The sequence below is a fragment of the Panulirus ornatus genome, chromosome 1 (assembly GCF_036320965.1).
Source record: "Panulirus ornatus isolate Po-2019 chromosome 1, ASM3632096v1, whole genome shotgun sequence".
In the NCBI taxonomy this organism is placed as follows: Eukaryota; Metazoa; Arthropoda; class Malacostraca; order Decapoda; family Palinuridae; genus Panulirus; species Panulirus ornatus.
In genome coordinates, this window is record NC_092224.1 from 352,694 (window position 1) to 496,872 (window position 144,179).

The 144,179-nt window shown below is 40.6% G+C and overlaps 3 protein-coding genes across 4 annotated transcripts in view; 1 reads left to right on the forward strand and 2 right to left on the reverse strand.

Moving 5' to 3' along the window:
• The window catches only part of LOC139753156 (probable glutamate receptor), a 51,509-nt gene extending 21,398 nt beyond the window's left edge, over positions 1–30,111 (forward strand). The window contains exons 4-9 of the mRNA XM_071669366.1: positions 137–293; positions 2,208–2,425; positions 6,908–7,036; positions 10,058–10,185; positions 28,701–28,861; positions 29,156–30,111. Coding sequence (XP_071525467.1) covers positions 137–293; positions 2,208–2,425; positions 6,908–7,036; positions 10,058–10,185; positions 28,701–28,861; positions 29,156–29,265 — 903 coding nt within the window. The 3' untranslated portion in view covers positions 29,266–30,111. The remainder of the gene's footprint in view (positions 1–136; positions 294–2,207; positions 2,426–6,907; positions 7,037–10,057; positions 10,186–28,700; positions 28,862–29,155) is intronic.
• Positions 30,112–47,688: 17,577 nt separating this feature from the next.
• On the reverse strand, positions 47,689–99,887 carry Sec61alpha (SEC61 translocon subunit alpha). Its single transcript, XM_071669611.1, has 10 exons — positions 99,748–99,887; positions 91,994–92,127; positions 86,766–86,927; positions 84,483–84,692; positions 84,148–84,312; positions 66,461–66,559; positions 61,969–62,109; positions 61,402–61,653; positions 58,938–59,106; positions 47,689–48,384 (listed from the first exon to the last, which is right to left on the reverse strand). The coding sequence occupies exons 1-10, from the start codon at positions 99,752–99,754 to the stop codon at positions 48,290–48,292; spliced, it is 1,434 nt and encodes a 477-aa protein (XP_071525712.1). The 5' UTR covers positions 99,755–99,887; the 3' UTR covers positions 47,689–48,289.
• A 36,142-nt stretch (positions 99,888–136,029) lies between these two features.
• The window catches only part of LOC139753343 (ribosomal protein S6 kinase alpha-5-like), a 258,307-nt gene continuing 250,157 nt past the window's right edge, over positions 136,030–144,179 (reverse strand). For both annotated transcript variants that reach the window (XM_071669832.1, XM_071669738.1), the window contains one exon: positions 136,030–136,978. In XM_071669832.1, the coding sequence (XP_071525933.1) occupies positions 136,268–136,978 (711 nt within the window). In that variant the 3' untranslated portion in view covers positions 136,030–136,267. The remainder of the gene's footprint in view (positions 136,979–144,179) is intronic.

Here is a 144,179-nt window from a genome sequence, read left to right on the forward strand (position 1 = left end):
GGAAGGTTAGGAAAGCAGGCGGTATAGATATTTGAAGGATACGAGAACAATAAGTTACAGGAAGGAATATGCCTGTTCAACACACGGTCTTGAGGCGAGAGTAGATCCGATCACTCACTGGACGCTCTCCGGGCAGGTTTGGATGGTGTTGCTGATACTGTTGGTGGTCAGCATGACATTGGGCGCCCTTCTCAACTGGCTGGCCTTCAGGTGGTCCCTCCCGAACGTTGGTAAGGCTGTTGGTGGCCACTTGTTTCAGCCCATCTGGATCTGGAAGGCTCTGTTGGTGGAACGTGAGTATCTGGCTCGACAAACGGTTCACCAAGTATGGTTGAAAAAAAATTATTTCACTAATGTGGATATTGAGCAGATGAAACGCATATGAGGAAACCTGAATAAGGTAAACAGACCATGAAAAAATGACAGTCAGTAAAGATATCTTATTTTACGGTACTATACATGTGTCTGCCGTAGACAAAAGCAACTCTCTTCGTTTCCCGTTTCTCCTCGAATTCCACCTGGGATGACTCTAACATTCCTTCACTCCCTAACGCTCCTCTTACTAATTCTATGCCACTCTCCGTAATCTCTTTTCGGACTGGCCGGAAAGTGCTTCTTTCTCTGGAAATAAGCAAGGTTTATGGTCCTAATGGCAACCATCCCCGCGTACTAAAAGAGTGTGCTTCTGAACTTGCACCTGTGCTTGCTCGTCTGTTCAGTTTCTGTTTAAAAACCATAATTTTTTCTTCATATTGTATGCGTGTATTGATACATGCCATTCTTAAGAAGGGTGACCATTCTAACCCCTCTAACTATCGTCCTGTTGCTTTGACATCTACCATATCCAAAGTCTTTGAATCCCTCATCAACTCCCATGTCCTCAGAAATCTTGAATCACACAGTCTTCTCTCTGATCACCAGCATGGCCTCCGTAAGGCGATGTCCACTGTAGATATTCTTTCCTCTCTTACTAATGTCTGGTCATCATCCTTGAAAGATTTTGGGGAAGCCTATACAGTTGCATTTGACATATCCAGAGCTCTCGACAGTGTATCGCATCGTGGTCTCATCTCTAAGCTCTCCTCTTTTGGTCTTCCTCCCTCACTTTGCTCCCTCATATCTAGCTTCCTCTCTGGCCGATCTATCCCTACAGTTGTTGATGGAGCAGCCTCTCCCCATTTCTCCATCAGCAGCGGCGTTCCTCAAGGTTCTGTCCCCTCTCGTGCACTTCTCCTTTTCAGCAACGATTTCTTCTCTTCCACAATAATCAAATGCACTCCTGCGCTGATGACTCAACATTGCATTCCTCCACGTCCTTCAGTTCCACTCCTTCTCTCACCCGATCTGCATCTCATTAGGGTAGACGCATCTGGTTAAGTTAAATGCCTCCAAGACCCAGTTTCTGCCTATTTCTATCCAAAATTCCTCACAACTTTCCTCTCGCCTGTAAGGATTCTGCAATGCCACCTCTTGACTCAATGAAAATACTTGGTATTACTGTAACATCCACTCTATTTTGCAAACCCCAGATCATGGAAATAGATAAGTCTACTTCTAAGAAAATGAGAATCCTGTTTAGATGTCGAAATTTCTTTTCTGAATAGTTGCTCCGATTATACAAACGATTGATCCTCCCTTGTATGACTACTGCATTCGCTTCTGGGGTGGCTTTTGCAGGGTTGAGTCGAAAGCGGTCCGACTTATAAACTCATCCAGGCTAAATTCAAAACTTGATCTATTTGTCCTACGCTGCAATGTTGGCTCACTTTCCCTCTCCCAAAGGTACTAATTTGGATTTTGCTTCTGAGAGCTGGCTGCTTGTGTGCCCCTAACATTGGCTAGACTACGCAATACATGGTAAACTGCTACATCATATGATTAATGTGTGGCCATTGACAACTCGAGGCTGAACGGTTTTGTTAACGATTTCTTTCTCTACCCTCTCATGTCTTTCCCTGCAACTATGACTTGGCACATCGTAAAAGACAGGTTTTTCACTTCCTCCAAAATTCGTAAATACTTTCCCTTATTTCATCTTTTCTCCTTTCATTAACCTCTCTATATTTCAATTAAGGCCCAGCCTTAATGTGCATTTTGATCCGTGACTGGAGCCTCCAACGTAAAAAGAAAAAAAAATTGATTGAAAAAATAACCAAGTCTTCAGTCTCCACACCATCCTGGACTTACCGTTCGCCTCCGCTTCCTAGCTATCGAGGTGCCGCCCAAGTCCCTGACGGGTCGCGTGCTGCTGGGGTCGTGGCTTGTGGCGGCGGGGATCCTTGGCGCGGCATACCAGGGTGTGCTGACCTCCCTGCTGGCCGTGCCCAGGGTCTCCGTGCCCGTGGACTCTCTCCGTGACCTGGTCAACTATGGCCGCATCCCATGGGCTATAGAGCAAGGCACTTCACTTCACCAGCTGTTTGGGGTGAGCATTTATACACTACAAATTTGTAGAATGAAATAAAGAAAAATAATCTGTCTACGCTGTCCACCAACATTCAGAAGGAGCGTGCGTGAGTAGTCATATGCATGGCATACATGTCTTATTTTTTGAGTCATTATGAGTTGGCAAATAAACTGATAAAAATTCCTGCTTCAAGGTCTAGTCACAGCGAAACGATCATCCCATTTTCATTATGCACAGCCGCCTCCACAGCCAACCGGGACAGTCAGCGTTGTCACTCCTCTCTCTCCGTGAAGTGTTGAACCCAGGCAGTATCGATTCGCTACTTCGAAGCTTTCATCAGTGACCTGAGGTGGAGGGAGCGGGAGACGACTGAGGCCGGCGTGTGAAGGGGTAACAAAGTAAGGAAGTAAATAATGGTGAGGGATGAAAGAAGAATTCACCTGCATACAGCATTTTATGAAGCAGGTATAGAAATACGCAGGACTAAGCAAAAAATGCTGAGAGTGATGTTAAACGCAAATTAGAACGTTATTCGCAGCTTGTGCGAGAGGTCTGAATTATTCCATGATAATGCAACTCTCTCTCTCTCTCTCTCTCTCTCTCTCTCTCTCTCTCTCTCTCTCTCTCTCTCTCTCTCTCTCTCTCTCTCTCTCTCTCCATTTAATTAGCACCTAGACACACAGGCACACACACATAGGCCAAGTCCTTCCGTCAATAAAACCAAGTCAAAGATAAGCTTTACACATGCTGGGTTTGGTTCATGTTATGTGCTAGGTTAAGGACGCATTTAGTTACAGTCCTTGATCATTCTGTTCTCGATATAGTTACCCAGGAAGCTCTCACACATCTTCATGTATAATGAATTTGGTAAAACAATGTCATTTTGCAGCACATCAGTATGGTTGGCCGTGTGCATGATGAGATGTGATAATGTCAGAAGGGCTGGGATCAGCGCCACACAGGTGGTGAGACGTTGTGGTGAGCAAACAATCTTACTATGGGAATGTGGATACTATACGGTGGTGGTGGTGGTGGTGATTTGGTTGAGGGAAAGTTATAACAAGTTATTACATCTCGTCCGCTGTTCAGGTTGGAATATATCCTGTGTTTCTTGTTAGCTTTCGGCAATAACCAAGAGTATGAGAATGTTTGCCGCTGTATGTTAAAAAACGCGATTAAACGAGTTCATCTGACGATTCCAATGATATGCGAGGTTTAATACAAGATTATTGATTAGCATTGTGTGATGCAAATTTGAAAAGCTGATAAAATGGGTATGAATAAGAAAATGTCGGCTGGCCAGATAATGGACATTGTGTCATGCTCACGTGTCATTTATATCATTAGTTGGTTGAGGAGGATGGCGTTGGGTATATTCACTAAGTTATTTCAAAGCTCATCTCCAAGGCGAAGGCATCGAAAGAGTCTCTTGCCATCTTATCGACCATTGCTAGGATCAATGTGTTTATGAATCACACATGACGACTCCCAGCTAATATGTGACTGATCCCGCAGTGATCATCACCACCGCCACAGAACCTCACTCCCACCACACTCCCACCACACTCCCACCACACTCACGCCACACTCACACCACACTCACGCCACACTCCCACCACACTCCCACCACACTCACACCACACTCACGCCACACTCCCACCACACTCCCACCACACTCCCACCACACTCACGCCACACTCCCACCACACTCCCACCACACTCACGCCACACTCCCACCACACTCACGCCACACTCACGCCACACTCCCACCACACTCACACCACACTCACGCCACACTCCCACCACACTCCCACCACACTCCCACCACACTCCCACCACACTCCCACCACATTCATGCCACACTCCCACCACACTCCCACCACACTCACGCCACACTCCCACCACACTCATGCCACACTCCCACCACACTCCCACCACACTCATGCCACACTCCCACCACACTCACGCCACACTCACGCCACACTCCCACCACACTCACGCCACACTCACGCCACACTCCCACCACACTCATGCCACACTCCACACTCCCACCACACTCCCACCACACTCACGCCACGCTCACGCCACACTCTCACCACACTCACGCCACACTCACGCCACACTCCCACCACACTCACGCCACACTCCCACCACACTCACGCCACACTCCCACCACACTCACGCCACACTCCCACCACACTCACGCCACACTCACGCCACACTCCCACCACACTCACGCCACACTCACGCCACACTCACGCCACACTCCCACCACACTCACGCCACACTCCCACCACACTCACGCCACACTCCCACCACACTCACGCCACACTCACGCCACACTCCCACCACACTCACGCCACACTCCCACCACACTCACGCCACACTCACGCCACACTCCCACCACACTCACGCCACACTCCCACCACACTCACGCCACACTCCCACCACACTCACGCCACACTCCCACCACACTCACGCCACACTCACGCCACACTCCCACCACACTCACGCCACACTCACACCACACTCCCACCACACTCACGCCAAACTCACACCACACTCATGCCACACTCACGCCACACTCAGACCGCACTCACGCCACTCTCAAGCCACACTCCCACCACACTTACGCCATAATCACGCCACACTCACGCCACACTCACGCCATACTCACACCACACTCACACCACACTCACGCCACACTCACGCCACTCTCACACCACACTTACACCACACTCACACCACACTCACGCCACACTCCATTAAAAAGCCAACCATTGGCCTCATTTTCCTGACGTCTTATATTATGCTTCTTGCATACTGAATCGCCATTACATGTTCAACATTACAGGAAACCAATGAAGTTTGCGTAATGAATATTAACATCCACGAGACATGTATAACCACGTGCAAACACTCACCCATACAGGATGCAACATACGGTGCACATTTATTATAACTGAAAAGGTTTGAAAGCTTCCTGGGTTATCATACTGAGAACAAAATGGCTGAGGACTGCAACTATTCGAATGCTTCCTTGACCTGCTACATAGATCGTGAAAGTTATCCATTACGACAAACCCAGGAGCTGTAGAGGTCAGCTTCGAGCTGGTGACATTTTCTCCTGTGGATGAAGGGAAGAACATGGTGTGTGTGTGTGTGTGTGTGTGTGTGTGTGTGTGTGTGTGTGTGTGTGTGTGTGTGTGTGTGTGTGTGTGTGTGTGCGCGCGCGCTCGCTAATTACAAGGGGGAGGGGAGGCTGCATTATCATTGACTAATTCAGACCTCTAGTGCAAGCTGCGAATAACGTTCTAATTTGCGATTAACATCATTCTCAGCATTTTTGCTTCGACATAAGTATTTCTGTATTTGCCTGAAAAAAGAAAAAAATTACATTGAATGTAGGTGTCAACCATCAGTGACTCCTCCCTCATCCCTCACCATCTTTCCCTTCTTATGCTGTTACTTTGTCACCCCCTCACCGCCGGCCCCAGTCGTCTCCCGCTCCCCCACCCCAGGTCACTAATGAAAGCTTCAAAGTAGCGAGTCGATACTCCCTGGGTTCACACCTCACAGAGAAGAGGATTGACAACGCTGACTGTCCCGTTTGGAAGTGAAGGCAGCTGTACATGGGTTCGAGTCCTGGCTGTTGGAGGGTATCATGTGTTCTATGAAAGTTCGCGTTCATATGCACTATATTCGTGTTAAGCTGTGTTTATGAAACTGTCCACTTTGTGCACAGGGCAGTTATTCTGCACAGTTTGTATAGTGGGCAGTGTGACTGACTGACTGGACAGTCATAAACTAACTAACCTGCCAACTATATGCACTGAGCAACACTATGTGGGAGATTTCATGTCTCCCGCCCTTCCTGCACCTGTTGTCAGCTCTACATAATCATCAGATTTAACAACATCTTTAAGGCTAATAATCATGCAAAACACAAAACAGTAACATCCTACGTAATAAAGTTAAGAATTATGCAAAACATTATCCGTACTCAGTGCAACAATTGGTGTCTCCTTTCTTGACAATAACTAGATGTTTATACTCCCTTTACTGACTGGATGTAAATTCATGTTTTCATAAGTTCCATCGACAAGAGCTTAATAGAGAGTTTCAAAACGTCCAGCTGACTATAATAGACTTAGATGCTCGTGACCACACTAGTTTTAGCATTCACTTTAATGGTGTAAAATAAGGAATATCTAGATATGTCAACAGCAAATATTGGTACGCAACATTAGGATATATAGTATCAAGGCTGATAATCAGTTACAATATAGTGATGGAGTAATCCCTCCATCCATTATAGCCCCGCTACAAAGGAATATTTCCTAGTAATAAGTTATAGCTTCGATACGAACCTTTAGACCTGAAATAAAAGCGTTAAGGCAAGAACGTCTGTACTCTACCCTGAGAATGTAAGTGACTTACTGATCTAAAGAAGAAAGTTCTCTGCTATAAGAACTGTTTACATGCGCCGGTGTGAGGCAGGATGCGGAGTCGGGTGTGCACAAGCAGATCAGCGACGGCAGCTTCCTGGTGACCAGTCTCTTCGAGGAGAGAGAGCGGATGAAGGAGGAGAGGTTCGCCATCATCTGTGACTTCTTCTCCATGAAGAAAGTAAGTTTCTGAAAATAATCGTGATAACAATGTTAGATGGTATGTGTCAGAGCAAGGATTTTTTTTCTTTATTATTTGTTCTTTGTTCAGTATTACCTCAATGAATACAGAATCGTAATGAGCGATTACAAATGCCGTAAAAGATTGACAGTGAATAAGTCGAAAAGATTTCTCATTTAAAGTTTTGATATAAGAACAAAAGTAGAAAAGGAAAAAATTTTGCTTCATGAGAAAAGATTTTTCCCCCTGGAATCAAAACCATAAAACGTAAAAACATTAGAGTAAATGTGAATATGAGCAAGATTATTAGGTTATAGAATGGGTTGTATGGAAGAGGGTGGATGTGTTGGAAATTAAATGTTTGAGGACAATATGAGTTGTGAGGTGATTTGATCGAGTAAGTAATGAAATGGTAAGGGAAATGTGTGGAAATGAAAAGAGTGTGGTTGAGAGAGCAGAAGAGAGTGTATTGAAATAGTTTGGTCACATGGAGAGAATGAGTGAGGAAAGATCGCCAAAGAGGATATATGTGTCAGAGGTGGAGGTAATAAGAAGATGCGGGAGACAAGGTTGGAGGTGGAAGGATGGCGTGAAAAAGATTTTGAGCGATCGGGGCCTGAACATACAGGAGGGTGAGATGCACTCAAGGAATAATTGGAACGGTGTTATATACCGGGGTCGACGTGCTGTTAATGGACCGAACCAGGGCATGTAAAACGACTTGGGTAAACCATGGAAAGGTCTGTGGTTTCGGTGCATTACACAACGCTTCGAGTTACTCTGTCCATGCCTTTCACCCTCATGTATGATCAGACTCCAGTCACTCTAAATCTTACTTCCTTCATCCTTCCATCTCCAGGTTGTCTCCTCTTCCTTGCGCCTCCACTCGACACATATATCGTCGTATCAACCTTTTCTTACTCATTCCTTCCATATGTCCAAACATTTCATCGCATCCTTTTCAGTTCTATCAACCACACTGCTATTACCACACCTCTGTCTCACTCTTTTATCATATATATTCAATCAAACCACCTCACACCACATATCGTACTCAAACATTTTATTTCCAGCGCATCTACCCTCCTCCGTACAACCATACATCACCGCTGGGACTACTATACCTTCAAACCTACCCAAATCTTAATAATGTGACAAGGTCTTCTTAACTGAGACAACTGGAGTCCAGTGAATGGTGGACAAACAGCACCGTGCAGTACCGGCGGTGGTGGCGAGAGCTAGGAGCAGCAGCTGCGGGTGTGGCCTGCCACAGGTGTTGATGTTACCTCTGGTGGCAGAGTAGTAAGGTACATGTAATAGGCTGGCATGGCACAGGTGCTGGTGTTACCTCCAGTGGTGAGTGAGTTGGTGAGGTGCAGAAGGTTATATGTTGGCTGACACTAGTGGCAGCCTAAGTCAGATGCAGGAGGTTACTGGTTGGCCTGGTACAGGTGCCGCTGCCTCCGTTGGTAGGCATGTCGCTCAGTAACGCGTTGCAAGAGAAAGTCCTCCTGAATAAGTAGTGATGATTTAAATCAATTTGTTTGCACTTGAAATCCACTATTATCAAAACGTTATGGTCGTCAAGATGGGACTGCTGCTGTTACCTCCTGTATCACCCTGATTGTGTTTTCATCATTTTCTTCTGGCCTGCTTCACTATATCTTTGTTTAGGATTGTTCACCAGAACAATTATGCAAGCCCCGAATTTGTCTTCTGTTCCCTTCCTTCTTATCGTACAGACTTAAGGAAAGGTTGGATTTCATCTTTCTTTAGTAAGTTTTGTCTCAGTACTTCCACTAACATCATAGTTTAGCTTCCTCTATATGATCCTGAAATTCAAATTTCTTACAACTCACTCCCAGTCCGTCTACATTTGTCTGCCCTGCCTTTAGCCTGATCCTCCACAACTCGATATCCCTGATCTTTCCGCTGGTGATGTGGCTGACAAGCTTTCGTGCTTCCTCAACCATTCTTCATTTATCACCCCTTGTTCTCTTGTTCTGTCCTCTTGCATTCCCGAGCACTGTCCGGTATAATACTCCATTCTGAATGTAATCTTGACCGTCTTTCCTCGCTAATCTTATTCGTATTTTCCTTTATTCCTTCTTTTTTTTTTTTTTTGTTCCTTAATGCTTTCCTCACCTATTCGAAAGCCAATTCTTTGTCCTCATCTTCTCCTACCTCCTCTATACTTTTCTCCCCTCCTATTTACTTAATACCTCTATTCATTACCTTTCTTCCGTCGTCTTTACTTACTTCCTTTACCTGATTTTTTCTTTATGTCAAGAGGTTAGTGTTCACTATCGCCTACACTTCTAGCTGCGACGGCAGCGATGATACGTGCAATCATAAGTGGGCTATGTGGATCCCTCACTCCTGCTCGCACCCATACATTGCTCTCCCGATAACCCCTCCTCATTGCTTCCTCCCACACCACATATTCTCAACACTTTTCACAAGGCATCTCTCTTGACCCAATTACACGCTTTCACCATCTTTATGGATGCCGTACAAAAGTCCATCTCTTTCACCAAGTATCTGTCACATGAATTTACCGAAGCAATCACCTGATCCGCATATCCTTCACTCGTCCTCAAGCCATTTTACTACTCAAAAGACTGATGCTTTGTGCATGTTACCTTCCTCTCCATCTCACCTTACAACTTATCATGAACTCAACAGACATATCTCTGTAATTCGAGCATTTAATTCCATCCCCTCTTTATATATTTAATGCCATTATACGAGCAATCTGCCTGTCCCCAGACATTCATCTCAGAACCACACGTACACAAAAAATCTCATCTAAATCAACGGCAGTGTCATCCTGTGCTCGAGCCTCCACCTGGGTTAGCTGCCACCCGACCCTCCTGCCCAGGATTCAGATCCTGGCCTGTGTGGCATTCATAGCCATGCATCGTTAACCACAACACCACAGTAGAGCTCCACACTGTTGTCATATGATGCAACAGGTGTACATATGATGCAACAGGTGTACATAATGCTTGTATCTGTCAGATCATGAGTGACGACTACAGCAACACGGGCATGTGCAACTACTACATCGCCAAGGAGGTCATCTGGTCCACTGCCATGGCTTTCGCCTTCCCCAAGGGCAGCAGACTCCCGGTGCACTTCAACAAGTGGTAAGACTGTCCGTAGGGCGCGGGAACCCAGTCCCACTGTACACAGCTACGCTGCTCAGAATAACTTACTACAGTATTCTATGAAAAGAATATCATGTCTTCACAAGAATCTATCCTCGCGTGGATGACCTTTTGCGCGCGCGCGCCCGTGTGTGTGTGTGTGTGTTTGGAGTGATCACTATTTGCGTATACGTAGAGACCTTTACACTAATGTGTTTCCGTATATATATATATATATATATATATATATATATATATATATATATATATATATATATATATATATATATATATAGGTTGTTTGAGTATTCCTGGTAAATTATATGGGAGGGTATTGATTGAGAGGGTGAAGGCATGTACAGAGCATCAGACTGGGGAAGAGCAGTGTGGTTTCAGAAGTGGTAGAGGATGTGTGGATCAGGTGTTTGTTTTGAAGAATGTATGTGAGAAATACTTAGAAAAGCAAATGGATTTGTATGTAGCATTTATGGATCTGGAGAAGGCATATGATAGAGTTGATAGAGATGCTCTGTGGAAGGTATTAAGAATATATGGTGTGGGAGGCAAGTTGTTAGAAGCAGTGAAAAGTTTTTATCGAGGATGTAAGGCATGTGTACGTGTAGGAAGAGAGGAAAGTGATTGGTTCTCAGTGAATGTAGGTTTGCGACAGGGGTGTGTGATGTCTCCATGGTTGTTTAATTTGTTTATGGATGGGGTTCTTAGGGAGGTAAATGCAAGAGTTTTCGAAAGAGGGGCAAGTATGAAGTCTGTTGGGGATGAGAGAGCTTGGGAAGTGAGTCAGTTGTTGTTCGCTGATGATACAGCGCTGGTGGCTGATTCATGTGAGAAACTGCAGAAGCTGGTGACTGAGTTTGGTAAAGTGTGTGAAAGAAGAAAGTTAAGAGTAAATGTGAATAAGAGCAAGGTAATTAGGTACAGTAGGGTTGAGGGTCAAGTCAAATGGGAGGTAAGTTTGAATGGAGAAAAACTGGAGGAAGTAAAGTGTTTTAGATATCTGGGAGTGGATCTGGCAGCGGATGGAACCATGGAAGCGGAAGTAGATCATAGGGTGGGGGAGGGGGCGAAAATCCTGGGAGCCTTGAAGAATGTGGGGAAGTCGAGAACATTATCTCGGAAAGCAAAAATGGGTATGTTTGAAGGAATAGTGGTTCCAACAATGTTGTATGGTTGCGAGGCGTGGGCTATGGATAGAGTTGTGCGCAGGAGGATGGATGTGCTGGAAATGAGATGTTTGAGGACAATATGTGGTGTGAGGTGGTTTGATCGAGTAAGTAACGTAAGGGTAAGAGAGATGTGTGGAAATAAAAAGAGCGTGGTTGAGAGAGCAGAAGAGGGTGTTTTGAAATGGTTTGGGCACATGGAGAGAATGAGTGAGGAAAGATTGACCAAGAGGATATATGTGTCGGAGGTGGAGGGAACGAGGAGAAGTGGGAGACCAAATTGGAGGTGGAAAGATGGAGTGAAAAAGATTTTGTGTGATCGGGGCCTGAACATGCAGGAGGGTGAAAGGAGGGCAAGGAATAGAGTGAATTGGATCGATGTGGTATACCGGGGTTGACGTGCTGTCAGTGGATTGAATCAGGGTATGTGAAGCGTCTGGGGTGAACCATGGAAAGCTGTGTAGGTATGTATATTTGCGTGTGTGGACGTATGTATATACATGTGTATGGAGGTGGGTTGGGCCATTTCTTTCGTCTGTTTCCTTGCGCTACCTCGCAAACGCGGGAGACAGCGACAAAGCAAAAAAAAAAAAAAAAAAAAAAATATATATATATATATATATATATATATATATATATATATATATATATATATATATATATATATATATTCTTTTTTTTTTTTTTTTTTTTATACTTTGTCGCTGTCTCCCGCGTTTGCGAGGTAGCGCAAGGAAACAGACGAAAGAAATGGCCCAACCCCCCCCCCATACACATGTACATACACACGTCCACACACGCAAATATACATCCTACACAGCTTTCCATGGTTTACCCCAGACGCTTCACATGCCTTGATTCAATCCACTGACAGCACGTCAACCCCTGTATACCACATCGCTCCAATTCACTCTATTCCTTGCCCTCCTTACACCCTCCTGCATGTTCAGGCCCCGATCACACAAAATCTTTTTCACTCCATCTTTCCACCTCCAATTTGGTCTCCCTCTTCTCCTCGTTCCCCCCACCTCCGACACATATATCCTCTTGGTCAATCTTTCCTCACTCATTCTCTCCATGTGCCCAAACCATTTCAAAACACCCTCTTCTGCTCTCTCAACCACGCTCTTTTTATTTCCACACATCTCTCTTACCCTTACGTTACTTACTCGATCAAACCACCTCACACCACACATTGTCCTCAAACATCTCATTTCCAGCACATCCATCCTCCTGCGCACAACTCTATCCATAGCCCACGCCTCGCAACCATACAACATTGTTGGAACCACTATTCCTTCAAACATACCCATTTTTGCTTTCCGAGATAATGTTCTCGACTTCCACACATTTTTCAAGGCTCCCAAAATTTTCGCCCCCTCCCCCACCCTATGATCCACTTCCGCTTCCATGGTTCCATCCGCTGACAGATCCACTCCCAGATATCTAAAACACTTCACTTCCTCCAGTTTTTCTCCATTCAAACTCACCTCCCAATTGACTTGACCCTCAACCCTACTGTACCTAATAACCTTGCTCTTATTCACATTTACTCTTAACTTTCTTCTTCCACACACTTTACCAAACTCAGTCACCAGCTTCTGCAGTTTCTCACATGAATCAGCCACCAGCGCTGTATCATCAGCGAACAACAACTGACTCACTTCCCAAGCTCTCTCATCCCCAACAGACTTCATACTTGCCCCTCTTTCCAAAACTCTTGCATTTACCTCCCTAACAACCCCATCCATAAACAAATTAAACAACCATGGAGACATCACACACCCCTGCCGCAAACCTACATTCACTGAGAACCAATCACTTTCCTCTCTTCCTACACGTACACATGCCTTACATCCTCGATAAAAACTTTTCACTGCTTCTAACAACTTGCCTCCCACACCATATATTCTTAATACCTTCCACAGAGCATCTCTATCAACTCTATCATATGCCTTCTCCAGATCCATAAATGCTACATACAAATCCATTTGCTTTTCTAAGTATTTCTCACATACATTCTTCAAAGCAAACACCTGATCCACACATCCTCTACCACTTCTGAAACCGCACTGCTCTTCCCCAATCTGATGCTCTGTACATGCCTTCACCCTCTCAATCAATACCCTCCCATATAATTTACCAGGAATACTCAACAAACTTATACCTCTGTAATTTGAGCACTCACTCTTATCCCCTTTGCCTTTGTACAATGGCACTATGCACGCATTCCGCCAATCCTCAGGCACCTCACCATGAGTCATACATACATTAAATAACCTTACCAACCAGTCAACAATACAGTCACCCCCTTTTTTTAATAAATTCCACTGCAATACCATCCAAACCTGCTGCCTTGCCGGCTTTCATCTTCCGCAAAGCTTTTACTACCTCTTCTCTGTTTACCAAATCATTTTCCCTAACCCTCTCACTTTGCACACCACCTCGACCCAAACACCCTATATCTGCCACTCTGTCATCAGACACATTCAACAAACCTTCAAAATACTCATTCCATCTCCTTCTCACATCACCACTACTTGTTATCACCTCCCCATTTACGCCCTTCACTGAAGTTCCCATTTGCTCCCTTGTCTTACGCACCCTATTTACCTCCTTCCAGAACATCTTTTTATTCTCCCTAAAATTTACTGATAGTCTCTCACCCCAACTCTCATTTGCCCTTTTTTTCACCTCTTGCGCCTTTCTCTTGACCTCCTGTCTCTTTTTTTTTATACTTCTCCCACTCAATTGCATTTTTTCCCTGCAAAAATCGTCCAAATGCCTCTCTCTTCTCTTTCACTAATACTCTTACTTCTTCATCCCGCCACTCACTACCCTTTCTAAACAGCCCACCTCCCACTCTTCTCATGCCACAAGCATCTTTTGCGCAATCCATCACTGATTCCCTAAATACATCCCATTCCTCCCCCACTCCCCTTACTTCCATTGTTCTCACCTTTTTCCATTCTGTACACAGTCTCTCCTGGTACTTCCCCACACAGGTCTCCTTCCCAAGCTCACTTACTCTCACCACCTTCTTCACCCCAACATTCACTCCTCTTTTCTGAAAACCCATACAAATCTTCACCTTAGCCTCCACAAGATAATGATCAGACATCCCTCCAGTTGCACCTCTCAGCACATTAACATCCAAAAGTCTCTCTTTCGCACGCCTGTCAATTAACACGTAATCCAATAACGCTCTCTGGCCATCTCTCCTACTTACATAAGTATACTTATGTATATCTCGCTTTTTAAACCAGGTATTCCCAATCATCAGTCCTTTTTCAGCACATAAATCTACAAGCTCTTCACCATTTCCATTTACAACACTGAACACCCCATGCATACCAATTATTCCCTCAACTGCCACATTACTCACCTTTGCATTCAAATCACCCATCACTATAACCCGGTCTCGTGCATCAAAACCGCTAACACACTCATTCAGCTGCTCCCAAAACACTTGCCTCTCCTGATCTTTCTTCTCATGCCCAGGTGCATATGCACCAATAATCACCCACCTCTCTCCATCAACTTTCAATTTTACCCATATTAATCGAGAATTTACTTTCTTACATTCTATCACATACTCCCACAACTCCTGTTTCAGGAGTATTGCTACTCCTTCCCTTGCTCTTGTCCTCTCACTAACCCCTAACTTCACTCCCCAGACATTTCCAAACCACTCTTCCCCTTTACCCTTGAGCTTCGTTTCACTCAGAGCCAAAACATCCAGGTTCCTTTCCTCAAACATACTACCTATCTCTCCTTTTTTCACATCTTGGTTACATCCACACACATTTAGGCACCCCACTCTGAGCCTTCGAGGAGGATGATCACTCCCCGTGTGACTCCTTCTTCTGTTTCCCATTTTAGAAAGTTAATACAAGGAGGGGAGGATTTCCGGCCCCCCGCTCCCGTCCCCTCTAGTCGCTTTCTACGACACGCGAGGAATACGTGGGAAGTATTCTTTCACCCCTATCCCCAGGGATAATATACATTATATATATATATATATATATATATATATATATATATATATATATATATATATATATATATCCCTGGGGATAGGGGAGAAAGAATACTTCCCACGCATTCCTCACGTGTCGTAGAAGGCGACTGAAGGGGACGGGAGTGGGGGGCCAGAAACCCTCCCCTCCTTGTATTTTAACTTTCTAAAAGGGGAAACAGAAGAAGGAGTCACGCGGGGAGTGTTCATCCTCCTCGAAGGCTCAGACTGGGGTGTCTAAATGCGTGTGGATGTAACCAAGATGAGAAAAAAGGAGAGATAGGTAGTATGTTTGAGGAAAGGAACCTGGATGTTTTGGCTCTGAGTGAAACGAAGCTCAAAGGTAAAGGGGAAGAGTGGTTTGGGAATGTCTTGGGAGTAAAGTCAGGGGTTAGTGAGAGGACAAGAGCAAGTGAAGGAGTACCACTACTCCTGAAACAGGAGTTGTGGGAGTATGTGATAGAGTGTAAGAAAGTAAATTCTAGATTGATATGGGTAAAACAGAAAGTTGATGGAGAGAGATGGGTGATTATTGGTGCATATGCAACTGGGCATGAGAAGAAAGATCATGAGAGGCAAGTGTTTTGGGAGCAGCTGAATGAGTGTGTTAGTGGTTTTGATGCACAAGACCGGGTTATAGTGATGGGTGATTTGAATGCAAAGGTGAGTAATGTGGCAGTTGAGGGAATAATTGGTATACATGGGGTGTTCAGTGTTGTAAATGGAAATGGTGAAGAGCTTGTAGACTTATATGCTGAAAAAGGACTGGTGATTGGGAATACCTTGTTTAAAAAGCGAGATATACATAAGTATACGTATGTAAATAGGAGAGATGGCCAGAGAGCGTTATTGGATTACGTGTTAATTGATAGGCGCATGAAAGAGAGACTTTTGGATGTTAATGTGCTGAGAGGTGCAACTGGAGGGATGTCTGATCATTATCTTGTGGAGGCGAAGGTGAAGATTTGTAGGGGTTTTCAGAAAAGAAGAGAGAATATTGGGGTGAAGAGAGTGGTGAGAGTAAGTGAGCTTGGGAAGGAGACTTGTGTGAGGAATTACCAGGAGAGACGAGTACAGAATGGAAAAAGGTGAGAACAAAGGAGGTAAGGGGAGTGGGGGAGGAATGGGATGTATTTAGGGAATCAGTGATGGAGTGCGCAAAAGATGCTTGTGGCATGAGAAGCGTGGGAGGTGGGTTGATTAGAAAGGGTAGTGAGTGGTGGGATGAAGAAGTAAAATTATTAGTGAAAGAGAAGAGAGAGGCATTTGGACGATTTTTGCAGGGAAAAAATGCAATTGAGTGGGAGATGTATAAAAGAAAGAGACAGGAGGTCAAGAGAAAGGTGCAAGAGGTGAAAAAGAGGGCAAATGAGAGTTGGGGTGAGAGAGTATCATTAAATTTTAGGGAGAATAAAAAGATGTTCTGGAAGGAGGTAAAGAGCGTAAGACAAGGGAGCAAATGGGAACTTCAGTGAAGGGGGCTAATGGGGAGGTGATAACAAGTAGTGGTGATGTGAGAAGGAGATGGAGTGAGTATTTTGAAGGTTTGTTGAATGTGTTTGATGATAGAGTGGCAGATATAGGGTGTCTTGGTCGAGGTGGTGTGCAAAGTGAGAGGGTTAGGGAAAATGATTTGGTAAACAGAAAAGAGGTAGCAAAAGCTTTGCGGAAGATGAAAGCCGGCAAGGCAGCAGGTTTGGATGGTATTGCATTGGAATTTATTAAAAAAGGGGGTGACTGTATTGTTGACTGGTTGGTAAGGTTATTTAATGTATGTATGATTCATGGTGAGGTGCCTGAGGATTGGCGGAATGCTTGCATAGTGCCATAGTACAAAGGCAAAGGGGATAAGAGTGAGTGCTCAAATTACAGAGGTATAAGTTTGTTGAGTATTCCTGGTAAATTATATGGGAGGGTACTGATTGAGAGGGTGAAGGCATGCACAGAGCATCAGTTTGGGGAAGAGCAGTGTGGTTTCAGAAGAGGTTGAGGATGTGTGGATCAGGTGTTTGCTTTGATGAATGTATGTGAGAAATACTTAGAAAAGCAAATGGATTTGTATGCAGCATATATGGATCTGGAGAAGGCATATGATAGAGTTGATAGAGATGCTCTGTGGAAGGTATTAAGAATATATGGTGTGGGAGGCAAGTTGTTAGAAGCAGTGATAAGTCTTTATCGAGGATGTAAGGCATGTGTACGAGTAGGAAGAGACGAAAGTGATTGGTTCTCAGTGAATGTAGGTTTGCGGCAGGGGTGTGTGATGTCTCCATGGTTGTTTAATTTGTTTATGGATGGGGTTGTTAGGGAGGTGAATGCAAGAGTTTTGGAAAGAGGGGCAAGTATGCAGTCTGTTGTAGATGAGAGAGCTCGGGAAGTGAGTCAGTTGTTGTTCGCTGATGTTCGCTGTTGTTGTTGTTGATGTTGTTCGCTGATTCATGTGAGAAACGCAGAAGCTGGTGACTGAGTTTGGTAAAGTGTGTGAAAGAAGAAAGTCAAGAGTAAATGTGAATAAGAGCAAGGTTATTAGGTACAGTAGGGTTGAGGGTCAAGTCAATTGGGAGGTAAGTTTGAATGAAGAGAACTGGAAGAAGTAAAGTGTTTTAGATATCTGGGAGTGGATCTGGCAGCGGATGGATCCATGGAAGCGGAAGTGAATCATAGGGTGGGGTAGGGGGCGAAAATCCTGGGAGCCTTGAAGAATGTTTGGAAGTCGAGAACATTATCTCGGAAAGCAAAAATGGGTATGTTTGAAGGAATAGTGGTTCCAACGATGTTGTATGGTTGCGAGGCTTAGGCTATGGATAGAGTTGTGCGCAGGAGGGTGGATGTGCTGGAAATGAGATGTTTGAGGACAATATGTGGTGTGAGGTGGTTTGATCGAGTAAGTAATGTAAGGGTAAGAGAGATGTGTGGAAATAAAAAGAGTGTGGGTGAGAGAGCAGAAGAGGGGTGTTTTGAAATGGTTTGGTCACATGGAGAGAATGAGTGAGGAAAGATTGACCAAGAGGATATATGTTTCAGAGGTAGAGTATACCGGAGTCGACGTGCTGTCAATGGATTGAACCAGGGCATGTGAAGCGTCTGGGGTAAACCATGAAAAGTTCCATGGGTCCTGGATGTGGAAAGGGAGCTGTGGTTTCGGTGCATTATTACATGACAGCTAGAGACTGCGTACGAACGAATGGGGCCTTTGTTGTCTTTTCCTAGCGCTACATCGCACACATGAGGGGGGAGGGGGATGTTATTCCATATGTGGCGAGGTGGCGATGGGAATGAATGAAGGCAGACGGTATGAATTATGTACATGTGTATATATGTATATGTCTGTGTGTGTATATATATATGTGTACATTGAGATGTATAGGTATGTATATTTGTGTGTGTGGAAGTGTATGTATATACATGTGTATGTGGGTGGGTTGGGCCATTCTTTCGTCTGTTTCCTTGCGCTACATCGCTAACGCGGGAGACAGCGACAAAGCAAAATAATAATAATAAAAAAGAATATATATATATATATATATATATATATATATATATATATATATTTTTTTTTTTTTTTTTTTTTTTGCTTTGTCGCTGTCTCCCGCGTTTGCGAGGTAGCGCAAGGAAACAGACGAAAGAAATGGCCCAACCCACCCCCATACACATGTATATACATACGTCCACACACGCAAATATACATACCCTACACAGCTTTCCATGGTTTACCCCAGACGCTTCACATGCCCCGATTCAATCCACTGACAGCACGTCAACCCCGGTATACCACATCGCTGCAATTCACTCTATTCCTTGCCCTCCTTTCACCCTCCTGCATGTTCAGGCCCCGATCACACAAAATCTTTTTCACTCCATCTTTCCACCTCCAATTTGGTCTCCCTCTTCTCCTCGTTCCCTCCACCTCCGACACATATATCCTCTTGGTCAATCTTTACTCACCCATTCTCTCCATGTGCCCAAACCATTTCAAAACACCCCCCTCTGCTCTCTCAACCACGCTCTTTTTATTTCCACACATCTCTCTTACCCTTACGTTACTTACTCGATCAAACCACCTCACACCACACATTGTCCTCAAACATCTCATTTCCAGCACATCCATCCTCCTGCGCACAACTCTATCCATAGCCCACGCCTCGCAACCATACAACATTGTTGGAACCACTATTCCTTCAAACATACCCATTTTTGCTTTCCGAGATAATGTTCTCGACTTCCACACATTCTTCAAGGCACCCAGGATTTTCGCCCCCTCCCCCACCCTATGATCCACTTCCGCTTCCATGGTTCCATCCGCTGCCAGATCCACTCCCAGATATCTAAAACACTTCACTTCCTCCAGTTTTTCTCCATTCAAACTCACCTCCCAATTGACTTGACCCTCAACCCTACTGTACCTAATAACCTTGCTCTTATTCACATTTACTCTTAACTTTCTTCTTTCATACACTTTACCAAACTCAGTCACCAGCTTCTGCAGTTTCTCACATGAATCAGCCACCAGCGCTGTATCATCAGCGAACAACAACTGACTCACTTCCCAAGCTCTCTCATCCCCAACAGACTTCATATTTGCCCCTCTTTCCAAAACTCTTGCATTCACCTCCCTAACAACCCCATCCATAAACAAATTAAACAACCATGGAGACATCACACACCCCTGCCGTAAACCTACATTCACTGAGAACCAATCACTTTCCTCTCTTCCTTCACGTACACATGCCTTACATCCTCGATAAAAACTTTTCACTGCTTCTAACAACTTGCCTCCCACACCATATATTCTTAATACCTTCCACAGAGCATCTCTATCAACTCTATCATATGCCTTCTCCAGATCCATAAATGCTACATACAAATCCATTTGCTTTTCTAAGTATTTCTCACATACATTCTTCAAAGCAAACACCTGATCCACACATCCTCTACCACTTCTGAAACCACACTGCTCTTCCCCAATCTGATGCTCTGTACATGCCTTCACCCTCTCAATCAATACCCTCCCATATAATTTACCAGGAATACTCAACAAACTTATACCTCTGTAATTTGAGCACTCACTCTTATCCCCTTTGCCTTTGTACAATGGCACTATGCACGCATTCCGCCAATCCTCAGGCACCTCACCATGAGTCATACAAACATTAAATAACCTTACCAACCAGTCAACAATACAGTCACCCCCTTTTTTAATAAATTCCAATGCAATACCATCCAAACCTGCTGCCTTGCCGGCTTTCATCTTCCGCAAAGCTTTTACTACCTCTTCTCTGTTTACCAAATCATTTTCCCTAACCCTCTCACTTTGCACACCACCTCGACCAAAACACCCTATATCTGCCACTCTATCATCAAACACATTCAACAAACCTTCAAAATACTCACTCCATCTCCTTCTCACATCACCACTACTTGTTATCACTTCCCCATTTGCGCCCTTCACTGAAGTTCCCATTTGCTCCCTTGTCTTACGCACTTTATTTACCTCCTTCCAGAACATCTTTTTATTCTCCCTAAAATTTAATGATACTCTCTCACCCCAACTCTCATTTGCCCTTTTTTTCACCTCTTGCACCTGTCTCTTGACCTCCTGTCTCTTCCTTTTATACGTCTCCCACTCAACTGCATTTTTTCCCTGCAAATATATATATATATATATATATATATATATATATATATATATATATATATATATATATATATATATATATATATATATATATATATATATATACATACATATATATATATATATATATATATATATATATATATATATATATGTATATATATATATATATATATATATATATATATATATATATATATATATATATATATATATATATATATATATATATATATATATTATCCCTGGGGATAGGGGATTAAGAATACTTCCCACGTATTCCCTGCGTGTCGTAGAAGGCGACTAAAAGGGGAGGGAGCGGGGGGCTGGAAATCCTCCCCTCTCGTTTTTTTTTAATTTTCCAAAAGAAGGAGCAGAGGGGGGCCAGGTGAGGATATTCCAAAAAAGGCCCAGTCCTCTGTTCTTAACGCTACCTCGCTAACGCAGGAAATGGAGAATAGTTTAAAAGAAAAAAGAATATATATATATATATATATATATATAAAGCTCCATCAGCCAGGATCGAACCTGGGACCCCTTGTGCAAGAGGCAGGCATGCTAACCGCTAGGCTAAGGGACTGTATAATAGGAAACAACTATTTCTTATTATACAGTCCCTTAGCCGAGCGGTTAGCATGCCTGCCTCTTGCACAAGGGGTCCCAGGTTCGATCCTGGCTGATGGAGCTTTGTATGTTCTATGAAGGTGCGCGTACATATACACTTTATTCGTATATATATATATATATATATATATATATATATATATATATATATATATATATATATATACGTGAGAAAGAATACTTCACACTTATTTCCCGAGTGTCGTAATAGGCGACTAAAGGGGGCGGGAGCGGGAGTCTTGAACCCCCCCCTCCCACTTGTATTCAAATTTCTAAAAGGGGAAACAGAAGAAGGAGTCATGCGAGGAGTGCTCATCCTCCTCGAAGGTTCAGATTGGGGTGTCTAAATGTGTATGGATGTAACTAAGATGAGAAGAAAGGAGAGTGAGGTATTATGTTTGAGGAAAGGAACCTGGATGTTTTGCTCTGAGTGAAACAAAGCTCGAGGGTAAAAGGGAAGAATGGTTTGGGAATGTCTTAGGAGTAAAGTCAGGGGTTAGTGAGAGGACAAGAGCAAAGGAAAGAGTAGCACTACTCCTAAAGCAGGAGTTGTGAGAATATGTGACAGAGTGTGAGAAACAAAACTCTGATATGGGTAAAACTGAAAGTGGATGGAGAGAGATGGGTGATTATTGGTGCCTATGCACATGGGCATGAGAAGAAAGATCACGAGAAGCAAGTGTTTTGGGAGCAGCTGAGTGATTGTGTTAGCAGCTTTGATGGACGAGATCGGATTATAGTGATGGGTGATTGAATGCAAAGATTAGGAATGTGGCATTTGAAGGAATATTTGGTGTATATGGGGTGTTCAGTGTTGTAAATGGAAATGGTAAACAGCTTGTGGATTTGTGTGCTGAAAAAGGACTGGTGATTAGGAATATCTGGTTTAAAAAGAGAGATATACATAAGTATACGTGTGTGAGTAGGAGAGATGGTCAGAGGGCGCTATCGAATTACGTATTAATTGATTGGCGTGTTAAACAGAGACTTTTGAATGTTAATGTGCTGAGAGGGGCAACTGGAGGGATGTCTGATCATTATCTTGTGGAGGCGAAGGTGAAGATTTGTAGAACTTTTCAGAAAAGAAGAGAGAATGTTGGGGGTAAGAAAGTGTTGAGAGTAAGTGAGCTTGGAAAGAACACTTGTGTGAGGAAGAACCAGGAGAGATTGAGTGCAGGATGCCAAAGGGTAAGAGCAAATGACGTAAGGGGAGTTGGGTATGAATGGGATGTATTTAGGGAAGCAGTGATGGCTTGCGTAAAAGATGCATGTGGCATGAGAAAGGTGGGAGGTGGGCAGCTTACAAAGGGTAGTGAGTGGTGGGATGAAGAAGTAAGATTGTTAGTGAAAATGAAGAGAGAGGCGTTTGGACGATATTTGCAGGGAAGCAGTGCAAATGACTTGGAGATGTATAAAAGAAAGCGACAGGAGGTCAAGAGAAAGGTGAAAGAGGTGAAAAAGAGGGCAAATGAGAGATGGGGTTAGAGAGTATCATTAAATTTTAGGGAGAATAAAAAACTGTTTTGGAAGGAGATGAATAAAGAACGTAAGACAAAAGAACAAATGGGACCATCGGTGAAAGGGACAAATGGGGAGGTAACAACAAGTAGCGATGAAGTGAGAAGGAGATGGAGTGAATATTTTGAAGGTTTGTTGAATGTGTTTGATGATAGAGTGACAGATATAGGGTGTTTTGGTCGGGATGGTGTGCGAACTGAGAGCGTTAGGGAGATGGTTTGGTGAGCAGAGAAGAGGTAGTGAAATCTTTGCGGAAGATGAAAGCCGGCAAGGCAACAGGTTTGGATGGTATTGCAGTGGAATTTATAAAAAGAAAAGGGTAACTGTGTTATTGATTGGTTGTTAAGGGCATTCAGTGATGTATGGATCATGGTAAAGTGCCTGAGGATTGGCGGAGTGCATACATAGTGTCATTGTATAAAGCCAAAAGGGATAAACGTGAGTACAAATTACAGAGGCATAAGTTTGCTGAGTATTCCTGGGAAATTATATGGAGGGTACAGAGTAGAGTGGCTTCAGAAGTGGTAAAAGACGTGTGGATCAGGTGTTTGCTTTGAAGAACGTATGAGAGATATACTTAGAAAAACAGATGGATCTAAATATAGCATTTATGGATCTGTAGAAGGCATATAATAGAATTGATAGAGGTGCTCTGTGGAAGGTATTTATATAATATGGTGTGGAAGGTAAGGCATGTGTGCGAGTAGGAAGAGAGGAGAGTGATTGGTTCCCAGTGAATGTCAGTTTGCGGCAGGTTGTTTAATTTGTTTATGGATGGGGTGATTAGGGAGGTAAGAGGGCTTGGGAAGTGAGTCAGTTGGTGTTTGCTTATGATAAAGCGCAGGTGGCTGATTCGAGTGAGAAACTGTGGAAGCTGTAGACTGAGTTTGGTAAAGTGTGTGAAAAAAGAAAACTGAGAGTGAATGTGAATATGAGCAAGGTTATTAGGTTCATTAGGGTTGATGGACAAGTCAACTGGGAGGCAAGTTTGAATGGAGAAAAATTGGAGGAAGTGAAGTGTTTTAGATATTTGGGAGTGGATTTGGCAGCAAATGGAACCATGGAAGAGGAAGTGAGTCACAGGGTGGGGGAGGGGGCGAAGGTTCTGGGAGTATTGAAGAATGTTTGGAAGGTGAGAACGTTATCTCGGAGAGCAAAAAAGGGTGTGTTTGAAGGAATAGTGGTTCCAAGGCATGGGCTAGAGATAGGGTTGTGCGGAGGAGGGGGATGTGTTGAAAATGAGATGCTTGAAGACAATATGTGGTGTGAGGTGGTTTGATCGAGTGAGTAATGAAAGGGTAAGAGGGATGTGTGGTAATAAAAAGAGTGTGGTTGAGAAAGCAAAAGATGGTGTATTGAAATGGTTTGGTCACATGGAGAGAATGAGTGAGGAAAGATTGACTAAGAGGATATATGTGCCAGAGGTGGAGGGAACAAGAAGTGGGAGACCAAATTGGAGGTGGAGGGATGGAGTGAAAAAGATTTTGAGCAATCGGAGCCTGAACATACAGGAGGGTGAAAGGCGTGCAAGGAATAGAGTGAAGTGGAAGGATGCGGTATACCGGGGTGGACGTGCTGTCAATGGATTGAACCAGGGCATGTGAAGCGTCTGGGGTAAACCATGGAAAGATTTGTGGGGCCTGGATGTGGAAGGGAAGCTGTGGTTTCAGTGCATTACACATGAACGAATGTGGCCTTTGTTGTCTTTTCCTAGCGCTACCTCGCGCGCACGCGGTGGGAGGGGGCTGCCATTTCATGTGTGGCGGGGTGGCGGTGAGAATGGATGAAGGCAGCATGTATGAATATATACATGTGTATTTATGTATATGTCTGTGTATGTATGAGTATGTATAGGTTGAAATATGTGCGTGTGTGGGCGTTTATGTATATACATGTGTCTGTGGGTGGGCTGGGCCATTCTTTCGTCTGTTTCCTTGCGCTACCTCGCTTACGCGGGAGACAGATATATATATATATATATATATATATATATATATATATATATATATATATATATATATATATATATATATATATATATATATATATTTCATTTCATGTGTTGCGGGGTGGCGACGGGAAATGAATAAGGGCAACAAGTATGAATTATGTACATGTGTATATATGTATATGTCTGTGTATGTATATATATGTATACGTTGAAATGTATAGGTATGTATATGTGCGTGTTGTGCGTGTGTGACGTGTATGTATATACATGTGTATGATGTGTATGTGGGCGGGTTGGGCCATTCTTTCGTCTGTTTCCTTGCGCTACCTCGCTAACGCGGGAGACAGCGACAAAGTATAATAATGATAATCATATATGTATATATATGTATATATATATATATATATATATATATATATATATATATATATATATATATATATATATATATATATATATATGATTATTTTTTCATACTTGATCGCCGTTTCCCGCGCTGGCGAGGTATCGCCAGGAACAGACGAAAGAAAGGCCATATTCGATCACATACATTCTCTAGCTATCATATTCACACGTCTTCGTTCAGTTCATTGACAGCATTTTGACCCTTGTATAACACATCGTTCCAGTTCACTCCATCCCTATCACGCCTTTTACCCTCCTGTATGTTCAGGCCTCGATCAATCAAAATATTTTCACTCCATCCTTCCAGCCGCAATTTGGTCTCCCTGTTCTCCTTGTTCCCTCCATTTCTGTCATATGTATTCTCTTTGTCAACCTTTCCTCACTCATTTTCTCCATGTGTCCAGACCATTTCAACATACCCTTTTCTGCTCTCTCAACCACACTATTCTTATTTCCCCGCATCATTCTTACCTTTTCATTACTTACTCGATCAAACCACCTCACACTACATGTTGTCCTCAAACATTTCATTTCCAACACATCCAATTTCCTCAGCACATTCTCATCTAGAGCCATACCTCGTTATACTACTGGCATTACTGTATCTTCAAATGTACCCATTTTCGCCCTCCCAGATAGCGCCCCCCCCCCCCCCCCCCCCCCGCAATTATCCACCCTGTGACTCGGTTCTGCTTCCAAGGTTCCATTTCCTAACATTTCCACTCCCAATTATCTAAGACACTTCACTTCTTCCAAATTTCCTTCATTCAAACTCACACCTCAACTAACCTGTCCTTCAACCCTGTTAAACCTCATAGCCTTGCTTCTGTATGCATTTACCATCAACTTTCTCCTTTCACACACCCTTCCAAACTTAGTCAACAAATTTTGCAGTTTCTCACTCATATCTACCATTAGTACTGTGTCATCAACAAACAGCATCTGACTCACTTCCCAGGCCCCCTCATCTCCTACAGATTCAATACTCGCCCCTCTCTCCAAGACATATCTAACTTCCTCAATACCCCATCCATAAACAAATTAATCAACTATGGTGACATCACCCACCCCTACCGTGGTCTGAACTTCACTTGAAACAATTTACTCTCGTACACATGCCTTAAACCCCTGGGAAAAATTTTCACGGCTTCTAACAGCTTTCCTTCTACACCAAACATTCTTAAGCCCTTCTACAAGCCATCTCTGTCAACCCTATCATATGCTTTCTCCGAATCCATAAAAGCAGCAACAAGTCCCCTTGTTTTTCAGTTTCTCACACATTCTTTAAAGCAAACACTTGATCCACACATTATCTACCACCTCTGAAACCACACTGCTCCTCCCAAGTCTGATGCTCTGTACATTCCTTCACCCTCTCAATTAATATCCCCCCATACAACTTACCAGGTACACTCGACAAACTTATAAATGTAGCTTGAACACTCATCTTTATACCCCTTACATTCTACAATAACACTATACAAGCATTCCGCCAATCCAACCAATATATTGAAGGTATTTTACAGAAAACAAATGGCACAAGCATATAAAGTTGATAAATGTGCAATGCAAGACATTATTAAGGACAATGCACACTGCAGCAACTCAAACGATAAACTTAGTCTTGTTATCTACAGCATTAGTCCCAGGGTGAGTAATCACATCATTATGAATGATGCGACTCAAGACAAAAACCCTTTTAAGGCCACCAATATAGTTCTAGTAGCTATATTTTGGATTCACCGCTCCATCTTTGGGTTTTAGACTCACAACACACCTGCAGGGAGGTGCGCCTAAACGGCACATAAAAAAAGATCAAAGGATTTCTCTTAAGCAACAGCATGTCGTTAATAACACGAAAATTCTCAAGCATTGAAGCAGTCACAGCAAATTGCAATTAACAGAGGCAGTTTTAATCAATGAATTTTCTCCCTTACTCAGCAATCACCATAATGGGTCTAGTCTATTTGGCTCCTCCAGCCATCTGAGAACAAAAACATATTATAATGTCACAAATAAAAACGGTGACGTAGATAACTTGTTGATTGTTGGACCGTGTTCCTTTGGAGTTCTTGCGTGATAGTGTGGTAGGTAGGGGTGTTGGTGTTGTAACCTGGGAAATTATGGGGCGGAGGAACAACCTTACACAAAACAATAACCAACTACAGTCAACCAATGTAGTTTAACAAATGAAGGCTGCAAACTTCAAAACAACGTGAACTATATCGGCATCATTATCATATCACTTAATCGACGTTTAAAAGTTCATCTTCAAAACAACATAACATGAATTTCACTTGTCAGCATCTTCCTGAAACCTGATTTCGCCTACCATTCTGAGATATCCTGTCCAAGTCTGAATTTATCCAGGAAGTTGTGTCAAGACGAGATGCACATCGAATAAGAGAAGGAGTAAAATTAAAGGATGCGGAGGAATACTGTGATGAGTCGTCGGCGTGGAAGTGCATGTAATAATTTGCAGAAGAAAGGAAATCGTTGATGAAAAGGAGGAAAAAGGTGTAGTAGACAGGACAAAACCTTGAGGAACACCACTATTAATGGAGAAAGAGTGAGAAGCTAATCCATCAACAAACACGGAAGGAGGGAGGGAAGACAGAAGAGGGTAGCTTAGACATGAGGCCCACATGTCACACCCAGTCCAATGCTTTGGATATATCAAGGCCAACTACACATGATTCTCTAAAATCGTTCAGGGATGATGTCCAGACATTACTAAGAAAGGAAAGAATATCATCAGTGGATCTCGCCTTTCGGAAGCCGTACTGATGATCAGAGAGAAGGCTGTGAGATTCAAGATGTCTGAGGATATGGGAATAAGGAAGGGTTCAAAAACTTTGGAAATGAAGCAACAGGACGATAGTAAGAGGAGTTCGAACGGTTTTTAACAGAAACGGAGCAGACGAGCAAGCACAGGTGCAAATTCAGAGGCGCAGTCAGTACACGAGGATGAATGTATGCTCGTTTACCTACTACCGAATTCCACCTGCATGGGGTTATACCGCAGGTGAAAAGTTACATTTAGCGAAGCTGTATCACTGAGAATACAGATTCGTCAAAGAACTTCTCATTCCAAAGGAGTCCACATTCCCCTGCTACAGAAAATAACGCTGCAAAGAGTTCCTCGGTGTATCAGTAATAACAGGTTATGTGGATTTTTTTCAGGATAGTGATGATGAAGGAGTGTGGGCTGGTGAGCCGGGACCTGCAGCAGTTGACGGCCAACGCCACGGCCTGCATGGTGCCGCCGGGTAAGGAGGGAGGCGTCACTACCCTTGTCCTCTCCTTCGCTGATCTCGCTGGTATCTTTCTCCTCCTGGCCGCTGGTGAGAACTCTTGTCATTCATTATTTACCTGGTCTTGTAAAGTTGTCTTTCATAGTCTTATACGTAGTGGGAACATATGGCAGTGCCCACATGCTCTCCTTCTTTAACATATCTACACATACTTCCAAGAGAAACAATGGCTTATGAACGGTTGCAGACAGTCTAGCAAACTCTGATCCTTATCGTCTACGGAGTTAAGTGGGTTTTGGGGGAATACTCAGATCACCATATTAGGCAGAAGATGGACTATTTACCCATGTAAACAGACATGACATCTGATCTTACCTTCAACAGGACTGACCATGGGCCTCAGCGCTCTCCTTCTGGAGAAACTGAACTGCTCGGTTAAGGCCGACTCGCCCACCAGCAAGAGCTCCGACCTCGCCATCACCACCAGTCGCTAAGGATCACGTCTCAAGATGGCTCTGAAGGCAATATACACGTCTTTGATAGCGAGAAGGTCTAAGTATAACACTGAGGATGATTACAGAGTTAAAAGAAAAGTTTACACTAAACCTTAAGGATAACTTATATATGGCTTATAGATGAAAATCATCATCAAATTAAAGCACTGCAAAAGGTATTTTGAAGCCTTCGATTATACAGAAGATCTAATGCCCTTCGGAGGAGAGGCGTTGAATCACCACACCAACGTATTCTCTTGTCACCAGCATCATGACAGTGTCACAGTGGCAGTGTCATGTATCACTGCCACTGGCAGGACACACCCATCACGGCCAGCAGCAACGACAGCCGTGCCATCTGTCGCTATCACCACCACCAACATATTTGTGACGGTGACTGTGTAACACTACCGCCCTCACCATGGTCGACCATCATGTCTGGGAAAGCACTTAAGTCTGTCTATTTTTCTATCTGTCTACTCATAGATAAAGGCAACTTTAAAGCTCCTCCTAATATCAATGAAATCATTATAAAATGGTCATCAAGAGAAGATAGAATAAGATGAATTGATTAACACACATCTCGCTACCTAGACCATCACCACCGAATAACCCCACCCCCCAACAACCAACCCACCCCCACATCCAACCCCCACCCACCCACCCACCCCCACTCGAAACCACAAGGAACCCCAACTTTCCCTCTAACGACAAAGACTTTCTATTCTGGCATGGCAGTATAAGGATATACAAGCCCAAGTGCTCGCTTTGGGATTTAAGACTTTAAGTTTTTAACACTTGATGAGGTGTTTTTCCTCCGCGAAACATATTGTGTATTGTGAAGTTACAATAAACCTAATTATCTGAACTAATATTGAAGTGCAATTACCTCTTCATAAAATTCTCGCAGACTATTATGATCACCGTATTATCAATACGGTGATTGGCGGAATGCGTGCATAGTGCCATTGTACAAAGGCAAAGGGGATAAGAGTGAGTGCTCAAATTACAGAGGTATAAGTTTGTTGAGTATTCCTGGTAAATTATATGGGAGGATATTGATTGAGAGGGTGAAGGCATGTACAGAGCATCAGATTGGGGAAGAGCAGTGTGGTTTCAGAAGTGGTAGAGGATGTGTGGATCAGGTGTTTGCTTTGAAGAATGTATGTGAGAAATACTTAGAAAAGCAAATGGATTTGTATGTAGCATTTATGGATCTGGAGAAGGCATATGATAGAGTTGATAGAGATGCTCTGTGGAAGGTATTAAGAATATATGCTGTGGGAGGCAAGTTGTTAGAAGCAGTGAAAAGTTTTTATCGAGGATGTAAGGCATGTGTACGTGTAGGAAGAGAGGAAAGTGATTGGTTCTCAGTGAATGTAGGTTTGCGGCAGGGGTGTGTGATGTCTCCATGGTTGTTTAATTTGTTTATGGATGGGGTTGTTAGGGAGGTGAATGCAAGAGTTTTGGAAAGAGGGGCAAGTATGAAGTCTGTTGGGGATGAGAGAGCTTGGGAAGTGAGTCAGTTGTTGTTCGCTGATGATACAGCGCTGGTGGCTGATTCATGTGAGAAACTGCAGAAGCTGGTGACTGAGTTTGGTAAAGTGTGTGAAAGAAGAAAGTTAAGAGTAAATGTGAATAAGAGCAAGGTTATTAGGTACAGTAGGGTTGAGGGTCAAGTCAATTGGGAGGTGAGTTTGAATCGAGAAAAACTGGAGGAAGTGAAGTGTTTTAGATATCTGGGAGTGGATCTGGCAGCGGATGGAACCATGGAAGCGGAAGTGGATCATAGGGTGGGGGAGGGGGCGAAAATTCTGGGAGCCTTGAAGAATGTGTGGAAGTCGAGAACATTATCTCGGAAAGCAAAAATGGGTATGTTTGAAGGAATAGTGGTTCCAACAATGTTGTATGGTTGCGAGGCGTGGGCTATGGATAGAGTTGTGCGCAGGAGGATGGATGTGCTGGAAATGAGATGTTTGAGGACAATGTGTGGTGTGAGGTGGTTTGATCGAGTAAGTAACGTAAGGGTGAGAGAGATGTGTGGAAATAAAAAGAGCGTGGTTGAGAGAGCAGAAGAGGGTGTTTTGAAATGGTTCGGGCACATGGAGAGAATGAGTGAGGAAAGATTGACCAAGAGAATATATGTGTCGGAGGTGGAGGGAACGAGGAGAAGAGGGAGACCAAATTGGAGGTGGAAAGATGGAGTGAAAAAGATTTTGTGTGATCGGGGCCTGAACATGCAGGAGGGTGAAAGGAGGGCAAGGAATAGAGTGAATTGGAGCGATGTGGTATACCGGGGTTGACGTGCTGTAAGTGGATTGAATCAAGGCATGTGAAGCGTCTGGGGTAAACCATGGAAAGCTGTGTAGGTATGTATATTTGCGTGTGTGGACGTATGTATATACATGTGTATGGGGGTGGGTTGGGCCATTTCTTTCGTCTGTTTCCTTGCGCTACCTCGCAAACGCGGGAGACAGCGACAAAGCAAAAAAAAAAAAAAAAAAAAAAAAAAAAAAATATATATATATATATATATATATATATATATATATATATATATATATATATATATATATATATATATATATATATATATATTTATATATATATATATATATATATATATATATATATATATATATATATATATATATATATATATATATATATATATATATATAGCATTTACGGATCTAGAGAAGGCATATGATAAGAGTTGATAAAGACGCTTTGTGGAAGGTTTTAAGAGTATATATATGGTGTGGGAGGTAAGTTGCTAGAAGCAAGGATGTAAGGCAAGTGTACAAGTAGGAAGAGAGGAGAGTGATTGGTTCCCTGTGAATGTCAGTTTGCAGCAGGAGTGTGTGATGTCCCCATGGTTGTTTAATTTGTTTATGAATGGGGTGGTTAGGGAGGTAAATGCATGAGTTTTGGAGAGACGGGGCGAGTATGCAATCTGTTGGGGATGAGAGGGCCTGAGAGGTGAGTCAGTTGTTGTTTGCCGATGATCCAGCTCTAGCGGCTGATTCGTGTGAGAAACTGCAGAAGTGGGTGACTGAGTTTGGAAGAATGTGCGAAAGGTGAAAATTGAGAGTAAATGTGAATAAGAGCATGGTTATTAGATTCAGTAGGGTTGAGCGACAAGTTAATTGGGAAGTAAGTTTGAATGGAGAACAATTGGAGAAAGTGAAGCGTTTTAGATATCTGGGAGTGGATTTAGCAGCGGATGGAATTGAGTCACAAGGTGGGGGAGAGGGCAAAGATTCTGGGAGCAGTGAAGAATGTGTGGAAAGAATGTTATCTCGAAGCCCAAAAATGGGTATGCTTGAAGGAATAGTATTTCCAACAACGTTATACGGTTTTGAGGCATGGGTTATAGAGAGGGTTGAACGGAGGAGGGTGGATGTGTTGGAAATGAAATGTTTGAGAACAATATGTTGTTTGATCGAGTGGGTAATGAAAGGGTAAGAGAGATGTGTGGAAATAAAAAGAGTGTGGTTGAGAGAGCAGAAGAGGGTGTGTTGAAATTATTTGGACATATGGAAAATGAGTGAGGAAAGATTGACCAAGAGGATGTATGTGTCAGTGGTGGGGGAAACAAGAAGCGGGAGACCAAATTGGAGGTGGAAGGATGGAGTGAGAAAGATTTTGAGTGATCGGGGCCTGAACATACAGGAGGGTGAGAGGTGTGCAAGAAATAGAGTGAATTGGAACGATGTGGTATACCGGGGACGACGTGCTGGCATTGGACTGAACCAGGGCATGTGAAACGTCTGGCGTAAACCGGTGAAAGGTGTGTGGGGCCTGGATGTGGAAAGGAAGCTGTGGTTTAGGTGCATTATACATGATAGCTAGAGAGTGAGTGTGAACGAATGGGGCCTTTGTTGTCTTTCCTAGCGATACCTCGCACACATGCGGGGGGAGGGGGTTGTCATTTCATGTGTGGCGGGGTGGCGACGAGAATGAATAAGGGCAGACAGTATGAATTATTTACGTGTATATATATATATATATATATATATATATATATATATATATATATATATATATATATATATATATATATATATATATATATATATATATACGTTGAGATGTTAAGGTATGTATATGTGGGTGTGTGGACGTGTATGTATATACATGTGTATGTGCTTGGGTTGGGCCATTCTTTCGTTTGTTTCCTTGCGCTACCTTGCTAACGCGGGAGACAGCGACAAAGTATAATAAAATAAATTATGAAAAAAAAAAAAAAAAAAAAAAAAATATATATATATATATATATATATATATCTTAAGATTACTCAGGAAATACTTATATTCTAAATCGTCAAGTTACTTATCTGGCTTTTATAATACTTGACCGAATACATTAAGAAATACGAATAACTGGGAGATCCTTCACTGGTTCTTCAGGTTTTACTGCTGTTATGTAAGCTATAGCAGTAAATAAAAAATCAGTTAGTTAAATATAAAACAATTATGTAGTAAGCTTTTACGGAAGAAAAATCATTTCATACATTAACTTGACACTTAGTAAATTGGGAAAATTAAAGAAAAAATAACTGAATATAAACTGGTTGATTTTTAGTAAATTCAGGATGCCTAATTGATTGTTGAACAGTAAAATTAAAAATATTGAGCAATTAAACGCTCTCATCTCATAAATAACATCGCAGTGCATGCGTAGATGCTATTAAAATTTGTGCATATGTTTGAAACTGCTTTGGCATTGAAAATATATACAGTCTAAGGGAAATCCATCTTAGGTAAAGCTATCAGTTTGAAGGCAAGCCTTTCTGTTGACATATCTATTCAAGAGGAAAAATAGGTTTTGGCTTTTATCTAGTACAAAATTTGATATAAAAGGCAAATTTGGATTGTAACACTGGAGGGAAATTAGTTGCACAGATGAATTGGGCTTCATGAATTCTTTGCAAGTGGTATTACCCTCATACCACTTAAGTATGACAATCCGACATGGGGCATAATGAAGTACCTTGGAATACTCTTGCTATCTTGAATTATGTACAAATTTACTTTAATCTGATCGTCTGACTTTTGGTTCCTTCAAGTATGATATAAGACAGTATGTTTACATTGCTACTTTTTTATGAGTGCAGTAATATATCTATATGACAACTACCTTCCCAGAAGGAGGGAACGAGATAGCCAGTAAACATGTAACAAGGTAAATATGTTTTCTAAAATTTTCACAGGTAAAAGTTCATCAGAATTCAGAGTATTTGTGTAAATTTGTCAAAATTTGTAGGTATTCTGCATCTGTTCACTAGGTACTCATATGTCATCACTAACCACTACTAGTAACACGAACTTTCTCTGGTGTATGATACCAATCAGTCTTTGTTAAAGACTTTATGGAGACTCAGTTTAGGCTTTGGTTCCCTCGAGAGTAAAGACTCCATGACTCTGGCGATAGGATTCCTTGCGCTTCTGAATGCGGTATTTTTTTTTTTTTTTTTTTTTTTTTTTTTTTTTTTTTTTTTTATTTTCCAAAAGAAGGAACAGAGAAGAGGGCCAGGTGAGGATATTCCCTCAAAGGCCCAGTCCTCTGTTCTTAACGCTACCTCGCTATCGCGGGAAATAGCGAATAGTATGAAAAAAAAAAAAAAAAAAATATATATATATATATATATATATATATCATACAAACCTCCAAAGGCCAGGATCGAACCCGGGACCCCTGTGCCACAGGCGGGAATGCTACAGCTAGGCTATGGGCCTGGGGGCACAGGGGTCCCGGGTTCGATCCTGGCTGTTGGAGGTTTGTATGTTTTGTGAAGCTGCGCGTTCATTTGCACTTTATTCATATATATATATATATATATATTTATATATTTTATTATACTTTGTCGCTGTCTCCCGCGTTTGCGAGGTAGCGCAAGGAAACAGACGAAAGAAATGGCCCAACCCCCCCCCCCCCATACACATGTATATACAAACGTCCACACACGCAAATATACATACCTACACAGCTTTCCATGGTTTACCCCAGACGCTTCACATGCCTTGATTCAATCCACTGACAGCACGTCAACCCCGGTATACCACATCGCTCCAATTCACTCTATTCCTTGCCCTCCTTTCACCCTCCTGCATGTTCAGGCCCCGATCACACAAAATCTTTTTCACTCCATCTTTCCACCTCCAATTTGGTCTCCCTCTTCTCCTTGTTCCCTCCACCTCCGACACATATATCTTCTTGGTCAATCTTTCCTCACTCATCCTCTCCATGTGCCCAAACCACTTCAAAACACCCTCTTCTGCTCTCTCAACCACGCTCTTTTTATTTCCACACATCTCTCTTACCCTTACGTTACTCACTCGATCAAACCACCTCACACCACACATTGTCCTCAAACATCTCATTTCCAGCACATCCATCCTCCTGCGCACAACTCTATCCATAGCCCACGCCTCGCAACCATACAACATTGTTGGAACCACTATTCCTTCAAACATACCCATTTTTGCTTTCCGAGATAATGTTCTCGACTTCCACACATTCTTCAAGGCCCCCAGGATTTTCGCCCCCTCCCCCACCCTATGATCCACTTCCGCTTCCATGGTTCCATCCGCTGCCAGATCCACTCCCAGATATCTAAAACACTTCACTTCCTCCAGTTTTTCTCCATTCAAACTCACCTCCCAATTGACTTGACCCTCAACCCTACTGTACCTAATAACCTTGCTCTTATTCACATTTACTCTTAACTTTCTTCTTCCACACACTTTTCCAAACTCAGTCACCAGCTTCTGCAGTTTCTCACATGAATCAGCCACCAGCGCTGTATCATCAGCGAACAACAACTGACTCACTTCCCAAGCTCTCTCATCCCCAACAGACTTCATACTTGCCCCTCTTTCCAAAACTCTTGCATTTACCTCCCTAACAACCCCATCCATAAACAAATTAAACAACCATGGAGACATCACACACCCCTGCCGTAAACCTACATTCACTGAGAACCAATCACTTTCCTCTCTTCCTACACGCACACATGCTTTACATCCTCGATAAAAACTTTTCACTGCTTCTAACAACTTTCCTCCCACACCATATATTCTTAATACCTTCCACAGAGCATCTCTATCAACTCTATCATATGCCTTCTCCAGATCCATAAATGCTACATACAAATCCATTTGCTTTTCTAAGTATTTCTCACATACATTCTTCAAAGCAAACACCTGATCCACACATCCTCTACCACTTCTGAAACCACACTGCTCTTCCCCAATCTGATGCTCTGTACATGCCTTCACCCTCTCAATCAATACCCTCCCATATAATTTACCAGGAATACTCAACAAACTTATACCTCTGTAATTTGAGCACTCACTCTTATCCCCTTTGCCTTTGTACAATGGCACTATGCACGCATTCCGCCAATCCTCAGGCACCTCACCATGAGTCATACATACATTAAATAACCTTACCAACCAGTCAACAATACAGTCACCCCCTTTTTTAATAAATTCCACTGCAATACCATCCAAACCTGCTGCCTTGCCGGCTTTCATCTTCCGCAAAGCTTTCACTACCTCTTCTCTGTTTACCAAATCATTTTCCCTAACCCTCTCACTTTGCACACCACCTCGACCAAAATACCCTATATCTGCCACTCTATCATCAAATACATTCAACAAACCTTCAAAATACTCACTCCATCTCCTTCTCACGTCACCACTACTTGTTATCACCTCCCCATTTGCGCCCTTCACTGAAGTTCCCATTTGCTCCCTTGTCTTACGCACTTTATTTACCTCCTTCCAGAACATCTTTTTATTCTCCCTAAAATTTAATGATACTCTCTCACCCCAACTCTCATTTGCCCTTTTTTTCACCTCTTGCACCTTTCTCTTGACCTCCTGTCTCTTTCTTTTATACATCTCCCACTCAATTGCATTTTTTCCCTGCAAAAATCGTCCAAATGCCTCTCTCTTCTCTTTCACTGATACTCTTACTTCTTCATCCCACCACTCACTACCCTTTCTAATCAACCCACCTCCCACTCTTCTCATGCCACAAGCATCTTTTGCGCAATCCATCACTGATTCCCTAAATACATCCCATTCCTCCCCCACTCCCCTTACTTCCATTGTTCTCACCTTTTTCCATTCTGTACTCAGTCTCTCCTGGTACTTCCTCACACAGGTCTCCTTCTCAAGCTCACTTACTCTCACCACCCTCTTCACCCCAACATTCACTCTTCTTTTCTGAAAACCCATACAAATCTTCACCTTAGCCTCCACAAGATAATGATCAGACATCCCTCCAGTTGCACCTCTCAGCACATTAACATCCAAAAGTCTCTCTTTCGCACGCCTGTCAATTAACACGTAATCCAATAACGCTCTCTGGCCATCTCTCCTACTTACATAAGTATACTTATGTATATCTCGCTTTTTAAACCAGGTATTCCCAATCATCAGTCCTTTTTCAGCACAAATGCATACATATACATAACATATACATATACATACACACGCACACACACAGACATATACATATTCATACCTGCTTACCCTCATCCATTCCTGTCGCTACTCCACCCCACAGGAAACAGCATCGCTAATCCATACTGTCTGCCCTTATTCATTCTCGTCGCCACCCCGCCACACATGAAATGACAACCCCCTCCCCCCGCATGTGTGCGAGGTAGCGCTAGGAAAGACAACAAAGGCCCCATTCGTTCACACTCAGTCTCTAGCTATCATGTATAATGCACCGAAACCACAGCTCTCTTTCCACATCCAGGCCCCACACAACTTTCCATGGTTTACCCCAGACGCTTCACATGCCCTGGTTCAATCCATTGACAGCACGTCCACCCCGGTATACCACATCGTTCCAATTCACTTTATTCCTCGCATACCTTTCACCCTCTTGCATGTTCATACCCCGATCACTCAAAATCTTTTTCAGTTCATCTTTCCACCTCCAATTTGGTCACCCACTTCTCGTTCCCTCCACCTCTGAGACATTTATCTTTCTCAATCTTTTCTCACTCATTCACTCCATGTGACCAAACCATTCCAAAACACCCTCTTCTGCTCTCCCAACCACACTCTCTTAATTACCACACATCTCCCTTTCCCTTTCATTACATACTCGATCAAACCACCCCACACCACATATTGTTCTCAAAAATCTCATTTCCAACACATCCACCCTCCTGCGCACAACTCTATCTACAGCCCACGCCTCGCAACCATATAACATTGTTGGAACCACTATTCCTTCAAATATACCCATTTTTGCTTTCCAAGATAACGTTCTCGCCTTCCACACATTTTTCAACGCTCCCAGAATTTTCCCCCCCTCCCCCATCCTATTTTTCACTTCCGTTTCCATGGTTCCATCCGCTGCCAGATCCACTCCCAGGTATCTAAAACACTTCACTTTCTCTAGTTTTTCTCCATTCAAACTTACCTCCCAATTGATTTGTCCCTCAACCTTACTGTACCTAATAACCTTGCTCTTATTCACATTTACTCTCAGCTTTCTTCTTTCACACACTTTACCAATCTCAGTCACCAGCTTTTGCAGTTTCTCACCCGAATCAGCCACCAGCGTTGTATCATCAGTGAACAACAAATGACTCACTTCCCAAGATCTCTCATCCACAACAGACCGCATACTTGCCCCTTTCCAAACCTCTTGCATTCACCTCCCTAACAACCCCATCCATAAACAAATTAAACAACCATGGAGACATCACGCACCCCTGCCGCAAACCTACATTCACTGAGAACCAATCACTTTCCTCTCTTCCTACACGTACACATGCCTTACATCCTCGATAAAAGCTTTTCACTGCTTCTAACAACTTGCCTCCCACCCCACATATTCTTAATACCTTCCACAGAGCATCTCTATCAGCTCTATCATAGGCCTTCTCCAGATCCATAAATGCTACATACAAATCCATTTGCTTTTCTAAGTATTTCTCTCATACATTTTTCAAAGCAAACACCTGATCCACACATCCTCTACCACTTCTGAATCCACACTGCTCTTCCCCAATCTGATGCTCTGTACATGCCTTCACACTCTCAATCAATACCCTCCCATATAATTTACCAGGAATATTCAACAAACTTATACCTCTGTAATTTGAGCACTCACCTTTATCCCCTTTGCCTTTGTACAATGGCAATATCCATGCATTCCGCCAATTCTCAGGCACCTCACCATGAGTCATACATACATTAAATATCCTTACCAACCAGTCAACAATACAGTCACCCCCTTTTTTAATAAATTCCACTGCAATACCATCCAAAACCGCTGTCTTGCCGGCTTTCATCTTCCACAAAGCTTTTACTACCTCTTCTCTGTTTACCAGATCATTCTTCCTAACCCTTTCACTTCACACACCACCTCGACCAAAACACCCTACATCTGCGTCTCTATCATCTAATACATTTAACAAACCTTCAAAATACTCACTCCATCTCCTTCTCACATCACCAATACTTGTTATCACATCTCCATTAGTCCTCTTCACCGATGTTCCCATTTGTTCTCTTGTCATACGCACTTTACCTCCTTCCAAAACATCGTTTTATTCTCCCTAAAATTTCATGATACTCTCTCATCCCAACTCTCATTTGCCCTTTTTCACCTCTTGCACCTTTCTCTTGACCTCTTCCATCTTTTTTATATACATCTCACAGTAATTTGCACTATTTCCCTGCAAAACTCGTCCAAGTGCCTCTGTCTTCTCTTTCACTAATAATCTTACTTTATCCCACCACTCACTACCCTTTCTTATCTGTCCACCTCCCACGCTTCTCATCCCACAAGCATCTTTTGCGCAAGTCATCATTGCTTCCCTAAATACATCCCATTCCTCCCCTTACGTCCTTTGCTCACACCTTTTTCCATCCTGCACTCAGTCTCTCCTGGTACTTCTTCACACACGTCTCCTTCCCAAGCTCACTTACTCTCACCACTCTCTTCACCACAATATTCTCTCTGCTTTTCTGAAACCCTTTACAAATCTTCACCTTCGCCTCCACAAGATAATGAAATCCCTCCAGTTGCACCTCTCAGCACATTAACATCCAAAAGTCTCTTTCGCACGCCTATCAATTAACACGTAATCCAATAATGCTCTCTGGCCATCTCTCCTACTTACATATGCATATCTCATATGCATACTTATGCATATCTCTCTTTTTAAACCAGGTATTCCCAATCATCAGTCCTTTTTCAGCACACAAATCTAGAAGCTCTTCACTATTTCCGTTTACAACACTGAACACCCTATGTACAATTATTCCCTCAACTGCCACATTATTCACCTTTGCATTCAAATCAACCATCACTATAACTCGGTCTTGTGCATCAAAATTACTAACACTCATTCAGCTGCTCCCAAAACACTTGCCTCTCATGATCTTTCTTCTCATGCCCACATGCATAGGCACCAATGATCAACCATCTCTCTCCATCCACTTTCAGTTTTACCCATATCAATCTAGAGTTTACTTTCTTACACTTATCACATACTCCCACCACTCCAGTTTCAGGAGTAGTGCTACTCCTTCCCTTGCTCTTGTCCTCTCACCAACCCTGATCTTACTCCCAAAACATTCCCAAAGCACACTTCCCCTTTACCCTTGAGCTTCGTTTCACTCAGACCCAAAACATCCAGGTTCCTTTCCTCAAACATACTATCTCTCCTTTTTTCTCATCTTGGTTACATCCACACACATTTAGACACCCCTATCTGAGCCTTCGAGGAGGATGAGAACTCCCCGCGTGACTCCTTCTTCTGTTTCTCCTTTTAGAAAGTTAAAATACAAGGAGGGGAGGGTTTCCACTCGACTGTCATACGCTTTCTCCAGGTCTGTAAAAGCTGCACACAACTTCTTACATTTTGCTAGATACTTTTTCCACAGTCATCTTTACTATAAAAATCTGATCCATACACCCCCTGCCTTTCCTCAGTACACCTGCACCCACCATTATAGTGCCTGACCATGGCATACACTTTGAGAAAATGGTGACTATAGAATATGCATATATTGTTGGATGACTTGCACTGATCACCAGCTGGTGATGAAAGAAGAATATTTAAAGTGTAAAGATATGAAATGACATTTCAGCAGGATAACATGAGCCACTTTGAACTTGACCCCTCTACACCTGAAGAAATTATGTAACAAATGAACCTGATTTCCTCTCTATAATTTTGGAATGATGGAGGATTGGGTAACAAATCATGCGTAAAAAAAGCTTACAAAATTTCCATGAAAAATAAAAACTGTCCTTTACACTTCAATCAGCGACTCACTGTCCAGTCATTTTTAGCGTAAAAGATATAGTTTTCTTTTAAACTATATTCATTTCATTCATGACCACTGCTGTGCTTATGCATGAAATAAACAAGGCGAAACAAAGTTTGAAGAAAAATTCTTCAGTAGCCTTCCCACAAGTGCAAGCCAATTTCTCTCCGTATATTGATTTTATGAGCGAAAAGTGTAAAATCTCAAAATATATTTCTATTTACTAAAAACACTATGAAATTGTAGTATACCCAGAAAAGTTAAAGACATGAACGTTGTTCCCCGCATCCTTGTCTCTTCACACAAAGGTAATACATTTCTTGCAATCTTTCTTAATTTTGATTGACCTAGTATCTCATAAAGGAAAAAAAAAATCTATTTTTTTCTAGAGCTCACAGGAGTCACTACCACTATTTAATGGTTAAGGAACATGAGCAGGAACTCAGTGTCAAAGAGCAAAATTGGGCATGTTTGAAGGTACAGCTATTACAAGTGTTACCTGGACCATTAATGCTACAGAATGGTCGATGCACTGGAAATGAAATAAGCTGTACATCAGGTTAATTGTGCAAATAACGAAAGTGTCAGTCAAGTGCAGTAGCAAGCAGGGTCTGATTTAAAGGGCTGACCAAGGTATGGTGAGTCAACTTAGGCACTTCGAGATGATGAATAAAAATATCAAGATGTTAGTGCAAGATGTGGAGGGAGCAAGGGGAGGGGAATCCAGAGAGGGAATGATAGGATGTTAGTGAAGGCTTGCAAGTGTTGGGGATTAAACATTCAAGAGGGGCTACATGCACTGACTGGATATAACAAATGGGATCAATATGGTATGTAAATGTTAGGATGAATTGTGATAGGCTGACATGTAGTAGTCTGTGGGGCTTGGTCATGGATGGCATCCCTGATTTTGACATATACACTCAGCTGCAGACTATGTATATACATGAGGCCATCATTCCTTTGCCCCTGAATCTACTTTTCTACAGCAGGAAAGAAAGTTTGAAAAAATTATAGATGAAGAAAGTGCAAAATATTTTCTTTAAATATTAAGTGCATGAATATATTTTGAAATATTGTTATAGAGGTAAACGTTTAGATAAGAAAATTAACCTAAGCATGGATGAAAATATGCACAGATGGATTGGAGAAGTGCACACTGGGTTGTGAAACCACCATAAATAATAAAATTATGCAGAGATGATCTGGAAAAGCAACAAGAGAACAAACAAATAATTCTTTTCTCATACATATTTCCAGTTTTCCACATTAGCATGGTAATTCTAGCATGATCTAAAGAAATGGCCTTTCCGTGGTTTCCCAACAGCTTCATAAGCCCTAGTTCAGCCTGTTAGCATCATGTCATCCCTTTTAACATATCTCTGGAATTCAACAATTCCCTGGCATGCCTTACAGAGCAACTGAATCATTTCCCATGACTTGGTTTTATCAAAACTTGTCTTTTGCAATCCACTATCTTGATACAAGTGAATGATCGTAATTATGAAAGGTTGAGAAGTGTGCTGAATGCTAGAGTTCTGATGAAATTCTATAGAGATTCTGACCACTTTCCAGGTCATATGAAGGTGAGGATCAAGAAGTGAGGGGAGGTATGGCAAAAGGAAGAATGGAGAGAAAAAAAAGCACTGGCAAGGGATTACATGAATCAAAAAGAATGCACAAACACATATTTACTGTGTGATGCATGATAATGGAAAAATAAGTATAGGATGTGTAGCTATCTGTTTTCATGTGTTTGTCCATACTTTGGAAGTAAAAAAAAAAGTTGTCTGAAAATTCAGTCAGGAAAAGGAAGGTGACCAAAAGTTTATATGAAAGTGCAGTAAATGTAGGGATGCAGTCATTAGTGAATGAGATGTTAAATATTTAGAAAGACTGCTAAAAGTTGTAAAAGGGGAAATGCATGGTGGATGGTTGAGATTAGAAATCCTGTGGAAGGGAAGAAAGAGGCATATGGTAGATTGCTCTAAAGGATTATACCTGTGGAAGTTTAACAAAGAAGGAAACAATTTAAGACATGTAAGCAGAACACTAAGAGGCTGATAAAGAAGAGCAGAGAAAGAAGATTTTGGAACAAAGTCAGATGAATAGTTTAAAGAAAATAAAACATTGTACTCGAAAGAGATGAAAACAGAAAGGGTGGACATGTAAATGCAAGAAGCATGGTTGGGGAGTTGGTGAATCAAAAGGGGGAAGCGAAAGAAGATGGAGAGTATTTTGCAGAACTAATTTATGTGGGTGACACAGGAATTGTTACATGCATGGGTATGGAAAATGGAAGGAAAAGGATACAAGTAAATGGGCCTACAGAAAGGGAGGTAAAAAGAGCAATTATGAGGTTGAAGTTAGGAAAGGCACCTGAAGTAGATGGGATTACAAGTTAAATGTTGAAGTATGGAGGAACAAGTGATACAGTGGATGCATTTGATATGTAATTTGATATGGAAGCAGAAGGCTGTGCCTCAGATTTAGGTGAAAGCTATTATAGTTCTTATTCAAAGGAAAAGGTGCTAAGGATGCATGTCGCAATTACTGGGAATTGGAGAATGGGAACGTCTCTTTAGTATAATAGGAAAAGTGCATCCAAGAGTGTTGATTGACAGAAAGATAGAAGTGACTAATACAGTGCAAAGCGCAAAGCAAGTTTTTTTTTTTAGGAATGCTAGGAGATGCATGGACCAGATTTTTGTGGAAAATGACTGTTAAAGTATCTCGTAAATTGATCTGGAGTGGAATGTCAAGTGGAATGCGTTAAGGATGTACGAGGCAGAACAACTGCTGGATGATGTGAAAGCCTTCTATAGAGGTACACATAAGAGCAAATGGAGAGTTAAGCAAAAGTTTTAGTACACATGTGGATGTGAAGCAGGGCTATGTCATCTTGGCTTTTTAACATCTGTACGGATGGAGTGGGAAAAGGGGTTAAAGATTATGTGTTGGTGAAGAGGTATAATGGCTGGTGACGCCTGTTTGCTGAGAATGAAGAGTTGTAAAAGGTTGTTTCATGATGTGCGTAAGCATAGGTGATAGATGGTAAACGCAAGGAAAAATAAGATTTATGGTGCCTGATAGGAAACGGTGAAAGTATAGATTTTGCAAAGCCTTATAGAGCGAGAGAAATAGTGCACTAAACTTTTGAGATATGGGAGGGAGAGGCTACAAGTAACAGAATCTTAGTATTTGGGTGCTATCTCAGGTAAGTCTGGTAACATAGAAGAAGAGATTAGGAACAAAGCAGGGCAGAAAGGAAACTGGGTAGAACAGTCATCGAGTCCCTTAATAGAATAGAGTTTTGGTGCAAGTATAAAAGTGAAGAAAGGATTAAGGGACAACACAATCTTCACAAACCTGACTTATGAAGCAGAAATATGGACAGGCTGTGGAAATTAGTTATTTGAGAGGAGCAAGTTGTATGACTACATGCAATAAAGTGATGAGGGGATGTATGACATTTTTGTATGGCAGGAAATGCAAAGGGAATGAATTGTGAAGAGGTAGAGTGGGTGAAACAATACTTTGAGGTGGTTTGGGCATGTGGAAAGAATGCAAGACTGGGAGTTTGTAAAAGTGAATGATAGTATGACTAAAGGTGGCAGTATGAAAGGAAGACAGTCTGCGGCATAGGGAAACAGAGTGGGAGAATATATGTGGGAGAGAAATTGAGGAAGAATGCACTGAATGGTGTATATGAGGGAGGCATATCAGAACAGGGATAAGCAGAAAATCTTTTGCTATGGCCATCCCCTTGATAGAATAGGCACCAGAAATATAGATATGTTATCCCAATTGAAGGTGCTCCCTTTAAATTGCTTACTCTCAACCCATATCTTTATTATTAATCGATGAATCATGTGCAAAAAATATTTACCTTCCACTATGTTTATGGGAATAAACAGCTTAATAGGCTATTTGAAATTAATAAGATGGTTGATATTTAAACCATTTGGGCTGTTGGAACTCCTAATACCAAATATGAAAATCTCCAAATAACACATCTAACAAATAACCAAAGTATTCTACCAGATAACATCAAGGATACTACAAAAATAGAAGTTCAAGGCAGTTTTCATGATACATTTTTCCTTTATCACTAACCTAACAAAAGTATCATGTATCTCAACTTCTCAACTAGTCTTTATCAACTTATCTTTGTCAACTACCTTGCACATGTTCTAACATACTCATCAATCAGAAGTCAATACCTACAAATATGAGTGCTATTCTAATAATGTCAAAAGCCCAAATATAGTTATTAATCATAAAGCATACTTCCCTGTAGGCAAACCAATTGAACACAAAGGTCCCTCTAAAAATTCCTAAAATTGAAGAAGGCCAGACTACTGTACTACTTGTGTATTGATTATATGTTTTCTTCATGGCTAACAAAGAACTACCAATAAGAATACCGTAAAAAAAATGTATGTACTTCTCAATGGCCATTCATCTTTATGAAAAATAACCACTAAAGAACATTAATCAAAAACATATATCTCTGCTTCTCTGCCAAGATGAGGATATACCTGGTGATACCTTTCTATCATATATATAAGATCAGTATGTGAGAAATACTTAGAAAAGCAAATGGATTTGTATGTAGCATTTATGGATCTGGAGAAGGCATATGATAGAGTTGATAGAGATGCTCTGTGGAAGGTATCAAGAATATATGGTGTGGGAGGCAAGTTGTTAGAAGCAGTGAAAAGTTTTTATCGAGGATGTAAGGCATGTGTACGTGTAGGAAGAGAGGAAAGTGATTGGTTCTCAGTGAATGTAGGTTTGCGGCAGGGGTGTGTGATATCTCCATGGTTGTTTAATTTGTTTATGGATGGGGTTGTTAGGGAGGTGAATGCAAGAGTTTTGGAAAGAGGGGCAAGTATGAAGTCTGTTGGGGATGAGAGAGCTTGGGAAGCGAGTCAGTTGTTGTTCGCTGAGGATACAGCCCTGGTGGCTGATTCATGTGAAAAACTGCAGAAGCTGGTGACTGAGTTTGGTAAAGTGTGTGAAAGAAGAAAGTTAAGAGTAAATGTAAATAAGAGCAAGGTTATTAGGTACAGTAGGGTTGAGACTCAAGTCAACTGGGAGGTAAGTTTGAATGGAGAAAAACTGGAGGAAGTAAAGTGTTTTAGATATCTGGGAGTGGATCTGGCAGCGGATGGAACCATGGAAGCGGAAGTGGATCATAGGGTGGGGGAGAGGGCGAAAATTCTGGGAGCCTTGAAGAATGTGTGGAAGTCGAGAACATTATCTCGGAAAGCAAAAATGGCTATGTTTGAAGGAATAGTGGTTCCAACAATGTTGTATGGTTGTGAGGCGTGGGCTATGGATAGAGTTGTGCGCAGGAGGATGGATGTGCTGGAAATGAGATGTTTGAAGACAATGTGTGGTGTGAGGTGGTTTGATCGAGTAACGTAAGGGTAAGAGAGATGTGTGGAAATAAAAAGAGCATGGTTGAGAGAGCAGAAGAGGGTGTTTTGAAATGGTTTGGGCACATGGAGAGAATGAGTGAGGAAAGATTGACCAAGAGGATATATGTGTCGGAGGTGGAGGGAACGAGGAGAAGTGGGAGACCAAATTGGAGGTGGAAAGATGGAGTGAAAAAGATTGTGTGTGATCGGGGCCTGAACATGCAGGAGGGTGAAAGGAGGGCAAGGAATAGAGTGAATTGGATCGATGTGGTATACCGGGGTTGACGTGCTGTCAGTGGATTGAATCAGGGCATGTGAAGCGTCTGTGGTAAACCATGGAAAGCTGTGTAGGTATGTATATTTTGCATGTGTGGACGTATGTATATACATGTGTATGGGGGTGGGTTGGGCCATTTCTTTCGTCTGTTTCCTTGCGCTACCTCACAAACGCGGGAGACAGCGACAAAGCAAAAAAAAAAAAAAAAAAATATATATATAAGATCAGTAAAATCTTTTCTTGTTTAACCATTTAGTTTCACTAATCACATTGCAACTCCAATCAACTTTCCACTCTTAGGAGTTTAAACCCTGCAATAAATGTGCTTTGTACCACATTCACTCCTCCTTCATGAAACAAAAACTCTGATGTTAGACCAAACAGTATAGGGTAAAGTAATAATGGTATTCAGTTTTTTATTTTCTGGATTATCATTACAGTTTTATCTATACTTGTAAAAAGTAAAAATTTATACATAAATCTTACACACAATGGAGTTCACTGGCATCACTCATCCAATCACAGAACAGAGCCAACTGGAAAGACATGGTCTGTCATGCCATGCTTTTGGCTATTCCAACATTACTAGGACTTCCAATGCTATTGACAAGCCTGGTTTATAAACTCACTGTCCATAAAAAAAATAGTTCTTTGAATAAACATAATATTACTAGAAATCCTAGAAATGAAGACAAATTTTAATGTTCTCATACAAGTGGTTCACTGATACACAGAAAAAATAAATACATCAACCATCAGGATAAAGAAAATCCTTGTGAAACTTGTCAGAAGCAGCCTCTAATCCAAGGTACATAGTACAAACCACTAAGCACAGCTTGACAGATTAACTACCAAGCCACAACCAGCAGTGCAAAACTGGTCATCACTATTGTGACTTTCCAATCATTTTCTCCAGTTACTGTTTGCACAATGTGCATGACTCACTTTACCCAAAGAACATTTACACCAAGTCTTTGTAATAAGCTTTTCCTGAGGTACTGGTCTAGAAGAGTATTGTGCTCATTCCACCCATTTCACTTTGCTCCTTCACAAATATTTCGAAGTACTGGTAGATAATTGTTACAGCAAGCAGAATACCTGTAACAAAACAAATATTCACCTTAAGATTTACATTTTCTTAAATGATAGTACAGATAAAATGAATATGTTGAGGTGTACATTTCATTTCATTTATGGAAATACAAGGCAGTTCCCAGTTTTCTGTCCCCATACCTGTCTAATTTCAATATAAAATTATATCATTTACCTTTGTCCCCATACCTGTCTAATTTCAATAAAATCAAATCATCTACCTATCTGTCCCAATATCTAATTTCAGTATAAAATTGTATCATCTACCTATTCTACCTATCTTGAGGTAAGTGCCTACAACCCACATTTCAACTATCTGTAAGGATCAACTATACTTGCACTTTTATATGCCAGGCAATATAGTACTCAACAGGCAGAGTATGGCAAAGTGTGAGGAAATGTCACACTTTTTGCTGTCCAACAAGTGGATTAAATCAACCAGCATATGGCCAGTAACCTGCTTAATGTGACAACCCGAGACATTTCTTTCTTTACAACCAGGCAAACATCACAACCAATCAGCACTTGCCTTTTCTTATTTCATTACTGTACATTTTACTATACATCAGAATGTATTTGCATTTTTATGTGTGGGTCTATGACACCTCTGCAACTAAGGACTAGGGAAGCATATGGTCACTCCGTACAGAAGGCAGTAGTCTGTAACCTACGCGAGATCACCTGCCAGTAATAACCCACACTTCCTAAAGATTATTATGTACATATGGCACAGTATTGCTCTGTCCCTTACTAACAAGGCACCTTAATGTTTCCCTATCTATAAATCAACTAAATTTGATTTGGTACATGGTAAGGAAAATGCTAACAATGGGATAGGGAGGAAAAACACCATTAATGGAATGAACTTAAGTGTACAAAGCAAGAAGAGGGAAGCATTTAACTGGTTTGTGAGGCATAACAAAGTGGTGGGTTCCATTTTTGGCAACTTGTACATGACATTATATTCACTAATGTGAAAGAAAATGGTGAACAGCTTTTAGAGTTGTGTGCTGGAAAAAGGATAGATTAAGAATACCTGGTTTAAAAACAGGGAAACTAACAACTATACGTCCATGAATAGGAAAGATGGTCAGCAAGCATTATTGGATTACACAATTAATAAGCAGACAAAAGAGAGATTCTGGATGCAAATGTCCTGAGAGGAGCAACTGGTGGGATGTCTGATCATTATCTTGAAGAACCAGGAGTGAGGACCTAAGGTTTTCAGAAAAGTGTTGAAAGTGGGCAAGCTTGGAAAAAGTGACGTGTGAAGAAATATATGGAAAGATTGAGTGTATTATGACAAAAGGGGAGGGTAAACAAAACTAGGGGAGTGGGTAAGGAATGGTTGGTATTTAGGTAAATAGAGCTGGCTGGATAAAGGAGGTGGGCAGGTTAGAAAGGGTAGCAAGTGGTGGGATAACGAAGTAAAGTTAATAGATCAAGAGAAAAGAGAGGTACATGGTTGGTACTTATCGAGGTGTGCAAATGATTGGGAGATATATAAGAAAGTGGCAAGAAATCAAGAGCAAGAGGAAGAATAAAAGTTTTTTCTTAGGAAATTAATCACTTGTGGTAAAAATGGGGAAGTGGTAATGGGTGGTAAAGAATTGAAAAGATAGAACAAGTATTTTGAAGGACTGTTGCAGGTGCTTGATGATATGGTAGCAGATGCAGGGTGTTTGGGTTGGGTTGGTATGTAAATTGAAAGATTCATGGAGAGTGGTTTGATGAAAAAAAGGCAGGTAGAAGTCTTCCACAAGTCGAAATGTTACAAAGTGAATGGAGTGGATGATATTGCACTTGAATTTCTAAAGAAAGGGAGTGACTGTGTTGGTGATTGCTTAGTTAGGATTTTCAATGTATGTATGGATCATGGCAAGGTGCCTGTAGATTGGCGGAATGCATGTCTAGTACCACTGAATTAATGCAAGGGACACAAAGGTGTGTGTTCAAACTACAGAGGTATTGAGTGCACCTGGTAAGTTGTATGGGTATGTGCTTGAGAGGGTGAAGGCATGTACAGAGCATAAGATAAGGAAAGAAGAATGTGGTTTCAGAAGATGTAGAAGGTTTGCCTTACAGAACATGCATGGGAAAGAGAAACAGAAGGATTTATTTGTGGCATTTATGAATCTGGAGAAAGCAAATGACAAGGTTGTGGGAGGAGGGCTACTAAAAGCAGCGGAAAGTTTTTATCAAAGGTAACACGTGTTAAAGTAGGGAGGAAAGGAAAGAGTGGTCCTAAGTGAAAGGTGATCTGTGGCAGGGGTTTGCGATATCATATGGCTAAGAGAGGTAAATGAAAGAGGCATGGAGAAAGGGGCGAGTGTGCAGTCTGTAGAGGATTAAGGGGCTGGGGACAACTTAGTTTGCTGATGACACAGGATTGATGGCAGAGGCAAGCGAGAAACTGCTTAAGTTGGTGATAGCTTGGAAGTGTGTGTGTGTGTGTGTGTGTGTGTGTGTGTGTGTGTGTGTGTGTGTGTGTGTGTGTGTGTGTGTGTGTGTGTGTGTGTGTAAGGAAGAAGTTATGAGTAAATGTGAATGAAAGCAAGATCATTAGGTTTAGCAAGGTAGAGGAACAGGATAGTTGGGGTACAAGTTTAAACAATGAAACTTGGCAGGAAGTGGAGTGTTTTAGATGCCAGGGAGTGGTTATGACAGCAAACGGAACCATGGAAGTGTACGCGACCCACAGGGTGGGTGAGGGGGCAAAGATTGTGGGATCACTGATGAATGTGTTGAAAGATAGGTTGATATTTGGTATGGGCAAAAATGGTTATGTTTGAAAGTATAGTGGTCCCAACAATGTTGAACAGATGTGAGGCATGGTCTATACAGGAGGATGTGCAAGATATGAAATGTTTGAGGATAATGCATGGTGTGATGTGGTTTGATTGATTAAGTAATAGAAGGGTAAAAGAGAAGTTTATTTCATTCATCATACATAATCGCTGTGTCCTGAGTCATCAAGGTAACACCAGGAAACAAAGACTGGCCCATCCACTCATACACACACACACACACACACACACATATATATATATATATATATATATATATCCCACAAACGCAGGGAATACGTGGGAAGTATTCTTAATCCCCTATCCCCTGGGAAGTATTCTTAATCCCCTATCCCCAGGGATATATATATATATATATATATATATATATATATATATATATATATATATATATATATATATATATATATCCCTGGGGATAGGGGAGAAAGAATACTTCCCACGTATTCCCTGCGTGTCGTAGAAGGCGACTACAAGGGAAGGGAGCGGGGGACTGGAAATCCTCCCCTCTCGGTTTTTTTTATATTTCCAAAAGAAGGGACAGAGAAGGGGGCCAGGTGAGGATGTTCCCTCAAAGATCCAGTCCTCTGTTCCTAACACAACCTCGCTAATGCGGGAGATGGCGAATAGAATGAAAGAAATCCATTGACAGCACGTCGACCCAGGTATACCACATCGTTCCAATTCACTCTATTCCTTGCACGCCTTTCGCCCTCCTGCATGTTCAGGCCCCGATCACTCAAAATCTTTTTCACTCCATCTTTCCACCTCCAATTTGGTCTTCCACTTCTCCTCGTTCCCTCCACCTCTGACACATATATCCTCTTGGTCAATCTTTCTCATGCATTCTCTCCATGTGACCAAACCATTTCAAAACACCCTCTTCGCCTCTCTCAACCACACTCTTTTTATTAACACACATCTCTCTTACCCTCTTATTACTTCCTCGATCAAACCACCTCACATCACACATTGTCCTCAAACAGCTCATTTCCAGCACATCCACCCTCCTCCGCACAACTCTATCCATAGGCCATGCCTCGCAAACATACAACATTGTTGGAACCACTATTCCTTCAAACATAGCCATTTTTGCTTTCCGAGATAATGTTCTCGACTTCCAAACATTTTTCAAGGCAACCAGAATTTTCGCCCCCTCCCCCACCCTATGATTCACTTCCGCTTCCATGGTTCCATCCGCTGTCAAATCCACTCCCAGATATCTAAAACACTTCACTTCCTCCAGTTTCTATCCATTCAAACTTACCTCCCAGTTGACTTGACCCTCAACCCTACTGTACCTAATAACCTTGCTCTTATTCACATTTACTCTCAACTTTCTTCTTTCACACACTTTACCAAACTCAATCACCAGCTTCTGCAGTTTCTCACATGAATCAGCCACCAGCGCTGTATCATCAGCGAACAACAACTGACTCTCTTCCCAAGCTCTCTCATCCACAACAGACTGCATACTTGCCCCTCTTTCCAAAACCCTTGCATTCATCTCCCTAACAACCCCTTCCATAAACAAATTAAAACAACCATGGTGACATCACACACCCCTGCGCAAACTGAGAATCAATCACTTTCCTCTCTTCCTACACATACATATGCCTTACATCCTCGATAAAAACTTTTCACTGCTTCTAACATCTCGCCACCCCACACTATATACTCTTAATACCTTCCACAGAGCATCTCTATCAACTCTATCATATGCCTTCTCCAGATCCATAAATGCTACATACAAATCCATTTGCTTTTCCAAGTATTTCTCATATACATTCTTCAAAGCAAACACCTGATCTACACATCCTCTACCACTTCTGAAACTAAACTGCTCTTCCCCAATCTGATGCTCTGTACATGCCTTCACCCTCGCAATCAATACCCTCCCATATAATTTACCAGGAATACTCAACAAACTTATACCTCTGTAATTTGAGCACTCACCTTTGTCCCCTTCGCCTTTGTACAATGGCACTATGCAAGCATTCCGCCAATCCTCAGGCACCTCACCATGAGTCATACATACATTAAATAACCTTACCAACCAGTCAACAATACAGTCACCCCCTTTTTTAACAGATTCCACTGCAATGCCATCCAAACCCGCTGCCTTGCCGGCTTTCATCTTCCGCAAAGCTTTTACTACCTCTTCTCTGTTTACCAAATCATCCCACTTTGCACACCACCTCAACCAAAACACCCTATATCTGCCACTCTATCATCAAACACATTCAACAAACCTTCAAAATACTCACTCCATCTCCTTCTCACATCACCACTACTTGTTATCACCTCCCCATTTGCGCCCTTCACTGAAGTTCCCATTTGCTCCCTTGTCTTACACACTTTATTTACCTCCTTCCAAAACATCTATTTATTCTCCCTAAAATTTAATGATACTCTCTCATCCCATCTCTCATTTGCCCTCTTTTTCACCTCTTGCACCTTTCTCTTGATCTCCTGCCTCTTTCTTTTATACATCTCCCACTCATTTGCATTATTTCCCTGCAAAAATCGTCCAAATGCCTCTCTTCTCTTTCACTAATAATCTTACTTCTTCATCCCACCACTCACTACCCTTTTTAATCTGCCCACCTCCCACACTTCTCATGCCACAAGCATCTTTTGCGCAAGCCATCACTGCTTCCCTAAATACGTCCCATTCCTCCCCCACTCCCCTTACCTCCTTTGTTCTCACCTTTTTCCATTCTGTACTCAGTCACTCCTGGTACTTCCTCACACATGTCTCCTTCCCAATATGCATACCAACATATACATACACACACACAGACATATACATACATACATACACATGTACATATTCATACTTGCTTGCCTTCATCCATTCCTGGCACTACCCCACCCCACAAGAAACAGCATCGCTACCCCCATGCTTCAGCAGGGTGGCGCCAGGAAAACAGACAAAGACCACATTCATTCACACTCGGTCTCTAGCTGTCATGAGTAATGCACCGAAACCACAGCTCCCTTTCCACATCCAGGCCCCACAAAACTTTTCGTGGTTTATCCCTGATGCTTCACATGACCTGGTTCAGTCCATTGACAGCAAATCAACCCCAGTATACCACATCATCAATTCACTCTATTCCTTGCACATCTCTCACCCTCCTGTATGTTCAGGCCCCAATTGCTCAACATCTTTTTCACTCCATCCTTCCCTCCACCTCTGACATATATCCTCTTTGTCAATCTTTCCTCACTTATTCTCTCCATAAGCCCAAACCACATCAAAACACTCTCTTCTGCTCTCTGAACCACTCTTTTTTTACCACACATCTCTCTTACCCTTTCATTACTTACTCGATCAAACCACCTCACCATATATTGTCCTCAAACATTTCATTTCCAACACATCCACCCTCCTCCATACAACCCTATCTATAGCCCATGCCTTGCAACCATACAACATTGCTGGAACTACTATTCCATCAAACATACCCATTTTTGCTCCGAGATAATGTTCTCTCCTTCCACACATTCTTCATTGCTCCCAGAGTCTTCACCCCCTCCCCCACCCCGTGACTCATTTCTGCTTCCATGGTTCCGTCTGCTGATAAGTCCTCCCCCAGATATCTAGAACACTCCAATTCCTCTAATTTTTCTCATCTAACTTAAGTCCCTATCAACTTGTCCCTCAACCATACTTAAATAATAATCTTGCTCTTATTCACATTTACTCTCAACTTTCTCCTTTCACACACTTTTCCAAACTTAGTCACCAACTTCTGCAGTTTCTCATACAAATCAATCACTAGAGCTGCATCATCGGCAAACAACAACTGACACTTCCCAGGCCCTCTCATCCACAACAGACTGCATACTCGCTCCTCTCTCAAAAACTCTCACATTTACCTCCCTAACAACCCCATCCATAAACAACTTAAACAACCATGGGGACATCACACACCCCTGCCACAAATCGACATTCACAGGGAACCAATCACTCTTCTCTCTTCCTACTTGTATACATGCATTACATCCTTTGTAAAAACTTTTCACTGCTTCTAGCAACTTACCTTCAACACCATATACTCTTAAAACCTTCCATAAAGCATCTCTATCATCCCTATCATATGCTTTCTTCATATCCATATATGCTACACACAAATCCATCTGGTTTTCTAAAGTATCTCTCACATACATTCTTCAAAGCAAACACCTGATCCACACATCCTCTACCACTTCTGAAATCACACTGCTCTTCCCCAATCTGATGCTCTGTACATGCCTTCACCCTCTCAATCAATACCCTCCCATATAATTTCCCAGGAATACTCGGCAAATTTATGCCTCTGTAGTCTGAACACTCGCCTTTATCCCCTATGCACAATGGCACTATGCATGCATTCACCAATCCTCGGGCACTTCACCATGGTCCATACATACTGTGAATATCCTTAACAATCAATCAACAACAGTCACCACCATTTTTAATAGATTCCAAACCTGCCGCCTTGCCGGCTCTCATCTTCCGCAAAGCCTTCACTACCTCTTCTCTCTTTACCAAACCATTCTGCCTGACCTTCTCATTTCGCACACCATCCCGACCAAAACACCCTATATCTGCCATTTTATCATCTAACAATTCAACAAACCTTCAAAATACTCACTCCATCTCCTTCTCACTTCATCACTATCTATTATTACCTTCCTGCTTAGCCCTTTCACCGATGTGCCCACTTGTTCTCTTGTCTTACGCACGTTATTTACCTCCCAAAACATCTTTTTATTCTCCCTAAAACTTAATGATACCCTCTCACTCCAATGCTCATTTGCCCTCTTTTTAAACCCTTGCGCCTTTCTCTTGACCTCGTCACTTTATCTTATACATCTCCCTCCTGCCACTTCATTTCATACATCTCCTTGTCATTTGCACTACTTTCCTGCAAGTATCGTCCAAACGCCTCTTTCACTAAAGACCTTACTTCTTCATCCCACCACAAAATACCCTTTCCAATCTAACTACCTCCCACCTTTCTCATGCCACATGCATCTTTTATGCAAGCCATCACTGCTTCCCTAAATACATCCCATTCCTCACCCACTCCCTTTTGCCATTCTACAGTCAATCTCTCCTGGTACTTCCTCACACAAGTCTCCTTTCCAAGCTCAATTACTCTGACCACTCTCTTCTTTTTTGAAAACCTCTACAAATCTTCACCTTTGTCTCCAGAAGATAGTGATCAGACATCTCTTCAGCTGCCCCTCAACACATTAACATCCAAAAGTCTCTCTTTTACAAGCCTATCAATTAGAACGTAATAAAATGTTTGTGGCTGAGAGAGCTGAAGAGCGTGCGCTAAAATGGTTTGGACATATGGATAAAAGTGATGAGAGGAAGATAAAGAGGATACATGAATCAGAAGAGGACATGGAAAATGCAGAAACCAAATTAGAAATGGAAGGATGAAGTGAAAAAGAATTTGAGTGATGGGACCTGAAAATGTAGGAAGGTGAAGGCATGCATCAGAGAAAGTTAACAGGAATGATGTGGTATACATGGGTAGTCAGTCGTGCAGTCAACAGACTGAAACAGGGAATGTGAAGCAGCTGAGGTACACCATGGAAAGGTATGTGGGGCCTGCTTGTGGAAAGGAGGCTGTGATTTCCATGCACAGCACATAACTGTAGAATGGTTGTGAGCAAATGCAGCCTTACTTCATCTGTTCCAGATACTATCTCACTAATGTGGGAAAAATTGACCTAGTATAAAAAACAAAAGCAAGAAAATTGGATGTGGGCAAATGAGGCCTTTAAATGTTTTTAGTCTTTTCTTGGTACTCACTCGAGTCATAATTCCTGAAATTCAAATCAATATCTTACAAATTCCTGGGTACCTCTACTATAACTTTTTGAATTTTGCAGTCAAATTTTCATAATTTGCAGCCAATCTTGAATATCCTATCATAAACAATGGAGTTATCAATGGATTCTTGATGGAACACAGACCACGCAATGTTCTAGATGCTACAGAGGATGAGCTAGTAAACTGCCTTCCTCACCAGTGCCTGAGGAACATGACTCCTCACCTAACCCATCAGTACTTGTGAAACAATGCTCCTCACTTTCACTGCTAATATCTGACAAACAAGGCTCCTGAACTTCCCCATCAGTACTTGAGGAACATCGCTCCTTACTTCCCCTGCCACTATGTGAGGAACAAGGCTCCTCACCTCCCCTTTTAATGGTTAAGTAATGATCTGCTGAAAGGACCTGGACAACATGGACAAAATGTTTGACAAATTCTCTCCTGACACATGATCATATGCCAGAAGGAAAGGGGGAGGACTAAACTACTAGCACTTCAGTGACAGGCAATTCATTAAATACCAATCATATCTCATAAAATTCTGGGGGCCTTGAAGAATGTGTGGAAGTCGAGAACATTATCTCGGAAAGCAAAAATGGGTATGTTTGAAGAATAGTGGTTCCAACAATGTTGTATGGTTGCGAGGCGTGGGCTATGGATAGAGTTGTGCGCAGGAGGATGGATGTGCTGGAAATGAGATGTTTGAGGACAATGTGTGGTGTGAGGTGGTTTGATCGAGTGAGTAACGTAAGGGTAAGAGAGATGTGTGGAAATAAAAAGAGCGTGGTTGAGAGAGCAGAAGAGGGTGTTTTGAAGTGGTTTGGGCACATGGAGAGAATGAGTGAGGAAAGATTGACCAAGAGGATATATGTGTCGGAGGTGGAGGGAACGAGGAGAAGAGGGAGACCAAATTGGAGGTGGAGGGATGGAGTGAAAAAGATTTTGTGTGATCGGGGCCTGAACATGCAGGAGGGTGAAAGGAGGGCAAGGAATAGAGTGAATTGGAGCGATGTGGTATACCAGGGGTTGACGTGCTGTCAGTGGATTGAATCAGGGCATGTGAAGCGTCTGGGGTAAACCATGGAAAGCTGTGTAGGTATGTATATTTGCGTGTGTGGACGTATGTATATACATGTGTGTGGGGGGGGGGTTGGGCCATTTCTTTCGTCTGTTTCCTTGCGCTACCTCGCAAACGCGGGAGACAGCGACAAAGTATAATAAAAAAAAAATAATAAATATCTCATAACATGAACAATCAATCCTTTATTGTGTTTGTTGATATATGTCTAGTGCTAAAATAATTTTGGAGCAATCTATGCATATTTTTTCGCCTTCAGAACCTAATTACTTTCATCTAAATCAAATGAACTAGAATAAATGAAATAATTTGTGGAGGATTCAGGTACTTAACCCACAAGTTACGGCAACTACTCCATACTTCGCTTAGAAAAAAATCCAGTTTACTTGGGGAGGATCAAAAGCAAAAATTCACCTTTCTTGGGGTAAAATCAATTTCACATAATTGAAGTTACTAGTTTCTGACCTGCAAACCAAAAAGAGGGTAGGGATGCCATTCCCAAATTTGGTGTATGTGCTGCATGGTGTATATGGTACAAATATATCAAACCTGGAAAAAAACATAAATGTTTCATGCTAAACAGGATTTGTGGTTTGACTTCTATAATGTGGAGGCGATCAACTATCCATAAACAGTGAACTCTCTGCAGAGGTTCTGGGGACAGTGTGTGGATAGTAAGCTTTCACCTATATATCAACTCCATTCTCACTTTCACAGCATAAATGAAATGCATATGGATATGAACCCTTCATGGGAATTAATTTTGCAAAAGCTCAGGTACAGGTACCCAACACGATTCTCAATCTGAAAAGGATAGGAAAACAATACCAACCTGTGCCTGAGCCAATAGCACCAAGGAAATCGGCCAAGACAGACAGTGCACCAATGCAGAGACCACCAAAAGCTGCTGCTGTTGGAATGTATCGGTTCAGTTCATGGATCATAGACTTCTCACGATGACCACGCATCACCATTTGTTGCTCCTTTAGTTGCTTAGCGACCTAGTAAGAAGATAATTTCAATGCACTTACTGTACTAAAAAATAAATATTTTTAATTTCTATGGATGCTTTTTAGACGAGAATATGAAAAGGAAATACATAAATATTTCACTAAAATAATTTTGTGATGAGAGAGAGAGAGAGAGAGAGAGAATCCTACAACAAGAATTTGCCAAAATGGCTTGGTTAGCATGGCTCTCTCATGAAGGTGCAAGTTGTGGGGAAAAAACACCCTTCAGCAAGTCTTAGGTCAAAACTGTGACTATTTGGATATTGTGTGTATCCAATTTTTGTTAAAGAATATTTCAAAGTAATATACAGTGCCGAAGGAAAAAACTGGTGTGCCATACTTACAGAGTGACATCATATAAAAATATCAATAAACAATATAAAACAGGTACTCAACCCCCACCCTTAGTTTTTCCTATGATGTCCCTTAGCCTTAATACAATTCTGAAGACACTTGGGAACAGATGTGGCATACTGAAAGTACGTAGGGTCAAGGTTGTCCCAAATATCCTGAATGGCGGCCTAGAGCTTAGGAATGCTGGATGTAACCTGCCGACAGAACTGTGACTTTATAATCGACCACACGTTCTCAATAGGGTTAAGGTCAGGCAAGTTACCTGGCCAGTCCTGAATGTACGTCAGAACTCAAAATGCAAACGAGTCATGTTTTAATTTAGCAGCATGGCACAGTACACCATCTTGCATAAAAATAGCACAACCAGTCTTCTCAAAACAGTCAGGGAATTCTTCACACAATAGCTCCAGGTATCAATTCCGATTTCTAGTCACATTCTGATGTAAATACAAAACTTCCAAAAGCTCCCTAAACCTCGTACGGGTCACTACATGGCCTCCGGTAAACTTTGCATCTACAGCTGCCAGTAACATCAAATGTAGCCTCACCAAGCCATAACACTTTCTTCCAATTTTCGTTGCTCCACTGCAAATATTTCTTGGAAAATGTGAGTTTATTCTTGTGCTGGTGGTCTGTCAGAAGCAGTTTCTTGCCAGGCATACACCTCTTGAATTTCAAATCATGAAGCCAGCTAAGAAAAGTATGTATAAACACATGACCAAGTAGCCTAGGCTTGTCTTCCTTCAACTATTGTGCTGAAATATGTGGATTCTTGCCTACTTGATGTTGGATAACCTTCACAGTGCACTGGGAAGTGATACGAGATCGTCCAAGTCGTTTCTGGGTAGAAATGTCAATGCCCCCTCAGTCAATGAAGTGTTTTGTCCATCTTTGCACACCTCATAGTGCCAGCCCTTAGTTTCAGCTATTTCTTTTTTACACTTCTCTGCCATGTACAAGGGTACAACAGCAGCAATATCTTCTTTAGACAAATCCTTGGGGGGTAGGCAGTGCAGCATAAACCCACCACAAAGGACATGTGGGTTGGGTAAAAAAGCAGATGTCAGGGGGACAACAGAAAAAACATCAACCCCCACAATAGCTCAAGGCAGATTGACCACCACCTGTTGCTGCCCCAGTATTTTTCATTTCAGTCATGTTTTGGGGGCATGATATAAATGGGCAGAAAATACTGGCACAGGCCCTATCATGCCAATTTTTTCCAATGGCACTGCATGGGGTCAAATTTTCCATGAATTGTATCAACAAGGATGAAAAAATCACATTCTTAATATCTTGAAAAGATTAAAAATTAAAAAAACAAAACTTTTCTCATAAGAGGAAAAATATTTCATTATCAACAATAATACTTGTATTCAATAAAAAGATTTGCACTATAGGATTTAGTAAATTTCCAAATCCTCTCTGAACAGATGCTTGGCTGAATATTAAATAACTATTAATAAAAAATCTATAATAAAAAAGGAATCTTAAAAACTGACTATATGCACTGACAGACTTTGTTAATGCAAATAATTTCTGATCATGTGTCTACATAAGTCATTCCATCTTCACAGAATTTGTGCAAGTGGTAAAACAAGGATAAGCTATCAGCATAGGTGCATTTAGGGGGAAGACTTCCATATTTTTGTTGCCTAAGAAAACTGTCTCAGCTTATGAGCTTCATTAGTATCTGCAACTAAGGAAAGGAAGCTATGGGAGAAAAATTTCTTGTTCTTTATAAGCAACTATGGTTAAAAAACTGCATAATCACTGGATATATGAAAAACTACTAGAGTACTTATTAGTGATGGTAGACAAACCACAAAGTTATAACCTAAATAATATTCATATCATTCCAGAATGATTCATGTTTTATAACAAAATGTAATGCAAAAATACAATCCTAATCTTAAACTAACTGTTACTTACATCCTTTGCAGAAGAGCCCGAAACTTCAATCCAAGTTTTGGAGAAGAATGCACAGGACCCAAGCATGAAGGCAATGTAGATAACAGCATGAAAAGGATCTTCTAGGATGTGTCCAAATGACTCTGGCGGGGACATATAGTAACACAAGCCACCTACTGGGTAGGAAGCACGCCCAGGACCTCCAGATCCAGTGTCTGCCCACACACCCAATAAGCCAACAAAGAAGTTACCTTGGAATTTAACTGCTAACATCTGGAAAAGTTAACAAAATCATTTTACAAAACTGAACCCTCATAATTCAATCTTACAAGGCTAATATCATAAAAAGAACCAATCAACTCTGAATCAACCATAATAGTGCATTACATTTATCAATCAGGTTTCTAGATTACTGAAGTCATTTTGATATAAATCTTGGAAAAAATCTCCTTGCAACTTATACATCTACTAGATGGAAAGATGGCATTATCATTCATATGGTTTACTGCAGATGCATAGATCCTCTTCTTATTCCCACAACTAATTGATACATACAATACCTTCAGCCTCTTACACAAGGTTACTAACCTGTGATATGATGTAGAGATTGGAGACAAGTGCTGACTGAAGAATAATGGGAATGTTGGAGGTGTAGAAAAGTTTGATAGGGTATGACGAGTACTGGCCACGGTAACGAGCAGACTTGATTGGAAGATCTACTCGGAAGCCCTGGTTAAAACAAGTTTCAACAGTCAAGCAAATACAGCTTACAGGTATCATATCTTAGCAAGTTCAACTAGCATCATGTGACTAGCAACAAACATTCTTCACCAATTACCAAATACTTATAAATTTCCTCAACCACCCTTAGTTTTATTTGTCAACTGAATTACATGTTTGTTAGGTTAACTTCATTTGAGTAATACCAAACTTACAGGAAAGTTGAAAAGTTGCAATGTTATTCCTTAATCAACAGTGTTTTGCATGGCCACAGACTGCACATTCACATACCAATTAAATTCTTGCTACTAAAGTACTTTGTTTTTTTCTTTGATGTCCATGCAATGGGTCCTTAATTCCTTTACTGGGTGGTCCACATTTGCTAATATTTAGAAGTAATCCAAGGAAAAGTTTAGAAATCCATATATATGCCACTGTTATTGAACCAAAATATCTCTGCATTATGCTGATATTTTCATGCTATCTCTGCACTATGCTGATATTTTCAAAGTCTTCCATGCAAGTTATTTCAATACTTAACAATCCTTGAGAGCATGATCACATTCCAGGATTTTCTGTGCATACACTTTAATAGTTCACCTTCCCTAATGTGCATAACAATATTTTGCCAATCCATAAACCTTGACAATCAATGTGGGCTACGAACATGATGTTCTAATGCTTCATATTTTTACCCATATAAGATGTAACAATAGTATTCCACCTTGGAGATCATAAGTGCTTTGAAATATGTCTTAGTTATGACTTTCTTGTTTTGCAAATAAAGATTCTACCCTATTAACATCAATCAAGAACCCCTAAGCTTTGCTGCACTTGCTAAGGGTTATGCAATCTTAATCTTTTACTTTTCTTTTCCAGTACTAACTGGTTATATGTGCCCTGTGCTTTTAATTGTTCTAATTCTACATTTCCCAAATAAAGGATTGTCAGCATAACTAAACAACACTTGTCATCAGTAATGCACTGGAAAACTTTATTCATACCAAAGTGTAATCTCTCTGTCTTCTGCAGGTGTACAACCACATTAGAAATTAAGAGTGCAAGTGACAGGAAGTTTTGGTTTGTGTTTTTATTGATGTCATACATGGGAAAGATAAATGCAGAGACAGAAACACAAGGAATCACTGTTTAATACACAAGTACTTGTTACGCTATGTTAGGAAGTTTTAAATCCATCACCATTCACAAATTATTCCTACTTTAAATATATTGTGGACAGAGACAGTGATCACCCTTGTCAAAGAATTCTGTGAAGTGTATTGATCACCATTTCTTCAATGGTCTATCAAGTCTAAAATACCACAATATGAGATTATATCTCTATCTACATTTCTGATGCCTGTTCCCTTCTGGAACTCACTCAAGGGGGTGGCCACGGCAGTAGAGTCTCCATAACTAGTGAACTCCAAAGCCACTTCTTAGCCGTTAATGCCTCACCCTTAACAGGCCATTGGCAGAGGGCAAGTCTAGTACAGTGTTTGTAGAGGCTCATACCTAATGTTACTACTGACTACTTTTACCTAATGCTCGAACTCAACGTTTTTACCAACTACTGCTACATAAAGCTCCCACCAAAATGTTCCTACCTACTAATTCTATCTGTTGCTCCAACCATTTTGCCAAAATGCTGGGCTAGCACACAGCATTCACCACAAGAAAAGCTACTGTTACAAAGAGTGAGCTGTGCAAATTAAATTGTCAAGAGTTTTGCATGATATAGATATTGTATGTTCTGGACAGAATGCCAGTAGTCCAAGTGTGGGTAAGGCAGAAAGAAAAGACAACTACTGAAGTGCTGGCCCACTACGCAGCCATCACTAACCCTCCCAATACCCAAAAGGGTAGTAATGGTAATATACCTCCCTGGTTGGTGGCTGCCTACTAACTACTACCTACTATACTAGTGATTCAGTAGCTGATAAACATTATCTTACCAAAAATGCCTCTGAGTTACATAAATTGTTTTAGTGTATGAAAATTCTTGTACTTCTCTGGATGGACTCAAAAATTCTTATCTTATATTTATTTATTTTGCTTTGTCGCTGTCTCCCGCGTTAGCGAGGTAGCACAAGGAAACAGACGAAAGAATGGCCCAACCCACCCACATACACATGTATATACATACACGTCCACACACGCAAAATATACATACCTATACATCTCAATGTACACATATATATACACACACAGACATATACATATATACGCATGTACATAATTCATACTGTCTGCCTTTACTTATTCCCATCGCCACCTCGCCACACATGGAATAACAACCCCCTTCCCCCTCATGTGTGCGAGGTAGCGCTAGGAAAAGACAACAAAGGCCCCATTCGTTCACACTCAGTCTCTAGCTGTCATGTAATAATGCACTGAAACCACAGCTCCCTTTCCACATCCAGGCCCCACAGAACTTTCCACGGTTCTTATGTGATCTTAAATCGATGTGATCTTAAATCGACTGGTCAGTTTTCTGAAAATGCATTGTTGCTTTCTTAGCAATGGGGCTTTAAAGAAATTTCTAAACAGGGTCTAACAACCCAAGCTATCTCTCCAGAGGATGTTTGGACTTCATCTTAGACAAGTTTACAAATTCTTTTTTCAGATAGTTCCACAAGTCTGAAATAGACAGAATGTACAGGGAATCTGTCAACAGCTCACCCAAAAGTCCCATGGTGTAGTGATGAAATCAGCTACATGAAAGAAAGAGGATACTATTCTGAATGCCAGATATATAAATAAAATCATTGACTCACTACATACATGCATGTAATATCTCTTGAATGCTCAAGACTAATGACATCAGAGGTCTTTGATTTTGAACTTAGGTTGCATACAAAGGAATTTTGTTTTTTCTAACTTGCTAACCCTTCAACCCTCTTACTGGTTTTCACACAAGACTGTACCCAAATGGTAATTGGTAATTCTGTTCTGTTCTATATTTCATACGACTGTTCCCTCTAGAAAGTCCCATCAAGAGGGTGGCCAAGGCAAAAGAGTCTCCCTTTACATGCCTCCCTCACAAATGCCATTCCATGCCTTCTTCCCCCATTTCTCTCTTTAGTGCTCTTTCTCTCATACCAACCCCTTTAAATATACATCCCACAATCTTCTTGCAAACTTTCCATCTTGCATTCTTTCCACATGCTCAAACCACCTCAAAATAACACATTTCACTGACTTTAGCACCCCACAATTCACTCCCTTTGCATTCCCTGCCATACCAAATCTTTCATACATCCCATCATTACTTTCTTCATTCCATCTAGCCATACCACATGCTCCTCTCAAATAACTCATTCTGAAATCCTATATTCTTGACCTCTGTGACTCATCCCATATCCATGTTTCAGCTGCACAGGTCAGGAGGACTATGTTGTCCTTTATAATAATGAAGGGAAAGCTGTGGTAACTGGCGTAATTCATAACTTTAGCATCATGCTAATATGTACATCAAATATATCAACAGTACAATGTAGTTACCAATTTGTTACCTATTCCACATAATTTTTGAAAACAAGAGTAACCTTTCCTTAGGTTGGTTCTGTATCAGATAAGCATGGGTAAACTTACTGCATAGCTCAAAGGGTTCCCTTTAATATAATTGTTCATCACCACCACCCATGAAGTTTCAGCTGTATATTTTTCTAAACATTTCTAACATGCATGATACATTTGACTCTCCTAAACAGATATGTGGAATTGGGCATCTACACTTTCAAAGCATGATTTAAAGAACCCTAACTGTCTTATAAAGGCTAGTAATTCTGCATCTAATAGATTACAAATACAGCACCATCGTATCAAAGTTTACCTGCTCAGTTATTATCAAGCTTAACATTAAAATCAACTTTCCAGCACGACTCTTCTACTCTACTTCTCTGGGTGCAAGTTTTGTCAATGTTGTTTTATACCTATATTCCCATGAAAATACAGACAACAACCATATCAGTCACAAATTCCTTATCATTGGGGGTTCTGTCAGTTGGGTGCAACTTAAAATTCAGGATGCTGTCAAAAATGAGACATACCACTACATGCAGAGATGGGAAAATTTACATAAGAGGTTTTCTGCAGTAGTATTTCTTCAGCTTAATTTCATGGAAAAGTCCATGTGGTGTTCCAGCTTAGTTTTCCCTTTCAACTTAAATTACAGAGCAGCCAGGATTACTTCCATCTGTATACCAAATCTTTCACCTATTTCTTTGTCCAAAAATATTCAAAAGTCTACATAGTCTTGTTTGTTAACATTTCACCCTGTCATTTCATCTTAATTTTTCAAACTGTCCCCTTTTACTGTTTAATCTCTTAAAGAAATAAAAAAGTACAGTGAACTAACCTGGAAGTATATAACTATTCCAAAGATAAGTACAGTTGCCAGCAGGTTGGTCAAATTGGGTAGATTCTGACGGTAAAAAGCCTCTCGAAGGGCACGCACCTATTGGAGAGAAGAAAAATCACATTATCATACAAAATCAGAAACAAATCCAATTCAAACAGTAGTAAAATGTCACGTACATCAAAAGTAGCTGAAAGAAAAAATGGAGCAAAGTAGCCATTTAATCACAAAAAAGTAAATTTTGAGGCAGTGTGTGTTTCACTATATTGCAAAAGAGTGTGCACAAAAAGGAAGAGGGTGCTGCAGTGATACAACTCCTTGCCTCCCTAGCAAGCTTATCTCTCTGGCTTGCCATCTATTCTTTTTGGCTTACCATTTATTTGATTTTCTTATGTTACCTGAGACAGCACAGGCCGCGGAGGCCCTAATCAAGGCAGAGCAAGTATGAATATTACATGTGTATGTGTATGTATATGTTGAAATGTATTTCATCACATTATCCTTTGTCGCTGTCACCTGTGTTATCAAGGTAGCACAAGGAAACAGACAAAAGAATGGCGCAACCCGCCCACATACACGTGCATATACATACACGTCAACACATGCACATATACATAACCATAAATTTCAACGTACACATATATACATACATTATCGTTATCATCATTACTATACCCCGTCACTGTCTCCCATGCCGGCAAGGTAGCGCAAGGAAACAGACGAAAGAATGGACCAACCCACCAACATACACATGTATATAAATACAAGTCCACACACACACATATACATACCTATACATTTCAACATATACATATATATATATATACACAGACATATACATATATACATATGTACATAATTGATACTTGCTGCCTTTATTCATTCCCATAGCCACCCTGCCACACATGAAAAGACACACCCCTCCCCCGGCACACGTGCGAGGTAGCACTAGGAAAAGACAACAAAGGCCAAATTCATTCACAATCAGTCTCTAGCTATCATGTATAATGCACCAAAACCACAACTCCCTTTCAACATCCAGGCTCCATAAAGCAATCCACGGTTTACCCCAGACACTTCACATGTCCTGGTTCAGTCCATTGACAGCACCTCGACCCCAGTATACCACATTGTTCCAATTTAGTCTACTCCTTACATGCCTTTCACCCTCTTGTATGTTTGGGACCCAATTGCTAAAAATCTTTTTCACTCCATCCTTCCACCTCCAATTTGGTCTCCCACTTCTCATTCCCTCCACCTCTGACACATATATCCTCTTTTTCAATCTTTCCTCACTCATTCTCTTTATGTGACCAAACCATTTCAATACACCCCTCTTCTGCTCTCGCAACCACACTCTTTATTACCACACATCTCTTACCCTTTCATTACTTAATCAAACCACATATTGTCCTCAAACATCTCATTTCCAACACATCTACCTTCCTCCGCACAACCCCATCCATAGGCCACACCTCGCAATCATTTTGTTGGAACCACTATTCCTTCAAACATACCCATTTTTTGCTTTCCGAGATACAATCTTACTTCTTCATCCCACCACCCACTACCCTTTCTGACATGCCCACCTCCCATGCTTCTCATGCCACAAGCATCTTTTGCACAAGCCAAAATGTACAGGTAGGTATGTATGTATGTGTGAGTGGGTGTTTATGTACATACATGTGTATGTAGGTGGGTTGGGCCATTCTTTTGTCTCTTTCCTTGCGCTACCTCACTAACACGGGAGACAGCGACTAAGTGTAATAGATAACATATAATATATATGTATAAATTTACTTACATTTTAATGATACTCTCTCACGCCAGCTCTTATTTGCCCTCTTTTTCACCTCTTGTACCTTTCTCTTGACCTCCTGCCTCTTTCTTTTATACATCTCCCACTCATTTGCATTATTTCCCTGCAAAAATCATCCAAATGCCTCTCTTTTCTCTTTCACTAATAATCTTACTTCTTCATCCCACCACTCACTAACCTTTCTAATCTGCCCACCTCCCACGCTTCTAATGCCACAATCATCTTTTGCGCAAGCCATCACTGCTTCCCTAAATAAGTGCGTAAATAAAGTGCTTAAGACAAGGGAACAAATGGGAACTTCAGTGAAGGGGGCTAATGAGGAGGTGATAACAAATAGTGGTGATGTGAGGAGATGGAGCAAGGTATTTTTTTGAAGGTTTATTGAATGTGTTTGATAAGAGTGGCAGATATAGGGTGTTTTGGTCGAGGTGGTGTGTAAAGTGAGACGGTTAGGGAGGATCATTTGGTAAACAGAGAAGAGGTAGTAAAAGCTTTGCGAAAGATGAAAGCCGACAAGGCAGCGGGTTTGGATGGCATTGCAGTGGAATTTATTAAAAAAGGGGGTGACTGTATTGTTGACTGGTTGGTAAGGTTAGATTATCTAATGCATGTATGATTCATGGCGAGGTGCCTGAGGATTGGCGGAATGCGTGCATAGTGCCATTGTACAAAGGCAAAGGGGATAAAAGTGAGTGCTCAAATTACAGAGGTATAAGTTTGTTAAGTTAAGTTAAGAGTAAATGTGAATAAGAGCAAGGTTATTAGGTACAGTAGGGTTGAGGGTCAAGTCAATTGGGAGGTAAGTTTGAATAAAGAAAAACTGGAGGAAGTAAAGTGTTTTAGATATCTGGGAGTGGATCTGGCAGCGGATGGAACCATGGAAGCGGAAGTGAATCATAGGGTGGGGGAGGGGGCGAAAATCCTGGGAGCGTTGAAGAATGTGTGGAAGTTGAGAACATTATCTCCGAAAGCAAAAATGGGTATGTTTGAAGGAATAGTGGTTCCAACAATGTTGTATGGTTGCGAGGCGTGGGCTATGGATAGAGTTGTGCGGAGGGTGGATGTGCTGGAAATGAGATGTTTGAGGACAATATGTGGTGCAAGGGGGTTTGATTAAGTAATGTAAGGGTAAGAGAGATGTGTGGAAATAAAAAGAGCGTGGTTGAGAGAGCAGAAGAGGGTGTTTTGAAATGGTTTGGGCACATGGAGAGAATGAGTGAGGAAAGATTGACCAAGAGGATATATGTGTCGGAGGTGGAGGGAACGAGAAGTGGGAGACCAAATTGGAGGTGGAAAGATGGAGTGAAAAAGATTTTGAGTGATCGGGGCCTGAACATGCATGAGGGTGAAAGGTGGGCAAGGAATAGAGTGAATTGGATCGATGTGGTATACCGGGGTCGACGTGCTGTCAATGGATTGAATCAGGACATGTGAAGCGTCTGGGGTAAACCATGGAAAGTTCTGTGGGGCCTTGATGTGCAGAGGGAGCTGTGGTTTCAGGCATTATTACATGGCAGCTGGGGACTGAGTGTGAACGAATGGGGCCTTTGTTGACTTTTCCTAGCGCTACCTCGCACACATGAGGGGGGAGGGGGATGTTATTCCATGTGTGGCAAGGTGGCGATGGGGATAAATAAAGGCAGACAGTATGAATTATGTACATGTGTATATATGTATATGTGTGTATGTGTATATATATGTGTACATTGAGATGTATAGGTATGTATATTTGCGTGTGTGGTCGTATATGTATATACATGTGTATGGGGGTGGGTTGGGCCATTTCTTTCGTCTGTTCCTTGCGCTACCTTGCAAACGCAGGAGACAGCGACAAAGCAAAATATAATAAATAAATAATAAAAATATAATAACATATACTCTTTTTTAATTTTCCAAAATAAGGAACAGAGAAGAGGGCCAGGTGAGGATATTCCCTCAAAGGCCCAGTCCTCTGTTCTTAACACTACCTCGCTTACGTGGAAAATGAAGTTTGAAAAAAAAAAAATTATATATATATACATATACATATATATATATATATATCTTTTTTATTATTTTTTATTTTGCTTTGTCACTGTCTCCCGCGTTAGCGAGGTAGCGCAAGGAAACAGACGAAAGAATGGCCCAACCCGCCCACATACACATGCATATACATACATGCACAATATACATACCTATACATCTCAATGTACACATATATATACACACACAGACATATACATATATACACATGAACATAATTCATACTGTCTGCCTTTATTTGTTCCCATCACCACCCCGCCACACATGGAATAACAACCCCCTCCCCCTTCATGTGTGTGAGGTAGCGCTAGGAAAAACACCAAAGGCCCCATTCGTTCACAGCTCCCTTTCCACATCCAGGCCCCACACACTTTGCATGGTTTACCCCAGACACTTCACATGTCCTGATTCAATCCATTGACAGCACGTCGACCCCGGTATACCAAATCGTTCCAATTCACTCTATTCCTTGCACGCCTTTCACCCTCGTGCATGTTCAGGCCCCGATCACACAAAATCTTTTTCACTCCATCTTTCCACCTCCAATTTGGTCTCCCACTTCTCATTCCCTCCACCTCTGACACATATATCCTCTTGGTCAATCTTTCCCCACTCATTCTCTCCATGTGACCACACCATTTTAAAACACTCTCTTCTGCTCTCTCAACCGCACTCTTTTTATTTCCAAACATCTCTCTCACCCTTACATTACTTACTCGATCAAACCACCTCACACCACATATTGTCCTCAAACATCTCATTTCGAGCACATCCACCCTCCTGCGCACAACTCTATCCATAGCCCACGCCTCGCAACCATACAACATTGTTGGAACCACTATTCCTTCAAACATACCCATTTTTGCTTTCCGAGATAATGTTCTCGACTTCCACACATTCTTCAAGGCTCCCAGAATTTTCGCCCCCTCCCCCACCCTATGATTCACTTCCGCTTCCATGGTTCCATCTGCTTCCAGATCCACTCCCAGATATCTAAAACACTTCACTTCCTCCAGCTTATCTCCATTCAAACTTACCTCCCAATTGACTTGACCCTCAACCCTACTGTACCTAATTACCTTGCTCTTATTCACATTTACTCTTAACTTTCTTCTTTCACACACTTTACCAAACTCAGTCACCAGCTTATGCAGTTTCTCACATGAATCAGCCACCAGCGCTGTATCATCAGCGAACAACAACTGACTCACTTCCCAAGCTCTCTCATCCACAACAGACTGCATACTTGCCCCTCTTTCCAAAACTCTTGCATTCACCTCCCTAACAACCCCATCCATAAACAAATTAAACAACCATGGAGACATCACACACCCCTGCCGCAAACCTACATTCACTGAGAACCAATCACTTTCCTCTCTTCCTACACGTACATATGCCTTACATCTTCGATAAAAACTTTTCACTGCTTCTAACAACTTGCCTCCCACACCATATATTCTTAATACCTTCCACAGAGCATCTCTATCAACTCTATCATATGCCTTCTCCAGATCCATAAATGCTACATACAAATCCATTTGTTTTTCTCAGTATTTCTCGCATACATTCTTGAAAGCAAACACCTGATCCACACATCCTCTACCACTTCTGAAACCACACTGCTCTTCCCCAATCTGATGCTCTGTACATGCCTTCACCCTCTCAGTCAATACCCTCCCATATAATTTACCAGGAATATTCAACAAACTTATACCTCTGTAATTTGAGCACTCACTCTTATCCCCTTTGCCTTTGTACAATGGCACTATGCAAGCATTCCGCCAATCCTCAGGCACCTCACCATGAATCATACATACATTAAATAACCTTACCAACCAGTCAACAATACAGTCACCCCCTTTTTTAATAAATTCCACTGCAATGCCATCCAAACCTGCTGCTTTGCCGGCTTTCATCTTCCGTAAAGCTTTTACTACCTCTTCTCTATTTACCAAATCATTTTTCCTAACCCGTCTCACTTTGCACACCACCTCGACCAAGACACCCCACATCTGCCACTCTATCATCAAACACATTCAACAAACCTTCAAAATACTCACTCCATCTCCTTCTCACATCACCACTACTTGTTATCACCTCCCCATTAACCCCCTTCACTGATGTTCCCATTTGCTCCCTTGTCTTACGCACTTTATTTACCTCCTTCCAAAACATCTTTTTATTCTCCATGAAATTTAAAAGAGAAAATGTGAATAAGAGAAAGGTTATTAGGTCAGTGGGGTTGGGGTTTCAAGTAAATTGGGAGGTAAGTTTGAAAAAGAAAAACTGGGGGGAAGTAAAGTTTTTAGTATCTGGGAGTGGTTTGGGAAAGCGGAGGGAAACCCAGGAAGCGGAAGGGGAATCATGGGGGTTGGGGGGGGGGGGAAAAAATCCTGGGACCCTTGAAGAATTTTTGGGGAATTTGAGAACATTATCTCCAAAAGCAAAAATGGGTTTTTTTAAAAGGAAAAGGGGTTTTTTTTTTTTTCCCCAAAAATTTATTAGGTTGGGGGGTTTTGGGCTATGGATAGATTTGTGGGGGGGGTTTGGATGTGCTGGAAATGAGATGTTTGAGGACAATATGGGGGGTGAAGGGGGTTTGTTTGAGTAAGTAATGTAAGGGTAAGAGAGATGTGTGGAAAAAAAAAGAGCGTGGTTGAGGAGAAAAAAAGGGGTGTTTTAAAATTTGGTTTTGGGACATGGAAGAATGAGTGAGGAAAGATTGACCAAGAGGATATATGGTCGGAGGTGGAGGGAAGGAGAAGTGGGAGACCAAATTGGAGGGGGAAAAGATGGGTAAAAAAGTTTTTGAGTGATCGGGGCCTGAACATGCAGGAGGGTGAAAGGGGGCAAGGAATAGAGTGAATTGGAAAAGATGTGGGTTTTCCGGGGTCGAAATGCTGTCAAAGGGTTGAATCAGGGCTGGGGAAGCGTTTGGGGGAAACCCGGAAAAATTTGTGGGGCCTTGGGTTGGAAAGGGAGCTGTGGTTTCAGGCATTATTACATGGCAGTGGGGACTGAGTTGAACGAAAGGGGGTTTTTTTGCTTTTTCCCAGCGTCCTGAAAATGAGGGGGGGGGGATTTTTTATTCCTTTTGTGGCGAAAAGGGGGCGGGTGGGGGAAAAAAAAAAAGGCAGAAAGTATTTAAATTTTGTACATGTGTATATTGGGATATGTTGTTGTGTTTTAAAATTTTGGTACATTGAGATGTATGGGGATGTATTTTTTGTGGGAGTTATACGTGTTGGGGGGGGGTTGGGGCCCTTTCTTTGTCTTTTTTCTTTTCGCTACCTCGCAAAAACGGAGGGCAGGACCAAAACAAAAAAAAAATAAAAAAATAAAAAAAAATATAATTTCTTTTTTTTTTAATTTTTCCCCCAAAAGAAGGAAAGAGGGAAAAGGGCCTTTTGGGAAATTCCCCCAAAGGCCCCCGTCCTTTGTTTTAAAACCCCCCTCCTCCCTTTTTGTGGAAAATGGGGAATTTGGGGAAAAAAAAAAAATATTTATATATATATATATAAAATATTAATATTTTTTTTTTTTGCTTTGTCGCTGTCTCCCCTTTTTTAAAGGTTTGCGCAAGGAAAAGACGAAAAAATGGCCCAACCCACCCCCTTTCACATGTTTTAAATAAAGTCCACACACCAAATATACATAATATTTCATTAAAGTAACATTATTACACACACAGAAAATATACATATATAACATGAAAATAATTCATACTGTTTTTGCCTTTATTTGTTCCCCTTCCCCCCCCCACACATGGAATAAAACCCCCCCCCCTTTATGTGTGGAAAATTTTGCGTAGGAAAAACACCAAAGGCCCCCCATTTTCGTTTCCCAAAAAGCTCCCTTTCCAATCCAGGCCCCACACAAATTTCCCTGGTTTACCCCCGAATTTTACTGCCTTTCAATCCCTTGAAGACCTCGCCCCCGGGGATACCCCATCTTCCAATTCCCCCTTTCCTTTACGCCTTTCACCCCCTGCATGTTTTGGCCCCAAACAACCCAAAATTTTTTTACCCCCTTTTTTTTCCACCTCCCAATTTTGGGTTCCCCCCTTTCCCCCATTTCCCCCCCCCTCTGAAACATTTTATCCCCTTGGTCAATCTTTCCCCACTCATTCTCTCCATGTGACCACACCATTTTAAAACACCCTCTTCTGCTCTCTCAACCGCACTCTTTTTATTTCCAAACATCTCTCTCACCCTTACATTACTTACTCGATCAAACCACCTCACACCACATATTGTCCTCAAACATCTCATTTCGAGCACATCCACCCTCCTGCGCACAACTCTATCCATAGCCCACGCCTCGCAACCATACAACATTGTTGGAACCACTATTCCTTCAAACATACCCATTTTTGCTTTCCGAGATAATGTTCTCGACTTCCACACATTCTTCAAGGCTCCCAGAATTTTCGCCCCCTCCCCCACCCTATGATTCACTTCCGCTTCCATGGTTCCATCTGCTTCCAGATCCACTCCCAGATATCTAAAACACTTCACTTCCTCCAGCTTATCTCCATTCAAACTTACCTCCCAATTGACTTGACCCTCAACCCTACTGTACCTAATTACCTTGCTCTTATTCACATTTACTCTTAACTTTCTTCTTTCACACACTTTACCAAACTCAGTCACCAGCTTATGCAGTTTCTCACATGAATCAGCCACCAGCGCTGTATCATCAGCGAACAACAACTGACTCACTTCCCAAGCTCTCTCATCCACAACAGACTGCATACTTGCCCCTCTTTCCAAAACTCTTGCATTCACCTCCCTAACAACCCCATCCATAAACAAATTAAACAACCATGGAGACATCACACACCCCTGCCGCAAACCTACATTCACTGAGAACCAATCACTTTCCTCTCTTCCTACACGTACATATGCCTTACATCTTCGATAAAAACTTTTCACTGCTTCTAACAACTTGCCTCCCACACCATATATTCTTAATACCTTCCACAGAGCATCTCTATCAACTCTATCATATGCCTTCTCCAGATCCATAAATGCTACATACAAATCCATTTGTTTTTCTCAGTATTTCTCGCATACATTCTTGAAAGCAAACACCTGATCCACACATCCTCTACCACTTCTGAAACCACACTGCTCTTCCCCAATCTGATGCTCTGTACATGCCTTCACCCTCTCAGTCAATACCCTCCCATATAATTTACCAGGAATATTCAACAAACTTATACCTCTGTAATTTGAGCACTCACTCTTATCCCCTTTGCCTTTGTACAATGGCACTATGCAAGCATTCCGCCAATCCTCAGGCACCTCACCATGAATCATACATACATTAAATAACCTTACCAACCAGTCAACAATACAGTCACCCCCTTTTTTAATAAATTCCACTGCAATGCCATCCAAACCTGCTGCTTTGCCGGCTTTCATCTTCCGTAAAGCTTTTACTACCTCTTCTCTATTTACCAAATCATTTTTCCTAACCGTCTCACTTTGCACACCACCTCGACCAAGACACCCCACATCTGCCACTCTATCATCAAACACATTCAACAAACCTTCAAAATACTCACTCCATCTCGTTCTCACATCACCACTACTTGTTATCACCTCCCCATTAGCCCCCTTCACTGAAGTTCCCATTTGCTCCCTTGTCTTACGCACTTTATTTACCTCCTTCCAAAACATCTTTTTATTCTCCATGAAATTTAATGATACTCTCTCACCCCAACTCTCATTTGCCCTCTTTTTCACCTCTTGCACCTTTCTCTTGACCTCCTGCCTCTTTCTTTTATACCTCTCCCACTCATTTGCATTTTTTCCCTGCAAAAATCGTTCAAATGCCTCTCTCTTCTCTTTCAATAATAATCTTACTTCTTCATTTCACCACTCACTACCTTTTCTAATCAACCCACCTCCCACGCTTCTCATGCCACAAGCATCTTTTGCGCAAGCCATCACTGCTTCCCTAAATACATCCCATTCCTCCCCCACTCCCATTACCTCCTTTGTTCTCACCTTTTTCCATTCTGTACTCAGTCTCTTCCTCACATAAGTCTCCTTCCCAAGCTCACTTACTCTCACCACTCTCTTCACCCCAACATTCTCTCTTCTTTTCTGAAAACCCCCACAAATCTTCACCTCTGCTTCCACAAGATAATGATCAGACATATCTCCAGTTGCACCTCTCAGCACATTAACATCCAAAAGTCTCTCTTTCGTGCGTCTATCAATTAACACATAATCCAATAACGCTCTCTGGCCATCTCTCCTACTTATATACGTATACTTATGTATATCTCGCTTTTTAAACCAGGTATTCCCAATGACCAGTCCTTTTTCAGCACATAAATCTAAAAGCTCTTCACCATTTCCATTTACAACACTGAACACTCCATGTATACCAATTATTCCCTCAACTGCCACATTACTCACCTTTGCATTCAAATCACCCATCACTATATTTTTAATTTCTTTTTTCTTTTTTTTTTTAATTTTCCAAAAGAAGGAACAGAGAAGGGGGCCAGGTGAGGGTATTCCCTCAATGGCCCAGTCCTCTGTTCTTAACGCTACCTCGCTATCGCGGGAAATGGCGAATAGTATGAAAAAAAAAAAAAAAAAATGTGTGGAAATAAAAAGAGCGTGGTTGAGAGAGCAGAAGAGGGTGTTTTGAAATAGTTTGGGCAAATGGAGAGAATGAGGGAAAAAAAATTGACCAAGAGGATATATGTGTCGGAGGTGGAGGGAACGAGGAGAAGAGGGAGACCAAACTGGAGGTGGAAAGATGGAGTGAAAAAGATTTTGTGTGATCGGGGCCTGAACATGCAGGAGGGTGAAAGGAGGGCAAGGAATAGAGTGAATTGGAGCGATGTGGTATACCGGGGTTGACGTGCTGTCAGTGGATTGAATCAGGGCATGTGAAGCGTCTGGGGTAAACCATGGAAAGCTGTGTAGGTATGTATATTTGCGTGTGTGGACGTATGTATATACATGTGTATGGGGGTGGGTTGGGCCATTTCTTTCGTCTGTTTCTTTGCGCTACCTCGCAAAAGCGGGAGACAGCGACAAAGCAAAAAAAAAAAAAATATATATATATATATATATATATATATATATATAGGGTTAGGGGAGAAAGAATACTTCCCACGTATTTCCTGCGTGTCGTAGAAGGCGACTAAAAGGGGAGGGAGCGGATGGCTGGAAATCCTCCCCTCTCGCTTTTTTTTTTTAATTTTCCAAAAGAAGGAACAGAGAAGGAGGCCAGGTGAGGATATTCCCTCTAAGGCCCAGTCCTCTGTTCTTAACGCTACCTCACTAATGCGGGAAATGGCGAATAGTATGAAAGAAAAGAAATAAATATATATATATATATATATATATATATATATATTTTTTTTTTTATACCTCGTCGCTGTCTCCCACGGTTGCGAGGTAGCGCAAGGAAACAGACGAAAGAAATGGCCCAACCCCCCCCATACACATGTACATACACACGTCCACACACGCAAATATACATACCTACACAGCTTTCCATGATTTACCCCGGACGCTTCACATGCCTTGATTCAATCCACTGACAGCACGTCAACCCCTGTATACCACATCGCTCCAATTCACTCTATTCCTTGCCCTCCTTTCACCCTCCTGCATGTTCAGGCCCCGATCACACAAAATCCTTTTCACTCCATCTTTCCACCTCCAATTTGGTCTCCCTCTTCTCCTCGTTCCCTCCACCTCCGACACATATATCCTCTTGGTCAATCTTTCCTCACTCATTCTCTCCATGTGCCCAAACCATTTCAAAACACCCTCTTCTGCTCTCTCAACCACGCTCTTTTTATTTCCACACATCTCTCTTACCCTTACGTTACTTACTCGATCAAACCACCTCACACCACACATTGTCCTCAAACATCTCATTTCCAGCACATCCATCCTCCTGCGCACAACTCTATCCATAGCCCACGCCTCGCAACCATACAACATTGTTGGAACCACTATTCCTTCAAACATACCCATTTTTGCTTTCCGAGATAATGTTCTCGACTTCCAAACATTTTTCAAGGCTCCCAAAATTTTCGCCCCCTCCCCCACCCTATGATCCACTTCCGCTTCCATGGTTCCATCCGCTGACAGATCCACTCCCAGATATCTAAAACACTTCACTTCCTCCAGTTTTTCTCCATTCAAACTCACCTCCCAATTGACTTGACCCTCACCCCTACTGTACCTAATAACCTTGCTCTTATTCACATTTACTCTCAACTTTCTTCTTCCACACACTTTACCAAACTCAGTCACCAGCTTCTGCAGTTTCTCACATGAATCAGCCACCAGCGCTGTATCATCAGCGAACAACAACTGACTCACTTCCCAAGCTCTCTCATCCCCAACAGACTTCATACTTGCCCCTCTTTCCAGGACTCTTGCATTTACCTCCCTTACAACCCCATCCATAAACAAATTAAACAACCATGGAGACATCACACACCCCTGCCGCAAACCTACATTCACTGAGAACCAATCACTTTCCTCTCTTCCTACACGTACACATGCCTTACATCCTCGATAGAAACTTTTCACTGCTTCTAACAACTTGCCTCCCACACCATATATTCTTAATACCTTCCACAGAGCATCTCTATCAACTCTATCATATGCCTTCTCCAGATCCATAAATGCTACATACAAATCCATTTGCTTTTCTAAGTATTTCTCACATACATTCTTCAAAGCAAACACCTGATCCACACATCCTCTACCACTTCTGAAACCGCACTGCTCTTCCCCAATCTGATGCTCTGTACATGCCTTCACCCTCTCAATCAATACCCTCCCATATAATTTACCAGGAATACTCAACAAACTTATACCTCTGTAATTTGAGCACTCACTCTTATCCCCTTTTTTTTTGCTTTGTCGCTGTCTCCCACTTTTGCGAGGTAGCGCAAAGAAACAGACGAAAGAAATGGCCCAACCCACCCCCATACACATGTGTATACATACGTCCACACACAAACACACGTACATACATATATATAACATATGCACATTTCCATACACATAAATGTACATATACTTACTTGCTTTTATCCATTCCCAGCACCACTCTGCCCTACAGGAAACAGCATCGCCACCCCCTGCATCAGTGACGTAGCATCAGGAAAACATACAAAAAGAGGCCACATTCATTCACACTGTCTCTAGCTGTCATGTGCAATGCACCATAATCACAGCTCCTTATCCACATCCAGGCCCCAAAGGCCTTTTCATGGTTTTCCCCAGAATTTCACATGCCCTGGTTCAGTCCCCTAACAGCACATCGTCCCCAGTATACCACATCATTCCAATCCACTCTATTCCTTGCTTGCTTCTCACCCTCCTGTATATTCAGGCCTCAAAATCGTATTTGCTCCATCCATCCACTTCTAATTTGGCCTCCTGCTTCTTGTTCCCTCCACCTGACACTTATATCCTCTCTGTTAACCTATCCTCACTCATTCTCTCTATATGTCCAAACCATTTCAACACGCCCTTTTCTGCTCACTCAGCCCTCTCAACCACACTCTTTATTTCCACGCATCTCTCTTACTGTTTCATTGCATACTCGATCAAACCACCTCACACCACATATTGTCCTCAAATATTTCATTTCAAAACATCCATCATCCTCTGTACAGCCCCATCTACAGCCTATGCCTTGCAACCATATAATACTGTTGGAGCTTTTATTCCTTCAAACATATCCACTTTTGCTGTCTGAGATAACAGTCTCACCTTCCACACATTCTTCATCACTCCCAGAACCTTCAATCCCTCCCCTAACCTTTGACTTGCTTCCTACCTCCAAGGTTCCATTCACTGCCAAGTCCACTACAAGATATCTAAAACACTTCACTTCCAATCTTTCTCCATTCAGACTTACATCCCAATTAACTTCTCTTAATGCAGCTGAACCTAATAACCTTGCTTTTTTTTCACATTTACTCTCAACTTTCTCCTTTCACAAACCTTTCCAAACTCATTCAACAACTGCACTTTCTCACTCGAATCAGCCACCAGTGCTGTATCATCGGCGAACAAAAATTGACTACCCTCCCAGGCCCTCTCATCCCAACAGACTGCATACTCGCCCCTCTCTCCAAAACTCTTGCATTTACCTCCTAACCACCCTATCCATAAACAAATTAAACAGTCATGGGAACATCACACACCTCTGCTGCAAACCAACCTTCAATGGAAACCAATCACCCTCCTCTCTTCATATTTGCACAAATACCTTACATCCTTGATAAAATCTTCTCTGCTTCTAGCAACTTACCTCCCACACCATATACTCTTAAGACCTTCCACAAAGCATCTCCAACCCTATCATACTTTTTCTTCAGATCCATAAATGCTGCATACAAACACATCTGTTTTTCTAAGCATTTCTCACATTCTTCAAAGCAAACACCTGATCCACAAATCCTCTACCACTTCTGAAACTACACCTGCTCTTCTTCAATCTGATGCTCTGTGCATGCTTTCATCCTTTCAATCAATACCCTTCCATACAATTTCCCACGAATACTCAAACTTATTCCTCTGTAGTTTGAACACTCACCTTTATCCCCTTTGCGTCTGTACAATGGCAATATAAATGCATTCTGCCAATTCTCAGGCACTTCACCATGATCCACACACACATACTGAATATCCTTACCAGCCAATCAACGACACAGTCACTCCCTTTCTTAATAAATTCTACTGCTGTGCCATCCAAATCTGCCATCTTGCCGTACTTCATCTTCTGCAAGGCTTTTACTACCTCTTCTCTCTTAACCAAACCATTCTCTCTGACCCTCTTACTTTGCAAATCACCCCAACCAAAACACCCTATATCTGCCACTCTATCATCAAACATTCAACAAACCTCCAAAATACTCAATCCATCACTACCTGCTATTACTTACCCCTTCACCAATGTTTCCATTTGTTCTCTTGTCTTACACACATTATTCACCTCCTTCCAAAACATCTTTTTATTCCCCATAAAGTCTCATGATACTCTCTCACCCCAACTCTCATTTGACCTATTTTTCAACTCTTGCACCTTCCTCTTGACCTCCTGATGCTTTCTTTTACACATCCCAGTCATTTGCACTCCTTTCTTGTACGTATTCTCCAAACGCCTCTCTTTTCTATTTCACTAACAAATTTACCTCATCCCACACCTCACTATCCTCTTAAATCTACCCACTCCCACTTTTCTCATGCCACATGCATCTTTTGCACCTGCCATCGCTGCTTCCCTTAATACATCCCATTCCTCATCCACTCACCTTATGTCATTAGCTCTAACCTTTTGCCATTCTACACTCAATATCTTCTGGTACTTGTCACATAAGTCTCCTATCCAAGCTCACTTACTCTCACCACTCTCTTCTCCCCAGCATATGGCCATCACCAGAGATTACAATGTATGTGCTCAAATGCTGAAAGGTGAAAAAACTGCTGGCATTATAATAAGTGTGCCCTTGGACTTGGTGAATTGAATTTATGGACTATTCTTGATAGCACAGAGAAGATCAAGGCGAATGCCAAGAATAGAACATTAATCTGTGCATCCAAGACCTTGAATTCCTAAATTCAATTATAAAAAGAATGGAACAAATGATAAACAGATGGATCAAACACCAAACTCATGAAAATGTTTTTATCAGCATGTTTATGATACAAGCAAAGGCCTAGAGTACATATGATGACTCAGCAGTGAAGACCCCTTCCCCAGTAACTCCACTCACCTCCTCCCTATCCAACAGCACCAGCAAGCAAATCAGGAACAGCAGTAAATGTAAGTGTCGGAGTTTTGTGTTATTTTCGGTCTTCATCAACTGGATTCATAGTACAGTATGTACATTATAGCATTCTACATTTCCAGGTACATGTATACTGTAGATTTTCATTGGTACAACAGTAGATACCATCTTATTAATAATGAAACCCCCCATCTCAACTGCTTACATCATCTGACTTACACATCTTTGATTCATGTGACCAAGCTCAAGAAAATGTAACTATTGCATAAATTGAGAGGCCCCTTTGTCATTAGGGTAAAAATCGTAAAGTTTCCAATAACTGAAATTAATATTCTTAAACATTTGACAGCAGGAAGGATGGGGAAAAGAAAAATGAAAATGGTATAAACTTCAAGCTAATGGATTGCATGCCTGCTTCACAGAGATCAATGAATTGTAATGGGCAACTCACGAGCACTTGTCAAAATCCATCAAACAATATTTTATATCCCTATCTGCATCATGGTACATAATATCCACTTATACCAATGACACTCTGCAAACACCCCCAAACAAATCAAACCACCAAAATCAAAGGGAAAACAAGGTATATAGTAACACTTCTGTTACTTGTATTTTGACACAATGGAATATTCAATACAGCATATAATTCTCAATTTCAATTAGTAACCCTTAAAAAAGGGGAAAAAAACTAACTTTGCCACAGCAATTACCATACTCACAACTGGTGTTTTGTGGAGTTGGTCATTGTTTATCATCTCCCATGTGCTCTCTAGCACGGTGCTGCATGCTGGTCTTGCATGTTTGCATAGTTTGTGCACCCTGGATTACTAGTGTGGCTAACTGTCTCTCTCATGCACCGTTAACATTTGCCTGACAGCTTCTCAAAGATGTCTACATCTCACACAAATCACAAGAGGAACATTTTAAGCCTTGAAAAGAAGATGCAGTTGTGCAGGAGCCTGGCTAAAGGCAAGTCTAAGGCAGCACTTATGAAGGCCTTCAACATCAGCAAGATGGCTATTCACATCAAGTGGCAGAAAAAGATAAAGTCACTTGCTTGCATATATCACCCTATGTAAACCATTTATAAATAAATATGACTTCCGAGTTACTTAATGTAAAAAAACCTTAAACTTTTGTAGAAATTTTGTTTTGGAAACTGCAGTTTCCCCCCATTCATTTCAGATGAGAGAGGTTCTACTGTATTATCATTGTTTAAGCATCACAATACATTACACACTTACACAGCACATCTTGACAATATGATATCCATAAATTACCTAAACGATGGTAAAAACCAGGTAAAAGAAAAAAAAAGAAAAACAAATCACTAAGTGGGTGGCAAACATCTATCTCCTTCCAGAAGAAAGCCTGCTTAAGTAATCATCTATCGCATATCTTTTTTCAAATTATCATAAGTAAATTACTCTGATGCACAGCAATATTGAACATTTTCCTGCCAAAGTTTCAAGACTAAGCAGGGCTTTTACAAATCAAATGCAAGGAGATGTGTGACTAAAATATTAAGGAAAATCTTACGTGAGCACGGGATACAATAATACTTCACTTTCAAAACAAAATGAAAAAATACAGCAGAGCTACATCTGACAAATGTTTTACTATGATCACAACAAGCTAAGCTTGCCAAACCATTTCAACTATTAGATGTCTCTAACCTAATGAACTCTTGTCCACATAAAAAAAAATCCACAAACATGCAAATAAAGGATACCTGAGTAGTTTCTCCTTTATCTAAATTACAAGTTTTCAGGAACAGGTACACTACTGCACTATTTGTCACCCTTCCACAAACATGGGAAAACCATCACTGCTAGAAAAACAACTAATGTATAAATCAGACAATGAATTCATTAACCTTTCCAAACTACTCCATCATTTCATTCTAAAGTTCAAATCAACTAAGAAAATATGGCAAGTATTCCACATTTGTTAAATAACAAATGGGCTCAGCACAAGCATTTCTACTTGTCAATTCTAAATTTGCAAGTCTACCATTCTAACAAAAGTGCATCTGTATGTTCTTACCTTGTCTTGTCTTGTAGCCAAGAGATGGAAAAGGGCAATGACAGCACCTTCAAACTCTGTACCACGGCCTGTGTTGACAGTAGCAGGCGAGAAGGCTTTCCATACAATGGTCTCACAAATGTTGGTAGCAATAAAGAGGGAGATACCAGAACCAAGACCATAACCCTGTAATGATTAATTGATGCATTAATTCCAACTACCAAACTTTTCATCAACATTACTTCACAATATTTCATTAAAAGCCACCTAACAATAATCTGGAGCATTAATTCACAATGCCTTACTTTCCTATGTCAATATTTCATAAATATTCATTAAAGAATCAAGGGAGTTACCTTTTGAAGGAGTTCATCCAGTAAGAGCACAATGAGACCAGCAACAAAAAGTTGGATGATGATAAGAAGACAAACTCCAGCACCTAGGTCCGAGGGATCTCCATACATACCAGTCATGACATACACTATAGCTTGACCAATTGTTATCATCATGCCAAACAATTTTTGGGCACCATTAAACAAAGCCCTGTCCTTTGGAGTGTCACCAACCTAAAGAACAAATAAATCATTTATGTAAATGACACAAACATAACAGATTAAAGATAACAAACTTTTTCATCATTATTGCAATAAAAAATTGGTAGCAAACACAGCCAAATTATATATTTCCAAAAAATGGTACAGCTCACTTCTAAATTTGCACCAAATTTTACCTTAATGTGGAACCTTAAGTTCTTAATTTGTAAAAACCTGATCTAATGAAGCAAGTAATAAACTACAATTAGTGTTATTGCGTAGATGAAATAATGATGCACTATTTTGTTTTATCCCTCAGTATAAGCTTAGCATCAAAACTTAATACACCCAAGTGAAACTCTAGAAGCCAGTGATAAGAATCAGACAAAGTCCAGGGTAAAATGGGATGAATATTAAATTAATGTGTAGCTGAGGACTGAAATAGGATGGTCTGAGTTAGTCTGAATGGGGAGGATCTGAAAAAGGTAGAACACTTTAGGAATATAGGTGTGGATGTGGCAACAGACGGAACCACAAGGGCTGAGGGGAGTCCAGAGTGAAAGATAGAACTTCAGTTCTGGGTGTATTAAGAAATGAGTGAAAAGAGAGGCCAGTAACCTGTTAGAACAAAGCTGGATATGTATGAAGATATAACAGCCCTGTCTACGTTGTATGGATGCCAATCTTGGGCTTGAAAAAAAAGGCAAAGGTCGGTCAACAGCAGGGGCATATGATGTCCCCATGGTTGTTTAATCTGTTTATGGATGGGATGGTTTGGGAGGTAAACAAAAGAATTTTGGAGAGAGGGGCAAGTATGCAGTCTGTTGAGGATGAGAAGGCCTGGGAAGAGGGTCAATTGTTGCTTGCCGATGATACAGCACCAGTGGCTGATTCGAGTGAGAAACTGCAGAAGTTGGTGACAGTTTGGAAAAGTGTGTGAAAGGACAAAGTTGAGAGTAAAGTGAATAAGAGCAAGGTTTGTATGGTTCAGCAGGGTTCAGGGACAAGTAAGATGGGATGTGAGTTTGAAAGGAGAAAAATTGGAGGAAAAGAAGTGTTTTCGATATCTGGGAGTGAACTTGGCAGCAAATGAAACTATGGAAGTGAGTCATAGGGTGGGGGAGGGGGCAAAGGTTCTGGGAGTGATGAAGAATGTGTAGAAAGAGCATAATCTCAGAGTGAAAATAAGTATATTTGAAAGAACAGTACTTCCAACAATAAAATTGTTCCCTCCACTTCTAACACACAGATACTTTTTGTCAACCTTTCCTCGCTCATTCTCTCCATATGTCCAAACAGTTTCAACACACCCTCTTCTGCTCTTTCAACCACTCTTTATATTACCACACCTCTCTCTTACCTTTCATTACTTAACCAAACCACCTCACACCACATATTGTCCTGAAAAATTTCATTTCCAACACATATACCCTCCTCCGTACAACCCTATCTATAGCCCATGCCTTGCAACCGTATGATATTATTAGTACGACTATTCCTTCACGCATACCCATTTTTGCTCTCCGAGATAACGTTTTCTCTTTCTAAACATTCATCACTATCAGAACCTTCACTCCCTCCCCCACCCTGTGACTCACTTCCACTTCTGTAGTGCCATTTGCTGCTAAGTCCACTCCCAGATATCTAAAACTCTTCACTTCCTCCAATTTTTCTACATTCAAACTCACACTCCAACTGACTCGTCCCTGAACCCTGCTGAACCATACAAACCTTGCTCTTATTCACATTTACTCTCAACGCTGCTCAACTTAATACTTTGCTCTTATTCACAATTACTCTCAAATGTGAAGTGTGAGTGGACATATCTTTCTTACTCCATTTCCTAGAGGGAAATGGCAATCAAGTATGGAAAGAACCAAGCATAGCTAGACAAAACATCAACCTAATATTATGTAAATTTCAGTGTTACAGTGCTGCTCTAATTATTTAATTGTCAAAACTCAATATTACTGAATTCAAGAAATATTTCAATAAAAATTTTGAAACCTACAAAAATCTACCCAAATTTTACTGTTTATTAATATCAAGGTATAAAAAAGAAAATACAAATTCAGTTTTAAGTATGTGCAAGCATTTAATCCTCACCTCAATGATTTTAGCACCAGCTAACAGTTGCATGATGAGACTGGAAGTGACAATCGGCGAAATACCAAGTTCCATGAGTGTGCCTCTATTACTTGCAAGAATCACACGGATCCAATAGAAGGGGTCAGCAGAGTCTGAGCTCATAATACCAAACAAGGGAATCTGGAAAACAATCAATATCCTATGTAATCAAATACATGCAGATCCTTTCAGGGTTTCCAAAAGAATATGAAGCTCAAGTAATCTTAATTATCACTACATTTATAACCTGAGCCCATATTCAAATTCTCTCGCCATCAAGGGTAAAAGAACAGTACATGGTATTGAAACTATGATCTACCATCCAAACCCAAGTCCCCACAGCCTATATCAAGCTTTATCTTAACTTCAGACACCTTGGTTCATCCTACTGAAATCATATCCCCATATACCACATCAATCCAATTAATTGCATCCTACACATCCTCACACCCTCCTAAATGTTCTGGCCCAAATGCCATAAAGCCTCCTTCAATCCATCCTTCCATAACTGCGGTGTCCCTTTTCCTCTTCCTTCCTCCAGATCTGACAAGTAAACCCTCTCATGTTTTTTTTATTCATTCAATAGGTTTGAACCATTTCAAAACACCAAGCTCACCTGTCTTACTACCACACTTTTCTTGTAGAGTCACTGCTAACATGGTCAACCAACCTCTACATGTATCCTTAGGCATTTTCATTCCCTACATGTCCACCCTCTAATTTTTCTCACTCATAAAATGCTGTGGGAACTACCATAGAAGAGGTCCTTACAGAACAACAGGGGTTTCATCCCCAACAATCTGTCATAACTAAATGTCACTGTATGAGTAATCAAAAAACCTATATCATAAGATGGATAACATTCCATGTTGAGCATTTCCTTTGTAAAATTCTCATATGGACAATACCCAAAACATCTCGGCTTCCTATCAATATAACACACACTATCATGATGTAAATTACACTCTCTGATTCAGCAACTGTTGCTATTTCACTGGTAAATCAGATATTTAAAGATTCTTGCCAAGATAGCGGGTGACGAGGGACTGAAGTTGGTGGTGGTAGACAGAACAATATTTGAAGACTTCTAAAGTAACTTCATCCATTTCAATAAGTGACATTTATGTTTGTTAAGGCTCTGGTCATTATACTGCGTTTTAATGTTTTCAAGTTCGGTAGACCTAACTTTTATGGCACATTTAGAATATGAAAACTTGGTGTTTCTAAGAAGGCGACCAGTAGTGGCTAGACTATGATTACCTGTTACTTTGCTGTCAATGGACTGAACCAGGGTATATAAAGCAGCCAGGGGAATCCATGGAAAGATATGTGGGGCCTAGCTGTACACAGAGAGCTGTGGTATCAGTGTATTACGCTACAGTTAGAGAATGGGTAAGAGCTAATAGGGTCTTTTCTTTCTCTTGTTCCTGCTGCTAACTTACTAACCCAGGAAACTGATGAACATGTATAGAAGGAAAAAAGTAATTATAAAGGCATTACACATATGCTCTTGAGAAATACCCATTCACAAAATTCAGTTAAGGGCCATTAAAAAATGGTGTCCAAGGAAATGCATCTTATGATTTTTAATTTCATTTTGCTTTGTCACTGTCTCATGCGTTAGCAAGGTAGCGCAAGGAAACAGACGAAAGAATGGCCCAACCCACCCACATACACATGTATATACATACACGTCCACACATGCAAATATACATACCCATACATCTCAACGTATACATATATATACACACACAGGCATACACATATATATACACACACAGGCATATACATATATACACATGTACCTAATTCATACAGTCTGCCTTTATTCATTCCCATCGCCATCTCGCCACAAATGAAATAACAACCCCCTCCCCCCTCATGTGTGTGAGGCAGTGCTAGGAAACGACAACAAAGGCCCCATTCGTTCACACTCAGTCTCTAGCTGTCATGTAATAATGCACAGAAACCACAGCTCCCTTTCCACATCCAGGCCCCACACAACTTTCCATGGTTTACCCCAGATGCTTCACATGCCCTGGTTCAATCTATTGACAGCACGTCAACCCCGTTATACCGCATCGTTCCAATTCACTCTATTCCTTGCCCACCATTCACCCTCCTGCATGTTCATGCCCCGATCACTCAAAATCTTTTTCACTCCATCTTTCCATATGCATTTTGGTCTCCCACTTCTCGTTCCCTCCACCTCTGACACATATATCCTCTTTGTCAATCTTTCCTCACTCATTCTCTCCATGTGACCAAACCATTTCAAAACACCCTCTTCTGCTCTCTCAACCACACTCTTTTTATTACCACACATCTCTCTTGCCCTACCATTACTTACTCTATCAAACCACCTCACACCACATATTGTCCTCAAACATCTCATTTCCAGCACATCCACCCTCCTGCGCACAACTCTATCCATAGCCCATGCCTCGCAACCATACAACATTGTTGGAACAACTATTCCTTCAAACATACCCATTTTTGCTTTCCGAGATAATGTTCTCGACTTCCAAACATTCTTCAAGGCTCCCAAGATTTTCGCCCCCTCCCCCACCCTATGATTCTCTTCCACTTCCATGGTTCCATCCACTGCCAAATTCACTCCCAGATATCTAAAACACTTCACTTCCTCCAGTTTTTCTCCATTCAAACTCACCTCCCAATTGACTTGTCCCTCAACCCCACTGTACCTAATAACCTTGCTCTTATTCACATTTACTCTCAACTTTCTTCTTTCACACACTTTACCAAACTCAGTCACCAGCTTATGCAGCTTCTCACATGAATCAGCCACCAGCACTGTATCATCAGCAAACAACAACTGACTCACTTCCCAAGATCTCTCATCCACAACAGACTGCATACTTGCCCCTCTTTCCAAAACTCTTGCATTCACCTCCCTAACAACCCCATCCATAAACAAATTAAACAACCATGGAGACATCACACACCCCTGCCGCAAACCTACATTCACTGAGAACCAATCACTTTCCTCTCTTCCTACCCGTAAACATGCCTTACATCCTCGATAAAAACTTTTCACTGCTTCTAACAAATTGCCTCCCACACCATATATTCTTAAAACCTTCCACAGAGCATTTCTATCAACTATCATATGCCTTCTCCAGATCCATAAATGCTACATACAAATCCATTTGCTTTTCTAAGTATTTCTCACATACATTCTTCAAAGCAAACACCTGATCCACACATCCTCTACCACTTCTGAAACCACACTGCTCTTCCCCAATCTGATGCTCTGTACATGCCTTCACCCTCTCAATCAATACCCTCCCATATAATTTACCAGGAAAACTCAACAAACTTATACCTCTGTAATTTGAGCACTCACCTTTGTCCCCTTTGCCTTTGTACAATGGCAGTATGCAAGCATTCCGCCAATCCTCAGGTACCTCACCATGAATCATACATACATTAAATATCCTTACCAACCAGTCAACAATACAGTCACCCCCTTTTTTAATAAATTCCACTGCAATACCATCCAAACCCGCTGCCTTTCTGGCTTTCATCTTCCGCAAAGCTTTTACTACCTCTTCTCTTTTTACCAAATCATTTTCCCTAACCCTCTCACTTTGCACACCACCTCGACCAAATGCATCCTAACAGGGTAAACTCTTACACAAGCGCTACACATAAAATGGCTTACTCTTGACAACAGTAATGGCTCTGCAGATGTTATTTCAGTGTTTTATCAATAAAATGATGGCAATGTTAATCTAAATATATGAAATGAATTAATAAACTTTTACAAGTTTGTCGGAACTTGCATGCTCCAACAATTGACCTACAACTACTCATGACATGGTGGGATGGCTGGTTCTTTTTATCCTAACACTGTTATCAAGTACTATTTTAATGTTTGGGGATGTCAATTCAAGCAACTGATGCTCAAGTGCCAAATGCTTGCCTACCTTAACCCTGCAGATCACTTACATCTTTAAGTCTATATATATAACTTTCATAGATACCTAGGTACCTGTGGGGCCTGGATGTGGAGGGGGAGCTGTGGTTTCGGGCATTATTACATGACAGCTAGAGACTGAGTGTGAATGAATGGAGCCTTTGTTGTCTTTTCCTAGCGCTACCTCGCACACATGAGGGGGGAGGGGGATGTTATTCCATGTGTGGCGAGGTGGCGATGGGAATAAATAAAGGCAGACAGTATGAATTATGTACATGTGTATATATGTACATGTGTGTGTGTGTATATATATGTGTACATCGAGATGTATAGGTATGTATATTTGCGTGTGTGGACATGTATGTATATACATGTGCATGGGGGTGGGTTGGGACATTTCTTTCATCTGTTCCCTTGCACTACCTCGCAAACGCGGGAGACAGCGACAAAGCAAAATAAAAAAAAATATAAAAAAAGGTACCTTGGATGCTTAACTTAGGCTCACACTTGTAGGACATTTTTTCAGGCAAGACTGGTTTAAAATGTTTTCTAAATACACACAGATTGAAAAACAAAAGCAAAGGAACTGAAATAAATTATGCAAGGCTGTCCACAACTGGCTTAGAGAATTACACAAAGATGGTGGCAGATGTAGTCGTTGGTTCTTTTCCTACAATGTTTGATGAAATTCAAGATTCTTTTCTTTTTGACTATACTACTATATACACCATCTATTAAATAAACATTTCTTTCAAGTCTGTTACAAAAAGATATGCTATAACTATAGAGGGTCCATTAAGAGTGGTCTATCTGTACCTGAAAGACCCTCATGTATTTGCATATCTAATTATTCATTGAAAAGCACAAAACAGAAGTGCTATTTTCTTCAAATCTGTCACTAGTGCATAAACTTGATCTAAAATTATCTATCCTACGTTTAGGATGTCATTATTGCAAAAAATTGCTCTGCAAAATGTTGTTCTACAATAACACCCTAAACATTTAAAAACTCCCATCTCTGCCTTAACAGACAACCATATGCACACACTGATCAATACACACAAGTGTCTTACTAGAAATAATAATATAATCATTAAAGTAAACTGGGGAAAACTTGTTGCAGATGACTTTCACATAGCTTCAAGCTATCGGTAGGGCATCTAATTACTGTACAACAAAAAAAATAAAATATAAACTTTTCTGAAGAACTAGACAAACTGCAAGTAGCACAAAGTTTCACAAAGTATATAACTGGTATATTACTCACCTGACAGCAAACAAGGAAGATGAATAGGGTGATTGCTGTCCATAGGACCTTTTCTCTGAACTGTATCCTACGCTCGGGTTTTTGGATCTCGGGCAGCACCGCACAAAACGGTTTTATCACCTCCAAAAATTTAACTGCAGCAAAAGGAAAACTACATTAGATCAAATACAAAAATCAACAATCCACGTCCACTACAGTTTACTTGCAAACTGCAATACATGTAATGAACTTAACATTTTTGAAAATTCATAACACCTTAATGTTACCTGAAAGCATTTACCTTCTACATTTGCTTTGTACCACAGTATGTATTTCAGAACCCTTTAGCATATTCTTTTCTTTCTTTCAAACTATTCGCCATTTCCCGCATTAGCAAGGTAGCGTTAAGAACTGAGGACTGGGCCTCTGAGGGAATATCCTCACCTGGCCCCCTTCTCTGCTCCTTCTTTTGGAGAAAAAAAAAAAAAGGAGGATTTCCAAACACCCCTAGGAGCTGTAGTAATCAAAAGAATGCCACTTATAATGTTTCCATACCATTTACCCTATCCATAGCAAATATCTACAACATAGCCAACATTCACTATCATACATCAGTATATAAAGAGAGCTTGAAAAGAAACTTGTGTGAAGAAACATCAAGAACTTTAGTGTATAACGTTGCAGATTGGTTAAATATAATTTCAATATAAGGAAATAACATCTTACCATCACAAAGGGCATGGAAGACTTCGTAAATAACTGTCCATGAAATACAAAGGTGTGCCAAGCACAAAAAGGGAAAAACATCTACAAGGTGGGAGTGAATGTGGCAGTTACCGGAACCCTAGAAGCAGAAGCAAGTCTAGGGCGAGCGAGGGGGTGAAGGTACTAAGAGCAAAGAGAAATATGCGAAAAGAATGATACAAACTAAAGAGATATTAGTTTGTTAAGTGTACCTGGTTAGTTGTATGAAGAAGTGGTAAATGGTAGAGTGAAGACAAATAAAGATCTGGTAGTCCCAATGATTCCTGAATGTGTAAACTTCCATATATGTAACCCAATTTTTCCAATAAATTTCTTAAAATATAGATAACTTGTGCACAGGTAAAAACTTAGTGAAGAGAAGTGCAAAGAAAAAAATATAAAAAATGCAATTTATCATATCAACCAATTATATGTTGAATATTTGAACCAAAATCAATCTATGCATCTATGATACACAGTAATTACAACTATCACCAGTCTTTTTCAGTTATTCTTTTTAAGCATAAATAATAATAGGTTTTTGGCTGTATGTAAATACGACTAAGATTACTCTTTTTTTTTTTTTCAGTTTAATGAGACTTTAAAGGCAACATGTGGTGTGTTCTTAGGGAGGAGCACCCTAGTCCTTGACCTTGTATTTGTATGGAAATTCAAAATGAAATCTGCTTGATTTTTTCTTCCGTGTTGCACGAAATATAGAGCCAGTGATATATCATTCACACAGAAATATGAATCTTTTTAACAGCAGAGTAAATGGGACCCAGAAAAAGGCTAGGCAAGATTTTTTCCTATATTCTATTCTGTATAGAGGCAAGACCTCTTCCTATATTCTATTCTGAATAGGTAGTTACTACTTTATGCACTAGAAAAGACTACCGAAGAAAACTTAAAAAAGGACTCAAGTTAAAGATAAAAGTTTTGCGATACATGATTGATCACTTACCTATCTTCACATGTATCCATTTTTTATCATTTCTTAATAGGAATCTGTATTTTGGGCACGAATTAGTCACTCGTGTTACAAAATATATATCTATATTTATATATTTATTTTGCTTTGTCGCTGTCTCCTGCGTTTGCGAGGTAGCGCAAGGAAACAGACAAAAGAAATTGCCCAACCCACCCCCATACACATGTATATACATACATGTCCACACACGCAAATATACATACCCATACATCTCAATGTACACATATATATACACACACAGACACATACATATATACACATGCACACAATTCACACTGTCTGCCTTTATTCATTCCCATCGCCACCTCGCCACACATGGAATAACATCCCCCTCCCCCCTCATGTGTGCGAGGTAGCACAAGGAAAAGACAACAAAGGCCCCATTCGTTCACACTCAGTCTCTAGCTGTCATGCAATAATGCCCAAAACCACAGCTCCCTTTCCACATCCAGGCCCCACACAACTTTCCATGGTTTACCCCAGACGCTTCACATGCCCTGATTCAATCCATTGACAGCGCGTCGACCTCAGTATACTACATCGATCCAATTCACTCTATTCCTTGCCCTCCTTTCACCCTCCTGCATGTTCAGGCCCCGATCACACAAAATCTTTTTCACTCCATCTTTCCACCTCCAATTTGGTCTCCCACTTCTCCTCGTTCCCTCCATCTCTGACACATATATCCTCTCGGTCAATGTTTCCTCCCTCATTCTCTCCATGTGCCCAAACCATTTCAAAACACCCTCTTCTGCTCTCTCAACCACGCTCTTTTTATTTCCACACACCTCTCTTACCCTTACATTACTTACTCGATCAAACCACCTCACACCACATATTGTCCTCAAACATCTCATTTCCAGCACATCCACCCTCCTCCGCACAACTCTATCCATAGCCCACACCTCACAACCATACAACATTGTTGGAACCACTATTCCTTCAAACATACCCATTTTTGCTTTCCGAGAAAATGTTCTCGACTTCCACACATTCTTCAACGCTCCCAGGATTTTCGCCCCTTTCCTCACCCTATGATTCACTTCCGCTTCCACGGTCCCATCCGCTGCCAGATCCACTCCCAGATATCTAAAACACTTTACTTCCTCCAGTTTTTCTCCATTCAAACTTACCTCCCAATTGACTTGACCATCAACCCTACTGTACCTAATAACCTTGCTCTTATTCACATTTACTCTTAACTTTCTTCTTTCACACACTTTACCAAACTCAATCACCAAAATATATAAATGAATACAATTTACAATATCATTCACCTTGTGTAAGTTGAATCTTTTGAACAGTATAGTGATCAGGACCCTGAGAAATATCAGGTAAGGTTTTTCCTAATTTTCTGAATGTGAAGAATGTATTTGTTTACGCATACAAAAAAAAAAATGAATAAAATCATACAAAATATTTACACAAAACATTTACAATAAGATATTTTAAACTGAAAGACCAATCACTTGCCTCTGCAAATGTACCACCCAATTTTCTGTAATATTTCTTAATATGTAGTTCATCAATAGTACATCAATTGGTCAAGAATCTACTTAGAGAACCATGTTGAAAATATATATAAATACATACAATTTAACGTATCATTCATCTAGTGTATGACAGAGTCTTTTAGAAGAGAGCAACTAGGACCCTAAAAAGGCTACAAATGTTTTTTCCTATATTTTTTGATAATCATTAGTTCATGCAACAAGTAAGAATTCATGGAAGACAATTATATAGAAAAATCATTTAAGAAATACAATGTTCCATACAAGTTACCAAGTAATTGATCAAATGTTCTGATAAGAATGCTCAATCACTCACCTTTCCGTAATTGCATTTACACCTTTCCAGTATTTTTCTAATGTGAAACAAATGCATGAATTAGTCAAGAACTTACTAACGAGAAATGTGTTGAAAAAACAAACTGCACTGTATTATAAATCTTGTTATAATCAATGAGTAATAGCTGTTTCGTAACAGCAAAACTTGAAACATTACTAAAATTACTAGCTATATCAGTCAGTGTTCTTAAGGATGGATGAATGCTGGCAAAACTGCCTACATTCTTTTTAGAAACATTATCAGCCTTATCTTGGTGAACTTTCAATGCCTGAAGCAGCAGTATTTATAAAATCATTCTCCACACAATCTAGAGACATAAAATAAGTATGGACCACATTCAGCCTTGTCCTCAACATCTAAACAAGCTCCATTTCCTTTACAGAAAACTCAAGAAATGTGCTGTCATTAGCATGAATGGAGGGCAACTGACTATGGGAGATTACTATGTACTGCCACCTTTCCAAGCACCCAGGCTTGGCAGTCAGTCTTGCCATTTTAAATTCATTAAACCATTTTTCCTGACATTCATTAAACCATTTTCCTCACTCCTAATGCCTTATCACACATCAAAATAAATAAAAATTTTCTGCATTTGTTTTACTATTCTCTAAACAATACAATACCACTGCATGACAAAATTAGTCTGTCCAAAGCTAATTCTGATGTGTGGATAAACCAATAATTGTTCCACTACACTTCCAATGCAAAATTGGCTTTGGATACCAAGTGAGTCTGTTTTGAATCACTACTGCAATTTAGAAAATACAACTGGAGCATGATTTAGAGCATTATATGGTAAAGAAGCGTGTTATGCATAAAAATTAGCATAAAAGTACATCAAAATATCAACAGAACCTTTAATTTCCAAACTAATAACAGAAATGTCAGTAATAATATACCATACTTAAAAGGCCACATGCTGATATCTATTGTCATTCAGCACCATTTTCAGATAATCATGGTTTGACTGGTATGCTTCAACTGAAATTTGATTCAGAACATTAAGGTGAAATTCCAATTCAGCTCTTGATATGGAGCGATTTCATTCAACAATGACAGTATAAAGAGGTTACAATAACAGCTGCAAAGCAAAGATTACATCTTACTGAACAATAGTTAATGAAATGACAGTAGTGAAGATCATATCTGGAAAAATGTGTAGTTACAATGAAAATAAGAAATACATCTGTAACATACAAAATCCTCCAAAATGTACCTGATAATAGTGAAAATATATCATGAATTTAATCCACAGTCAGGGACTGTTTGTTGATATCTGATGCCATTTGCTAAGAACTTGATCACAAATGAAACAGGTATTTTTCAAACATACTATCGAATAAAAAATCCAAACTGCTTTGGAAGTTAGAGTTTTCACAGGTCCCAATGATTTTTTACCACAGACTTCTTTTTTTTACTCCCAATGATTTTTTACCAGACTTCTTTTTTTACATCATTTTACACATTTTCCCAGGTACACTAATAATGCTTTATCAACTACTATGTTATAAAATTTTTAAACTTTATCATACTTAGTCGCTGTCTCCCACATTAGCGAGGAAGCGCAAGGAAACAGACTAAAGAATGGCCCAACCCATCCACATACACGTGTAAATACATACACGTCCAAACATGCACATACACATATAAAATATAAAGCTCAAAAATTCATGCTCTGCAATTATTGAATTCTCTAGACAAAACAAAATATCCCAATATCGAACTTAACAGTGATGCCAAATTCAAACAGACTTTTGCCAAAGAACATAAGCAAATCCTAACTACCAAGAAGGTTGGGAGGTTATACAAGTTTAGTAATCTTTTCATAAGTGTACTATTTCACTTTAACTAACCCAACATTTTCCCTGATGTACTACTACTGCCATATGGAAATCCACTACCATTTTATAAAATCAACTGTGCAGCTCAAAATCCTGCTCCACGACTATTCCCGTACACAACAAAATCACTCATCTAAAGACTAATGACATATCTATCACAAAATTACTAAATAGCCAAAAGCAAGAGCAAGTAGTAGCTTGACAAATGAAAATGGTGTGAATCTCAAAATTTACAACAATTTTACTTCGACAAGAAATCTAGGTATCCAGTAATAAAATGAAAAATGAAAATAAACTCAGAATAACATCTGATTCATTGTTTTCCTATTAGTCTAATCAAAGGGTAAAGTGACTAATAATCAGGTAATTATGAATACCAGGTAAAATTAGAAATCTATTGAGGACTGAAAGAAAGAAATGCAACTACATTCTTATAAATGCTTATTCACCAGCTAAAAGCTCAGCATCACCATTAGCTTGTGCAGTGTTTAGGAAGTACAAGTACAGCAAAGTGATCTGGATCATCTAAAATGATAAAAAACTAAAGGCAATAGTAGTGATGGTTATGTACACTACATAAAATTTGGGGTTAATTAACATATAAGCACGTAATGTAATAGCTAAAACATATCAAAAGAAAACATAACTTCACAAATGATAAGTGAAATATACCAACATAAAATGTCTACTATTGGGGATCAGTTGGCTGCTTGGCTATCCTGTACCATTTTTACATTGCTCACTCTAGGGTGACACATAATTCAACTAGCATATCGAGCAATAAGGTAAATATTGACAAACAGTTAGGCAAGGTTCTCACTTTTTTTCAAATACTCACTTTAATTTACCCACATTTTCCATCATACATTACTATCACCTCATTTCACATTTAATAAACTGTAAAGCTCCACAAATGTTACTAAATTCTCTAAACACTACATTGGCATTTCAGAAAAGAATCACTCAATTTCAAAAGCTAACAGTGATGAGCTAAACTCAGCCCTGTAATTTATCTGGAAATGTACTGTTTCAATTATAAAAATTGTATAATTTTGTCTATTATTGGTGTTCACAGAATACATAAATAATAGTTGCATACAATGACTTGGGGCATTACATTTTACTGAACGATATAAAAATGATAATACTGGTTATGCATGTTGAAAATGTGAGGGAGGATCAATGTAAGAATAGGCAAAACAACTAACAGAAATTAATACAACCTACAAAACTTTACCTCATCTCACCCAGTAGACGATACACAAAAGCATTTAAGAACGTTAAATTCGTTGCTGCTAGCAATCACTTTGCTGCTTGGTCTGTCTACCTTATGACATAACTTCGTACAAAACTCAATTATGGTTGTAGCACATAAATATGCGATAGAATACTAAACAATATGATAAATTACATGTGCTAGGGTGATTGGATTAAAGTTTTCATTGATACTCGATGTTTTACATATGTATGATCTAATTTCAAATGACCCATATTTTTTCTAACACACAACCCTCACGACTATACACATAACCCTCCTATCACCTTACTTAACTTTCACTATCAAGCATCATAACTTATATTTTCTCCAAACACTACACGAGCACAGCAGTACAAACCTGCAAACTTCAAAGCAGTATGGAGATAAATTTGACTTGTACCCTTTGCTAATCCAACTACAAGTAAGGTATATATCAAACTATGGATGCCTTCGGGTTTAACTCAACTCCCGTGCTAGGTGTTCTCATGATATAGGCCACGGCAAGCAAAGAAACCGAGGTAAGGGCCAAACATGAAAAAAATGGACGACAAAATGTTGCAATTAACAATGCTCGTTACTCTTCATCTTAGTCAGAACAGTAGTAAAAGGTAAGTTTGTCAAACACCTGTTTCCAGGATATGACCACCCTCTAGTATCTTCCCCATTAACAAATTCAACTTTTGCTTTCATATTTCAATGGTACAAACCACAGACTAAGGTTATAGAAAGACAATAAAAACTATATGTACACGAAGTTAAAATTTAATGAAAGTTTGGTAAAATCGACTTGTCATCAATACCTTTCCCTTACCGTATTCATTTAGTGTTTGCATTTTTTTCTAGTCGGTTACATGATCCATTACGTTTTAATCATATGGATGCCACATAAGCCTTCAAAATTTTCGTAACATCTACATTAATATGAACGTCAATCTGGAAATTCTATGCAAAACCTTCACCGGCCAGACCCAACACGGAAGACCTCCAAGTTACAAAATGCAGAAACAGGAAAACCAAACATGAATGCCAATTGCAGCTAACATCTAAATTTCAATAGAAGTTCAATAAAATCCATAAATAGGAATCCACTTACTCCCCATGGTGGTGGTCAGGTGAGGTGGTCTGGAGAAGAGTAAGGTTCCGTGGCCGGTGAACCGTCTTCACAGCCTCACAACACTACACTCACCGCGACGTGTCAGAGGTTCCCACTGTGGCCGCCAGGGAGCCTTCGCTGACATCACTTCCTCTCCGCCATCGCCATGACGTTACCACCTGTCATGTTGTCAAATACACAAGTCTGTGGGATCGTAGCGAACATTATATGTTGTGAAAATAATCCAAAATCACTGGAAGTCTACCTAATAGAATAATATGTATGTATTTACCCTCGGTTATTCGAATTACATGTGACTGTGGCGAGGAATTATTGAAAAAACTGTCGGGGAAGCAAATTGGTTGAGCCCGCGAGCAGACGGATTCAAACCTGCTCTTGTGTCTGTTTACAATCACAAATAAACATTCAGGAACAGCAAAGGGAAAGAAAACTATTCTGTCTCTCACATCAATGAAGCCAGTTCGTTGAGGAATACTTATACACTTTATCAAACCTTATCATAACTATAGATACTTTCATTCTATATCTTTAATAGTGCTGTATTGATAATCTGTGATCATGATTATGACACATAAAATATATTTCGTCGCAAACATTAAGGCATAGCAGTCAGTACAATGATAGATCTTCTTGTACCCCGAAAATTAATGTAAAACATTGTTATCATGCATTTGGGACTAAAATTGCTTCACTCGTATAAAATTACACAACGTAAGAAAACAATTACTCATGGAAAAAGTAATCCATCCATAGATAACATAACATATACGAAAAAATTTGGCTGCGAATTTTTCATTAAATCCTATGGAGAAGACTACCAATATCAGGGTTATAACAGGTATATTGAATCATTGCATTTTTGTATAAAGTTAACTCACTGTTGATATATTCATTAGTAATGAATGGGTGCACAACGCTAAATGTAAGAACATTATTTATCATGGCAAACTTGATAATGGTTCTCTTTGGCACATGAAGTAGGGATAGAAATAGTTTTCTTAGGACATTTGAACAGAACTTTCACAAGAAGTCTTCAAACAAGATCACTGAAATATCTTTTTTAACTACAGCGAATGTGCTCACGGACGGGTCCTTCGCTTGAGGATTGTGAAAACTACCACCGTCATCCAGGTAAGAAATACTTAAGAGAAACATACTTCTCTCTGGTGTGTCCGTTTGAGAGTGTCTGGTGACTGTATATGACTGCTTGGTCTTGGGAGGTTGTCAGACTTGGAATTGTGGCTTGTAGGTGTGGTGACTGTCGTATGCACGTCAGTGCATGGTACATATAAACTGATGTTTGGTAACAGTGTAAGAGGGAAAAGGTAATGTATACATATATTTTGCACTAATTGCAGTTAACAGTAGTAGTAGCAGTAGTAGTAATAGTCGTAGGGACAAGCTGCCTTAACACACACACACACACACACACATTACAACAAGCCTTATTACTGAATAGAACGGCAGAACTCTCCATTTTCAATTCTTTCCAGATCTTATCTGGTACCAGGAAGTCGGGACGACCCCTGTGTTTGGTGCCTCACATGAATGGATTTATGACTTAGAAAAAGGTGAATATTGTCGGTTTAAAGAAATGTGTATGATAGTCAGTCATGGTTATGAAGCACATGGTCTCGAGATCGTCAAGGAAGATATTCAACTTGATAAGTAAAGCTTTCACTATGACTGTTTTATGAAATGTTATCTTTCAGCCAACGTGATCATAGTGAAGTAAGTGGACAGACTATTTCATGTGTTTACACATAGGTCTCCAAGTTCTTTGCTTGAAAATATGTATTCAGTAATTAAAAACTATTGATTTTACAAAATCAACTTATCATATATATATATATATATATATATATATATATATATATATATATATATATATATATATATATATATATATATATATATATATATTGGGAAAAGGGTACAATGTACTTTTGTTATTTTTGGATTGGTGTCATTCATCTTCAAGATGCTGATTAAAAGTACTGGACATCAAAATAATCAACAATTGTTCTATTTCAGATGAGCAAATCAACATCTTGATCTTTATTCTTAATAGGAGCAGCCAAGAAGGTTTGCACAAGTTAATCCTTTGATAAGAAAACCTTACTGATGAATGAGAAAAAACGAGCCATTTTAAGGTTTACATTTATGAAATATGGATAGTTCATCTATTTATTGTAACCCCGCCTAAGGTATTAACCGGATTATCTAATGCTTTCATATAACTAAACTAATCGATTTAGTTTCAAACATAGAATCAATTGTAGAAACAAAAGGTTCAGAATGCCATAGAAGAATTTATCCACGGTCATATCTTTTTTTGATAATCGACAAATCTTAGAACAAAGGTGAAGAAAAAATAATGCAATGCAGAAGTTATATTTCATTCATCCAATTAGAGCATCATCAAACAATACAAAAGATATAGCAAAAGAAAAAAGAATAGATTTCCCCGTCCTTATTTGATTGCATGTAAGGCTAAATTGTTTTCAGAAAGCTTTCTTTCTACTCTTCTTATTTCATAGTCATCTTTAAAATTCCTTAAAGAATATCTGACACATCCAGTAAAGTCTTATTTAGACGTACGTGTTCATACTTGCCTGCCTTATCCATTCCTGATGCTACCCAGCCCCACAGGAAACAGCATCGCTACCCCTGCTTCAGCAAGGAAGCAACAGGGAAACAGACAAAAAAGACCGTATTCTAGCTGTAATGTGTAATGCACCGAAACTACAGCTCTCTGTCCACATCTAGGCCCCACAAACCTTTACATGGTTTACCTCAGACGTTTTATATGCCCTAGTTCAATCCACTGACAGCACGTCGACCCCGGTATACCAAATCGTTCCAGTTCACTCTATTCCTTGCACGCCTCACCCCCCAGTATGTTCAGGCCCCGATGGCTCAAAATCTTTTTCACTCTATCCATCCTTCCACCTCCAGTTTGGTCTCCCGCTTCTCCTCGTTCCTTCCATCTCTGACAAATATATCCTTCTGTCAATCTTCCCTCTCTCATTCTCTCCATGTGCCCAAGCCATTTCATCACACCCTTTTCTGCTCTCTCAACCACACTTTTATTTCCACACATCTCTCTTACCCTTTCATTACTTGCTCGATCAAACCATCTCACCACATATTGTCCTCAAACATTTCATTTCCAACACATCCACCCTCCTCGAACAACCCATGCCTTCACAACATATAATATTGTTGGAACTACTATTACTTCAAACATACCCATTTTTGCTCTCCGAGATAATGTTCTTTCCTTCCACACGTTTTTCATCGCTTCCAGAACCGTTCGATCCCTCCCTCACCCTGTGGCCCACTACTCGCTTCCATGGTTCGACTCGCTGCTAAGTGCACTCCCAGATATCTAAAACACTTCACTTCCTCCGATTTCTATCCATTCAAACTTACGTCCCAGTCAGATTATCCCTCAACCCTACTGAACCTAATAACCTTGCTCTTATTCACATTTACTCTCAACTTTCTCCTTTCACACACTTTTCCAAACTCAGCTACCAACTTCTGCAGTATCTCACTTGAATCAGCCACCAGTGCTATATCATCGGCGAATAACAAATGAGTCACTTTCAGGCCCTCTCATTCCCAACAGACTGCATACTCACCCCTCGCTCCAAAACTCCTGCATTCACCTCCTAACCATCCCATCCATAAACAAATTAAACAACCATGAGGACATCACACACCCCTGCTGCAGACCGACCTTCACTGGGAACCAATCACTCTCCTCTCTTCCTACTCGTACACATGTCCTTACATTCTTGATAAAAACTTTTCACTGCTTCTAGCAGCTTACCTCCCATACCATATATTCCTAAAACCTTCCACAAAGCATCTCTATCAACCTTATCATATGCCCTCTCCAGATCCAAAGATGCCACATACAAATCCGTCTGTTTTTCTAGTAATTTCTCACAGCACATTCTTCAAAGCAAAGCGCCTGATCTACACATCCTTTACCACTTCTGATACCACACTGCTCCTCCCCAATCTGATGCTCTGTACATGCCTTCACCCTCTCAATCAATACCCTCCCATACAATTTTCCAGGAAAACTCAACAAACTCATGGCCCTGTAATTTGAACATTCACCTTTATCCCCTTTGCCTTTGTACAATGGCGCTATACATGCAATCTGCCAATCCTCAGGCACTTCATCACGATCCATACATACGCTGTATATCCTACCAACCAATTAACAACAGTTACCCTCTTTCTTGATAAATTCAACAGTAATACCATCCAAACCTGCCGCCTTGCCTGATTTCATCTTCCGCAATGCTTTCACTACTTCCCTCTTAACCCAACCATTCTCTTGACCCTCTCACTTCGACCAAAACACCCTACATCTGCCACTCTATCATCAAACACATTCAAGAAACCTTCGAAAATACTCACCTCATCTCCTTCTCACTTCATCACTACCTGTTATCACATCCCCTCTTGCCCCATTCACCGATGTTCCCATATGTTCTCTTGTCTTACGCACGTTATTTATCTCCTCCAGAACATATTCTTATCCTCCTAAAGTTAATGATACTCTCTCACTCCAACTAACATTTGCCCTCTTTTTCAACCCTTGCACCTTCCTCTTTACCTCCTGCCGCTTTCTTTTATACATCTCCCAGACATTTACAACTCCTTCCTAAGTATCGTCCAAACACCTTTCTTTTCTCTTTCACCAACAACTGTACTTCTTCATTTCACCACTCGCTACCCTTCTAATCTGCCCACCTCCCACCTTTCTCATGCCACAAGCATCTTTTGCACATGCCAACACTGCTTCCTCAGATACGTCCCATTCCTCACCCACTCCCCTCACGTCATTTGCTCTCACCTTTTGCCATTGTACTTTCAATCTCGCCCGGTGCTTCCTCATACAAGTATTCTTTCCAAGCTCACTTACTCTCACCACTCTTTTCTTCCCAACATTTTCTCTTCTTATTTGAAAACCTTTACAGATCTTCACCTTCGCCTCCACAAGATAATGGTCAGACATCCCACCAGCTGCCTTTCTCGGCACATTAACATCCAGGAGTCTCTTTTACCCGCCTATCAATTAACAAGTAATCTGATAATGCCCTTTGACCATCTTCCCTACTCACATACGTATACTTATGTATATATCTCTTCTTAAACCAGGTACTCCCAATCACCCGTCTTTTCTCAGCACACAAATCCACAAGCTCTTCACCATTTCTATTCACAACACTGAATATTCGCCCCACGTGCACCAATTATACCCTCAACTACTACATTACTAATACCCGGTCTTGTGCACCAAAGCTATTGACACTCGCTCAGCTGCTCCCTAAACATTAGCCTCTCATGAACAATATATATCCAGCTACCGGACGATAGTAAGGGCCAGTACAAGCGAACTTTAAGACAATAAGAAAGTATTTCAGGATCAGGCGACCACGTCCATGATACAGATCTGTCTACTCACAGTCCTCCCTGGGTAGCCGCAGGACCCGCCAAGAGGGTATTTTTCTCAGAGGTTTGTCTTTCTTTTCCTGATTTAGTTAACGTACGATTGTTGTGAGCTAATAAGCCGGTTACATCTATTACTGTAAAGTTTTGTTGCAAACCTTACGTAAAGAAAGTTTTATTTCTTTCGTATTATATGTTTTCGAGACTACACAGAGGAATCATCTCATGCCAAGCACATTTAAGGTGTTTGTCATTTGCCACAGAAAATGCTGTACCACCGCAATAAACATAAGAAGTAACTTCTGCCTCAAGCAGTGAATAGGAGACAAGGTTTTTTCCATAGTATCTATGGCTCTGCTATAGCCAGAGCTGGAACGCTGATCAAATATATGACTTTGTCACAGCCTCTCCTTAATGCCACATGTAATATGCTGTGATTGTGTAAATTGGAATAGTAATCTCACTTGACAGAAGAGTTTTTAGAACTGAAATATTAACAAACTCATATTAGTGTGGAAGCTTTTGCCGCCCCCAGCACACTAGACACTGAGGATGGCGGGGTTGGTACAGTAGCTCATCCAGGATGTGTTGGATAGGCTTCAGGTGATGGTCGGGGAGATTTAAGACCAACGTGCAGAGCGCCTCTTGATATGCTTCACTAGTTCATAGCGAGCATTTTAAACCAGCCAATGACCAGGACGTGATTATCTCTATGAACTTCAAAATATACACCATATCGTCAAGAATGTGTATTGACCAGAATGAGAGGCTGTATGCTCTTGATCCGGCCTATATATGTCGAAACGAAATCGAATGATACGAAGGATCTTATCTATTTTATCGATAAAATCTAGAGTTCATTTGAAATTTAACCCTGTGTCTGCGTCCCATAGTTTGCCAAGGGCAGACGAAGAATAGGCCTCATTCGCTCACATCCATTCTTTAGAGGCCAAAATGTGGAGAACCTTCACTTTGGAATGGCACTGATTGATCCATTTGCCAAGATGAAGCTTGAAGCAAACCAGATACTGCATTCTGTAAAGCAAAATTATTCCTATCGTATCAATTACATTTCATATTTATGTAAAGACAGTTTGACAGAAATTTTCAATGCTAGAAAACCAAAGTCGAAAACATAAGTTTCACCACACAAATGCTTGGGTCGTTGATCAACGTCACCAACAAAAAAACATACACCATGGCAGTAAAGGATGAGGTACTCGCACAGTTCCGTGTCAAACAAAAGCTGCAGACAATGTCGTGTGAACACATATATAAGGTCTTTGAGATGACGAGGATTCACTTTATGAATCCTCAGATGATGAAAGATTGGGAGTTCTTAACCAAATGCAGGAAATGTATATCCTTTTTAATATCTATTGGGTTAAGCAACAAATAGATAAGCCGCTGGACTGGCCCATGTGGGTCAGTCTCTTTGAACATGGAGAAAAGAAAGGGCCTGGCTTCTGTTATCCTTATGCTGAAGGCAGATGTTTCATCGAAGCTTCATATTCTTTCCTACGTCTCAGCATAGCCACAAGTAAACTTTCATAAGCCATTGAACTTTTACTGGCGAATTTTATTGATAACGTTACAGCTAACGACGAATGTTAATGTCAACAGTTTACTGACGAATCTGGCTAGTTATCACATTGATGACTTCAGGATTTATGAAACGTTAGCGACCAACGTGACTCCCAACCAATCTTTTTAGTAATCAATATCCTCCTCACCAGATGGTACTAGTTATGTTGATGCCATCGGTTCTCGAAAGAATGTTAAATAACTTACTAACCTAAATCTTGTATCTTTGTAATCATGTGATAGTAGCGAATGTAAAATGCAATCATCAGATGTTATTACAATAAAGATGTTGTGAAGACACCCGCTAACCCGACACACATGTCCGAAGCAGGATCGAAACTTCGTTTAAGCTGTAAGGATAACGGAATTTCTTATACAACGTTGGCATTGACGGTTTTCAGTACATGACGAGGGTTTGTGTTGTTTCAGTGCAACTTTGATAGATTTATCAATTGATTTCCGTATTGATTCTTAAACTGTTCTTGTGATTTGTTTGTTGGAACTGCAAACGGAACAGAAAGAACTTCGAAATTTTCCAGGTATCTTGACGTGTGGGTGATTCATTGTGTTATCGCCGCTTCACGAGAATTCCCACCTCAACTTTTAACGGAGGTGAAGCTGGACCCAATATGATGTCACACAATCAGTTCCCACTGAAGCACAACTACAACTGTTGCTTCCACTGTATAGGCCAGCCGTGGTCTGTTTACAAGAGACCCTTCGAAACGGCAAAGTCGAAGACTGTTCCGTTTTAGATAGCTATCATTGGTATAGGAGAGACAAGAATCGTGGGGTAGCTATTTATGTACACCAAAGTTTGCCCTTCAGAGGAGTGACTTTAAATTCTACTCTATACTCTGTCTCATGTAGATTAAAATCTAATAACACAAACCTGGCATCTTTGTTAATTTTATGATCAATGCCAACCTCACTCTTCTAAACGATGGTAGTGGAACTCGTGTAGATGATCGGACTGGTAATATCTCAGCAACTGATTTATCCTTGTCATCGCCGGATATACATAACATCACCTGGGGTATTTAATGACGACTCCCTAGGAAATGACCGTTCCCCGATCTGTCTTTCTTATTCATGCGACATTATTACCAACCCGTCTCCGCCTAAATTCAACTGTAAGAAAGCAGACTGGGTGTCACTTGAAAGGCAAGCCTTCCTTGATATATCTGATGGTGACATTGATGCAAAAGTCCTCAAGGTTACCTACACCATACTAAGGGCTGCTGAGAACTCTACAAATAAGGTTTCTACAATTTCCACAAAGCATAGAGTTCCTTGGTGAACACTAGATTGCCAGAATGCACTACATAATCGCAGTAGAGATGCAGGATTTTCGACAACGAGCCCTCAAATAATAACTTTATTGCATACAAACGTGCGAGGCTCAGGCAAGAAGAATTATCAAACAAAACAAACGAGACTCCTTGCGTGGCCTTGTCTCTACCGTGAGCAAGGACACACAAATAAGTCAGGTCTGGTCCACAATCAATAAAATCAAAAGAAAATACAAGCCGCCGCTTCCTTTGCAAATCCACAACCAAGATCAAGTTATCGACGACCCGGTGGACATGGCCAACACCCTCACCAGGAGATTCTCAGAAACGAGCGCCAGGCCGTGCTGCAAATACCACACTTTGCCACAGGAGATACTTATGATTATAACAAAGCATTTACAATGAAAGAATTGCTTCTTGCCCTGAAATCCTGTAAAGGTTCGAGCCCGGGATCCAGCGTGACCACTTAGGGATGATCCAGCACCTTAGTCAGGCTAACCTACGTTGTCAGCATTGTACAGTGAGATTTGGACGACTTGAACGTTTCCAAACTCCGGACGTCTTATGAATGAAAATTCGTTTCGACCTATTGCGCTCTCGAGCTGCGTTTGTAAGGTCTTGGAGAGAATGATTAACAGAAGGATACTTTCTTTTTTTGTTAGCATCGAAGGTTTTATGAATGATCAGCAGTGTGCTTTCCGTCGTAACAGAGGCACATTGGATAATTTAATACATCTAGAACATTCTATATTAGAGTCATTTAGTAAAGTGCGTTTTTTAGTTCCAGTGTTTTTAGATTTAGAAAAAGCCTTCCACATGATATAGCGAAACGGAATTTTAAGCAAACTTTATGCTTTTGGTTTAAGAGGTTATTTACCCATATTCATTAGAATTTTTGCTGTGAAACTTACAGCACTCAGTAATGACTTTGGACACATTTGTCCAAGAGAATGGGGTGCCGCAAGGCAGCGTTCTTGGCCCAGCGGTATTTGATATTATGTTTAATGATGTTCTGTCTCCAGCTTCAGTCCCGAGAGATCTTAAATACTCACTTTATGCTGATGATTGTGCGCTATGGCACATCTTCGCCTAGTGCACAATTTTCGGCTGAGCGGGTTGAAGTTGCGCTGAGTCCGTTCATCGTTGTGCGCTACAGTGGGGATTTAGGTTTCACCCAACAAAAGTATCGCAGTTATTTTCTACCCGAAAAATTAATATGTAACTACACAGTTAAAGGTCGTCTAATCTCACACACAACTTTTCTTGCGTAGTTCATCATTACTCTGCTGCTGGTTTTAGCGCAGCACAAATGCACGAGCCCTCTAAAAGGGTCCTAAGGTTACATGATAATATTTCTAAGTGTATCATGATAATCATATATATTACGTTATGAAAATGATCATTTTTAAGTGTATCATGATAATTACATATAATACGTTATGAAAATGATCTATTTTCCAATCTCTCCAATTTCTCCGTATAAGTTTGAATTGCCATTCTTTAGGTAATTTACCCCAATCTAAGAATCCCTGCACTAAGCAAAGGAGGCAATGTGGCTATTTTCTTTGCTAACATCTATGAGTTTCCGAAGCTGTTGAAGTTTAAAGATAAGTTTGGGAAAAAAAGTTATGAGAATGAAAGATGAAAAATATCAGCGTGGTTATTTTCAGAGAACGTAATTATGACTAAATCACAGCAAACCTTGTGATTTCCGGTCCAGTTTTCTCATTTAGCTTAGTGTAAATATGCTTTTTCGTAGAATGTAGCCACTTTTTTATACAAGGGTTTATGTAGGAGGATAATCATGTCCCTCCACAGTACAGTAATGACATAATTATCAGGGTTTCTCGCTTAATTCCATTGCTAGATGTTTTATGTCCTCTGTTCATTTTGTGCTTACTTATTCTTTGATCCTTGTCAAGTGATATACTCCAAAGATATTTCTATCAAGATGTGATAGATGTCTCGTCTTTTTTTTTTTTTGGTGTGTGTGTGTGTGTGTGTGTGTGCAATGAAGAGTGAACAAGTGTCCAAGTGCTTTCTTTCATTTGTATTTGTATCTCCTGAGTAGAAGCCTCATGGCCAAATACGTGCTGGAAATGCAGTTAAGTGTTACCGTACCTCCATCGCCCGTATTCTGATTAATCCGTTCTCAACGGTTGACACATGAAACAAGTGAGTGCGTGACCCGAACACCACCTAATTGATAGAAGACATAGTATCAAACGTATAAACAGCTGGATTTTTGTCCGCCATCGGTTATCAATCAAGCTATTTCATGTACATACTTTGTCAGAAAAAAAAAAAAACCTACCAGACGAGTAACAAGATATGCATTCGACTAAGAAATCTCAACAAATCTTAAAGAAATCCAGCACTGGGAATCATAGTGGACGATGTTTAGGGTGTGATTATATTTACAGCGGCATCACAATGGAAGTGAACGTAAACACACTTGAATAGTTTGGACAATTCGGAACTAATCCGAGCTTTAACGATCCTCTGGGGGTTAGTTTACGTATATTTATTCATATGGGTTCAAACTTAAGCAAACTTTACCCTTGTATTCCCCCCAAAAAAAATTACCTGGGGTATTTCTCCAAAGTTTTGGACAATTAAAGTTTGGACCAATCAGAATCAGGCTTGCATTCTCTCTTCGACGCTCGGGTCTCGTGGTTCGTGTTATGACAGTCGGTGCTCAGTTGGTGTTGGTGCTGTGTTGTGTATGTGAATTTTTTGTGCTTTGCAGCGCGTTATTTACACATTTCGTTTTCATAAATGAATAGTGCTAAACCATTTGGATATATAGAAAAGGAAATTATCGAGCTTCCATGGATTTATCATCGGAGTATATCATGAAACGATCTACAACGGCTTCTGTGAGTAATATATCACTTGTCATTTAATGTTATGATTACACCACTAACCTCTGATGTCTCAGCCTAACAAAACTTCTTTTGCTGTTTGCACTATTATTTCTTTAGTTACGTAAGCCATTCCTTAATATTGTTAGAACGTATTTTTGTGAATATGTGGCAAAGCATCACAGTTGTTTCGTTAAGATTTGAATACAGATTTTCCAGACTTTTTTTTTGTAATTGTTTTTACTTCGATAGCCTATTTACAGCATAAAGTTAGCGAGTACCAAGAAGATGGGATATCTGGGTTGATATTTACATTTGGGTGGCATCAATTGGCTAAAGCTATATGAGTATTTATGACCTTAAACGATTACAGTATTTATATTCTTGTTTTGCATTGTGCATGGGGGGGGGGGGTAGGTAACTAGGCTCGTAAATGCTATTATTATTTGATATGCTGTGAGCTTACAGTTAGGGAGTGGGTAGTTTGATCACCTGATGCCATGCCAGGTTTTCCTTTGTTGTGTGACTGATCTTTAATGTAGAGTAATATGTTCTATAGCAAGGAAACGAGAAGATTTTCAATATTTATGAGCGCTGATGGCCAGATTATGTGGTTGACTGATAGCGTATTGACGCACTTTTAATTTAATGTTTTGCTGTTTACAGTTGCACAGGAGACGAAACTTTTGTGGTGGTATTGGGATTTTAAAAACTTTATGAATTGTTTGCAACTGATGAAATGGATTGTCCCCATGAAACATGTAGTGATGCATATATAGAAAAATTTAATTTTGAATAAAATTATTAACTACTGAATTGCGATTTCACGGTCATAACTATCATCATGGGCTAGAGTGATCAATATTATATATATATATATATATATATATATATATATATATATATATATATATATATATATATATATATATATATTTCTTTCAAACTATTCGCCATTTCCCGCGTTAGCGAGGTAGCGTTAAGAACAGAGGACTGGGCCTTTGAGGGAATATCCTCACCTGGCCCCCTTCTCTGTTCCTTCTTTTGGAAAATTAAAAAAAGAAATGATGAGAGGGGAGGACTTCCAGCCCCCCGCTCCCTCCCCTTTTAGTCTCCTTCTACGACACGCAGGGAACACGTGGGAAGTATTCTTTCTCCCCTATCCCCAGGGATATGCATGCACTTCGTATCAACACAGAATCTGGTCATAGCAAGATATGTTTGAGTGGCTTCATGTCCATCTTTGATAAGTGCATCAGAATTTTACAGATAATTTTGATGTTTTGGACCAAAAGCCATCAAGCCTCCTATTGCCTTCACTAGACCAATAATATTTGAGCCAAAAGAATTAAAACATTGTTACTAATGTAATGAAATGAACAAATATAATTAAAACATTTTAAGATTTCCACTATAATGATGCTAAAAAATTCTATATTTCTGAAACTTTACAAATAACTACAGTGTAACATCATAAAATAATTCCAGTTTTCATAAATACACAGTTGATTACTGCACTACTTCCAAAAAAATAATTATAAAAAAGCAAAAATTGCTTCTACATTTTCAACAACTGCATTTAGACAAAATACACAGGAGAATGTGTTTTTAATGTCATGAAAATTTTTTGAATTTAATTCTGTCACAAAGTAGACTGGTGCTTATCCTGTGGCGTGTCCAATATCATGGTCTGAACAGCTTCTTGGGAAACCAAACCAGTACTTAGAACTGGTAGTGTTTGATCAGAATCAGTGAATGTTTGATCTGAAACTATTAAAATATTTCTATTATCTGAATCATCATCTGTATCTTCAGCAACAGACCTCTCATTGGGCATCCAAATTTTGATGGTAGATGGATGAATATTACTACTAAGTTCATCAACACAGCTCTCAGAAGCCTCACTAAGAATTACAACTTCCTTACACTCACTTATCACAGTTTCATGAATACTAGATGACAGTACATCAGCTTCACTGTCTCTGGATATAACTACTGCATTACTATTAGGAACACTTACTTCTTCATGCAAAAAAGATTCTACATCAACAGACTGAGAACCAGTTTCACCAGATGAAATCTGATTAGTCAGGCTTCATAAGGTTATGCTCTCATTTTCTTCTACATTTGCATTTGAAGAAAAAAGGGGATAACTTAGCTGTACATACCCTGAATCATTACTTGTCAGTGGAAGAGATGATGATCTTTCTTGAGCAATATTTCTCTAAATGAACTATAGGGACACTATCATGTTCTGAATTCTTGCTTACAGTCTTCTTCTGTAACAACTTATCACTAAATATATATATATATATATATATATATATATATATATATATATATATATATATATATATATATATATATATATATATCCCTGGGGATAGGGGATTAAGAATACTTCCCACGTATTCCCTGCGTGTCGTAGAAGGCGACTAAAAGGGGAGGGAGCGGGGGGCTGGAAATCCTCCCCTGTCTTTTTTTTTTTTTTTCCAAAAGAAGGAACAGAGAATTGGGCCAGGTGAGGGTATTCCCTCAAAGGCCCAGTCCTCTGTTCTTAATGCTACCTCGCTAACGCGGGAAATGGCGAATAGTTTAAAAGAAAAAGAAGATATATATATATATATATATATATATATATATATATATATATATATATATATATATATATATATATATATATATATTCATTTATATTATACTTTGTCGCTGTCTCCCGCGTTAGCGAGGTAGCGTAAGGAAACAGACAAAAGAATGGCCCAACCCACCCACATACACATGTATATACATATGCGTCCACACACGTGCATATGCATACCTATACATTTCAACGTGTACATATATTTATACATACACAGACATTCATACTTGCTGCCTTTATTTATTTATTTATCACATGCAGTTTGCCAACTCGTGACACAATAGATGATTTATACGAAAAACATGTTTAAATGTTATATTATTCATTAACAAACTCATTGCTGTTTATGATATATTGAATGATATTAAATAAAGAAAACTGATTAATGATAATGCTTGGCAACGTTCGAGCTACTTTCCTTCTATGGCAGTCTCAGATCTTTATTTTTGATATTCTTATTCCCTGATTTGCATCTGCTTCCATCTACGCAAGACATACAATTGTATGTGCTGGAGGAACGTCTTTTCTGGCCGAAAAGAAGACGAAACGCCACTTCTAACTCTCAATAACTCATTCAAACTCATACGTAACATGGAGTGTGTTCATTATCTGCTCGTAACTATGAGACTTTTTTCATGTAGTTTCATCAAATTGATGTTGTACTTGAAAGATAAAGAAAAACAGCGCAGTGATTATTATTTGAGATGAAAATTATTGATGAAATGCGCGTAGCGTCCACCGCAAAAATACAGTTTTACAGTCATGTATGTTACTGCTTTGTCACTTATGTTTAAGACAAGTATGTTTTAGGCCTGATAGGGTGCTGCCCCATGTGGCTTAAGCAGAAGGATTAGACAGTTACCTGGGCAAAATGAGTAACATTTGGTAGCCTAGGAATCATTGGGCAGCTGTCACTACTCCCTATTTACCCGGGCTGGTGTTATTAACTCCGTCGATGGCTGCCTAGTACCTATTGGAGCGGAAAGGTATACCCACTCAGGGTAAATGGTCGTTGTTCATTCAGTGGCATAATGGGAAAGTTTGCCATCGAAATGTCCATATAGATCTAAGTTATTTTTCAAATGAGAAGTTTCATTGATTTATGCATAGCATAAACAGAACATTCATTTTGATTGTATTATCTTGGCAGCATTGATTGCTATTGATACAGCTTAGAACGGTGACAGACTGCATTTGAAATGGTAGTGTATAATGAGAAAGTATGTTCTTTTTTTTCAACGAGAAAGCAACCGCTAACACACACACACACACACACACACACACACACACACACACACACACATGTATATGCCAGTGTAATGGAGTGACTTCCTCCTTTTATTCTGTCAGCTGTGGTGTCCTTCATGGTTGTCCTATTGATTACTTTCTTTATTTTCTCCATAAATTATATCTTTAAATCTAACCCTAGTCATCCTTGTGCTAATTGTTTCGATTAACACGCTTCGACTTTTCCTCCCGTCCATCTAATTTGTTTTCCCTATAGTGATAAATATACCTCCTCATTAAGGGCCTGTGCATCATATCAGAATGGGGAAGTAGTAGCATGGTTTGATTCAGTAGTGGTAAAGCGCAATTTCTCTTTATATCGCTTGCTCATTCCATTTCAGCTTGAAAACGCCACAGTTAAACCCTGTAATTGCATAAACTTGGTTTGCGTATCCAAATTCTCCACTTCAACCTGAAACCCCCACATATTTCATATACAGCATGAAGTTTACTTTCAAAGAGCTGTAGATGATGAATAGGTGTTGCATGTTTTTGAGTAGTTGTTGTGTTATCTACAGGGGTTCTACTTGCCCTGCTATGGAGTTGTGCTCATATATCTGGGATGGTCCTTCATGCACCTTTCTTAGTAAGTGGAATTAAAAATCTCTCATTGATTTTCTAGGCATCACCTCTCATTTGATGTTTCTTCCCACTCTCCTTTCCGTGCAACAAAGGGGCGAGACGGGATAGGCTAAGTGTAAGTTTGAAGTGGGATAACCTGTAGCACTAGATGGAACCATTGGAGATGAAATGATGGTAGGAGAGGGGACACAGGCCTTGGGTGCATCAGGCAGCGTGTGGAACGAAAGGTCATTGTCTCTGAGGGCAAAGATGGGTGTGTTTGTATAGTAATCGAATGTATTGTATGGATGAGAGTCTCGGGCCGTAAAGACAAAATGATAGAAGAAAGTCATCATGGATATGTGAGGAAGGTTGAACCTGTATAGAATGATCACGAACAACGTTTAGTGGTGCGTGGTCTTGTTAACAAAACTACAAGGCTGTGCTTAGATAGTTTGGACACACACACACACACACACACACACACACACACACACACACAGTTTTTAAATGGAACTTGTGTCCCCTTTATTTGATATTCCAGCTCCCTTGAAATTAGGTGATGTGTGGTATGGTAAAAGTGAGAACAAGGTTCTTGGATTTATAGGTAGGGCTTTCCAATTTAAGTCAAGGGGAATTATTCTTTTAATAATCCAGTGGTGCTTCCCCTTCTTGAATACTATACTCAGTTTTGGTCACCTTACTTGAAAAAAGACAATGACAGAATGGAGAGAGGATAGCGTCGAACTACCAAGATGATTCCTGTCCTGAAAAACAAATCCTATGAGAACCAACTAAACGACTTAAATCTTTTTAGCTTAGAAAAGGGAAGGTTAAGAGGCGACATGATACAAGTATTCAAAATTATCAAAGGTTTTAATGATCGAGCAAGATACATCAGACGATCCGTATGATTTCACGCATGGTAATGGGTAAAAGTTTCATGTCAAATGAGGCGAAGTATTTTATTTTCCAACTGGTTTGTTAAAATATAGAATGATTTACCAGTTCGAGTGGCTGAAAGCAGGACTATAGGTGCGTTTATGAAGTCAACATATTTCGCTTAAAGTCCACTTCCAACATTATTTGCGCTTGTCACGTTGACAGTATGCAGGATTTCTCTTTCAGTGTACCTATATGCCTTCCAACTTTTATCACTGTCTGTGATGATTTTTATTTTCCGCTATCACAAACAGCCTCAAAGAGACCCAATAGTCTGTTGCTGTTTAAATTCTTCGGTATTCCATTGGTATAACATTAACTGCCTCTTTACCATATATATATATATATATATATATATATATATATATATATATATATATATATATATATGCAATAGTAGCAATATGTAACTGTAAAACTGAAAAATCCACATCAAATATACCTGGAAAGCATAGGCGTAGATGAATCTTAGTATGACTTGCAGGCATAAAAACAAACATTGATATGGCGTTTCAAGGAAGCTCTTCTCCAGTTTGTAGCGAGATTCTAACAAAAAATTGACTAGTTTACGACTATACAAATTTTGATTATGTTTATAAATCTTAAACATTAGAACTTGTCTAACAGACGTTACAGTAACCTAGAAACAAGGCGTAATGATATATGGAAAATTCATGATGACAATGTTACAAATAGGATAAAAGGAAAGTAAAAGTGAATTAGAGTTCCGCAAGTGTTTGTAAACCTGACTTAAAGCAAGAAAGGGTATATGGATAAGGAAAGACAAAAGAATGAAGAGAATTTTACACCATAGTTGTTCGAAGGAAGGAGCTATGCATCAACCTTTCCTGGAGTGGCCAGTCTCCATGTAGTAGTTCTGTGAAGTAGCAGCCAAACGCGCGCCACAGATCCAAACCCATGCCGACTGCTCACGAGAACAGTGGTCAAAATGATATCCGTAGAATAGAGAGAAAGCGGCAACATCGCGTCGTTCGGAAAGGGAGTGTTGAAGAGAGGTGATACCAGAACTAATGATAGAGAACTAATGATAGAAGGTGGATGAGCCACCTTGGATTGTCAACAATATTCCATACCCAGGCGTTTAAAACCCCTGTTAATGTGCAACACTGCTTTCAAGAAAAATAGTTATGGCATCTATACAACACTCCTTGCTTTTGGGTATCGGACTTTGAAAAGGTCATTTTGTGGGTTTTCCAGGATAGGGTGGAGGATACGGTTGAGTTGTTGTGTTTTGAAATCGGACATAGTAAAACAAATGATTCTTAGAAAGAGTTATAGCAAGAAATTAAGTTTTAGCGTTATCAAATGTTACAAGAAAAGAGCAGAGCTTTATGGCAAGATTTCATATAGTCGAAGAGTTGAATATATATTTGGAGGAATTAGGTGGGAAGTAAACAAAACACAACATCAAAGTAATAGAAGGGAGGAAGATTTTCAGACAGATGCCATCCAAGATCTGTGATGCGAGCGATAGGTGTTTATGTGCTAATGTAGGCACAAAGTCCGCCCTTGGAGCGGAAATAATGTTACAGATTATAATAAGAAATCTGATTGTGCAAAGGAGAAAGTAGGATTGGACACGGATTTCAGAGAAAAGAAAATGGTTAGGTGAGGAGATTATCAGCTGGTGTTTAACAGAGGGAAGGTTAGAGTTAAGACCACTAAGTTACAGAAATGGATAGAAGAGAGCCAGGCCTAGGAGCTGTAACTCTGGAAATGGAATGGATCCCAGTCTCATGAGTTTTCCACATAGTGTACCTATACTAGTCGAGAGGGAAATAAATCTTTTTAAGTTCCCTAACCTATATTAAAAGGTTCGTTGGAAAATTATTTTTTAAAGATATCAGTATTCATATTGTAGTGCCGACAAACATAACGTAATTGCAAGCTAACGTGTGAGCGAGGATTAACATTTCAGTAAGACAGTAACTCGAGGGAGATAATCGATCGGAGAAATATGTTCACTGTTCCAATCTGTAGAGGATTTTGCTTGTTTTATTGACGCTAGAGCTTGTTCGAAAGAGATGGTTTGTAAACATTTAGTTGGATAGTACACTTCTCTGTCCTTTAAATGTCCATAGTCATGAGCCACATGCATAGTGAGAGTGTATGCTGTCTTAGAATTATCTATTAACACCTAAAGAAGGTGTTAAAAGATCTTTTTCGGTTGGTGAATGTAACTTACTTTGACGGCCTTAATGACTGGCAGTTGATAGGCCTATAGCCCAAACAACCAACCATGTTCATTGTGTGATGCCAAACCTCTTTCACTCTTCCCTTTCATTTTTTTTTTCTTTTTTATACACCCTTGAACTCTCGACCGCTCGGCATCACCCGCTTCGGCATAGTTTTCATATGCTTCAAAGACATGAGTACCTCTGTTTTCAATCAACTTACGCTGAAAACTGCATTTCGAATTATTTTTCCGACAGGTTTTTTTTCTTATGTTTTCATAGATTAGTGGAAATGATTGCATCCATGTGATTTACTGATCGAGCGAGGGTGTGACATATAAAATGAGTTTATTTGACCATGGCTCAGCACATGCAAGCTGGTGACATCGTATATTACTGTATTTCCGCCGATTCTGTATGAAGCATATCAAAGTCAGTGCATTGATTATGGTTATGCTATCAAAGTTTATTGGGAAAATCCCATGAGTTGGTGCGTTTGAAGTGCCTGACCTTATATATTTTCTGTTAAGGCACATTGTTTAAAAAAATCGAACTGCTGCAAGTGATTTATTATCATTTTCGTACAGCTGATGGGGATTTTGAGGGCATTGCCGTTTGTCCACAACCAGCCGATTACTCTAGTTTGACAAGGGTTCTATCACACCCTTTGAATACATGTAAAGCAGTAAACTCCAACAGGACCGTATGCAATATATGGATCACGATCTTTCAATAACCTTCATGGGTAGTTTGACACAATTAGAACGTCTTCCATCTCGTTGGGTTTCAAGTTATCGTGTCCGCTGTGATTACACTTTTGGAGGTGGAAAGATGGAGTGGAAAAAGATTTTGAGCGATCGGGGCCTGATCATACAGGTTAAAATGCGTGCTAAGAATAGAGTGCATTGGAACGAGGTGGTATACCGGGGTTGACGTACAGTCAATGGACTGAACCAGGGCATATGAAACATCTAGGGTAAACCATGGGAAGGTCTGTGGGGCCTGGATGTGGATAGGGAGCTGTGGTTTCGTTACTCGCCTTCTACGACACGCAGGGAATACGTGGGAAGTATTCTTTCTCCCCTATCCCCAGGGATAATATATATATATATATATATATATATATATATATATATATATATATATATATATATATATATATATATATATATGGGAACGTCAATGAAGGGGGCTAATGGGGAGGTGATAAGTAGTGATGATGTGAGAAGGAGATGGAGTGAGTATTTTGAAGGTTTTTTGAATGTGTTTGATGATAGAGTGGCAGATATAGGGTGTTTTGGTCGAGGTGATGTGCAAAGTGAGAGGGTTTGGGAAAATGATTTGGTAAAAGAGAAGAAGTCGTAAAAGCTTTGCGGAAGATGAAAGCCGGCAAGGCAGCGGGGTTGGATGGTTTTGCTGTGGAATTTATTAAAAAAAGGGGGTGACTGTATTGTTGACTAGTTGGTAAGGTTATTTAATGTATGTATGACTCATAGTGAGGTGCCTGAGGATTGGCGGAATGCCTGCATAGTGCCGCTGTACAAAGGCAAAGGGGACAAAGGTGAGTGCTCATATTACAGAGGTATAAGTTTGTTGAGTATTCCTGGTAGATCATATAGGAGGGTATTGATTGAGAGGGTGAAGGCATGTACAGAGCATCAGATTGGGGAAGAGCAGTGTGGTTTCAGAAGTGGTAGAGGATGTGTGGATCAGGTGTTTGCCTTGAAGAATGTATATGAGAAATACTTAGAAAAGCAAATGGATTTGTATGTAGCATTTATGGATCTGGAGAAGGCATATGATAGAGTTGATAGAGATGCTCTGTGGAAGGTATTAAGAATATATGGTGTGGGAGGCAAGTTGTTAGAAGCAGTGAAAAGTTTTTATCGAGGATGTAGGGCATGTGTATGTGTAGGAAGAGAGGAAAGTGATTGGTTCTCAGTGAATGTAGGTTTGCGTTAGGGGTGTGTGATGTCTCCATGGTTGTTTAATTTGTTTATGGATGGGGTTGTTAGGGAGGTGAATGCAAGAGTTTTGGAAAGAGGGGAAAGTATGCAGTCTGTTGGGGATGAGAGAGCTTGGGAAGTGAGTCAGTTGTTGTTTGCTGATGATACACCGCTGGTGGGTGATTCATGTGAGAAACTGCAGAAGCTGGTAACTGAGTTTGGTAAAGTGTGCGAGACAAGAAAGTTAAGAGTAAATGTGAATCAGAGCAAGGTTATTAGGTACAGTAGGGATGAGGGTCAAGTCAAATGGGAGGTAGGTTTGAATGGAGAAAAACTGGAGGATGTGTAGTGTTTTAGATGTCTAGGAGTGGATTTGGCAGGGGAGGGAACCATGGAAGCAGAAGTAAATCATAGGGTGGGGGAGGGGTCGAAAATCCTGGTAGCCTTGAAGAATGTTTGGAAGTCTAGAACATTATCTCGGAAAGCAAAAATGGGTATATTTGAAGGAATAGTGGTTCCAACAATGTTGTATGGTTGCGAGGCGTGGGCTATGGATAGAGTTGTGCGGAGGAGGATGGATGTGCTGGAAATGAGATGTTTGAGGACAATATGTGGTGTGAGGTGATTTGATTGAGTAAGTAATTTAAGGGTAAGAGAGGTGTGTGGAAATAAAAAGAGCGTGGTTGAGAGAGCAGAAGAGGGAGTTTTGAAATGGTTTGGGCACATGGAGAGAATGAGTGAGGAAAGATTGACCAAGATGATATATGTGTCGGAGGTGGAGGGAACGAGAAGTGGGAGGCCAAATTGGAGGTGGAAAGATGGAGTGAAAAAGATTTTGAGTGATTGGGGCCTGAACATGCAGGAGGGTGAAAGGAGGGCAAGGAATAGAGTGAATTGGATCTATGTGGTATACCGGGGTCGACGTGCTGTCAATGGATTGAATCAGGGCATGTGAAGCGTCTGGGGTAAACCATGGAAAGTTGTGTGGGTCCCTGGATGTGGAAAGGGAGCTGTGGTTTCGGGCATTATTACATGACAGCTAGAGACTGAGTGTGAATGAATGGGGCCTTTGTTGTCTTTTCCTAGCGCTACCTCGCGCACATGAGGGGGGAGAGGGATGTTATTCCATGTGTGGGGAGGTGGCGATGGGAATGAATAAAGGCAGACAGTATGAAGTATGTACATGTGTATATATGTATATGTCTGTGGGTGTATATATATATGTGTGTACATTGAGATGTATAGGTATGTATATTTGCGTGTGTGGATGTGTATGTATATACATGTGTATGGGGGTGGGTTGGGCCATTTCTTTCGTCTGTTTCCTTGCGCTACATAGCAAACGTGGGAGACAGCGACAAAGCAAATTAATAAATAAATTTTTTTTTTTTTTTTTGCTTTGTCGCTGTCTCCCGCGTTTGCGAGGTAGCGCAAGGAAACAGACGAAAGAAATGGCCCAACCCACCCCCATACACATGTATATACATACGTCCACACACGCAAATATACATACCTACACAGCTTTCCACGGTTTACCCCAGACGCTTCACATGCCCTGATTCAATCCACTGACAGCACGTCAACCCCGGTATACCACATCGATCCAATTCACTCTATTCCTTGCCCTCTTTTCACCCTCCTGCATGTTCAGGCCCCGATCACACAAAATCTTTTTCACTCCATCTTTCCACCTCCAATTTGGTCTCCCTCTTCTCCTCGTTCCCTCCACCTCCGACACATATATCCTCTTGGTCAATCTTTCCTCACTCATTCTCTCCATGTGCCCAAACCATTTCAAAACTCCCTCTTCTGCTCTCTCAACCACGCTCTTTTTATTTCCACACATCTCTCTTACCCTTATGTTACTTACTCGATCAAACCAATTCACACCACACATTGTCCTCAAACATCTCATTTCCAGCACATCCATCCTCCTGCGCACAACTCTATCCATAGCCAACGCCTCGCAACCATACAACATTGCTGGAACCACTATTCCTTCAAACATACCCATTTTTGCTTTCCGAGATAATGTTCTCGACTTCCACACATTCTTCAAGGCTCCCAGAATTTTCCCCCCCTCCCCCACCCTATGATCCACTTCCGCTTCCATGGTTCCATCCGCTGCCAGATCCACTCCCAGATATCTAAAACACTTCACTTCCTCCAGTTTTTCTCCATTCAAACTTACCTCCCAATTGACTTGATCCTCAACCCTACTGTACCTAATAACCTTGCTCTTATTCACATTTACTCTTAACTTTCTTCTTTCACACACTTTACCAAACTCAGTCACCAGCTTCTGCAGTTTCTCACATGAATCAGCCACCAGCGCTGTATCATCAGCGAACAACAACTGACTCACTTCCCAAGCTCTCTCATCCCCAACAGACTTCATACTTGCCCCTCTTTCCAAAACTCTTGCATTCACCTCCCTAACAACCCCATCCATAAACAAATTAAACAACCATGGAGACATCACACACCCCTGCCGCAAACCTACATTCACTGAGAACCAATCACTTTCCCCTCTTCCTACACGTACACATGCCTTACATCCTCGATAAAAACTTTTCACTGCTTCTAACAACTTGCCTCCCACACCATATATTCTTAGTACCTTCCACAGAGCATCTCTATCAACTCTATCATATGCCTTCTCCAGATCCATAAATGCTACATACAAATCCATTTGCTTTTCTAAGTATTTCTCACATACATTCTTCAAAGCAAACACCTGATCCACACATCCTCTACCACTTCTGAAACCACATTGCTCTTCCCGAATCTGATGCTCTGTACATGCCTTCACCCTCTCAATCAATACCCTCCCATATAATTTCCCAGGAATACTCAACAAACTTATACCTCTGTAATTTGAGCACTCACTCTTATCCCCTTTGCCTTTGTACAATGGCACCATGCACGCATTCCGCCAATCCTCAGGCACCTCACCATGAGTCATACATACATTAAATAACCTTACCAACCAGTCAATAATACAGTCACCCCCTTTTTTAATTAATTCCACTGCAATACCATCCAAACCTGCTGCCTTGCCGGCTTTCATCTTCCGCAAAGCTTTTACTACCTCTTCTCTGTTTACCAAATCATTTTCCCTAACCCTCTCACTTTGCACACCACCTCGACGAAAACACCCTAAATCTGCCACTCTACCATCAAACACATTCAACAAACCTTCAAAATACTCACTCCATCTCCCTCTCACATCACCAAATTGGAGGTGGAAAGATGGAGTGAAAAAGATTTTGTGTGATCGGGGCCTGAACATGCAGGAGGGTGAAAGGAGGGCAAGGAATAGAGTGAATTGGAGCGATGTGGTATACCAGGGTTGACGTGCTGTCAGTGGATTGAATCAAGGCATGTGAAGCGTCTGGGGTAAACCATGGAAAGCTGTGTAGGTATGTATATTTGCGTGTGTGGACGTATGTATATACATGTGTATGGGGGTGGGTTGGGCCATTTCTTTCGTCTGTTTCCTTGCGCTACCTCGCAAACGCGGGAGACAGCGACAAAGCAAAAAAAAAAAAATATATATATATATATATATATATATATATTTTTTTTCTTTTTTTTCAAACTATTCGCCATTTCCCGCGTTAGCGAGGTAGCGTTAAGAACAGAGGACTGGGCCTTTTTTGGAATATCCTCACCTGGCCCCCTCTGTTCCTTCTTTTGGAAAATTAAAAAAAAAAACGAGAGGGGAGGATTTCCAGCCCCCCGCTCCCTCCCCTTTTAGTCGCCTTCTACGACACGCAGGGAATACGTGGGAAGTATTCTTAATCCCCTATCCCCAGGGATAATATATATATATATATATATATATATATATATATATATATATATATATATATATATATATATTTTTTTTTTTTTCGTTTTTTTTTTTTGCTTTGTCGCTGTCTCCCGCGTTTGCGAGGTAGCGCAAGGAAACAGACGAAAGAAATGGCCCAACCCACCCCCATACACATGTATATACATACGTCCACACACGCAAAATATACATACCTACACAGCTTTCCACGCTTCACATGCCCCGATTCAATCCACTGACAGCACGTCAACCCCGGTATACCACATCGCTCCAATTCACTCTATTCCTTGCCCTCCTTTCACCCTCCTGCATGTTCAGGCCCCGATCACACAAAATCTTTTTCACTCCATCTTTCCACCTCCAATTTGGTCTCCCTCTTCTCCTCGTTCCCTCCACCTCCGACACATATATCCTCTTGGTCAATCTTTCCTCACTCATTCTCTCCATGTGCCCAAACCATTTCAAAACACCCTCTTCTGCTCTCTCAACCACGCTCTTTTTATTTCCACACATCTCTCTTACCCTTACGTTACTTACTCGATCAAACCACCTCACACCACACATTGTCCTCAAACATCTCATTTCCAGCACATCCATCCTCCTGCGCACAACTCTATCCATAGCCCACGCCTCGCAACCATACAACATTGTTGGAACCACTATTCCTTCAAACATACCCATTTTTGCTTTCCGAGATAATGTTATCGACTTCCACACATTCTTCAAGGCTCCCAGAATTTTCCCCCCCTCCCCCACCCTATGATCCACTTCCGCTTCCATGGTTCCATCCGCTGCCAGATCCACTCCCAGATATCTAAAACACTTCACTTCCTCCAGTTTTTCTCCATTCAAACTCACCTCCCAAGTGACTTGACCCTCAACCCTACTGTACCTAATAACCTTGCTCTTATTCACATTTACTCTTAACTTTCTTCTTTCACACACTTTACCAAACTCAGTCACCAGCTTCTGCAGTTTCTCACATGAATCAGCCACCAGCGCTGTATCATCAGCGAACAACAACTGACTCACTTCCCAAGCTCTCTCATCCCCAACAGACTTCATACTTGCCCCTCTTTCCAAAACTCTTGCATTCACCTCCCTAACAACCCCATCCATAAACAAATTAAACAACCATGGAGACATCACACACCCCTGCCGCAAACCTACATTCACTGAGAACCAATCACTTTCCTCTCTTCCTACACGTACACATGCCTTACATCCTCGATAAAAACTTTTCACTGCTTCTAACAACTTGCCTCCCACACCATATATTCTTAATACCTTCCACAGAGCATCTCTATCAACTCTATCATATGCCTTCTCCAGATCCATAAATGCTACATACAAATCCCTTTGCTTTTCTAAGTATTTCTCACATACATTCTTCAAAGCAAACACCTGATCCACACATCCTCTACCACTTCTGAAACCACACTGCTCTTCCCCAATCTGATGCTCTGTACATGCCTTCACCCTCTCAATCAATACCCTCCCATATAATTTACCAGGAATACTCAACAAACTTATACCTCTGTAATTTGAGCACTCACTCTTATCCCCTTTGCCTTTGTACAATGGCACTATGCACGCATTCCGCCAATCCTCAGGCACCTCACCGTGAGTCATACATACATTAAATAACCTTACCAACCAGTCAACAATACAGTCACCCCCTTTTTTAATAAATTCCACTGCAATACCATCCAAACCTGCTGCCTTGCCGGCTTTCATCTTCCGCAAAGCTTTTACTACCTCTTCTCTGTTTACCAAATCATTTTCCCTAACCCTCTCACTTTGCACACCACATGTATACATATGTATATGGTGGTCGAGGTGGTGTGCAAAGTGAGAGGGTTAGGGAGAATGATTTGGTAAACAGAGAAGAGGTAGTAAAAGCTTTGCGAAAGATGAAAGCCGGCAAGGCAGCGGGTTTGGATGGTATTGCAGTGGAATTATTAAGAAAGGGGTGACTGTATAGTTGACTGGCTGATAAAGTTATTCAATGTATGTATAACTCATGGTGAGGTGCCTGAGGATTGGCAGAATGCTTGCATAGTGCCATTGTAAAAAGGCAAAGGGGATAAAAGTGCTCAAATTACAGAGTTATAAGTTTGTTGAGTACTCCTGGGAAATTATATGGGAGGGTATTGATTGAGAGGGTGAAGGCATGTACAGAGCATCAGATTAGGGAAGAGCAGTGTGGTTTCAGAAGTGGTAGAGGATGTGTGGATCAGGTGTTTGCTTTGAAAAATGTATGTGAGAAATACTTAGAAAAGCAAATGGGTTTGTATGTAGCATTTATGGATCTGGAGAAGGCAAATGATAGAGTTGATAGAGATGCTTTGTGGAAGGTATTTAGAATGTATGGTGTGGGAGGCTAGTTGTTAGAAGCAGTGAAAAGTTTTTATCGAGGATGTAAGGCATGTGTACGTGTAGGGAGAGGGGAAAGTGATTTGATCTTTGTGAATGTAGGTTTGTGGCAGGGGTGCACATGTCTCCATGGTTGTTTGATTTGTTTATGGATGGGGTTGTTAGGGAGGTGAATGCAAGAGTTTTGAAAAGAGGGGCAAGTATGCAGTCTGTTGTGGATGAGAGTGCTTGGGAAGTGAGTAGGTTGTTGTTCGCTGATGATACACCGCTGGTGGGTGATTCATGTGAGAAACTGCAGAAGCTGGTGACTGAGTTTGGTAAAGTGTGTGAAAGAAGAAAGCTGAGAGTAAATGTGAATAAGAGCAAGATTATTAGGTACAGTAGGGTTGAGGAACAAGTCAATTTTGAGGTAAGTTTGAATGGAGAAAAACTGGAGGAAGTGAAGTGTTTTAGGTATCTGGGAGTGGGTTTGGCAGCGGAGGGAACCATGGAAGCAGAAGTGAATCATAGGGCTGGGGAGGGGACAAAAGTTTTGGGAATGTTGAAGAATGTGTGGAAGTCGAAAATGTTATCTTGGAAAGCAAAAATGGGTATGTTTGAAGGAATAGTGGTTCCAACAATGATATATGGTTGCGAGGCATGGGCCATAGATAGAGTTGTGCAGAGGAGGGTGGATGTGCTGGAAACGAGCTGTTTGAGGACAATATGTGGTGTGAGGTGGTTTGATCGAATGAGTAATGAAAGGATAAGAGAGATGTGTGGTAATAAAAAGAGTGTGGTTGAGAGAGCAGAAGAGGGTGTTTTAAAATGGTTTGGTCACATGGAGAGAATGAGTGAGGAAAGATTGACAAAGGATATGTATGTCAGAGGTGGAGGGAACGAGGAGAAGTGGGAGACCAAATTTGAGGTAGAAAGATGAAGTGAAAAAGATTTTGAGTGACCGGGGGTTCTGAACATGCAGGAGGGTGAAAGGCGTGCAAGGAATAGAGTGAATTGGAAATATGTGGTATGCCGGGGTCGACGTGCTGTTGATGGATTGAGTTAGGGCGTGTGAAGCATCTGGGATAAACCATGGAAAGTTCTTTGGGGCCATGATGTGAAAAGGGAGCATCACCCTCTCAACCAATACCCTCCCATATAATTTCCCAGGAATCCTCAAGAAACTTATACCTTTGTAATTTGAGCACTCACTTTTATCCCCTTTGTCTTTGTACAATGGCACTATGCACGCATTCCGCCAATCCTCAGGCACCTCACCATGAGTCATACATACATTAAATAACCATGCCAACCAGTCAACAGTACAGTCACCCCCTTTTTTAATAAATTCCACTGCAATACCATCCAAACCCGCTGCCTTGCCAGCTTTCATCTTCTGCAAAGCTTTTACTACCTCTTCTCTGTTTACCAAATCATTTTCCCTATCCCTCTCACTTTGCACACCACCACGACCAAAACACCCTATATCTGCCACTCTGTCATCAAACACATTCAACAAACCTTCAAAATACTCACTCCATCTCCTTCTCACATCACGACTACTTGTTATCACCTCCCCATTATCCCCCTTCGCTGAAGTTCCTATTTGTTCCCTTGTCTTACGCACTTGGTTACCTCCTTCCAAAACATCTTTTTATTCTTTCTAAAATTTAATGATACTCTATCCCCCCAACTCTCATTTGCCCTCTTTTTCACCTCTTGCACCTTTCTCTTGACCTCCTGCCTCTTTCTTTTATACATCTCCCACTCATTTGCATTTTTTCCCTTCAAAAATCGTCCAATGCCTCTCTCTTCTCTTTCACTAATAATCTTACTTCTTCAGCCCACCACTCACTACCCTGTTTAATCTGCCCACCTCCCATGCTTCCCATGCCACAAGCATCTTTTGCACAAGCCATCTCTGCTTCTCTAAATACATCCCATTCCTCCCCCACTCCCCTTACCTCCTTTGTTCTCACCTTTTTCCATTCTGTACTCAGTCTCTCCTGGTACTTCCTCACACAAGTCTCCTTCCCAAGCTCACTTACTCTCACCACTCTTTTCACCCCAACATTCTCTCTTCTTTTCTGAAAACCTCTACAAATCTTCACCTTCGCCTCCACAAGATAATGATCAGACATCCCTCCAGTTGCACCTCTCAGCACATGAACATCCAAGAGTCTCTCTTTCGTGCGCCTATCAATTAACATGTAATCCAATAACAATATCTGGCCATCTCTCCTACTTACATACGTATACTTATGTATATCTTTCATTTTAAACCAGGTATTCCCAATCACCTGTCCTTTTTCAGCACATAAATCTACAAGCTCTTCACCATTTCCATTTACAACACTGAACACCCCATGTACACCAATTATTCCCTTGACTGCCACATTACTCACCTTTGCATTAAAATCACCCATCAGTATAAACTGGTCTCATGCATCAAAACTACTAACACATTCACTCAGTAATGATAATGATAAAAATAATAATGATGATAATGGTTATTTTGTTGGTTATATGTAGAATGTTTTGAAACTAAGATGTTAAGGAAGTAGGTAAGAATTTTATCTCCAATATTTCAGTGTGTATGGAGATGAATGATAATCCATGCATTAGGTATTGTGTAATAAAAATATGTTAAAAACTTAATTTACCTCATTATTTTATCAATTATATGTTGAAAGTTTTGAAATTAATATAATTGGGAATTAGGTAAGAATTCCTTGTCCTTCAGCTATTTTCTCTTATACTTTCCTGAGTATGTTGATGGTTATTGAACCCACATATTTTATCAGTTATAAGCAGAAAATTTGAAATGAGGACCATCACTAATGTTTGGGAGTGAGGTAGGACTCCCATCTGTGTTATATATTTTCTTTCTGTTTTTGAATATACTGATGATTGTTTATTCATGTCTAGGAAAAGAACATACTTAATTGAACTGCATATGTATGAAAAATACAGTTTGATGTTTTGTTTTCGGTTATTTGTTAAATGTTTTGATGTTTGGATTGAAGGCAAAGTTTCCATTTGTTTCAGTTGTTTTCTCGTATATATTTTTTAAATTTAGGGAAACAATAGGGTAAGGACCCAGTGAAAGTGATTGTCAAAAAAATATGAAAAATACAATTTACCTTAAGAAGAATGTTTTGAACTGGTCGATCATGAGCAGTTGTGTGATAGATGGCAATCTCAACTCTACCATTTTTTCTTAGTTATTCTTCTAAATATGTCAATCATTAATTGTCTTTCCAGACTATGCTTGTGTAATGTGCTTAAGATTTTGCTGTAGTAGTTAAGAACACTTTAAAAGCAATATTTAGGGGCTGTATGGTCCCAAACCCAGTATTTATATGGAGAACCATTGAGCTGAAATTTGCACAACTGAGATTCATTCAGTTCCTCAGTCTGTATTGTGGGAAATATAGTGACAGTGGTCTATCCTTCAGATTCCATTGATTCCTTATACAAGTACTGACAAGATAATGGGACAAGTTCCTGGAGATAACGGTGTATTTCCCCAAGATGTTGGATATAGTAGGATTGATGAAGACTAAATTGAAGTTATGTGATTAGTGCAGTGCAATTTTTTCTCCTAGAGCATGGAACTTGTTCTAAACCTGACATCCTTTCATACCAAAAAATCTAGGATTCAGAAGCTTATAAACTTTGCTTGTAGGTGAAGCTAGGAAGATATACATCTTCAGATTGTTTAGAAGTAAATGGTGAATGAGGCCAAAATCAAATCGGGTATCACAGTCCCATTAGTAAAACTTTCAGGGATTAGCAGCTTTCATTATTAAGCGTGGGATTTGCCACAGTAGCACGCCATCTACATATAATAGCAGTCTTGAATACAATATTGCATACTCCTTTTTTTTTTTTTTTTTTTTTTATACTTTGTCGCTGTCTCCCGCGTTTGCGAGGTAGCGCAAGGAAACAGACGAAAGAAATGGCCCAACCCCCCCCCCCCATACACATGTACATACACACGTCCACACACGCAAATATACATACCTACACAGCTTTCCATGGTTTACCCCAGACGCTTCACATGCCTTGCTTCAATCCACTGACAGCACGTCAACCCCTGTATACCACATGACTCCAATTCACTCTATTTCTTGCCCTCCTTTCACCCTCCTGCATGTTCAGGCCCCGATCACACAAAATCTTTTTCACTCCATCTTTCCACCTCCAATTTGGTCTCCCTCTTCTCCTCGTTCCCTCCACCTCCGACACATATATCCTCTTGGTCAATCTCTCCTCACTCATTCTCTCCATGTGCCCAAACCATTTCAAAACACCCTCTTCTGCTCTCTCAACCACGCTCTTTTTATTTCCACACATCTCTCTTACCCTTACGTTACTTACTCGATCAAACCACCTCACACCACACATTGTCCTCAAACATCTCATTTCCAGCACATCCATCCTCCTGCGCACATCTCTATCCATAGCCCACGCCTCGCAACCATACAACATTGTTGGAACCACTATTCCCTCAAACATACCCATTTTTGCTTTCCGAGATAGTGTTCTCGACTTCCACACATTTTTCAAGGCTCCCAAAATTTTCGCCCCCTCCCCCACCCTATGATCCACTTCCGCTTCCATGGTTCCATCCGCTGACAGATCCACTCCCAGATATCTAAAACACTTCACTTCCTCCAGTTTTTCTCCATTCAAACTCACCTCCCAATTGACTTGACCCTCACCCCTACTGTACCTAATAACCTTGCTCTTATTCACATTTACTCTCAACTTTCTTCTTCCACACACTTTACCAAACTCAGTCACCAGCTTCTGCAGTTTCTCACATGAATCAGCCACCAGCGCTGTATCATCAGCGAACAACAACTGACTCACTTCCCAAGCTCTCTCATCCCCAACAGACTTCATACTTGCCCCTCTTTCCAGGACTCTTGCATTTACCTCCCTTACAACCCCATCCATAAACAAATTAAACAACCATGGAGACATCACACACCCCTGCCGCAAACCTACATTCACTGAGAACCAATCACTTTCCTCTCTTCTTACACGTACACATGCCTTACATCCTCGATAAAAACTTTTCACTGCTTCTAACAACTCGCCTCCCACACCATATATTCTTAATACCTTGCATACTCCTTATGCAAAGGATTAACTTCACAAAATTTTATAAGTGACTAGCAATACTATTGACTAGACCAAATGGTTTCATTCAGAATTCACTATCTTCAAATACAAAGTTTTATGCAATAAAGCAAGCATTCACTAGAGTTTTGTTGAAAAAAGAAAAATTGATTCAAAATTTACACTTGTGAACAATGGCCAGATGTAATTCTTTGACAGTGATTTTCCCTCACCATATAGGTATGAAGCAAGTTTGGACCTGTATATCTTCCCTTTTGACATACCTGTAGCACTTAGATGTTCCATTTACATTTATTATACTTTGTCGCTGTCTCCCACGTTAGTGAGGTAGCACAAGGAAACAGATGAAAGAATGGCCAAACCCACCCACATACACATGTATATACATACACGTCCACACACACACACACATATATACATACCTATACATCTCAACGTATACATATATATACACACACAGACACATACATATATATACATGTACATAATTCATACTGTCTGCCGTTATTCATTCCCGTCGCCACCCCACCATACATGAATTGACAACCCCCTTCCCCCCGCATGTGCATGAGGTAGCGCTAGGAAAAGACAACAAAGGCCACATTCATTCACAATCAGTCTCTAGCTGTCGTGTATAATGCACCGAAACCACAGCTCCATTTCCACATCCAGGCCCCACAAACTTTCTATGGTTTACCCCAGGTGCTTCACATGCCCTGGTTCAATCCATTGACAGCACGTCGACCCCAGTATACCACATCGTTCCAATTCACTCTATTCCTTGCACGCCTTCCACCCTCCTGCATGTTCAGGCCCCAATCACTCAAAATCTTTTTCACTGCATCTTTCCACCTCCAATTTGGTCTCCCACCTCTCCTCGTTCCCTCCACTCTGACACATATATCATCTTTGTCAATCTTTCCTCACTCATTCTCTCCATGTGACCAAACCATTTCAAAACACCCTCTTCTGCTATCTCAACCACACTCTTTTTATTACCACACATCTCTCTTACCCTTTCATTGCTTACTCGATCAAAGCATCTCACACCACATATTGTCCTCAAACATCTCATTACCAGGACATCCATCCTCCTCGGCACAATTCTATGTATAGCCCATGCCTCGCAACCATATAACATTGTTGGAACCACTATTCCTTCAAATATACCCATTTTTGCCTTCCAAGATGACATTCTCGACTTCCACACATTTTTCAATGCTTCCCAGAACTTTCGCCCCCTCCCCCACCCTATGATTGACTTCTGCTTCCATGGTTCCATCCGCTGCCAAATCCATTCCCAGGTATCTAAAACACTTCACTTCCTTCAGTTTTTCTCCATTCAAACTTACCTCCCAATTGACTTGACCCTCAACCCTACTGTACCTAATAACCTTGCTCTTATTCACATTTACTCTCGACTCTCTTCTCTCACACACTTTACCAAACTCAGTCACCAACTTCTGCAGTTTCTCACATGAATCAGCCACCAGCGCTGTATCATTAGCGAACAACAACTGACTCACTTCCCAAGCTCTCTCATCCACAACAGACTGCATACTTGCCCCTCTTTCCAAAACTCTTGCATTCACCTCCCTAACAACCCCATCCAAAAACAAATTAAACCACCATGGAGACATTACACACCTCTGCCGCAAACCAACATTCACTAAGAACCAATCACTTTCCTCTCTTCCTACACGTACACATTTCTTACATCCTCGATAAAAACTTTTCACTGCATCTAACAACTTGCCTCCCACACCATATATTCTTAGAACCTTCCACAGAGCATCTCTATCAACTGTATCATATGCCTTCTCCAGATCCATAAATGCTACATACAAATCCCTTTGCTTTTCTAAGTATTTCTCACATACATTTTTCAAAGCAAACACCTGATCCACACATCCTCTACCACTTCTGAAACCACACTGCTCTTCCCCAATCTGATGCTCTGTACATGCTTTCACCCTCTCAATCAATACCCTCCCATATAATTTCCCAGGAATACTCAACAAACTTATACCTCTGTAATTTAAACACTTACTCTTATCCCCTTTGCCTTTGTACAATGGCACTATGCAAGCGTTCCGCCAATCCTCAGGCACCTCACCATGAGTCATACATACATTAAATAACCAGTCAACAGTACAATCACCCCCTTTTTTAACATGTTCCACTGCAATACCATCCAAGCCTGCTGCCTTGCCGGCTTTCATCTTCCGCAAAGCTTTTACTACCTCTTCTCTGTTTACCAAATCATTCTCCCTAACAATCTCACTTTGCACACCACCTCGACCAAAACACCCTATATCTGCCACTCTATCGTCAGACACATTCAACAAACCTTCAAAATACTCACTCCATCTCCTCGCATCACCACTACTTGTTATCACCTCTCCATTAGCCCTCTTCACTGAAGTTCCCATTTGTTCCCTTGTCTTATGCACTGTATTTACCTCCTTCCAAAACATCTTTTTATTCTCCCTAAAATTTAATGATACTCTCTCACCCCAACTCTCATTTGCCCTCTTTTTCACCTCTTGCACCTTTCTCTTGACCTCCTGCCTCTTTGTTTTATACATTTCCCACTCATTTGCATTATTTCCCTTCAAAAATCGTCCAAATGCTTCTCTCTTCTCTTTCACTAATAATCTTACTTCTTCATCCCATCACTCACTACCCTTTCCAATCTGCTCACCTCCCATGCTTCTCATACCACAAGCATCTTTTGCACAAGCCATCACTGCTTCCCTTAATACATCCCATTCCTCCCTCACTCCCCTTATATCCTTTGTTCTCACCTTTTTCCGTCTATACTCAGTCTCTCCTGGTACTTCCTCATACAAGTCTCCTTCCCAAGCTCACTTACTCTCACCACTCTCTTAATCTCAACATTCTCTCTTCTTTTCTGAAAACCTCTACAAATCTTCACCTTCGCCTCCACAAGCTAATGATCAGACATCCCTCCAGTTGCACCTCTCAGCACATAACATCCAAAAGTCTCTCTTTCGCGCACCTATTGATTAACACATAATCCAATAACGCTCTCTGGCCATCTCTCCTACTTACATATGTATACTTATGTATATCTCTCTTTTTAAATCAGGTATTCCCAATCACAAGTCCTTTTTCAGCACATAAATCTACAAGCTCTTCACCATTTCCACTTACAACACCAAACACCCCATGTACACCAATTATTCCCTCAACTGCCACATTACTCACCTTTGAAATCACCCATCACTATAACCCGGTCTGGTGCATCAAAACTACTAACACTCTCACTTAGCTGCTCCCAAAACACTTGCCATTTACATTTAGCATATATTAACTGCTTTTTAGTTCTTCAGTATATACTTAATGTAAAGTGTATGATGTGCAATAAGAAATCATAACTGAAAACCCATAAGAGACCCTAAAGAGTAAAACTGGATTGTGAACAAATAATTATCACACTTTATGTGCATATCTGAGGGCTTATTCAGTATCGTGAAAGCTCAGTCACAGTTGTTTTTCTGTTTTTCATTGTTCAGCATGCATACAAGCACATATGAGTTGAAGGCTTGGGATATTCAAATTTTGTGTCATTGGTAAAAGTAGTACTGACAATATTTTCTGGAGAAAAAGGAGAAGAGGAAAGAAAAAAAGGGTAAACAAAAAAAAAGGAGAAATCCTGAAGCTATGCATCATGCTCTAAGCCATAAGACTTTGTACATCATGAATCTTACTGGGGACAGATGAGCTCACTGTAAATAACTTTAGTATAGCAGTAGATTTTATGATCACTATATATCACGATCTTTATCAGTACAAGACCATGCTGGTTGAAAGGGGATATAGTGCTGTTCAACACAGCACTTTTCTGTGTTTCACTTGAATATCTTTTACGGTGTCAGAGTAGCAGACACGGTTTTTATGATAGCTCAAAAGGGAATGAGGATATTTTTTTGAAATGTCAGGAGCCACTTCAAGTCCTCCTGTATCAACTTGTGCTATAATGCATCTTATAGAGTGAGAGCACTGTGCCCCACAAAAATTAGGGTTAGAAAATAGAAAAAAGGCAGTCATAGCAGAATATTACCCCAAGATGCTGGGAATATTTAATAATTGGTCAGTAATAGTACTAATATCAAGTGCATTTTATTTATGGATTTTTTCTGATTGCACATTTTAAATCCTACATAACATATACTTTAGAGTATAACTGTTATAATAATAATGTAATCTGTATGTACATATCAGATCAGATATATAATATACATTCAGGTATATAATAAAGCAATCTCTGAGCTTTAAGCTAAAGATAAAATATTCTTAGTCAAAATCTGGAAAGTGTGTCTTGTAATGCCTTAAAACTGTCACTCATCAATCATCTATTACTATAGTATCAAATCTCCTACTACGAGTGTTTCTACCTTTGAACGTATGTTTGACTACAGTCACATCAGCATCACAGATTTTTTCTAGCTTTCTTTTCCTAGATCGAGTTTGTGGTCCTGAAAACTCATTACCTAATGCACAAGGAGAGGATTTGAGTGGATTCTCAGAACTTTTGGTTTGTGATGCATCGATCTGCATCTCACTAAGGTCACACTGTTCTTGAAATGCAAGGCACTGATCCTGCTTTCTGTAAGACACTGTAGAACTACTTGGTGAGCTGATCTCTGGGGATAAGCCAACAGAAGTGTCAGACTTAGACAATGGTTCAGTACATCTTTCACCCCTGGAAAAGTCAAAGGAACCCAGAGAACTGCCTTTTGAACTGCCCTTGGACCGTGGGCTTGGTAATGTAAGAACCATGCTTGGAGTGGCTGGAAAGGATATTTCAGATGAAGACTCTATACTTGACAAGTAAGCTTTGACTCTTGCTTCTCCAAAGTCAAATATACTTTCTTCCTTCTTTGGAGTTGCACCTAGTGAGGAACTGCAGCGATCTGATTTACTAGGTGTGCGAACAGAGGTGAGGGAAGACGCTGATGAGGTAGAGGAGAGGGATGAGGTAGAAGAATGGCTTCGGGCATCAGTTGAGGATTTCTTATTTTTTCTGCGTTGAGCCAGACGTGCATTACTAACATCCTGAAAATAACATAAACCATATCTGAACATTTTTGTATGTATAATCTATATGAATAATATTTTTTACTTTCTTTCATAGTATTCGCCATTTCCTGCATTAGCAAGGTAGCGTTAAGAACAGAGGACTGGGCCTTTGAGAGAATATCCTCACCTGGCCTCCTTCTCTGTATTATTAGACCTAATTAATTAGTCACTAACTATGAAAAGATATTTGCATCATAAGAAAAACTGTAGACCAAATGTAATTACTCGAACAGGAGGTTTTCATTAAAATTTCATGTTTTCATAAGATAGGCAAGAAGTGGAATAATTCAAATCAAATGTAAAATGCAATCAAAACTTGGTTCTGTGACATATGCAAGATGAAATCTCTGGTTACTTAATGTGTTCTCATATGAGGTATGTGTTTATGCATTTGATCAGCCATGGCAAATTTAACACATGTAAAATTCAGTCCAGTGATAGTGCTTGCATGCAAATGTTCTCATTTCATTATTTAGCAACCTATACTTGATAGGAGGCTTCTCATTGGCATAGGATAATCAAAGATGTTTCTGGAGGGAGGGTTAGGGGGCTTGTCAATCCAGTGAAATGAAGACTCCTGTTTCCATTTATATTATAATCATTAACTCTTTTTTCAGTTAGTAGGTTAGTTAGTCATAGTTAGTCATGGTGATTGTAATGGGGAAAGAGAAGAGAATGTTGTACTTTTACTGATGATTCTTTTCCAAAACTGAAAAAAGCAGTGCAGTATTTCAATTTGAAATATAGAATTAATCATAATGCCATTCATATTAACCTATTCATTTTAGGCATGTCAAATGTAACACACTTCTTTTTCCATTCACTTGGACTATATCAAATGGGATTTCTTGGAATGGAACTGTCCAAAGGAATATTTAGGCAAGAAATCTATGCCCTAATATGGCAACATTCTCTTGTCACTTTTTTCATTCACATGGACAATAACCATCAGAGTACTATGAAGAGATAGTACATAACTTTTGCACTGTTCAGGCAGCAACGAAATATTTGTAGGTAGATGATATATATAGATTTATATGAATGATGTTTATACATGTATATGAGGGATGTAACATATTGGAAATTATAAAGTTATTGCATAATAAGGTGTTTAGACGTTTTACCAATGGTGGGATGCATTGTATGCCTAGTAGTGTTCCAATCTGAACATTATTTCATTTGGTAAATTCACCACACACACACAAGTAATCTGTTACTATATATATGAAAATACTCGAGACTGATGTGGGTAAAAATGAAAGTGGACGGCAAAAGATGAGTTATTATTAGTGCTTCTGCACCTGGCCACGAGAGGAAAGATCATGACGGGCAAATGTTTTGGGAGCAGCTAAGTGAGTGTGTCAGCAGTTTTGATGTAATTAGCGATGGGTGATTTGAATGTAAAGGTGAGTAATATGGAAGTCGAGGGTATAACTGGGGGGCATGGGGTATTCAATATTATGAAAAGAATTGGAGAACAGCTTGTGAAGTTGGGTGCTGAAAAGGGATTGATGATTGGAAATACCTTGTATAAAAAGAGAACATAAAAAAGTATGTATATGTGAGTAGAGAGATGGTCAATGGGCATTATTGGATTACATATTAGTGGGGGGCCAGAAATCCTCTCCTCCTTATATTTTTTAACTTTCTAAAATGGGAAACAGAAGAAGGAGTCACGCGGGGAGTGCTCATCCTCCTCGAAGGCTCAGACTGGGGTGTCTATATGTGTGTGGATTTAACCAAGATGTGAAAAAAGGAGAGATAGGTAGTATGTTTGAGGAAAGGAACCTGGATGTTTTGGCTCTGAGTGAAACGAAGCTCAAGGGTAAAGGGGAAGAGTGGTTTGGGAATGTCTTGGGAGTAAAGTCAGGGGTTAGTGAGAGGACAAGAGCAAGGGAAGGAGTAGCAGTACTCCTGAAACAGGAGTTGTGGGAGTATGTGATAGAATGTAAGAAAGTAAATTCTCGATTAATATGGGTAAAACTGAAAGTTGATGGAGAGAGATGGGTGATTATTGGTGCATATGCACCTGAGCATGAGAAGAAAGATCATGAGAGGCAAGTGTTTTGGGAGCAGCTGAATGAGTGTGTTAGTGGTTTTGATGCACGAGACCGGGTTATAGTGATGGGTGATTTGAATGCAAAGGTGAGTAATGTGGCAGTTGAGGGAATGATTGGTATACATGGGGTGTTCAGTGTTGTAAATGGAAATGGTGAAGAGCTTGTAGATTTATGTGCTGAAAAAGGACTGGTGATTGGGAATACCTGGTTTAAAAAGCGAGATATACATAAGTATACGTAAGTAAGTAGGAGAGATGGCCAGAGAGCGTTATTGGATTACGTGTTAATTGACAGGCGTGCGAAAGAGAGACTTTTGGATGTTAATGTGCTGAGAGGTGCAACTGGAGGGATGTCTGATCATTATCTTGTGGAGGCTAAGGTGAAGATTTGTATGGGTTTTCAGAAAAGAAGAGTGAATGGTGGTGTGAAGAGGGTGGTGAGAGTAAGTGAGCTTGGGAAGGTGACTTGTGTGAGGAAGTACCAGGAGAGACTGTGTACAGAATGGAAAAAGGTGAGAACAATGGTAGTAAGGGGAGTGGGGGAGGAATGGGATGTATTTAGGGAATCAGTGATGGATTGCACAAAAGATGCTTGTGGCATGAGAAGAGTGGGAGATGGGTTGATTAGAAAGGGTAGTGAGTGGTGGGATGAAGAAGTAAGATTATTAGTGAAAGAGAAGAGAGAGGCATTTGGACGATTTTTGCAGGGAAAAAATGCAATTGAGTGGGAGATGTATAAAAGAAAGAGACAGGAGGTCAAGAGAAAGGTGCAAGAGGTGAAAAAGAGAGTAAATGAGAGTTGGGGTGAGAGAGTATCATTAAATTTTAGGGAGAATAAAAAGATGTTCTGGAAGGAGGTAAACAAAGTGCGTAAGACAAGGGAGCAAATGGGAACTTCAGTGAAGGGCGCAAATGGGGAGATGATAAAAAGTAGTGGTGATGTGAGAAGGAGATGGAGTGAGTATTTTGAAGGCTTGTTGAATGTGTTTGATGATAGAGTGGCAGATATAGGGTGTTTTGGTCGAGGTGGTGTGCAAAGTGAGAGGGTTAGGGAAAATGATTTGGTAAACAGAGAAGAGGTAGTAAAAGCTTTGCGGAAGATGAAAGCCGGCAAGGCAGCAGGTCTGGATGGTATTGCAGTGGAATTTATTAAAAAAGGGGGTGACTGTATTATTGACTGGTTGGTAAGGTTATTTAATGTATGTATGACTCATGGTGAGGTGCCTGAGGATTGACGGAATGCGTGCATAGTGCCATTGTACAAAGGCAAAGGGGATAAGAGTGAGTGCTCAAATTACAGAGGTATAAGTTTGTTGAGTATTCCTGGTAAATTATATGGGAGGGTATTGATTGAGAGGGTGAAAGCATGTACAGAGCATCAGATTGGGGAAGAGCAGTGTGGTTTCAGAAGTGGTAGAGGATGTGTGGATCACGCTTTGAAGAATGTTTGTGAGAAATACTTAGAAAAGCAAATGGATTTGTATGTAGCATTTATGGATCTGGAGAAGGCATATGATAGAGTTGATAGAGATGCTCTGTGGAAGGTATTAAGAATATATGGTGTGGGAGGCAAGTTGTTAGAAGCAGTGAAAAGTTTTTATCGAGGATGTAAGGCATGTGTACGTGTAGGAAGAGAGGAAAGTGATTGGTTCTCAGTGAATGTAGGTTTGCGGCAGGGGTGTGTGATGTCTCCATGGTTGTTTAATTTGTTTATGGATGGGGTTGTTAGGGAGGTAAATGCAAGAGTTTCGGAAAGAGGGGCAAGTATGAAGTCTGTTGGGGATGAGAGAGCTTGGGAAGTGAGTCAGTTGTTGTTCGCTGATGATACAGCGCTGGTGGCTGATTCATGTGAGAAACTGCAGAGGCTGGTGACTGAGTTTGGTAAAGTGTGTGAAAGAAGAAAGTTAAGAGTAAATGTGAATAAGAGCAAGGTTATTAGGTACAGTAGGGTTGAGGGTCAAGTCAATTGGGAGGTAAGTTTGAATGGAGCAAAACTGGAGGAAGTAAAGTGTTTTAGATATCTGGGAGTGGATCTGGCAGCGGATGGAACCATGGAAGCAGAAGTGGATCATAGGGTGGGGGAGGGGGCGAAAATCCTTGGAGCCTTGAAGAATGTGTGGAAGTCGAGAACATTATCTCGGAAAGCAAAAATGGGTATGTTTGAAGGAATAGTGGTTCCAACAATGTTGTATGGTTGCGAGGTGTGGGCTATGGATAGAGTTGTTCGCAGGAGGATGGATGTGCTGAAAATGAGATGTTTGAGGACAAGGTGTGGTGTGAGGTGGTTTGATCGAGTAAGTAACGTAAGGGTAAGAGAGATGTGTGGAAATAAAAAGAGCGTGGTTGAGAGAGCAGAAGAGGGTGTTTTGAAATGGTTTGGGCACATGGAAAGAATGAGTGAGGAAAGATTGACCAAGAGGATATATGTGTTGGAGGTGGAGGGAACGAGGAGAAGTAGGAGACCAAATTGGAGGTGGAAAGATGGAGTGAAAAAGATTTTGTGTGATCGGGGCCTGAACATGCAGGAGGGTGAAAGGAGGGCAAGGAATAGAGTGAATTGGATCGATGTGGTATACCGGGGTTGACGTGCTGTCAGTGGATTGAATCAGGGTATGTGAAGCGTCTGGGGTAAACCATGGAAAGCTGTGTAGGTATGTATATTTGCGTGTGTGGACGTATGTATATACATGTGTATGGGGGTGGGTTGGGCCATTTCTTTCGTCTGTTTCCTTGCGCTGCCTCGCAAATGCGGGAGACAGCGACAAAGCAAAAAAAGAAAAAAAAAAATTAATTATGCCTTCTCCAGGTCCATAAATGCTACATATGATGGGGTTGATAGAGATGCTTTGTGGAAGGTTGTAAGAGTGTATGGTGTGGTAGGTAAGTTGCTAGATGCGGTGAAAGGTTTTTACCAAGGATGTATGGCATGTGTAAGAGTAGGAAGAGAGGATAGTATTTGGTTCCCAGTGAATGTCGGTCTGCGGCAAGGGTGTGTGATGTCCCCATGGTTGTTTGATTTGTTTATGGATGGGTGGTTAGGGAGGTAAATGCAGGAGTTTTGGAGAGAGGGGCGAGTATGCAGTCTGTTGTGAACAAGAGGGCCTGGGAAGTGAGTCAGTTGTTGTTTGCCGATGATACAGCTCTAGTGGCTGATTCCTGTGAGAAACTGCAGAAGTTGGTGACTGAGTTTGGAAAAGTGTGTGAAAGGAGAAACTTGAGAGTAAATGTGAATAAGAGCAAGGTTATTAGGTTCAGTAGGATTGAGGGACAAGTTAATTGGGATGTAAGTTTGAATGGAGAAAAATTGGAGGAAGAGAAGCATTTTAGATATCTGGGAGTGGCCTTAGCAGTGGACGGAACCATGGAAGTGGAAGTGAGTCACAGGGTGGGGGAGGGGGCGAAGGTTCTAGGAGCGATGAAGAATGTGTGGAAGGATAAAATGTTATCTTGGACAGCAAATATGGGTATGTTTGAATGTTATATGGTTGCAAGGCATGGGCTCTAGGTAGGGTTGTACAGAGGAGGGTGGATGTGTTGGAAATGAAATGTTTGAGGACAATATGTGGTGTGAGGTGGTTTGATTGAGTAAGTAATGTAACGTAAGAGAGAAGTGTGGAAATAAAAAGAGTTTAGTTGAGATTGCAGAAGAGGGTGTGTTGAGATAGTTTGGACATGAAAAGAATGGGAGAGGAAAGATTGACAAAGAGGATATATGTGTCAGTGGTGGAGGGAACAAGGAGAAGTAGGAGACCAAATTGGAGGTGGAAGGATGGAGTGAAAAAGATTTTGAGCGATCGGGGCCTAAACATACAGGAGGGTGAGAGGTGTGCAAGGAATAGAGTGAATTGGAATGATATGGTATACCAGGGTCGACGTGCTGTCACTGGACTGAACCAGGGCATGTGAAGTGTCTAGGGGTAAACCATGGAAAGGTCTGTGGGGCCTGGATGTGGATAGGGAGCTGTAGTTTTGGTGTATTACACATGACAGCTAGAGACTGAGTGTGAACGAATGTGCCCTTTTTTACTATTCCTGGTGCTGCCCCACTGAAGCAGGGGATAGCGATGCTGTTTTCCTGTGGGGTATGGTAGCGATGGGAAGGGAGGAAGGCAAGCATACATGTATATGTATGTAATGTCTGCATGTGTGTATGCATATGTATGTATATCTTGATATGTATATGTATGTGTATGTGGGCGTTTATATGCTTAAATGTGTATTCTTCATCTGTTTCCAGGCACTACCTCATTGATGCAGAAAACAGCGATTATGTATAATGATATAATAAAAAACATTAATCATAAGCATGCAAAAGAGAGACTTTTGGATGTAAAGGTGCAGAGAGGAACCTGGTGGGATGTCTGATAACTATCTTGTGGAGGCAAGGGTGAAGAATTATGTTTTCAGAAGAGGAAACAGTGTCGTTGAGAAAAGAGGGGTGATAGTAAGTGAGCTTGGAAAAGAGACGTGTGAAGAAATACCAAAAGAGATTGAGTGTATATTGGCAAAAGGTGACATTATATGAAGCAAGAGGAGTAGGTAAGGAATGGGAGATATTTAGGGAAGCAGTGCTGGCACGTGCAAGATATGCATTGGCATGCAAAAGGTGGGAGGTGGGCAGGTTAGAGTGAGTGGTGGGCTGAAGAAGTAAAGTTGCTAGTGAAAGAGAAAAGAGGTGTCTGGGAGGTAATTACAGGGAAGGAGTGCATGCAAATGATTGGAAGATGTGTAAGAGAAAGTGGCAGGGAGTCAAGAGGAAGGTGCAGGGGTTTAAAAAGAGGGCAAATGAGAGTTAGGAATAATGAGAATTAGTAAACTTTAGAGAGCACAAGAACTGGCTTTAGAAGGAGGTTGATAATGTGTGAAAAACAAATATAACATACTGGAACATTGGTGAAGGGGGCAAAAGGGGAAGTGATAACAGGTAGTGATAAAGTGAGAATAAGAAATGGATTGAGTATTTTGAAGGACTGTTGAATGTGTTTGAAGATAGAGTGAGAGAATCATGGAAAGTGGTTTGGTGAAGAGAGAAAAGGTGGTGACAGCCTTTTTTTTTTTTTTTTTTTTTTTTTTTTTTATACTTTGTCGCTGTCTCCCGCGTCTGCGAGGTAGCGCAAG

What these genes read in the sequence shown, in the direction of transcription:
- Sec61alpha (XM_071669611.1), bottom strand. An exon ending in CTGGTGCTAAAATCATTGAG is followed by an intron (nt 84,693 to 86,765) that starts GTGAGGATTAAA and finishes TTTGTTCTTTAG; the next exon opens with GTTGGTGACACTCCAAAGGA. An exon ending in CGGGCTCTTCTGCAAAGGAT is followed by an intron (nt 59,107 to 61,401) that starts GTAAGTAACAGT and finishes TCTTCTTACTAG; the next exon opens with GTCGCTAAGCAACTAAAGGA.